The sequence below is a fragment of the Microcaecilia unicolor genome, chromosome 11 (assembly GCF_901765095.1).
Source record: "Microcaecilia unicolor chromosome 11, aMicUni1.1, whole genome shotgun sequence".
In the NCBI taxonomy this organism is placed as follows: Eukaryota; Metazoa; Chordata; class Amphibia; order Gymnophiona; family Siphonopidae; genus Microcaecilia; species Microcaecilia unicolor.
The window spans coordinates 166,575,621-166,696,083 of NC_044041.1; the positions used below are offsets into that span (position 1 = coordinate 166,575,621).

The 120,463-nt window shown below is 45.4% G+C and overlaps 1 protein-coding gene across 2 annotated transcripts; it reads left to right on the forward strand.

Moving 5' to 3' along the window:
• The first annotated feature begins 26,644 nt into the window (after positions 1-26,644).
• Positions 26,645-91,761, forward strand: SPINT2 (serine peptidase inhibitor, Kunitz type 2). Of its 2 annotated transcripts, none has more exons than XM_030217287.1 (7): positions 26,645-27,378; positions 43,997-44,062; positions 59,208-59,369; positions 63,520-63,573; positions 63,781-63,951; positions 78,256-78,309; positions 88,423-91,761. In XM_030217287.1, exons 1-7 carry the CDS (start codon positions 26,991-26,993, stop codon positions 88,590-88,592), a joined length of 1,065 nt encoding a protein of 354 aa, XP_030073147.1. In that variant the 5' UTR covers positions 26,645-26,990; the 3' UTR covers positions 88,593-91,761. The 2 variants fall into 2 exon arrangements, with proteins under 2 accessions (XP_030073147.1, XP_030073148.1); XM_030217288.1 differs by having other exon boundaries at positions 26,646-27,378; positions 63,523-63,573.
• The last annotated feature ends 28,702 nt before the right edge of the window (positions 91,762-120,463 follow it).

Sequence of the window (120,463 nt, forward strand, 5' to 3'; positions counted from 1 at the left end):
ATATTCCCGGTGCACACAGAATCCTTTTCTGAAGTATCTTTAGGGTTTGTGGTGTAGGGCGAAGGGGAAGCTGGGTATTAGAGCTAGGAGCTCTTCTTTAGCATTGCTTAGGCAGGGCCGCCGAGAGACTGGGCTGGGCCCGGGACAAGGCCACCCCCGGCCCTGCCCCCTGGGCCCCACCTCCACTGCCACCCCCCAGGTTGTCGTCGCCCCCCCCCCCCCCCGAGGGGAGCCTGGCAGCACAGTCCCACCCGGCTCCGCCACCGGGCTGGTCCCCTTCCACCCAAACCCCCACCAGCAGAAGTGCTGTCTTCTGACTCCGGCGTGCGTGGCCCACACAGACGTGCTCCTCTCAGCTGATCTTCGCTGTACTCTGCAGGGCTTCTGTGCGTCTGACGTCCTGCACGTCAGACGCACAGAAGCCCTGCAGAGTACAGCGAAGATCAGCTGAGAGGAGCACATCTGTGTGGGCCGCACACGCCGGAGTCAGAACAGACGACAGCACTTCTGCTGGCAGGGGTTCGGGTGGAAGGGGCCCGGTGGCGGATGGGACTGCGGCGCCGGGCCCCCTTGGAGGCCCGGGCCCCGGGAATTTTGTCCCCCCTGTCCCCCCCTCTTGGCGGCCCTGTGCTTAGGTATGAGCCCCAATTTCAAGCGGGGAGGGACAGTGGGGTATTTGCTCATAGGACAAGGGCCTTAAATGTTTTAGACAGTTTTTAGATGTGGGAGAATTTATTCCATTTGAGGACTTGAAGGTCACCTATCATTTAAAAGAGGGGGATGTTTTTTTTTCATATTTACAGGTCAAACAGTACATGATGGGGTAAGGTTGGCTTAAATCTGACCATGAAGAGATGAAACATTTTGAAAATTTATGGCAGGCCCAGGGCTAGTTTCCCAGATTGCTATCCTTGAAATATAAGTTTTTTAAAGGCTTGACCTTCCAGGAGTACGGATTTATACAGCAATAGGAGACTGATCTGGGGATTGAACTTGATCAGAGTGAATGGAAAAGGGTGTTCCAAGAGGTACAAAAAACTTCTATTTGTGTATTGATTAAAGAGAATGCATACAAGGTGGCCACACATTGGTACTATACTCCTGTAAAATTAAAAGCTATGTTCCCCACTGTAAGTACTGATGAGTGCTAGGTGTTTGGAGGCTAAAGGCACTTTTTATCATATGTGGTGGGAATGTGGGAAAATTCAAAAATATTGGCCTATGGTGGTGCAGTGTATGACCCGGGGTCTGGGCAAATCATTTCCCCTGACCCCTAAGGCTTCTTCGTTGGGACTGAGTAACAAGACTGGTTTGTTGTGGCAAGCCCACCTCAAAAGATTATGTTTAGCAGTGGCGAAGTGTGAGATTGCGGCTCATTGGAAGAAATCAACTGGCCTACTGTGATGGTCTGGCTGGTAAGAGTGGCTCATCTTTGTGAATTGGAGATACTTGCAGATCACCTTCATGGACACTATGATATGGAAAAGGAGGTGTGGACTCATCCTGCTCTTATACTTTCTGGAGTTGAGAGGGAGGGTTTAGGGGGGTTGTTACTGAGAAAGGGGGGCACTGCAGAACCACAGTGTATCCCTTGTTTTGGTTGGTATGGGGTGTTTGGGGGAGAGAGTAGGGGTAAGGGCAGGGGTAGGTTGGGCGAGATTGTTTCTAGGGATATTTGTGTAACGAGTGATATTTTGAGGTTTATGTATTTTTGCTTGATATCTTTTACTACAATAAAATTTTATTGATATAAAAAAAGCCACCTTTTCAGTGGACATCAAGTGGTCTCCTTGACCAAAGGAAATGACAAAGTAAAATTATTGTAATGTGTTTGTATGCTTTCTTATATAGTTTGCAATGGCTTCCAGTTAAGTAAAGATGTTTACTTAAGCTACTTGTTATTGCATTTAAATATTTTTATTTGCACAAACCTTTGTACTTGAAGAACAGGATTAGAAATTATGTACCTGCATATAGTCTGAGATTAACTCAGGCTAATCTTTAAAAGGAAAGATGGAGACAGAGCACTGTAGGCCCATTTAATTTAAAGCTGCCAACTAGATCCATATTCACAGGGTAGGGCTGATCCAGTCCTGGGTTTACCCATTGCATGCAGGGACTTATACTTCTGATTTCTCCATTTCATTCCCTAAGAAAAGTAAGCTTACAAGTCACAGCATGCAATAGGGTAAACCTAGGGCTGGATCAACCCTCTTCTGTGAATCTGGATCCAGTTGGCAGTCTTATTTAAATTGGAATAACTTACCTTTGGATCGAAGATGTCTTCTCTCCTGACCTTTTGGAAGGGATTGAAAACTTTTCTGTTCTCACATATTGAATTATGTGTTTTTACCTTTTATTTCTGGATTTTTATTATTCTAAGATTTCTCATTTGATTGATTTACTGTTTGTACTCCATTTTGTAGGACTTGATCATAAAAATGGTATAAACCTTATAAATAAATAAATCAATAAGTGAAGAGCCCATATTGTGGTGGATGGATTGCAGGCAGATGAGAGTAGCCTTACCAGCCACAGCAACTCTGTCTTCTGGCTAGCTGCATTGCACTAGTCTAGGACTCCACAAGGCTTTGCTTTTTTTGATTTCTTTCTCTACCCTAACACAGTCCTATACATGCTATGCCTTTGTGCCAAGTCATAAACATGGGTTGGGTTGGACCACAGGAAGGAAGGGTTGGGACTGAATTATACAAGAATACAGAAGGAGAAAGCTTGGAAAGAGCTAAGCTGAGACAAAATGGAAAAAAAAAATGTGGGACATAGGTACCTTGAGATACAGAAAAAGCCCATGCTAAATACACCCAGCATACAAGAAAGACAAAGGTAATTTCCAATTATATTTACATAAGTATTGCCATACTGGGACAGACCGAAGGTCCATCACTGTTTCCAACAGTGGCCAAACCAGGTCACAAGTACCTGGCAAGATCTCAAAATAGTACAATACATTGTATGCTGCTTATTCTAGAAATAAGCAGTGGATTTTCCCCAAGTCCAAGTGATATCAATGAACACTTCCTATGTGTATTTATGCTAGAGTGGATTGGTTTTCATAGGGCTTTTCCTGTTGAAGAACTGGATTCTTTTTAGCTAAATGTTCCTCCTTAGGCTCTCTGTCACCCTTCAGCTGATTCCACTTGTTCCTGTCTTCAAATCCTTGTCAACAGCTTTCAGCTATTGGCACCTATACTATGGGCACAAATTCAAAATAAGTGACCTAGATAATATCTCACAATGTATGTCCCAGCCCATCATATAATTATACTATATAATAGTGCAGGGAGGAGGCAGTGTAAAATTGTGTTAATGGGTCAGCAGATGGAATCCACCTGAAAAGTTACATCAAGAAAAAATCAATTTTGTGAATGTTTCTTTTTCTGACTGTGAAAAACACGAGATTGCTTCGGATATAAATCCCTTCAAATTCTACACGATGAGCTGAACAGTGACACAGCTATAATTTTTTTTTTTTTTTTAGGTGGTGGTGGTAGCAGCAGCAGCAGCAATGTTTAACATGGATGGGCATTAGGCACCCCATTTCCTCTTTCCTTCTTCAATCTTCCACCATAATTAAAATTAAACATACCTTAGCTGGGGGGTGGATCCCCAAACCCCACTAGCTGAATAAAGGTGAAGCCCGTCCCAAGTCAGAACAGAGCAGCAGTCAGTGGCAGCACTTTGAATCAGTGGCATAGGTACGTGGGGCCACGGGGGCCTGGGCCCCCGTAGATTTGGCCCTGGAACCCCTGCCGATGACCCTCTCGACCCCCCCTCCCGCCGTCAACCCGCCCCCGCCGCCGGCTACCTTTGCTGGCGGAGGACCCCAACCCCCACCAGCCAAGGTCCTCTTCTTCCGACGCAAGGCTTTGTTCTGTTTCTGTGAGTCTGACGTCCTGACTCACACAAACAGAATGAAGCCTTGCGCCGGAAAAAGAGGACCTCGGCTGGCAGGGCTTGGGGTCCCCTGCCAGCAAAGGTAGCCGCCGCCAACGGTGGCGGGAGCGGGGGTCGAGACGTCGTCGGCAGGGGGGGGTCAAAGTTGTTGTTGGTGGCAGCGGAGGGGGGGGGCAAAAAGTGCAGGGGGGGGGCTAAAATGTGCCCCCTCACCTCGGGCTCTGGACCCCCCTCCCGCCAAAGTCTGGCTAAGCCCCTGCTTTGAACCACTGGCACAGTGAACATGTTCAGTTCTTTCAAGTTGCTGGAACTGAGTCTGCTCATGGTGCTGATGATATCAGCAGCTCAAAATGCTGCCTCATTGCTCTGACTTGAAACAGGCTCCCCATTTAGAGGTCCTTTTACTAAGCTGCAGCAAAAACTAGCCTTACCACACCCTTGCACAGGTTTTCCCCATGTGCTAAGGTCATTGTTACCACAGCAGTAAAATGGTATACTTTGTATTTTTTGTATCACTGGTCATGCGCTAATGTTGCTATTAGCACATGGCCATTAAAAAAAGTTACAGTGTGAACTGCCACCCATTTTGTAGGTGGTAAGGGCTCACTCGGTAATCCTGCACCAATTAGGCAGTATGCAGTGATCTGGATGTATTGCTGAGCACAGAAATGCCCACTGCTTTTGACTCCTAGCCACTACTCAATTTGCCCTCCCCTTGTTCTCTCTCACCCAGTACTTTATTTATTTATTTATTTATTTATTTATTTATTGCATTTGTATCCCACATTTTCCCACCTATTTGCCGGTTCAATTTGGCTTACATAGTTTGTTATGGTATAGTCATTTCATGATGACAAAAACACTTACAGGCTCATTTTCAAAGCACTTAGCCTCCCAAAGTTCCATAGAAACCTATGGAACATAGCCTCCCAAAGTGCTTTGAAAATATGCCTCTTAGTATTGTACAGAGATTAAGTAAAGGAAGAAAGAAAGAAGGAAGGTGTTATTTGGATGGCATGGAAGGTGGACTTTAGTAATTGGGAATATTGGTGAGGTAATGTTGTAATAATTGGGAATAGGTGAGGTAATGTTGTGAGGCTGTGGGTTCTCTTAGTAGGCCTTGTTGAAGAGATGAGTCTTCAAAGATTTGCGGAAGCTAGTTATTTCATCAATTGCTTTCAGGACTGTAGGCAATGCATTCCACAGCTGCGTACTCATGTAAGAGAAGGTGATGACGTGTATCAGCTTGTATTTTAGTCCTTTACAGCTGTGGAAGTGCAGGTTGAGAAATTTGCGGGATGATCTTATGGCGTTCCTGGGAGGCAGGTCCACAAGGTTTAGCATGTAGATTGGGGCGTCTGCGTGAATGATTTTGTGTACAATCGTGCAGATTTTGAACGCAATGCGTCCCTTGAGTGGGAGCCAATGAAGTTTCTCTCTTAAGGGTTTTGCACTTTCGTATTTGGTTTTTCCAAATATGAGTCTGGCGGCGGTATTCTGAGCTGTTTGGAGTTTTTTTTATATTTTGTCCTTTGCAGCCAGCGTACAGTGCGTTGCAGTAGTCCAGATGGCTTATTACCATTGACTGTACTAAGGTATGGAATATGTATCTCGGGAAGAAAGGTTTTACTCTTTTGAGTTTCCACATGGAATGGAACATCTTTTTCGTTGTGTTCTTCACGTGGGCATCGCGTGTGAGGTTTCGGTCAATGGTAACTCCGAGAATTTTTAGGTTTTGTGCAATGGGGAGGGAGCAGTATGGTGTGGTTATGGTGGAGAAGTCGTTTTTGTTGTGTTGTGAGGTGAGTACAAGACATTGTGTTTTTTCTGCGTTGAGTTTTAACTGGAATGCATCCACCCAGGAGTGCATGGTTTGTAGGCTTTGGTTGATCTCGTTGATGATTTCATTTAGATCGTGTTTGAACGGGATGTAAATCTTGACATCGTCTGTGTATATGTAGGGATTAAAGTTCTGGTTGGCCAGTAGTTTAGCTAAAGGTATCATCATTAGGTTGAAGAGAGTACTTTCCTTGTCCTTAATTGTTTTGTCTGTCTGTCTGTCTTATTTTTAGATTGTAAGCTCTTTTGAGCAGGGACTGTCTCTCTCTATGTTGGATGTTCAGCGCTGAGTGCGTCTGGTAGCGCTATACAAATGTTAATAATAATAATAATAATTCTCCACCCTCCTGACATGCCTCCTCCACAAAATAAATAATAGCATCCAGGTTAGTGTCCTAATTCAGCAGTTAACACAGGATGCATTAATATATTTTGGTGTGTATTAGGCATGCATTAGCACCTAATGCAGCTTAGTAAAAAGACCTCTTATTCAGCTGCCAGGGCTCGGGGATCTCTGCCAGCTAGAGGAGCAGTGTGACCAGCTGCTGAGTGGGCCTCAGGCAAAAAAAGGAGAACAGAACCTGGCTCCCAACAATATCAGGCAGGAGACTGATGGCTGAGCTTCCTGGTGAAAAACTCCAGGACATTTCAGAAGTATGCAAAACATGATTAACCTACAGAGTCTGGCAGAAAGCCAAGGACAGGTGATGCGTAAAGACATTTTGCTAAACAGGAGTGCGATAGTGTGTGCTAGGCTTGAGCGTGGGTCTTCAAACTTCCAGCCAAACAAAGGTAAAAAGAAAATCAAAAATTCTTAATTAACACAAATGCTGAAGTCTGTTCCTTCACAGGCACAATAAATAAGGAATAAAGTCTCTGGAAAGTCAGATGCAATTGGGCCTCTTGCGATAGGGTCCTTTAAGAAACATTAAGACAATCCAGGAACTTAAAACCTTTGAAGTCAAAATGATGAAATATTTTGACACCCACCAGACAGGACTTAACAAAGATCTGGATTTTCTAGCCCATTACAAATCATATAATTCTACTGCTTTGTCACCCACTTATCTACCCTCCATCTCTCCCTGCCTCTCATCAACTCAGCTCCCCCTGATTCTCACCTAACCCACCCCACCCTCTTCCTGTGAAACTGTCATTGGAATGCTTTTGTGCTTTTGTGATTCACTTATTTATACTTATATTTGTCAACATTTGCTTATTTCTTAGTCCTATAAAAAAAGGTATCATCTTATTTTCTTTTCTCTGTTTTGTTTTATTTCTATTTATTACCTTTAAAAGTGGACTAACAAGGCGACCACATCACTTTACTGAATCAAAATGAGAAAAGGAAAAGAACTACAAATTTCTTTAGGGCAGCTAGAAAATCTAGCATAGAGAGAGAGAGACAGAAAGAAATATATAGCTGCAAGCAAGCTGGACAACCCACTTGTCAAGGGCAGTTGAATGCCAGGGAGAATAGGTGGACTTTAAATGATGCCTTAAATCTAGGGTATGATTACTTGGCTGGGTGATGTAGAGGAAGAGCATCCTAGAGCATGGGTGCAGTATAAAAGAACGCTGAGAGGCAAGTTGCTGAAGACAATAGCAATGGGTGGCAAGGATAGACGTGGGCAGAAGCTGATGACACAAGAAAAGACATAGGGAGAAATAAGGGAAGAAAGGTAGGAAGGAGTGCCTGTCTGAAGGACCTTGAACACCAGACTAAGGATCTTAACACGAATATGAAAAGAGTGATGCTGAGCAAAGAGTGGAGTGACATGACTGGATCTATGGGCATAGGCAAGCAGCCGGATAGCGGTGTTCTGCAGTGTTTGTAGGCATTTAAGAAAAGTATTTGAGACACCAGATAAAGCAATGTTACAATAATCTAAATGGGAAGTGACAAGAGAATGCAATAGAGTGGCACAAGAATTATAATCTGCTGCCATCTACTGGTTCTGTACCCACTTTACTTATTTCATTTTTCATGACCTACTGATCACCATTTTTGAAGTGTGAACCACATTGGCAAAAAGACTTCAATGTCAGAGCCAGGACCAATGGTTCCTCTAAGGAGTGGCCCGATGTGCGCAAATTGTTTTTGTGAGTGTGATGAACACATTTTAAAAAACACAATTTCTGAGTGCCAGTATTAGCAATGTATTTCTTTATATAGCACAAAAAAAAACTTTTGTGAGCAACCATGTAAAATATGTGAGTGACGCTCCTAAAATGTATGAGCAATTGCTCATGTGCTCCTCTTAGAGGGAACGTTGGCCAGGACCAGTGCTGGATAAAGTGGATGGTGCCCATAGCCCTGGAAGACAAAGCAGAGGAAGTCTCTTTCTAATGACGTAGCCCAGTGGTCTTTGCAAATTTTTTAGTTGGGGCTGCTTTGAGTCCAAAAGGGGTGAAGGAAATCCAGCATATTTCTCCCCATGTGGGGCCATGACACTGACCAGCTTGGAGAAGAGACGGCTGAGGGGAGACATGATAGAAGTATCCTATATAATAAAACGCACCTCCAACATTCTGAAGCTGACTGCATGGCTGAGGCATTCCTGCTCTCTGTATCCATCTCCTGAATTGACATCACATACTTCTGGGTTCGTCACAAGCAGAAGTGACCAACCACATGAGGTTTCTCGGCTTCAGAATGTTGGAGGTGCATTCTATTAAATACTACTACTACTACTACTACTACTACTACTTAGCATTTCTATAGCGCTGCCATGGTTACGCAGCGCTGTACAAGTTTAAACATGGGGAAGGACAGTCCCTGCTCAAGAGAGCTTACAATCTAAAGGTAACAAACTATGTAGTCAGTGTAGGTATCAGGAATGGGAAGGTGGTTAGGCACCAAAAGCAAGGGAGAAGTGATGGGCCTAAATAGGATTGGTCAGTTCCTTAAAGCACAGCCAGAGCTCAGCATCCTGCTCAGACACCATAGAGAGAGAGAGAGAGGGAGGGGGGAGGTATCTCTCTCTTTCACACACTCTCTCTCACTGTCTTTCTCCCTCACACTCTCACACACTGTCTCTCACACATTCTATGTCACACACTGTATCACATTCACTCTCTATGTGTCACACAGTCACTCACACATTCTCTTGGTCTATACACTCAGTATCACAGAGAGAGTCTGTGTCTCACACATTCTCTCTCTGTGTGAAACACACACTTTCTCTCTCTCTCTCTCACACACACTGTGCTGCGACATCAGACTCCAAACTGGATTCAACAGCTTTCAACAGCAGCATGGCCACGGTGGACAAAGAAGAACTTTAAAGACCTCGGGTCAGCTGGCGGGGGTTGGGGTCCCCCGCCAGCTGAAGAAATATTTTTAAAGGCAGCGGCAGGTGGAAGCGGACCTCGGCTGGCGGGGGTTGGGGTCCCCCGCCAGCAAAGGTAAGCAACGGCAGCGGGGGAGGGTTGGCGGCGGGAGGGGGGTGGAGAGAGTCGTTGGTGGTGGGGGTGTCTGGCAATGGCAGCGGGGGGGGTCGGTGAAGGGGGGCTAAAATGTGCCCCCTCCCTCTGGCTTTGGCCCCCCCTACCGCCGGAGTCCAGATATGCCCCTATCACATACGCACTTGCACACACTCTCATTCTCACACACACACTCTCTCTCTCACAGACACACTCGCACCCAGACTCACTCTCACACACACACACTCGCACATTCACTCTCTCTCTCACACACAGTCACTCTCACATACACTCTCTCAAACATACACACTCCGAGGAAAACCTGGATAGCACCCATTTCATTTGTGTCAGAAACGAACCTTTTTTACTAGTATAAAATAATGAGTGGAGTGGAACAGGTGGATGTGAAGCGTCTGTTCACGCTTTCCAAAAATACTAGGACTAGGGGGCATGCGATGAAACTACAGTGTAGTAAATTTAAAACAAATCAGAGAAAATTTTTCTTCACCCAACGCATAATTAAACTCTGGAATTCATTGCCAGAGAACGTGGTGAAGGTGGTTAGCTTGGCAGAGTTTAAAAAGGGGTTAGACGGTTTCCTAAAGAACAAGTCCATAAACCACTACTAAATGGACTTGGGGAAAATCCACAATTCCAGGAATAACATGTGTAGAGAGTTTGTACGTTTGGGAAGCTCGCCAGGTGCCCTTGGCCTGGATTGGCCACTGTCGTCGACAGGATGCTGGGCTCGATGGACCCTTGGTCTTTTCCCAGTGTGTCATTACTTATGTACTTATGTAGTGTGTGCCAATGACAACCGTCCCCATCAATCTGTTGTCTCTCTCGCATGCTCCCTTACATAGGCTTATGCCACCAGTCTATTTTTTTTCTCCCCTCTCCCTCACTCCACCAGGTCTAGCATCTCTCCTTCTACCCACCAGACACCTCCCTTTGCACCTGGTCCACTCTTTCCCTGACTTTTCCATCAGATCCAAAATCTCTCCTCCCTGCATGGGACCCCCACCAGACACTCGTTCAACATTATCTCTCCTTCTCTACCTCAACCCTCAATCCAGAATCACCTCTGAAGGTAGGAGCATTGCCCCATTGCTCCTGCCTCTGATAACAGTCAACTTTCAAAATGGCAGTGCCTGTTTATTTGGCAGACTGACCTCTCATGGTGCATCAGAATGATCTGCAAGGCATCGGCACCACCATCTGGAAAGACTGTAGCACCAGAGGCAGGAGCGATTGGGCATTACTCCCGCCTTTAAAGGTGGGTTGGGGGTTGGGGGGGATCAGAGGGAAATTGGGAGCAGCCAGAGGAGTGTTCAGGTGGATGTTCAAGGTGTCTGGAGAAGTCTCTGGGGTGATTGGGGCAGGAGACCAGTAGGTCGCAAGCCTTACATTATAGGCAGTCCACCTGCTCAGGCACATTCAGAACAGTATGTAACAATGTGTGTAACGTTTGATTCTCCAGACTTTCTCTGTCTTTCAGTCCATTTTGTCTCTCCCAACCCACATTTCTCCCAAAACCTAATCCAATCATTTTCAACTCCAACCAACATCTCCCCCTATTCACCCACCATTATCTTATCCCCAATCCCTCCATATTGTTTTTTTTTTTCAAAATGGAAAGGATCACCACTATCGCCGATCCTCTTCAACCTTATGATGACCCCCACTAGCAAATTCCTTAGCTACCCAAGGTCTCAACCCATTCATCTATGCAGACAACGTCACTATATACATCCCTTTCAAACATGACCTGATAGAAATCACCAAAGAAATCACACTTAGCTTGAATAATATGGGCAAATGCATTCCAACTAAAACTCAACACAGAAAAAACACACTGCCTCATCCTCTCATCCCAACACAACACGTACAAACCCACAAACTTAAACACCCCAGACTGCACCCTCCCTATCGCTGACAGCCTGAAAATTCTCGGGGTCATAATCGACCGTAACCTGACACTTGAGAGCCAAGTGAACTCTACAACCAAGAAAATGTTCCACTCGATGTGGAAACGTAAATGCCTGAAACCATTTTTCCCAAGGGAAACTTGCCACAACCTGACACAATCAATGGTATTAAGCCACGTAGACTATTGTAACGGAATTTATGCGGGATGCAAAGAACAACTCTTAAAGAAACTTCAGACTGCTCAAAACACAGCAGCCAGACTTATATTTGGTAAAACACGATTCGAAAGCGCCAAACCCCTCCGGGAAAAGCTGCACTGGCTCCCAATCAGAGAGCACATTGTTCTGTCCCCTGACAGCCTAGCACTAGTTATAGTGTGATGCTAAAATGTGTTAATGCCTTCACTGCTAAGATATGTGTGTGAGCAATGCATTGTGCGTAATGCAGTTCACAGACAACGCAACCCCACTTGCCTGTTTGTATAAAATCTGTTACTACTGGTTGTGATGCTGCTTAGATCACTCCTCTGTCTCAGCCAAGCGTGGCTTCTTTGTTTACGTGCCAGCACTTCCTGGCCATTCTTACTATCTCTGTCCCGAGAGGTCAGCCAGATATGACCTTTTCCTCCAATCAGGGGCTGCCCTCTAGAGCCACCCTTGCCACTCAAGGGCAGGTTTTGTCCCTATTGGCCTTTCTACTCCTTCTTCTCTGAGTCTGTATGAGCTTCTGGCTCCTCCCCCCCCCCCCCCCCCCCCCCCCCCTGTCCATGAGGAGGACAGTATCCATTGTGCTCCAGGACAAAGCAATGATCCTGTTGTAGCTCTGGAAAAGCACTAGTCTTTTCACCCTGAAAATACCCTCATAAAAGAGGGTACTGCACTCCCAAACACCTAACTCCGAGCTGCCTCTATCTGTGGAACTACCTTTCTTATCTCTGCAAGGAGCTGATCCTGGTTAAACTTCTACCTTCTCTCCACTGACTGATACAGCTTACAAACTACAGGGTTCCTTTGTGCTTATGAACATCTAACTGTGAGTAATCATCTATGTTATTCAATAAAGGAACTTCAAAAAAGAATAAGAGATTTAGGTGTGTTGATGTGCTAGGGGTTTATACTTCAAGATATTGAGACTTATAGCTAAATAACTCTTAAGAAACAGCTATACAAGTCTCGAGAGCCTTGACACGCATAGCTTTCAAAATCTGCACCCTGGTCCATAAAATTATCTACGGCGAAGTCCCAGGATACATGACTGACCTCATAAATCTCCCTACCAGAAATGCAGTCAGACCTACAAGAACTTACTTAAATCTCCATTACCCAAGTTGCAAAGGACTCAAATATAAATTACTTTATGCATCCAGCTTTTCCTACATAAGTACGCAATTGTGGAACGCACTACCAAAAGCTGTGAAAACAACGTATGACCACCTTAATTTCCGGAAAGCATTAAAGACCCACCTGTTTGAAAAGGCATACCCTACGGACCCAACTTAAGGGCCTAAATCTCTACAGCACAACTTAAACAAACCTTATAATGTATACTATACAGCTCTCCTTCTCTACTATTCCTAACTGTTTTCTAGATCTATAAACCTCATAAGACTATAACATCAACCTGTATTTGTTTCTATACTAGAGCTGGCGAATGCCTTCCTGGTACTATGTAAGCCACATTGAGCCTGCAAATAGGTGGGAAAATGTGGGATACAAATGCAACAAATAAATAAATAAACCACATCAATAGAGAACAGAAACAAAAAATACAATTTAAAGACATCAAGATACAAACTCCACATCATTATCCCCAGCATCATTAGTAACTTCTTTATCAATCAAAAACTTCTCAAGTTGGTTGGGTTAAAGAAAACATATCTTGCATTACTATAAATCACTAAAGGGGCATGATTTGTAGTGGCCAGGACTTTCTGCTGGCACTAGAAAGACAGGGCTACTGTGATAAAACCTACTTCTTCCAGGTGCTGTAGTTACTGAGGATTATTAAATGCAATGACCTGCTACCTCATATCACCTTAAGAGGAGAAAGGTTGGCTAGCTGGTTTCTTTCCATTTTCCATTTGCTGCTTGCAGTATGAGACTGCTTGGCATAAACTGGATGACTCCTTGTAATCAAGGAGATGGCTATGGGGTCCCTATGCCCATTTAGATAGTGGCAGTGTGGTTCCTGTAATACTGGGGGCATTGGGATACTGAAAGATGGTGTCTTTAGATATGCTGAACCACTAGGAAGGGTGAATAGCTGCCATTGTTCTGCTGGGAAACCTTTTTTTGAAATCCGTTCTAAAAACGATGTAAATGGCTTAGATTCTATTTTTGATATGCGGTATATCAAATAAAATTGAATCTTGAAGAGGCCCTGTACACACACCACATGTATCTCCTCTCTCCTTCTCCTCCTCCTCCATTGATTCTCACTCTTGAGGACAGTAAGAAGAGAGTGGCAGTGCCTCAGACCACTTTCTCATCATCCTCCCATTGCCACCCAAGGTCTTATTCGGGTATCAGCTGCAGAGAACACAGGACTGCTACAAGATTCAAAGCAAAGATCCACTGGAGAGACAAAACAGAAGTGTTTTGGAAGCAGCTCATTCTAACCCTCCTGCAGTAGGTCCTTTCTGACATGAGAGGCGATAACATGGACAGGATCGCAGAAATTCATTTGATGTGGAATATTAAGAGGGACCAAAACATCTTGTGGACTGTGTACTCTGAATTGGATTAAGGGCTTTCTAACCACAAGAACATATCAAGTGAAATCAAAAACAAACATATTGTCAGCATGAAAACCAGGCTGTGGAGTACCGCAAGGATCACCACTATCACCAATCCTCTTCAACGTAATGATGACTCCACTAGCCAAGACCCTATCCACTCAAGGCCTCAACCCATTTATCTACGCTGATGACGTTACATTATATATTCCATACAAACATGATCTGGCAGAAATCACCGACGAAATCAAACTAAGCTTAAACATCATGAATTCATGGGCAAATGCATTCCAGCTAAAACTTAATACAGAAAAAATACACTGTCTCATTATTTCATCCCAATACAATACATATAAACCCACAAACATTAACACCCCAGGATACACCCTCCCTGTCTCAGACAGCCTGAAAATTCTTGGAGTAACAATCGACCGTAACCTATCACTAGAGACCCAAGCGAAGTCCACCATAAAGAAAATGTTTTTCTCAATGTGGAAACTCAAACGCACAAAACCATTCTTCCCGAGGGAAATATTTCGTAACCTAGTACAGTCCATGGTATTAAGCCACACAGATTACTGTAATGGAATCTATGCGAGATGCAAGGATCAAATCATAAAGAAACTTCAGACCGCCCAAAATACAGCAGCCAGGCTTATATTTGGAAAAACACATTTCGACAGCAGCAAACCACTCAGAGAAAAATTGCACTGGCTACCAATCAAAGAACGCATCACTTTCAAAATCTGCACGACTGTTCAAAAAATTATTTACGGCGAGGAACCAGGATACATGACAGACCTCATCGACCTGCCAACCAGAAACTCCACAAAATCTGCACGATCATATCTAAACCTCCACTACCCAAGCAGCAAAGGACTCAAATACAAATCCACCTATGCAACCAGCTTTTCCTACCTAAGCGCACAACTATGGAACGCATTGCCAAAAGCAGTAAAAACTACGCTCGACCACCTAAATTTTCGGAAAGCACTAAAGACAGACCTGTTCAGAAGAGCATACCCCAATGACCCGACATAAAAATACCGGTCACTTGCGACACAACATAACCAAAGACTGCAACGGACATTACCTGACTCTTCTTCCCCCTTTCCCTCTCTAAGTTCCCCCAACTGTTTCCTACCATACATATACCTCATTATACCACAATATCACTTTGTATTCATTAATACTATGCATTTGTTCAAACCGTAATCGGCTAACACCATTAACGGTTATATGTACTGTAAGCCACATTGAGCCTGCAAAAAGGTGGGAAAATGTGGGATACAAATGTAATAAATAAATAAATAAAATACCCTAGAATGAAAATTCTTCTACCTATGGTGGAGCATGATGTGGACACCGTTAAGTAAGGCATACTGACCTTTCTCTCTGAAGGAGAAACCAGATATTCAATGGGGCACACACACATACCAGCCATTGACTCTGGGTAGCAGGGGATGCAAGGTAATCCCCAGTTGCCACTGAATAGACAATTGCAGTAGGAAGCACAGAAGTCACAAGGGTTTCAAGTTGATTACTGGGCACCCCTGGAAGGTTAGATACTGTAGTTGTGGGTTTCAAAGGTCATTGGATCTGAAGAATAGCAACTGCAAGATGATTCCCAGGTGCCACTAGGAAAGATGGCAGAAGAGTTTATACCAGGTGATGGATTTGTGTAGCAAACAGTGCTGCTAGTTTTGAAATTACCCTCTCTTCCACCACACATGTTCTCCTATCCTCACCCTTTCCTGACCCCTTTTGACTTGCTTCAGTGTCCAGCATTTTCCCCCTCTTCCTCACTCCCCTAGCATTCACCTTCTTGTCAGACCTCAGTTCTCATCCTGTTTTAGCCCTCCCTCCACCAAACATTCACCTCTTCTTCGTCACCCTCCTCTCCTTATCCATTGTGTAGGGGTGCCAGATATAAGGGTAGGCATCCCCATTCAATGAAGAGATAACAAATTTTATAAAAATCAAGACAGGACAGTCTTTTATAAGAACCTGATGGCAGCCTTGCACAAAGCCAAACAATGGGCTGGGTTAAACTTTTAGAATTATAGATACAAAATGGGGAGAAAAAAACCTCTTCACTACAAAAGACTTCCAGGCAATGAAACTAAAAGCTTGTTTTGCTCAGGAAGCTGCTCAACCAGTTTTGTTGTTTTTCTAATTTAAAACCTGTTAGACAACCAAGAAAGAGGAGGCAAGTGACAGCCACCAAAGACTTTGTTGTTTCATCAGTTACCTAACCCCAAAATATCAGGTCTCAGTTATTCAATGGAATAAAAACACACTAATGGTCCATCAAGCCCAGTGTACAGTCTCTAACAGTAGCTCAGTCTGGGTCACTTAGAAGAGATTCATTCCCTGTTCACTCCCGGCTCATGGCAGTAAGAGGTGGCACTCCCCAAGCCTACCTGGCTAATAGTTAATTGTGCTTTACACTCAGCTGTAGCCTTTGGTCTGGAACATATCCTCTAATAATAAATTCCCCGGCTTTAATGGTGCGTTAAGTGAAGCAATACTTTTAAAATGGTTTTAAAGTCACTGCATTTTCCCCATTGTATTACTTCCAATTTGTTTACATCTTCTCCTAATCCTGGAAAACTCTGTAAAGCTGAAACTAGGATTTTTCCAACATGCATTCAGGATTTCCTAAGTAAGTAACAAGTCAAATACCATGTTTTAAATCAGATTAAATGTACTGTCTGTTAACAGCATCAGGTGGATTCTTAAGCAGTTGTTTTCTAACAGTGGGGCTCATTTTTTCACCCACCATTAAGACTACTTAGTATTCCTTACATCCATGCCTTACCTTCTAGCTTGAACAGACCCCTAAATGCATTCACTAGAGGAGATCCAGCAAAAGTCTTTGTGAACAGCATGATTTCATGGAATGCCTGTAGTTCTAGTACTATTTAAAAAGGATAAATCAATCATTCCCTATTTATACTGAGAATGAATCATCAGGCATGTGTATCCAAGAAGTCAAGGATATGACTGCCATTGTTGTTGGTGATTTGAACATTAGGAATGTAGGTGGCTGGGTGGCTAATGGCTCCAAGGATCACTTAGTAACTTGCCTGCCTGATGTGAAGGTAGTAGATCTCATATATTCTACATTCTCTAAAATTCTATGTAGGTGATATATCATAGATTTTTCGAGAATGTAGGCTGTCATGATACATAACAAAGGAACGGGCAGAAAAGAAGGTTTTGGATTTAATTATCCTATCTAGAAACTTAACTTTGGGAAAATGTGGGGTACAAATGTAACAAATAAATAAATAAACTTTGGATTCCAGAATCTTCCAGTTCCACTTAGAGAACCCCAGTGGCAAGCTGAACTCCAGGGGAACTTTTTGGGGAAGGGAGGAGTCTTCTCCATCTCAACCAGAATGGAACCCATCTGCTGATACTAACAATTCAAAAGAAGACAGAGCAGCCTTTAAACTAAGATGGGGGAGGGGTAGTTATCAAGCTGTGTTACAGCAATAATGTGTTATTTGTTGCTTAATGCAAGTTACAGGGCATTAAGGCATGTTTTGATGCCATAATGAAGGGAATATAATAATGAGATGCAAAACATCTCATTACTATGTAGTGAACACTACAAGCTATCTTACAACGGGAAAAATAACCTCAGCAAAAAGCTGGGGTTATTTTACCATCCTGAGAGCATCAGAGCAGAGCCACAGCCTGATGCTTCCAGCCCACATCAAAAGGGGCTGCTGAAAGACTATTGGGCTCATTTTTGAAAGAGAAGGACGTCCATCTTTTGACATAAAATGGAAGATGGACGTCCTTCGCCCAGAGATGTCAAAATCGGTATAATCGAAACCCGATTTTGGACATATCCAACTGCAGTCCGTTGCAAGAACGTCCAAATTTCAAGGGGGCATGTCGGAGTCGTAGCAAAGACAGGACTTGAGCGTGCCTAACACTTGGACGTCTTTGATCCATAATCGAAAAAAACAAGGACGTCCCTGACGAACACTTGGACGTTTTCACCCGGACGTGTTTTTATTATGAATAAGGCACAAAAAGGTGCCCGAAATGACCAGATGACCACCGGAGGGAATCGGGGATGACCTCCCATTACTCCCCCAGTGGTCACTAACCCCCTCCCACCCTCAAAACTAATCTTTAAAAATATGTTGTGCCAGCCTCAGATGTCATACTTAGGTCCATGACAGAGCATGCAGATCCCTGGAGCAGTTTTAGTGGGTACTGCAGTGCACTTCAGACAGGCGGACCCAGGCCCATACCCCCCTACCTGCTACATTTGTGGAGGAAACAGTGAGCTCTCCAAAACCCTACACAAACCCACTGTACCCACATCTAGGTGCACCCCTTCACCCATAAGGGCTATGGTAGTGGTGTACAGTTGTGGGTAGTGGGTTTTGGGGGGTTGGGAGACTCAGCACACAAGGTAAGGGAGCTATGTTCCTGGGAGCAATTTATGAAGTCCACTGCAGTGCCCCCTAGGGTGCCCGATTGCTGTCCTGGCATGTCAGGGGGACCAGTGCACTACAAATGCTGGCTCCTCACACGTCCAAATGGCTTGCATTTGGACGTTTTGACATGGACTTCTTTGGTTTCGAAAATCGCTGAAAGTCAGAAACGTCCATGTCTAAGGACGTCCAAATCTAGGGACGTCCAAATTTAAGGATTTGGATATCTCTGACGGTATTTTCAAAACAAAAGGTGGACGTCCATCTTTTTTTGAAAATACAGGTTTCCCCGCCCCTAGATTTGGACGTTTTGCAAGGACGTCCCTTTCTAAAATGCTCCTCCACATCACCTAAGACCCCCCCCACCCCCTAATCACAATCCCCCCAACCAGAGATCTCCCCATCTCTGAGCCCACCTCCGATGGAGCCCCACCAAATCAAGCTCCCTCAACTGGAAGTTCTCCCCTGATAGTCCCCCTTGCACTTGCACTGATGTTCCCTGACCTGAAAGCTTACCAATTCAAGGGGCACCCACATCCAGGAGGCCTCCCTAGCCAGCCAAAGCTCTTGCCCTTATACTAAAACCTGACCCCTAACAGTAGTAATGCCACAGAGCCTTTTTTTAAATATCTGCATGAGTGCATATGCATTAACCAGTACATAAAGCAGAAGCAGCCATTTTACAAAGATACACAGTAAAAAAATGAATGGTACAGACCTGGCAGATTGAAAATCTCAGGTGTGGAAGGAATAAGACACCATTAGGCTTATTTTCAAAGCACTTAGCCTCCCAAAGTTCCATAGAAACCTATGGAACTTAGCCTCCCAAAGTGCTTTGAAAATATGCCTCCAAGATGATCCAATGTGATTAAAAAACGAGGTATTGATAGCTGTATATTCAGACTTGATAAACACAGGTGCAATAATGCAGTCCCAGACAACCTCACTCAACACAGGCTGTTTCAGTTTTACAGCCTTCTCACTCAACATAGGCCGTGCTTTGGCTTTATAGCCTTGCCTCACTCAACACAGGCCATGTTTAGGCTCTCACTCAACATAGGCCATGTTTTGGCTTTATAGCCTTGCCTCATTCAACACAGGCCATGTTTAGGCTCTCACTCAACACAGGCTGTGTTTTCGCTTTACAGCCTTGCCTCTCTCAACACAGTCTGAGTTTCGGCTCTGAATCGACACAGGATGTTTCGACTTTAAAGCCTTCTCACTCAACACAGGCCATGTTTTGATTTTACAGCCTTGCCTCACTCAACACAGGCCATGTTTCGGCTCTCACTCAACATTATTGCATTACTGCACCTGTGTTTATTAAGTCTGAATATATAGCTATCAATAAAGATACCGTTTTTTATCACAATGGATCATCTTGGTGTCTTATTCCTTCCATTCCTGAGATTTGCTTGCGCTGGTACGTGGAAGTCCTGGTTTTCTCCTTGCACTACAGACCTGCCACTTCCACAGGTAGCTGCCCATTAGAAGCGCTGCCAATTTATTTATTTTTATTTATTGCATTTGTATCCCACATTTTCCCACCTTTTTGCGGGTTCAGTGTGGCTTACAATAAGAAATGAATGATGGAAGTACAATTTGTTACAGATTGGTTATGGATTACATTGTGCAGAATTATGCGAGACAATCGAAGTGTCATTAAGGAGTGCAACAGTGGAACACAAACATTGAACATTGGAAGGAGACAATGAGGCATATTTTCAAAGCACTTAGCCTCCCAAAGTTCCATAGGTTTCTATGGAACTTTGGAAGGCTAAGTGCTTTGAAAATGAGCCCCCATGGGAGCTTAAAGGGCAATACTAAGGCATAAAGACATATGGTATACATATTTATGAGTGATGTGGGATTACGGGGGATGAGAGTTCAGAAGTGTGACCACAATTGTTTTTTAAATTGCATTTTTATTAAATAATCACATAATACTACAAACATCCACTTGTGACTAGTACTTCAGGGCAAGAAAAATTTAGGAAAAGACCAATAAAACATTGAAAGCATTAGCAGGAATATAAAGGAGAAATTAAAGGGGAAAAAAATTAAACCTCAATACCCCTGTAGCTACGCCACTGGTACAAAAGCAATCCATTACGAGGGGAAGGACTGTGATACCCTTACAGCAAGAACCATGGCCCCGAAGGAAGCATCTGCTTGAGCAGACACATCCAAACGGTAATGCTTAACAAAGGAATGAGACCACGTCGCTGACCGACAGATCTCTGCCAATGATATAGCCCTAGACTCTACCAAAGTCACCAAAGACCTGGTAGATTGAGCCTTGATGTGCATGGGAGTGGATCTACCCCTCAGAATGTAAGCCGAAGAAATAGCCTCAAGCCATCGAGCCACTGTCACTTTGGAGGCTGGCAAACCTTTCCGGGGTCCTGCATAGAGAACAAAAAGATGAGCAGACCACCTGAAATTGTTGGCAGCGATATGATAGTGTATGTTACTGTCCAGGTCAGTGCCCAGTGCTACTGTCCAGTGTTAATGACCAGTATGACCTTACAGTCAGTTAAACCTCCTCCTCCTCCCCGAGTAGAAAACTTTACTAGACTCTCAATTCTTAGGCAAATCTTCTTTACTGCAATTCTCTCAATACACAAAGAAAATCCAGTCTACAATTCAGCTGTCTGTAAGAACTGTGCATATTGCAACATGGAGTCCATATACCCAGCCATCTCAGAAGCAAGGAGAGGCCAGATCTTAGCAATGCTGAGAGGCAAAGCTGTAAGCTCAAACAGGGAGAAACAAAAGGAAAATGCCTTTTACAGCAACCTATGGAAGAAGCCTCTAAGAGACTTGGGAAGGGACTTGCTTTAAGGAAAGAGCCTAAAGGAGAGAGCTCTGAGAGAGAGAGCTAGGAAAACCTTGGGGTAAAGATCTTTGGGAAAATGAATACTGGGAAGGGGGGGGGGGGGAGAGACAGAGTGAGCTAGGTAAAAAACCTTGATGGAACCACATTGGAACCAAGACAGGTCAGCTCTTAGGAAAGCTCCCTGCCTGCTGGGGGCAAAGAAAGAGGGCTGGCCTTAGCTCAGAGCTAATAACCAACAGAAACAAGCTCACAGGACACTGCAACTGTAGACAGGGGGGGGGAAGCCGCAGTAAACAGTGCTGTCTATACAAATAATATTCCTATTAAATATACGCAATAATGCCCTTTTCCCCCATGAATATGGGGGCAGCACAGTGCATAAGGATGTGCTTCAAATCCAACAGTCACAGGGAAGCGTATTCTGTAGAACAGACCTTCTTGTAAAAAGAAGGAAGAAACAGTCTGGTTGACATGAAAAGGAAACACAATCTTTGGCAAAAAGGAAGGAACTCTCTTATGGAAACTCCGGAGTCAGAAAAGCGGAGAAAGGGATCCCTGCAAGAGATCTTGAAGCTCTGAAATGCTCCGTGCTGACAAAATGGCAACCAGAAATACTACCTTTAAAGTAAGATCTTTGATAGTTGCCAAACGAAGGGGCTCAAAGGGGGTTGACTGAAGAGCCTTAGGAACCACTTGAAGACTCCACTGAGGACAAATATTGCAGACAGGGGGACACAGATGAGCAACTCCCTTGAGGAATTATTACACTATATCAGGGTGAGCTGCCAATGAGGCATTCTGTATACTTGCGTCTATGCCATACCAATGCTGCCACCTGAACCTTGAGTGAATTGAGAGGCAAGCCTTTTTTGAAATCCTACTGAAGGGAGGATAAAATCTGAGACAAGGAAGCACGAAATGGAGAAACGCCATTGTGTGCAGACCAGCTCTCCACACTCTAGCATAAGAAGTGGCGGACCGCTTTTGAGCTTGCAGCAAAGTAGTAATAACATCATCCGTGTAACCCTTCTTCCTCAATCGCACCCTCTCAACAGCCAGGCTGTAAGACCAAAGCAGGAGGGATCCTCCATAAGGAATGGACCTTGGTGCAACATCTGTGGAGGAAGAGTCAACCGAGGAGCGGTTTGAAGACAGATGAAGTCTGCATTGCAAGAACGTCTGGGCCAGTTCGAAGCTACAAGAACGACTTTGCAGGGATAAAACCTCTTCTGAGTCCTGAGGACGGACATTCTCCAAATCCTGTGAAATGGAAAGTTTTCGTTTCTTAGAAAGCTGCTCCTCAAAAGCAACTTGAGGAGGAGAGGCAGCTTGAGGTGACTTTAATAAAAAGGCCTGATGTAATAAAACAACAAATTCAGGCAAAAATGACAAGGCAGAGAGTTCTACCCCCTCAAAACTAACATCCCAGGACATGGTTGCGGGCGAGGAACCCGCTGACAAAATGGCCACCTAGCCTCGCAGAGCACAGGAGCTGGTGTTCTTTGTTTAGCGACATTTGGGGTTTAGTAGGCTCATACCTAGATGGGCTTTTAAGAGCTTAGACTTAAAATTGAAACTATTAAGCAAGTATATGAGAAGTCCATTTTTGAGAAACAACTGGAGGAACACAATTCCAAAATTGACCAATACCGCAGTCAACAAAGAGAGTTAAAGATATCGAAGTATAAACATGATGAATACGATTATACTAAGGGATTTGTATATGGGTGGATGGACAAACGTAGTAGGGGACGCAGAGGACGGGGGGCAGGCAGGAGGGTTCATTTTAAGATGTCATCGAGTGATTCATCTAGTGAGGAAGATAATAAACGAGGTAAAAGTCAACAAAAGGGTTCGATGCCGTATGGGGCATCAGAAACAGATAATTTGTTGCCGGCTTCTTTTTTACGATTACGATGCAGGGCCAGGAGGTAGTAGGCGAGTCCAAGCCAGAAATAGGCAAGGCAGGCATCAAGCACGGAAAACGAAGAAATTAGCACAGTAATTAATTTATCTCAATATACCCTTACTCAAGATCAGTTAAATGTACTTAATAAAGGTTTGTCCTTTGTACCTTACTCAGCATATGACGCGTTTGCTACTCGTCAGGGGTTATTTAACTTTTTTAGAGAACTCCGCCTACGCCTATTTTTTGGTGAGTCTCGGTCTGGTGCAGATGAGGGGAATTTTTTTACCTCGCACAGGTGTAAAATCTAAATGGCTGCCCCCTGGACCCCCGGATCCCTCTATTATGGCATTTAAAAAACTAGTGCTTAAAGAACTTAATAGAATTGAAGGGATCAGGATGCCCCATAGATATAATCTGACGTTGGATCAATACCTGAGTATTAAACAACTGGCTAATAATGAACACATTGTGATTGTTAGGGTGGATAAAGGTGGGTCCACAGTGGTTTTGGACAAACAAAAATATGTTGAGGAAGGTTTGCACCAACTTCGGCAGGTTGAGTTTTATGATCGTTTGGATCATGATCCTACTAATTATCTAAAAGACTTGATCGCGGAGTATGTGGGTAGAGCGGTGGTAGACGGCACCCTCACTGAGAAGGAATGGCAATTTGTCATCCTAGTCCAAAAATTCCTTACATATATTTTATTCCGAAAGTCCATAAAATGACTGTGGACCCCCCCTGGTCGGCCAATAGTTTGTACTCGGGATTCGGTTTTAGAGCCCCTGTCTAAATTTATAGACAGGTTTCTCCAGCCTTTGGTCAGTAAAGTGGTTTCATATGTCCGGGATTCCACAGATTTTATACAGTCCCTAGATCAAATTAGTTTACAATCGGTTGGTTTGGATGAGATTTTTCTGGTGGGACTTGATGTGGTAGCTTTATACACAAATTTACCCCAGATAGGCGTGATTGAGGTAGCTTGGTCATATTTGGAATTGTTGGATATTCCTATGGGTAAGAGATTGATCTTACATCAACTTTTGACTTGGGTGATTGGTTATAATTACTTCCAGTTTGAGAAGATCCTTTATGTTCAAAAGACAGGGGTAGCCATGGGGGCGACTGTTGCGTCCTCTTTGGCTTGCCTCTATATGACGGACTTTGAGAAGGAACATGTCTATACCTTCCCGTGGTATGACAAAGTCATACTATGGCGTAGGTATATTGACGATGTTATATTGCTATGGCGGGATTCTGAAAAGGACCTCGGGGAGTTTATTGGGGCTTTAAACAGAGCGGACCCTAGTGTCAAATTTACAGCGCGAGTTTCCAAGGAGGAGATAGAATTTCTGGATATTAAAATCAATAAATCTGCCTTGGGAGATTTGTCTACTTCGATCTATAGGAAGAGTACCGACAGGAACACCCTGTTACATTATTCAAGTCATCATCACGTAGCTTTGAGAAAGGGTGTTCCTGCCGGTCAATACCTGAGATTGAGGCGGTTATGTTCCTCCTTGGAAGAATTTAAGAGCCAGGCGCAAATTATGACAGAGAGATTTATTCAATGAGGGTATCCGATGCCTGTTTTGAGGCGTGCGTATAAAAGGGCTCGTTATGCCCAGAGAAGGTGGTTGCTTGTCCCGAAGCAGACGTCAATGGCCAGACCGGTGGCTTGTGTTCTCCCCTTTTCCCATCAGGCTCCCGTGATTGGCCATGCTATCCATAAATATTGGAATATTCTGGGTTTACACCCAGTGTTTAAAGAGCACCCTAAAATGGCTTATCGCCGAAAATCAAATTTAGGGGAACTATTGAAAAGACCCAGCACCGAGAGGTATGGGGGGTATCATTCCCCCTGCACCGGGTGCGTGTATTGTAAGCATGTCATTCATACTAATGTGATCAAAATCCCGGAATCCAATAGACATTTTTATTTACAATCGGTCACTAATTGCACTAGTGAGCGTATTGTATATTGCATAGTGTGCCCGTGTAATAAATATTACATCGGGCACACTAGGAGGACGTTAAAGAACAGGCTGGCTGAACATGCTAGCAATGTGAGGAATTCGAGGATTGATACCCCCTTAGTCGCTCACTGGTTGGAACAGAAGCATAGTGTGGAAGATATTAAATGTTTGGTTTTGGTGCAGGTTCCTTTGCCCGCTCGGGGAGGGAATGTGAGTGATCAGCTGTTCAGTATAGAACAGCAGTTCATATTTCAGTGGAATACTGTGGCCCCAGCGGGTTTAAATTTGGAGGTTGAGTGGTTGTAAGGGTATGACGTGGAGTGGGGGCGGGGCGGGGCCAGTGCAGGTATTTGAGGTGGGATAGAGTGGGGCTGCTGAATGGGTGTCGTCATTTCCTAACTACGTAGGTTTGGGAAACAGCCCTATGGGTAAGCTGCCAGAGAATTTAATATGTGATAGATAAAGAGGCTTATTTTCAAAGCACTTAGCCTCCCAAAGTTCCATAGAAACCTATGGAACTTAGCCTCCCAAAGTGCTTTGAAAATATGCCTCATATTCTGTTAGATTTGTTTATATGGAGATGTGGAAGAAAGGTAGATATGGACAAATAGGAATGTGATGTTTGTATGTTTTCAGGTTGTGGAACGTGGTTCTCCTGAGGAAGATAGGAATGAAATGCGGTCTCGCATAGAGAACCAAGAAATGTGATTGTTTGTATGCAGATGCGCTGATGGTGTCTTCAGCAGCCAGGCCCCAATCCCGCGTGACGCTCACCACATGCAGTGGTCTACAACTTGATAACCAACAAAAAAGCTTCATCATTGGTTTATGAAGCTTGCAAATCTGGACTTGGGATAAGTGCCTTTAAGAATATCAGGCATGTGGTCATGGACATTGTGATGAACATTTAAACGGGGGAATCCTGTGGTTCTTCCAATATAATTGAGTTCAGATGATACATATTTGTTGTTAGGGTTTCTTAAGGAAACGTATGGCAATATGATAATAATAATAATATCGGTTGTGCATGAGTGTGAGTGAAAAAAAGAGGGGGAGGGGTCTTTTGGAATACTGTGGGCACTTTGTGTTAGATTGTAAAATTGTTCATATTTATGGATTAGAGAAATAAATGTTATTTGTAAAGTTGAGTGTTTAATTAAGGAATAGTGAGTACCTGGTGGATATATTGAGTAATTGTACTCTGGTTTAAAAAAAATTCCCTTTAAAGGTTAATGAATCATACCTAGATGGGTCCAAGGCTAAAGATGGACTAGCTACTCCAGTAGCTCAGAGAAAACCATACTTTCGATGCAGTTTTTCAGTCTTTAGAACTTTTTAGTTTTTCTGCCAATTTTTTTCATAGCCTTTTTTAAAGTTAAAACCCACAGCTGTTTTATTTGCGAAACCTGTCAAACAAGTAATCGCTTGTTTTAAAGGTTTTCTCATAGTCAGTACATCTTAGTACTAACGTTCCCCCGAAAAATTCCACACTTTGGCGATGGGACCACGGTTCTCCCTTCCTTCCCCTCTGTTGCGCGTCTGACAATCGCAGCGGTTGGGCAACATCCGCGACGAGCAAGAGAGAGCGCTGGTAGATAAGGGCGTTGGAGGAAGCTGCACCTGTGCCTGACGTCACACAGGGAAAACTGGGACGTTTAACTCTGCGTCGCTGATCGAGAAGAAACAAGTCACCTGAGTTGTTGATCGTCCGGAAGTTGGGAGAGGGGGGGCGCGAGATCGAGTCCTAGTGTTATTGATTTTAGTAGAGGAACTGGGTGCTAATCCTAAGGAAAATAATACCCTACTACGCCTTTGGCTGGAGCGCTCGCCCCTCTCGAGGGCGGTGGAAGTCTATATTCTTCGGCGCGCGAATAAACTTTTGTGATTTAATTTTTTCTTCTTCTTCTTCTAATTTAACGGCAGTTTTCTTCTCACACGTTCGAGAAGTACTTGATCGGGCGAATGGCTATACAAGTGCTTTTCCTTGGTTCCCTTGTCTTCTTTCTCTTCTCACCGGGTGGGCAGGAGAGTGTCCTGTCGCAGGCAGAAAACGTGTTACCCTGCTCCTCCGACGACGGCCAGTCCCTGCGGACGCAAAAGGGCCTGGGTTTAGAGGGTCCCGTCAGCTCACTGCACGGGGAAGCCGAGGTGCTTCAGCAACTGGAAGAGCCGTCGGGCTGCGCGGAAGCTTGTTGCGCCTCGTCCCGCTGTAACCTGGCTGTCGTGCAGGGTGGTCGCTGCTACCTGATAGACTGCATCTTCCAGGACAAGAATGTCTGCCGCCTGGTGCCTCAGGACGGAGCTATCGCTTACCAGAAAGGTGATGCGGCCGAGCAGACTATCACGGAGGGTAAGAGGGGAACTTCTTAATATGGGGGTGGGGGTGGGGAGGGGAGGTGAACTAGTAGAGCGATTAGCGAAACAGAGGAGAGGGGAGCCCTAAACATCGAAAACAGCAAACTTGAACGTAGGTTGGGGACCCATTAATAATGGCAATTGGAAAGTGGACATGGTGAGGGTATGCATCTACCGATGGGACCGGACTGAGGAAGAATGAACACTAAAAATGGGAGTGGGGTGAAGGCCGCTTCTATTCGAGGGAGAATGAATTGGAATTTAAAGCTTTAAAGGGAGCTCTTTGAGCAGGGACTGTCTTTCTTCTATGTTTGTGCAGCGCTGCTAAAAGAGGGTTCCAGCGCACATCGTGTGCTAAATGGTTTCAGCGCAGGCAGAAATATAAACAACAACAACAAAAAAGTTCCTCGAGTATGTTTAGTTCAGGAAGCTGTACACCAGGTCCAGGGCAGCTGTTTGTACAGCGCTGCGTATGCCTTGTAGCGCTATAGAAATGCTAAATAGTAGTAGTAGTAGTAGCTGAGAGGGGTTGGTTGGAAGGAGTGGCTGTCTATTGCCACCAGGGCTGCTCTTCACAAATCGGCATAAAGGGGGCCCATCCGCCCATTGCTAAATTCAGCCACCAGCCCGAAACCTTGCTTTCCATATCAAGCAGATCCAATCCATAGACTGGTGGGTTGTGTCCATCTACCAGCAGGTGGAGATAGAGAGCAATCTTTTGCCTCTCTATATGTGGTCATGTGCTACCAGGAAATCCTCAGTATTCTCACTATCTAGCAGGTGTGTGGTCACATGCAGCATGGCAATCGCTTCAGCCAGGAGGGTTTCCTTGCTCCAGGCGCTCTCATGTAGAGAGCCGTTCCTGCGGTTCACGGAGGCAGGAGTGTCTATTCGCCCAGTGCCTTCCTGCCCAAGATTGTTTCTCGCTTCCATGTGAATCAGCAGCTTTGTCTACCCTCCTTCCATAAGGAGGATTAGCCAGAGGAGTATCGTGCTCTCAGATGCCTGGATGTTAGACGAGTTATCATCAGATACTTGTAAGTGACCAACGATTTCCGGAAGTCGGATCACCTGCTCGTGCTGTTCGCAGGCCCCCGTAGGGGTCTGCAGACATCTAAACCTGAGGCCAGTTCGAATCCTGTCAGACAATGCCATGGCCATGGCCTATGTCAATCGCCAGGGAGGTACCAGGAGCGCCCCCGTAGCCAGGGAGGCCATGAAGTTATGCCAGTAGGCAGAGACGAATCTGGACCAGCTGTCGGCGGCTCACATTGCAGGAGTCCTGAATGTCGAGGCGGACTTTCTCTGTCGCCATACCTTGGATCCCGGAGAGTGGCAACTGTCTGCTCGGGTGTTCTTGGAGATCACGAAGCACTGGGGCATGCCGACCTTGGATCTGATGGCGACCTCGGCCAATTGCCAAGTGCCGCGGTTCTTCAGCAGAGGACGGGACCCTCGATCTCTGGGGGTCGATGCTGTACTCCAGCAGTGGCCAGTACAGGAGCTTCTCTACGTGTTCCCACCTTGGCCTGTGCTGGGCAGAATTCTCGGCTGGGTGGCCCTGGTGGGTCCAGACTGGCCCAGACGCCCTTGGTATGCGGACCTGATCCAGCTTTCCGTAGACAGTCCTCTGCGGCTTCCAGCGGAGCGGGGCCTCTTACATCAGGGTCCCGTGGTGATGGAGGATCCCTCCCTCTTTGGTCTTACAGCCTGGCTGTTGAGCGGAAGCAGCTGAAGAAGGGCATCTCGGACAAGGTCATTGCCACTATGCTGAGAGCACAGAAGCGCTCTACTTCTACGTACGCCAGGGTATGGCGTACCTTTGTATCATGGTGCGAGACAGGATCACTGTCGCCCTTCACAGCGCCAATTGCTTCAGTGTTGGCGTTCCTGCAAGAAGGTCTGGAGAAAGGCCTGTCGCTCAGCTCTAAGGTCCAGGTAGCGGCTCTAGCTTGCTTCAGAAGTCGCCTGAAGGGTGCTTCCCTGGCTTCTCAGCCAGATGTGGTGCGTTTTCTCAAAGGGGTTAATCACCTACGCCCTCCTCTGCACTCGATAGTGCCTACGTGGAATCTCAATCTGGCACGGGCCGAAGCCCAGTTTGGAGCTTCAGTGTTGTGTTCTGGGATTTCCATATCCCGCCCTGGGTGAGTACTGCTTGGGTACATCCCACCAGTCTATGGATTGATCCATAGTCCCTCCCAGATATCTGTACTGTTTGTTCTAGTTCAGTTATATTTCAGGTTCAAGTTTAGACTTCAGTTCCTGTTCAGGAGGACTTCGAGTTCAAGTTCTTCCACTTGTATTTTCCTGGAGTTGGGACGACTTTGTATTATAGTGAGCTGCTGCTTCTTTCCCCCCGTTTCGACGGTGGTTGGATTCATAACTAAATTATGCCAGTGCTCCCTCCCGTTTCGAGCGGTAGTAGGGTAGCTTTGTTTCCCTCTTGCTTTGGTGGTGATGGGTTATGCCAGCTCCTCCCGTGGTAGCAGGACATGCCAGTTCCCCCCCCCCCCCCCCCCGTGTCGGCGGGTGTGGGTGCCCCCCTCCCCCTGCTTCAGCGGTGGTTGGGTGGCGGAGTGTCCCTTTGTGGGTGTAATTCTCTATGTTTGGTGATTCCTGCGGATGGAGCTTTGATATCGACTATACTGAGGATTTCCTGGTAGCACATGACCACATATAGAGAGGCAAAAGATTGTTCTCTGTCTCCACATGCTGGTAGATGGACACAACCCACCAGTCTATGGATGATTAATGGAAAGAGAATTATCAGGTATGATACATAATTTTACCTTCTCCCCGCGGTCTTCTGTCCTTTAGGGCAGTGATTATCTTAAACTATATTCATCCAGCGTTAGGATCAATGAGGTTTTATGATTGGAGACGGCTTGACATCATAAAGTTGCAGCCATCTCCCCTGCGCAGCCGCCATATTGGGTGACCCCAATATTAACAGACACTATTGAAAACAGTACCAAACTTTGTGACTGTGTATGTGTGGGGGGGGGGGGGTTCGACAGCTTGCTTATTTATTTGAAAGCTTCCCATATGTAACCTGAGGTAGTTTTTTTTTGGGGGGGGGGGGCGGCGGCCCGGCCCTGTAACTTTGCTCAGAGGCTCAAGTAGAGCCGGAGCCTTTCTTAAAGTTGCCCTACAAACATCGAATTTTCCAAGAACCTGCAGGCTGTAATTTGCGCTGTAGGACCCCCCCCCCCCCCCCCCCACACACACACAAAAGGTTAAAAAAAGAGACCAAAAATAGTTTTCTATTTTCAATAATAGCACCTGCAATATGGCGGTAAGCGCTGCCACTGACTTTAGCCCAAAGAATGGATTAGATAGGCTCATGTGTCTCCTGTCATAAGACCTCCTTGGTCGGGACCAAAGAGGTTAGTTAAAACAGGAGATGAAGTGACGTCAAAATGTAGATAGTAATGTTTCCCCATCCCCATGCAGCTGTCCTCTCCGCACACTGAAAACAAAGCAAGCTCACCTATGAGCTGCTGCATCCACGGTGTCGTTCTTTATTTTTGGTAGCATTTTTATTTAATCGCATTTATATTTTTGAACATGCCAGCTTGTGCAGTTTACGGATGTACACAGAGGCAGTATAATAGAGGGAAAACTTATATAGGTAGAATACTAATTTGTTATAAATCATAACCAATGTGTTATTTGGAGGGTCTGGTTATAGGGACACTCTAGCACTGTTATATTTGTGCAGAGGTTTTTTTTTCTCCTGGTAAGGGGCCACTAAAACAGAAACATAGAAGCATGATGGCACATAAGGACCAAATGGCCCATCCAGTTTGCCCATCCTCAGTAACCACTAACTCTCTTTTTTTTTTTTTTTTTTTTCCTAAGGGATCCCAAATGCCTGTCCCATTCTTTCTGCAACTCTGACACAGCCCTTCACTGGGAGGCCATTCCATGCATCCACCACCATTTGCATGAAAGCGTATTTTCTTAGATTCCTCCTAAGCCTATTTCCTCTTAACTTGTACAGCGCTGCGTAACCCTAGTAGCGCTCTAGAAATGTTTAGTAGTAACTTCATTGTATGCCCCCTCATTCTAGAGTTTTCCTTTTTTTGTAAAAGGCTCACCTTCTGTACATCAACGCCACTGAGGTATTTAAACATCTCTATCGTATCCCCTTTCTCCCATCTCTTCCAGCGTATACATGTTGAGGGCCCTAAGCCTGTCCCTATATGTTTTATGACTGAGACCACTTACCAATTTTGTAGCCGCCCTCTGGACTGAATTCATCTTGTTTATATCCTTCTGTAGGTGCGGTCTCCAGAATTGCATACGGTACTCTAAATGGGGCCTCACCAGAAACTTATACAAGGGCACTATTGCCTCTTTTGTTCTTTCCTGCTGGGTCATCCAGAATCAGCTGTGTAACATTAGAGTTTCTATCTATTTATTTATGACATTTATATTACACATTAAACATGAATTAGGTTGAAACCTGGGAGCATTTAAAATAATTTTTTTTTCCTGTGTCTACATTACAAAAAAAAATGGCAATTGGGAATTTGCTCCTGTTTTGTGGATTACAGTAGTATATTATAAAAATGCATGTGATTTTTTTATTACTACTATTTAAAAGATAAATATTGAATGAAGGCGGAACTACCTTCATACAGAAGTCCAGAGTCAAAGTGTGCCAACATTGCCTAGTTCAGCACACTGTTAGCCACCAAGTTCATACAAAGTTAATTATGTTCAGTGGAAAATGAGCCTGTTGGCTCAGGCTGCCTGCTTTGTGAATATTCCATCATTGTTTCATTATTGTTACCACGTATTACATAGGGGCATTTGCTTTAAACTTTGTTTTAATTTGTTTATCCATACCTTACATGCACATGACTTTGCTTTTTAAAGCCAAAGGTGAATCCTAAGGATAGTTGAACAATTAGGTATAAGCTGTGTTGTTTCTGACTTTTGGAGTGCTTTGGGTCTTCCTGATCTGTACATCTGCTGTCTGGAGTTTTGGAAGATGGAAATAAAATAAAAATTAAATTTTTGATGTACTCTATAGAAGTTGTTTACTTTTGCAATGTGCGGACACACAAAACTCATCAGATGTACTGATTTTGATAAAATGGGGGAACACCTGAAGAAGGAGCTGTTGGCGTGGAAAGGCTTAGGAGAAGTGGAAAATCAGTGGTCAAAGCTAAAGGCTGCTATAAATATGGCAACTGATTTTTATGCAAGGAAAGTAAACAAAAACATGAGAAGAAGCTTATATGGTTCTCCAAACAAGTAGCTCTTAAAATAAGAGCAAAAGAGGCTTTGTTCAAGAAATACAAAAGAACGCAACGAGACGATCACGGAAAAGATGATCGGATTGAACTCAAGCGAAGAAAGAAAACGGCTAGTGAAAGCGCAAGCAGAAGGAAAAATGGCTAAAGATGTAAAGGTGACAAGACCTTTTTCAGATATATTGGAGAAAGCGGGAATGGCTATGTGAAGTGATGAGGATAAAACGAAAGTGCTATACGATTACTTCGGTGTTCATGGAGGAACATCCTGGAGAAGGACAGTCATCTGCCGAGAGAACATCTGGGAATGGAGTGGATACTGCGCCATTTACAGAAGAAAGTTTATAAACAACTTGAGAATCTGAAGGTGAACAAAGCTATGGGGCCGGATGGGATACATCCTAGGATACTGATACTCTCTGTCCTTTGGAGATTACTACCCTGTGAAAAACGTTACAATTCTCAGTGTGGGTGGAGTTCTGGTGGCACCCGCTAGGGTGTAGGACCGAAAGAAGGTTGGCTGTGCAAATCAATCCCCTTTGAGAAAGCAATCATGAAACTCTGTCAGAGAGTCAAGGGGACTAACGGTTACGTGAGTGTGCTGTAGAAATGTAATTCAATGTTTTCCACTTTTTCATGGGGTGGTAATCTCCAGAGGGTATTAGTTTGCAGATGGCAAAAACACCATATTCTAACTTCATTTATGTAAGATACTGAGGTGAACATTCATAAGAGGTACTGTATTATAAAAACAGGGACCTCATTGTAATTAGGCGCATATGTGATAAATTGGTGTTTTACTATATAGATGCTTATGTACCTGTGCAGCTGTTTGAATAACACATTAAGACAAACAGACAATAACATTTGTATGGTTTGTGTAGCATTCTGGTGATGTAAGCAGCAGTGTATGTACCGTATTTTTCGGACTATAAGACGCACCTAGGTTTTAGAGGAGGGAAATAGGAAAAAGAAAATTCGGACTATAAGACGTACTTTTTCCCTCCTCTAAAACCTAGGTGCTCCGGTGCGTCTTGTCCGAATCCCTCCCTCCGAGTTCGGGATCGCCCTCCCTAGGGTTACTTCCCCTCCCCCCGGCCCTGTCACGACCTCTCCCCTTACTCACGCGATCTTCCCTGGTGGTCTAGTGACGTTGGGGCAGGAAAGAGCCCTCTATTTCCTGCCCAGCGCACTGCTCTGCATCCTCCTGTATGCTGCCTGTGACGGTCTCGGCGAGATTCAAATGGCCGCTGAGAATTGAAGTGGTCTCGCGAGGCCACTTCAATTCTCAGCGGCCATTTGAATCTCGCCGAGACCGTCACAGGCAGCATACAGGAGGATGCAGAGCAGCGCGCTGGGCAGGAAAGAGGGGGCTCTTTCCTGCCCCGACGTCACTAGACCACCAGGGGAGATCGCGTGAGTAAGGGGAGAGGTCGTGACAGGGGGGAGGGGAGGTAACCCTAGGGAGGGCGATCCCGAACTTGGAGGGAGGGTGGGCAGCCTGCTACCTTCGGACTTTTTCCTCCCAAATTTGGGGGGAAGAAAGTGCGTCTTATAGTCCGAAAAATACGGTACATACTCTGAAATAAAATGGGAACGTCTATGTGTGTGAAATGGAAAGGCTCATAGCAACACGAAAACATCGGACAAGTCAATGGCACTCAATATGGCAGTTCTTTGTAAATGCAGTTAACTAGAAAAAGAGAGAGAATGTAGTTTATGAGTGTGGAGGACCAGAGAAAGCACTGGGGGAAGGGGAGGGCCTTGGGGGGGGGGGGTGGAGTCGGAGGGGGGAGAGAGGGGAGGGCGATAGGCAGGGAACGGGAGGTCACTTACAAATAATAATTAAAAAGTTGAAGTATATTCTGTATTTGATTATGCATGGCAAACTCTATTGTGTATTCTTTGTTATGTGCAAACCATACAAGGAGAGACTGGCCGACCTGAACATGTATACCTTGGAGAAACGGGTAACATGATAGAGACGTTTAAATATTTGAAAGGTATTAATCCACAAAGAAAACTTTTCCGGAGACAGGAAGGTGGTAGAACTAGAGGACGTGAATTAAGGTTGAAGGGGGACAGACTTAGGTGTAATGTCAGGAAGTATTTTTCACAGAGAGGGTGGTGGATACATGGAATGCTCTCCCGTGGGAGGTGGTAGAGATGAAAATGGCAATGGAATTGAAACATGCGTTGTACAAACACAAAGGAATCCTGTTTAGGAGGAATGGATCTGTGGAATCTTAGTGGAGATTGGGTGGCAACACCAGTAATTTGGAAGCAAAACCAGAGCGGGGCGGACTTCTACAGTCTATGCTGTGATCGTGACTGAATAGATAGGGATGGGCTAGAGTGTAAATTTTAAGGGGCTTCAACGTTAGCTTCAGAACCTTTAGTACAAGAAGAGTGCTGGGCAGACTTCTACGGTCTGTGCCCTGAGAGTCAAACTCTGGTATACATATAAAGTATTGCATACCATGTAAAATGAGTTTATCTTGTTGGGCAGACTGGATGGACCATACAGGTCTTTATCTGCCATCATTTACTATGTTATAGCTGGTGTGGACAAATAGTCCTGCAAAATCTTTTTACTATGTCATGTCGACTCCGCCCTCTGGCCCTATTTATTTTTCACTAGGCTCACTTTCATCTTAGTTTTGAAGTTTTCATTATGTTGTGAGCCTGGCAGCTAGTGAGTCCCACATGTGAGAATATTATGCTTTCTTGTCCTCAGAGAAAGCAAAGTTACTTATCTGTAACAGGTGTTTTCCGAGGATAGGCATGCTGAGTTGTTCTCGCAACTGGGTCGACGATCTGCGTCTGCCCAGGAATCAGCATAAACATAGCACAAAATAAGTTTGCTGGGACTGACCAAGATGGCACCGAGACCAGATGTATTATGCTGAGCTCTGGAGATTCCTTTTTCCTCTAAGTATTATTTCTTGAATTAATTACGCCAAAGCGAAAGGGAAAGATTAGAGGAGGTTCCTCATTACCCTCTACGGACCCTACTCTTCATCAGTTACCGATTACAGCATATGCAACGCCAACTGCATCCAGGGGCGCTCCTTTGACTGGCACAGAGAGGAGTCTTAGACAGGAAAGTGAGGTTTCACTTAGCCCGAGAAGTCCAGAGAGGCAGGCTCTAGAAGCGAAGAGCATGTTGGGAGGAACGCCCGTCGAGCCCTCGGAAGTCGGGATCTCTGGTCTAGCTAAGGAGGGCTCTTCCCATGTTACTGTGACGCTTCGAGAGGGAGTTTCTCCCGAAAATCAGAACCTCTTAGTTACCCCTTCAGAATCTGGGCAGAATTTGACCGGGCTAGAGGCAACACCTGGAATGCTGATGGGGGTTGAAATGCGGCCTAGCCCTGAGGCAGCCCTGCAGCCGTTGGAAAGACCAGCAAAGGTAACATTGGAGTCCTTATGGTCGGCAGTGGAATCCCTGCATAAGGTTTGTCTGTCTTTGGTCTCCAATACAAAGTCGAATGCCTCAATGATAGAATCGCTTCAATCTTGACTAATCCGTCAGGAATCAAATATGAAAAATTATGAAACATCTTTATCCCAAGTTAAATAGGTGGAATGTAAATTATTACAGAACGCTGATGTTGTTCATCGTAAGCTGGAGAACTTAAAAAATGGAGCTAGATCATTGAATCTGAGAATATTAAACTTTCCTTCCTCAAGGGACTTATTTCACAAATTCTTAAAAGAAGTTCTTCAATATCCTGAGAATGGGCTTCCCCCAATACAAAAACTTTATTTGCCGTCTTCACTAGCTCGAGAAGCCAAGTGGGGGTGAATTCGTCTTCTGATAGTTTGGATGTCTCGGCGCTTTTAGAGAGATCGCAAAATGAGGTGGACTTTCGGGCCACTTTGTTGGTCTCTTTTTAATTTTTCAAGATAGAGGCCTTGATAAGACTTTATCTGTGACAGTCGGTTCCAGTTTTCTTTATAGGAGAAAAGATTGATATTTCCGGATGTCTCCAGATCGACACAGGAAAGAAGGAAGAAATTTCTGTCTGTCTTATTTTTTTATTTTTGTTACATTTGTACCCCGCGCTTTCCCACTCATGGCAGGCTTCAATGCGGCTTACATATGGAACTTTGGAAGGCTAGGTGCTTTGAAAATATGCCTCTTTGGGTGCTAAATTTCAGTTAAGGTTCCCATGTAAATGTGTTCTTCAGATAGATAATACTACCTTTTCATTTTTTTGAACCTTTACAACTTTGATCTTTTTTGAATGCAAGAGTTCCTAAAACTGACTTATGACCTTTTGGACTTGTAGAAAGTAATGATACAGTTGAAATGATCTTTTGTGTGCTATTTTCTTTTTTTCTTCTGTTTCTTCTTCCTCCTCTCAGGAATGGTGTATATCATTCCCCCCCCCCCCCCCCCCCCCCCCCCCCCCGATTGTGGACTACAGCCTATAAATATCACTGTAGAAGAGGGATTATCCCTGAATATTTGTTTCCTTGGAAATTATGGCAGATTGCTTGACAAAGGTTGCTTTGTAATTTTGTAAAATGTTTAAAGAAAAAAAAAAGTTTTCCAGAGCCTTCTGGTGCATGTGCGCGGACTGACTTCCTGCCTGTTACGCGACTGCACTCTTCAGTTTCTTTGTTTCCACTCATGGAGCGGCAGATTAATTCTGTGGCTCCTTTTTTCGTGACCAGAAAAGAGCCTTCAAGTTTTTCATTTGACCTTATCGTCCATTTAAAAAAAAAATCCTTTATTTTTTTTTTTCCTTTCTTTTTTGGTCAGCGACCAAGGTCTCTACCCTCTTTTGTGCCCTTTTTCTTCAGCACAGTTGAGTCTTTTAATTTTGCCAGTGCAGGTTTCCCTTCCATATCATCGAAGACTCCCAGCGGCTTCAAACGTTGTACTCAGTGCAACCGGACCATCTCAGGTACAGATACCCATTCCTGGTGTATCCAGTGACTTGGGCCCGACCATAGCCTGGCTCGTTGTGTCCTTTGTCTTCGTATGAAGAAAAGGACTCAATTGGCTCGAGAAGCCCAGAGAGAGAAACTTTTTGGGGTTCGGTCTGGTCCTTTGACATAGGCATCGACATCGATGGATGCATCAACGTCGGGAGCAGAGGTACACATGGCTGCTGAGAGGCCACTGCAAGCTGGGAGCAGTGAGGCCCCTCGGACCCGACCCTGAGGCAACGTGAGGATTTGACGTCATCCGTGTCAGCACCGAGGAGCCTCCGTGTTCATCGAGCGAAAACGAAACACTGCTACTGTTTCCCCTCGACGATGCCGGGAGCTCTGGGGCACTGAGGGATTCAGCACCCGAGAATCGTCGGTGCCGGGAGGACCGTGCCCTCTCCATACAGGAGGTATCAATGCGTCGGCCTCCCAGCAGTCCGGTTCCTGCTCCCGAGCCTCAACCAATTCTGCCTCAGACTGCTCCACCGGCTCCGCAACCTTCTCCGATGGCAGCTCTCAATGAGCGCATCCGGGCCTTGCTGCCAGAGCTCCTGGAAGGACTGCTGTGCCACTTGGCATCGGGGGTGCTTCCACCTTCTGAGCCTTCTGTTGCAGCGGCGTCTGGCCCCATACCTGAGGTGAGGACCCTGTGCTCGGTGCCGTTTGCGGCTCCGGTGTCGGCTGCCACCCAGGTCGACTCCCCATTGACATCGGTGGAGGAAGCTTCGCCGCAGTCCATGCAGGCGTCGGCCCCTCGACATCGCCATTGGGACCATAGGTCTTCGGCGTCGAGGCAAGTACAGTCTCAGAGGTCACTGAGGGAAGTGCTTTCCAATACTGAAGAGGAGCGCTCGTGGGAGTCAGAGGAGGATCCCAGGTACTTCTCCACAGATGAATCCTTTTGGGATAGTCTCCTTGCAGGTGGAGGGGATGGTTCAGAGGGTATCTCCTCCAGAGAGCCTCTCCTTTGCCTCTTTTGTGAGGGAAATGGCTGAGGCCATTCCATTCCCCGTAGATGTGGAGGATGAGCCCAGGGCTGAGATTCCCCTTTTCTTAAGGTACTCGGGGAAGTCCTTATGCAAAACTGGATGTTCCCCCTGCCTGGTCCCGTGATCCCTAAGAAGACAGATTCCCAGTATCGGATCCACGGAGAACCTGGGTTAATGAGGTCTCAGTTACCCAATAACTCCGTGTTGGTGGATTCCGCTCTCAAGAGAGCCAAGAGGTCTACGGACTATTCTTCAGTGCCCTCAGGCAGAGAATCTAGAACCTTGGACTCTTGGGAGGAAGACGTATCAGGCCGCTGTGCGCGCTGCCATATTCAGTCTTACCAGCTCTTCACAAGCATCCACTTGCGGAACTTGGTGAGACAGCTGTCCAGTTTGGTCAATGCCCTCCCACCAGAGCAGGCCGAACCTTTTCGTCAGGTGGTCAAGCAGCAGAAGGCGTGTCGTAAATTCCTGGCCAGGGGTGCCTATGACACTTTTGATGTAGCATCCAGAATATCTGCTCAAGGTATTTATTTATTTATTTGTTGGGCATTTGTATCCCACATTTTTCCCACCTCTTTGCAGGTATAGCGATGCGCAGACTCTCATGGCTGCGCGTCTCTGACCTGGATCATTCGGTCCAGCAGAGAATTGCGGATGTTCCTTGCCGGGGGGATAATATCTTTGGAGAGAAAGTACAGGATTTGGTTGAGCAGATCAAGAAGCACACGGATGCTATGGCTTTTCTCTCCCGCCAGGCGCCTTCAGCTACAACCTCCTCCAGGAGGTTTTTTGATGGGTCGCGGAGTGCCCCCTATTCCTATTCAAGGCATAGGTACACTCCAGTGTCTCGCCAGCCTACTCAGGCTCAGCCCCAGCGGTCTCGTTCTCATCAACAACTTGCACCCAAGGCCCCTGCTGCTCCCCAGCAAAAACAAGAGATGGGCTTTTGACTGGCTGCAGCAGAGCATAGCTGCAGTAAAAGTGACTGTGCCAGACAGCTTGCCAGTTGGAGGGAAGTTAATGTTTTTTCTTCAAAGGTGGCCTCTCGTAACTTCTGACCGGTGGGTTCTTCAAATAGTCCAGTTAGGATACACCCTCAATCTGGAATACAAACCTCCAAATTGCCCACCGGGAGCTCCATTCCGCCCTTCTAAAGGGCCATTCAGTTGAACCCATTCCACCAGGGGAAGAAGGGCTGGGATTCTATACCAGGTACTTCGTTGTGCAAAAGAAAACGGGGGATATGTCCCATCCTAGACCTAAGGGCCCTGAACAAATTCCTGGTTCGAGAAAAGTTCAGGATGGTTTCCCTGGTCACCCTTCTTCCCATGATTCAGAAAAACGATTGGCTATGCTCTCTGGATTTAAAGGATGCTTACACACGCACATCCTGATAACTCCCAGCTCACAGGAAGTATCTTCGGTTTTGGCTGGGAATGCAGCACTTTCAGTACTACGTACTGCCATTTGGCCTGGCGTCTGCACCCAGAGTGTTTACAAAATGCCTAGCAGTAGTCACAGCGTCGCTAGGCAGACTGGGAGTGCATGTGCACCCAGAGTATTTACAAAATGCCTAGCAGTAGTCACAGCGTCGCTAGGCAGACTGGGAGTGCATGTGCACCCAGAGTATTTACAAAATGCCTAGCAGTAGTCACAGCGTCGCTAGGCAGACTGGGAGTGCATGTGTTCCCTTATCTCGATGATTGGCTGTTGAAGAGCACCTTGGAGGACTGTGCTCAGGAGTCCATGTGGATGACTATTCAGGTGCTGGAACTACTAGGGTTCGTAATAAATTACACCAAGTCCCATCTCACTCCTGTTCAGAAATTGGAGTTCATTGGAGCACTGCTGGACACGAAGACGACTCGGGCAAACAACATTCTGTCCCTAGTGTCGACAGTTTGAGTGTCTCGGCAAGTCAGAGCTCGGCAGATGTTGAGACTCTTGGGGCACATGGCTTCCACAGTTCACATAACACCCATGGCAAGTCTACATGAGATCTGCTCAATGGAACCTAGTTTCCTAGTGATTTCAAGCTGCGGGGAGCTTAGAAGATGTCATCCAACTGTCCACCGATTTTCAGAATTCCCTTCGACGGTGGACGATTCGAACCGATTTGATCATGGGACGTCCATTCCAAATTCCTCAGCCACAGAAAGTACTGACGATGGATGCATCTTTCCTGGGGTGGGAAGCTCATGTAGATGGGCTTCTCACTCAGGGAGCTTGGTCCACCCAGGAATCAGGTCTTCAGATCAACCTCCTGGAGCTTCGAGCGATCTGGAACCTCTCTAAAGGCCTTCAGAGATCGATTGTCCAACCAAATTATCTTAATTCAAACAGACAATCAGGTTGCAGTGTACTATACCAACAAGCAGGGGGGCACTGGATCTCACTTCTGTGTCAGGAAGCCCCCCCAGATGTGGCTTTGGGCATTCCGTCACGACATGTTTCTCCAAGCCACTTATCTGGCAGGCGTAAAACAGTCTAGCCGACAAACTGAGCAGGGTAATGCAACCTCACAAGTGGTCATTGAATATGAGCGTGGGGCACCCCCTCAGTGGATATTTTTGCCACTCAAATCAATCACAATTTCCCTCAGTTCTGTTCCAGGCTTCAGGCCCACGACAGACTAGCGTCAGATGCCTTTCTCCTACATTGGGGAACAGGCCTTCTGTATGCGTCTCCTCCCATACCCCTAGTAGGGAAGACTTTGCTGAAACTCAAGCAAGACCGCGGGACCATGATCCTGATTGCACCCTACTGGCCGCATCAGATTTGGTTCCCTCTTCTTCTGGAATTGTCCTCCAAAGAACTGTGGAGATTGGAGTGTTTTCTGACACTCGGCAGGAGGGTTCGCTTCTACATCCCAACCTCCAGTCTCTGGCTGTCACGGCCTGGACGTTGAGAGCCTAGAATTTTTTTCCTTGTGTTTTTCGGAGGGTGTCTCCCGGGTCTTGCTGGCTTCCAGGAAAGATTCTCACCCAGCTGATGAAATCTCCTTTTGACCCACTTAATTCCTGCCATCTGAATACTTGACCTGGAAGGTCATTTTCTTGGTGGCTGCTATTTCAGCTCGTAGTCAGTGAGCTTCAGGCCCTAGTAGTGGATGCACCTTATGCTAAGTTCCATCACAACAGAGTAGTCCTCCACACACAACCAAAGTTTCTGCCGAAGGTGGTGTCTTAGTTCCATCTGAACCAGTCAATTGTCTTGCCAACATTCTTTCTCCATTCTCATGCCCACCCTGGCAAAAGCAGCTTGCACACCTTGGACTGCAAGAGAGCATTGGCCTTTTACGTGGAGCGGACTAAGCCCTTCAGACAGTCCACCCATTTGTTTGTTGCTTTTGATCCCAACAGGAGGGGAGTCGCCATCGGAAAGCGCACAATCTCCAATTGGCTAGCAGATTGCATTTCCTTCACTTATGCCCAAGCTGGGCTGACTCTGGAGGGCCATGTCACGGCTCGTAATGTCAGAGCCATGGCCACATCGGTGGCTCACTTAGTCAGCCTTCATTGAAGAGATTTGCAAAGCTGCGATGTGGTCTTCAGTCCACACATTCACATCTCACTACTGCTATAATCAGGATACCTGATGTGACAGTTTGGGCAGTTGGTGCTGCAGAATCTGTTTGGGGTTTAGAATCCAACTCCAGCCACCTAGGCCCGTTTTTATTCTGTTTCAGGCTGCACTCTCAGCAAGCTGTATATAGTTTCAGGTTAATCTACGTTTTTGTCCTCGCTGTTGTGAGGCCCAGTTGACCAATGTTTGTTGTTTTGGGTGAGCTTGGATGCTAGGGATACCCCAGTTGTGAGATCAACTCAGCCTGCTTGTCCTCAAAAGCGAAGATACTTACCTGTAGCAGGTATTCTCCAAGGACAGCAGACTGACTGTTCTCACAAACCCGCCCACCTCCCCTTGGAAAATATATGCCTGCTACAGGTAAGTAACTCAAGGGTACGTTTTATTTGATTGACTGCCTCAAGCAATGCCCTCAAGGTGGTTCACGATAATTATAATAATACTTGACAGGATTAAAGAAATACAATATGCAAAACATAAAAGGAAAATTTAATAAAAACATTGACATGGTCACTGTGTCTTATAGGACCCCAAGATCAGAATAGTCCATTATAGCATCGACTAGGTTAGGTGTTAAAAACTAGCTAAAACAAATGTAACTTTGCTTTAAATGTGGTGATTTTTGTCACCATTTGTTCAGCACTGTGGGTTTCAACATTGCTGGGACCAGTACTTGGTCTTCGTAGGTGAGATTCTTTCTCTCTCTCTAAAGTTCCTTCATTCTTACCGAAAGTGTTTTCTCCATTTCACGTGAATCAGGTTGTTTCTCTCTGCCTTTGACAGAAGAATCAATGGAATCTCGATGGAAGCTCTATAAACTGGATATTTTACATGGTGCTTTTGTGAGACCTGGAAGTGACATCCCTTCCAGGGGTCAGATAGGGTTTTCTTCTTGTTTCAGGTTCCACACAGATGGGGCGTGGCTTCCAAGTCATCCATAGCACAGTGAATTGAAGCAGCCTACATTTTAGATGGTGGATAGTGCCACAGGGGCATTCTGCCTACTCCATGCAAGCACAGGCCACCTGGGCAGAGGTCTGGACGATCATGCCAGAAGACATTTGTAGGGCAGTGTTGGATTAATGTTCTGGCCTGGAACACAAAGTCCCCTGAATCACAGCTGCCAAAGGACTCTGTGTTCCTCCACCCCGTGACATACTTTTATGAATCACATTCATCTGGACTGGTCCAATAGGATAAAAAAGAAGGTGAAATTTATTCATATATATTTTTTTCCTTTAATTCTGATAGACCAGTCCAGGACTTGCTCTATTCGCCTTTTCCCTTTGAGCTTTGTTGTAACTGCTTCCATTGGTAAGGGATGGTTAATGTATTCTGCAGTGGTTCTTTAAGGGGTTTATTCTTGAGTTTTATTACATTGAGCTACTTTGGCATTAGCATACTGAAGGTTTCCAGACTGCCCTAGCCCTTCCACAGGTGATGTCTCTGCCTCTGTCTGCTATTAGGGGGACACAAACCCATTCATCTGTACTGGCAACTAACAGGATTCAAGGAAATGAAAATAACGGGCATGAATTCACCATATTTATCTAACGTTATATCTGTGATTAGCTTTTGAGAGCTATGCTTAATCAGTTCCATAATGAACCAGCAGTTACACTTCTTTTAGAGATAGGTAAGCTGTAGGTTGTGTGCATATGATAGTTCGGTAAAGGGATGGGTGGGGTTTGACAGAGGTGGCAGTATTTATAATTTAAAGGACCTACTATATCTGATGGATGAGACGGCTAGTATTTTTATTACATTTTGTTTCAAAGTGATAACTAATGCCCAGAAAAATTTTTTTTTGATAAATTTCATAATTTTTCAGGTGATGAAGACTCAAATGAAATTGTTTCATCAAGTAAAAGATTGGCAGAAGCTAGTTCTATACCAGGTAAGTATTTTTGTGCTTAAGGTAATCAGTGGGTGTTATAGTTACTTTAAATATCTTGTTAAGTTCTTTGCTCAAAGCTATTTCATGCTTGCTGCATGTGGTCCTCATTTGCTATCCTGCGTATAAAATTGCCTTTTGTGAACTAAAAATTCTGTTTAACAAATTAACCTACAAGATAAAAACACATAAAGGTTTTTTTTTCCAGAGGTGCATTTGTCATCTTAAGATTTTGTTTTTTTGATGGTTTTGTTTTAACTCATTCTTTATGAAGGGTTCTTTTGTAAGTAGGCCATTGCTAGGCTTCTGCTCAGTGCAGAAATAGGTGAGTAGACAAACTAGTAGAAGCTCATAAATTACAAGAGAAGGAAATTACATTGGTTCTCTGTTGGGGGGGGGGGGGGGGTTATCAATTGAAAAGCATAAACATTTAGCCTGTTGTCAAGTAAACGATCATTTTGTTTACTTATGAAAACTGCTTTCAGAATGGAGAATGAATTGTTATTGGAAGTAATGACAGCTGACTGCAAATTGATTACATGGGAGGTTTGTTTGTGCCAGTGACTGAAACAGTTAAACACAAAGTTAACAGTGCGTACTAGCATTCTGAGGGTTTTTCCTTCTCTGATACTGAACTCAAGGGCCAGATTCACAAAGCTTACCCTGCTGCTAACTTTTGCTTTAGAATGGTTCTAGCCAATCTAAAGCAAACAGTTATGTAGTTAGTAATGCACAAAGGGGTCTTCTGTGACTCTGTGTGCCGTTAGCAGCTACCGAGAACCCCATGCAAATGTAGTCTAATGGGCTCAGTAGTAGTCTGAGTATTCCGGGGTGCACAGCTCCAGAACAGCCATATGAGCAAATTTTATGGCTGCCCTGGAGCTGTCGGAGAGGAAGAAAGCACAAGCAGGTAGCTGCAAAGGCTGCCTGCTTGTGCTTCCTACCTCTCACCTCCCAGTGTCCCCACCATGAGACACCCCCCCCCCCCCCGAATGTTTTAAAATTTCCCTGGTAGTCCCTCCCTGTACCTTTACAGCTTCTCTGTCAGGCTCATCTGTAAGAAAATGGTGGCATCCAGGCCCTGCCCAGTGCATTCTGGGATGTACTGGGTGGGTCTAAGCACCATAATGGAAAAAAACTCCTTATATGGTATTTAGCGCCACCCAGTACATCCCAGAATGCAATGAGCAGGTGCTGGGCACCATCATTTTGAAAGCGATGGCACCGAGGCAGGAGGGAGCAGCTGTTGCTCAACTTTTAAGGTACCAGAGAGAGGTGGGGTTCCTAGACCACCAGGTTCAGTTGCTGGGGTGCAGGAGGTGTATGCAGTCCACTGGACCACCAGGGAATTTTGTCGGGGAGGGAAGAGTAGGGGGTGTCTCTGGTCCATCTGACCACCATGAAATTTTTTTTGGGGGGGGAGGGTCCATTGCATCAGACTCTAGGCCTGGAGTTCAGGGGCGACCCTCTCAATGATGGTGCGCCAGCCCCCTCCTCGCTTCCTGTCATTGGAGGATGTCTTTCCCTCTTTGCCAAGGAGTGGGCCAATATTTCCTCAGATCAGTGGGTTCTGGACCTGATCAGAGATGGCTACAGAATAGAATTCAACGCCCCAGTAAAAGACATGTTTGTGGAGTCCCGATGCGGTTCTGCCGCCAAACGGGCGGCGGTAGAGGAGACTTTGCAAGGTCTGATTCAGTTAGGGGCCGTGTCCCCGGTACCTCCCGCCGAACACGGCTACGGCCGATAATCCATCTACTTTGTGGTGCCGCAAAAGGGTGGGTCTTTTCGCCCTATTCTGGACTTAAAAGAAACAAGTCCCTGAGAGTGCGGCATTTCCACATGGAAACCCTGCGCTCTGTCATTGCTGTGGTACAGCCAGGAGAGTTTCTCACGTCTCTAGACCTGAAAGAAGCTTACTTCACATACCAATTTGGCCCCCGCACCAGAAGTTTCTGAGGTTTGCGGTGTTGGGAAAACATTTCCAGTTTCAGGCCTTGCCACAGCTCCCCAAACCTTTTCGAAGGTAATGGTGTAGTAGCTGCTTTGCTCAGGCGAGAAGGTATCAGGGTTCACCCGTACCTAGACGACTGGCTCATCAGAGCAGACTCTGTAACAGAGAGCTATCAAGCTACAGCCAGAGTGGTCTCAGTACTTCAATCTCTAGGCTGGGTCGTCAATATGGCCAAAAGTCACCTGACCCCCCCTCGCAATCTCTAGAATATTTGGGAGCCAGGTTCGACACAGACTCGGGCTATGTATACCTACCCGAGCTAAGGTGGTGCAAGCTTCAGAATCAGGTCCGTCTGCTCCTGAGGATGCCCCGCCCGCGAGCTTGGTACATTGTCCAGCTGCTGGGATCGATGACAGCCACATTGGAAGTGGTGCCCTGGGCGAGAGCGCACCTGAGACCTCTACAGTATTCCCTACTTCAAAGATGGTCTCCAGTTTCTCATGATTATCAATGCAGACTTTCTTGGCTCCCTGCGGCCCGACTCAGCATGGAGTGGTGGCTCTCAGATAGCATGCTGCGGCAAGGAATGCTGCTGGCGCTCCCCGATTGGTGTCTAGTATTGACAGATGCCAGCCTGAAGGGCTGGGGCGCACATTGCAAGGGGAAGCATGCCCAGGGTCTATGGACACCCGAGGAGTCGGAGTGGTCCATCAACCGCCTGGAGTTGAAAGCGGTGTTTCAGGCGCTTCTGGCCTTTCAAGTGACCCTGGAAGGATTGGCTGTCAGAGTGATGTCGGACAACACGACAGCAGTGGCCTACATAAATCAACAAGGCGGCACTCAGTGCAGAGCACTGGCCGCGCAGGCCGAACAGATTTGCCACTGGGCCGAGCTGCATCTTCAGTTTCCGTCGGCAGCTCACGTTGCAGGTCAGAGCAACGTGCAAGCGGATTATCTAAGCAGGCATCAGATCGATCCAGCAGAATGGGAACTAGCAGACGAAGTATTCCTGCAGATATGTGCCAAATGGGGCAAGCCCGTGATGGATCTTATGGCGACAAGTTCAAATGCCAAAGTCCCGTGCTTCTTCAGCAGACGGAGAGATCCTTGCTCAGCAGGGTTGTATGCCTTGACTCAGCCCTGGCCTCCGGGCCTACTATATGTGTTCCCTCCGTGGCCCTTGATAGGGCACATGCTCCTGCGGATTCGGCTGCATCCAGGAGAAGTGGTCCTCATCGCCCCGGATTGGCCCAGGAGGCCTTGGTATGCAGACCTCTGACAGATGCTAGTGGAGGCTCCCTTTCCTTTACCTCTGGTACCGAACCTGTTGTCACAGGGTCCGGTAGCCATGGAAGGATGCCTGCCGCTTTGGTCTTATGGCATGGCGATTGAGAGGGCGCAACCCATACGTAATGGCTTCATCTGCTATGACTAAAGGAAAGAAAATTATATGTGTTCCCTCCGTGGCCCTTGATAGGGCGCGTGCTCCTGCGGATTCGGCTGCACCCAGGAGAAGTGGTCCTCATCGCCCCGGATTGGCCCAGGAGGCCTTGATATGCGGACCTCCGACAGATGCTAGTGGATGCTCCCCTTCCTTTACCTCTGGTACCGAACCTGTTGTCACAGGGTCCGGTAGCCATGGAGGACGCCTACCGCTTTGGTCTTATGGCATGGCGATTGAGAGGGCGCAATTGAGGGACAAAGGCTATTCAAACAGTCATTTCCACTCTCCTGCAGGCCCGCAAGCGTTCCACTTCCATGGCTTATGCCAGGATTTGGTGCCAGTTTGAGTCTTGGTGTGCTTCAAAAGCGAACACACCCATGCGGGCTCCTGTCTCGCCGATTCTGGACTTTTTGCAGGATGGTGTACAAATAGGCTTGGCCTATAATTTCTTGCGGGTGCAAGTGGCAGCGTTGGCCTCCCTTCGTGGTAAGGTTGAAGGCATGTCTTTAGCTGCTCATCCAGATGTGGCACGGTTTCGTAGTGGGGTGCTTCGGCTCCGGCCTTCCGTGCGAGCTCCCTGTCCAGCTTGGAACCTGGGGCTAGTTTTGAAGGCCCTGCAGGCTTCTCCTTTTGAGCCGCTTCGGCGAGCATCGGAGAAAGATTTGACACTAAAGGCCGTTTTTCTTGTGGCCATTACTTCGGCAAGACGGGTGTCAGAGCTCCAGGCGCTGTCCTGTAGAGACCCATTTCTGCAATTCTCAGAGTCCGGGGTCACGGTTCGGACGGTGCCTTCCTTCATGCCTAAGGTGGTTTCAGCGTTTCACCTAAACCAGCCTATTTTCTTGCCCTCCTTTGATAAGGAGGAGTTTCCAGAATCTTTTGGGCAATTGCACCTGTTGGATGTGCGCAGGACTCGGCTGCAGTATCTGCGAGTTACTATCTCTTTCAGGATCTATGATCATCTGTTTGTTTTGCTATCAGGTCCTCGCAGAGGGTCTCCAGCGTCTAAAGCCACTGTTGCCCGCTGGCTCAAAGAAACTATCTTTTCAGCTTATCTGCTTGCCGGCCGGTCTCCGCCTGTAGCCTTTAAGGCGCATTCTACCAGAGCGATTTCTTCGTCTTGGGCTGAAACTGGAGCACTCTCTCGTCAAGAGATATGCAGTGCAGCAACATGGGCTTCTAAGCTCTCTTTTGCCCAACATTACAGGCTGGATGTGGCTGCTAGGAGAGGGATGCGTGGTGTGACCTGTTCCCACCCTATATAGGGATTGCTTTGTTACATCCCATACGTAATGGCTTCATCTGCTTGATGACAAGGAAGGGAAAATTAGGTTCTTACCTTGGTAATTTTCTTTCCTTTAGTCATAGCAGATGAAGCCATGAGCCCTCCCTGTATGATTGTCTATATGCTGTGAATCTGTTTCAGGTTCTGTTCTTGTTTCCTGAAGTTCCTTCCTTGGGAGAAAGTTGGAAAACAGTCTTCAGGATTCATGATCACTTTTCGGGCTTCGGTATCGGCGGGGCTGCGAGGGTCCCTCCCATAATTGTACTGCTTTGTTACTTCCCATCAGTCACATTCTGGGCCGGTCCGGAGGGAGGCTAAGGAAGGATAAATTAGGCCTTACCTGCTAATTTGCTTTCCTTTACTCCCTCCGGACCGGCCCAGATCCCTCCCTTCAGATATCGGATTTGTTTTTTTGTTTTTTTCAAGGGTTCGTTGTTTGGTGGTTTGGAGCTGTGTTGCATTATTCCATGCAGTTCCACCATTCCATGTTGGGCACAGCTCCACAGTTCCAGGTTGGCTTTAGCTCCATTGCTGTATGTTGAGGACAGCTGTATCATGGCATGTTGAGTGAAGTTCCTTCGTTGCTTATTCTGCAACCTTCCATCTCTGCATGTTGAACGCAGCTCCATTGTCACATGTTGTGTAGTTCTTTCTCTGCAGGTCTCAGTGTGGGGCGCAGTCCTGTGTCTGTGTGTAGAAAATGGCTCTGTGTGTGGCATGCCGCTCTCTTTGCATATGAAACGCAGCTCCCTATTTGCATGCAGAGCGCAGCTCCACCGCCTATTGAGTGTAGCTCCATCTCTGTGTGTTTTTAGCATAACTCTTCTCTGCAAATTGGGTGAAGTTCCAGGGTGGTATGTGGAGCACAGCTCTGTGACTGCAGGTGCTACACAGCTTCATGTCTGTGTAGGAAGCATAGCTCCTTACTGGTGCCTGGAGCACTGCTTTTCTGCGTTTTATGCGCAGTTCCATCGCTACCGCAGCTTCAGTTCTGCAGGTACCTCTAACATCCAGCTCTTTCAGTGAGGCGCTGCTCTTCCTCTGTCACTCTCAGCTGCTGCTTCTTGTTCAGTGCATTTCTATCTCTGCCAGAGTTGTGCAACTCTTTCTCTGCCTGTGGTGCATGGCTCAGTTTGTGTGCTTTGAGTGCAAATCCGTTTGTTCTCGTTGAGCACAGATCATACTCTGCATGATGAATGCAGCTTTGTTTTTGTCCCTTGAGCACAGTTCAGTCTCTGACTGTGGAGCGTATTTTCACCTTTCCCTGTTGGGCACTGTTTCACCTTGTCGATCAACCCCAGCTCTTTTCTTCGGGTTGGATACAGTAACTTCTCGGCAGCTGTGACATACCGCAGTTTAGATTGCTAGACAAGGCTGTCTGGTCTCCTGTTAGCTACCATTCCTGTGGCACCTTTGCTTGCTGTAGTCTCTTGGTGGCTGGTGAGAAGCTTCTCCATTGCTGGAGTTTGAATTCGTCTCTGCTCCTTTTGTGGCTACTTGGCACCTCTTGGCTCTGTTCTTTCATCTCTAAGTCCAGAGCGAGCTGGTTGAGGAGTACTCTCTTTCTATGGTTGTACCCTGGTATGCTGCTGCCCTTTTCTTCATGGTTCTCGTGGAGAGACTAGCACTCCAGTTAGTTGGTTCTCTCAACTCTGGAGTACCTTCTGTGGAGTTTGATTCTCTCACTAGGCGCACTTCTGGGTGGTTCCTGGGCCTTTCTTCTATGAAGTGTGGCGTACTGTTTGGGGTTGCTTATTCCTAGTACTTGTTAGGGTCGCTTCATCTGACCATCTTGGACTCAAGGCAAACTGGCAGATTTGGGAGTTTGAAAAAGTGCCAGGGTTTGAAATAGTGGATCCTGGTCTAGGAGAGACAGTTCTTCTCCTTGTTGCTCAGATACGACTATTACCTTCCTTCCAAGGGGGGGGTCCTTTGGCATGAGTATCTTTTGCTGCTTCTTTTGCTACTCTCGGGACAGGGGTACATAATTTTTTCTTTTGCTCAGGATGTTTGTTTTACATCCTATGGCTTCAGTTCCTTTTCTAGTGTCTAACTCTCTTCCATTTTGGTAGCCTGGTGGTTTGGATATTCGAATCCTTTTCTGCTGATCAGTTTTTTGCTGTGTGTATAGCTTTGTTGATTTTTCAACCTTCTGCATTCTTCTTTTCTCCCTCCCTCTTTGGGAAACTGCTTTGCTACATCCCATTAGTCTGGACTGGTATAGATGACAAGGAAGAAAAAAATTACGTTCTTATCTGATAATTTTCTTTCCTTTAATCATACCAGACCAGTCCAGATGCCCTCCCTGGCTAAAGTCTGTCAGTGTTGTTTCCTTTAGGTATACCTGGCTGTTCCACGATGCTTCAATATGGTGGGATGTCCTACAGCACTGCCTACTTCATCTTCTCTATTCAATCTCCTGCCACTTGTTGTTTTGCCAGCTCTGTATGACTCCTGTTGGGATCACGGAGTTCTTTCTCCAGATTCAGGGGTAGATCTCTATCTGCTTGGGCAAGCTGTATGGACCATTCCCTCCCACTTACTTTACTGTGAGGGGAGGTTGCAGTTGCCTTTGGCCAAGCAGGAACAGTGAGGTTCTGCTTATTGGGCTCTACGAGTTTTCCTGTTTGGTATTAACTGTGTTGTCTTCTAGACTTCAGAGCACCACTGCTTGGCTATTCAAAATACTGAACATTCCAGGCTGCACGATACCTTTAAGGGGCGGTTTACTTGGAACTATTTTCTGTCTCCTTCCACTGGTAGATGGACATAACCCATTAGTCTGGATTGGTCTGGTATGATTAAAGGAAAGAAAATTATCAGGTAAGAACATAATTTTCCTTCCTTTGATGATAAAGGTGATGGAAGGAATAGTAGCAGCACAAACTATGGACTACCTTTCATATTTCTCCCTACTACACAAATCGCAATCAGGTTTCAGACCATGCTGTAGCACCGAGACTGTCCTTACCACTCTAGTATCAAATGTCAGAAAAGAAATTAGCGTAGGGTCTAAGATCTTAATAAAGCAGTTTGGTAGGTCTAGCACATTCGATGTAGTAGATCATAATATCCTACTAAACATACTTGACAACTTTGGTATATGTGGCACAGTCCACAAATGGTTTCAAGGATTCCTGAAATCAAGATCTTACAAAATGAAAATGAAAAGAACCTTATCCTCTCCTTGGTCACCGGACTGTGGCATCCCTCAGGGTTCTCCATTATCGCCCATTCTGTTTGATGATGTCATCACTAGGCAACAGACTAGAAACAGCAGGATTCAAAACATTCATATATGCTGACAATGTTACCATTTACATAACCTTCAAAAACAACATTAAAGACATCTTACAGAAGGCAAAACTTGACTTAAATTTGATGGAAACCTGGGCCTCAGAATCCAAACCAAAGCTAAATAAAGAAAAAACTAAATTCATGGTCATTACCAACCTATTTGACCAAAACGACTACAACAGTTTAACATAGTAAATGACGGCAGATAAAGACCTGTACGGTCCATCCAGTCTGCCCAACAAGATAAACTCATTTTACATTGTATGTAATACTTTATATGTATACCTGAGTTTGATTTGTCCTTGCCATTCTCAGGGCACAGACTGTAGAAGTCTGCCCAGCACTGTTCTTGTACTAAGTTCTGAAGCTAACGTTGAAGCCCCTTAAAATTTACACTCCAGCCCATCCATATCTGTTCAGTCACAATCAGGGCATAGACCGTAGAAGTCTGCCCAGCATCGGTTTTGCTTCCCAATTATCAGCGTCGCAACCTAATCTCTGCTAAGATTCTGTGGATCCGTTCCTTCTAAACAGGATTCCTTTGAGTTTGTCCCACGCACATTTGAGTTCCATTACTGTTTTTCATCTCCACCACCTCCTGCGGGAGGGCATTCCAAATATCCACCACCGTCTCTGTGAAAAAATACTTTGACATTACTCCTAAGTCTGTCCCCTTCAACCTCAATTCATGTCCTCTAGTTCTACCGCCTTCCTATATCCAGAAAAGGTTTGTTTGCGACTTAATACCTTTCACATATTTGAACGTCTGTATCATGTCAGCCCGTTTCTCCTTTCCTCCTAGGTATACATGTTCAGGTCAGCAAGTCTCTCCTCGTATGGTTTGCAACACAAATCCCATACCATTTTTATAGTTCTTCTTTGCACCGCTTCCAGTCTTTTTACATCTTTAGCAAGATACAGCCTCCAAAACTGAACACAGTACTCCAAGTGGGGCATCAACACCTCCTTTATTCTGCTGGTTATACCCCTCTCTATGCAGCCTAGCACCTTTCTGGCCACGGCCGTCGCCTTGTCACGTTGTTTCTTCACCTTTAGATCCTCAGACACCAACACCCCAAGGTCTCCTGAGGCGAGCTTACTAATCTCTCCCCTCCTATCCAGTATCTCTCTTTTGGGTTTCCGCACCCCAAGTTCATCACTACACTTCTTGGCATTTAAATTTTAACTGCCAAACCCTTGATCATTCTTCTAATGTTTGGAGAACCCTTCTCATTGTTTCTACTCCCCCCAGGCTATCCACTCTATTGCCAATTTTCGTGTTATCCACAAAAAGACAAACCTTTCCTTCCAACCCTTCAGCATATCTCCCACAAATATGTTAAATAGAATAGGCCGCAGCACCGACTCCTGAGGAACTCCACTGCTCACCTTCCTTTCCTCTGAGCGGATTCCATTTACCACCACCCTCTGCCACCTGTCGGTCAACCATTTTCGGTCCTAAGTTCAGCCCTTTCCACTTATTCACAAGTCTTCTGTGGGGGACCGTATCAAAGGCTTTGCTGAAATCCAAGTGGATTACATCTAACACACGTCCTTCATCCAACTCTTTGGTCACCTAGTTAAAGAAGTCAAGATTCGTTTGGCAGGATTTTCCTTTGGTAAAGCCACGTTGTCTCTGGTCCTGTAACCCCATTGGCTTCTAGAAAGTTGACTGTCCTTTCCTTCAGCATTGACTCCATTGTTTTTTCTGCTACCAATGTGAGACCTAGTTTCCCACTTGTTTTTCCTCCACTTTTGTGAAGAGGGACCACATCCGCTCGTCTTCAATCTCGCGCAACCTCTCCCATCTCTAAGCACATAAGCACCGCCATACTGGGAAAAGACCAAGGGTCCATCAAGCCCAGCATCCTGTCTCTGACAGCAGCCAATCCAGGCTTCAAGAACCTGGCAACCCCCCCCCCCCCCCCCCCCCCCCAAAAAAAAAAAAAAATTAATGATGTTCAATGGACTTTCTTCAGGAATCTGTCCAAACCCCCCTTAAACTCCGTAAGGCCAGCCGCTGCCACCACATTCTCCAGCAACGAGTTCCAGAGTCCAACTACACGCTGAGTAAAGATCTATTACATAAATCTTTAAGAGGTCCCTCTCTGAGCTCCTTCGGTATCCTGGGATATATCCCATCCAGCCCCATAGCTTTGTCCACCTTCAGATACTCAAGCTGTTTATAAACTCTTTCTTCCATAAACAGCGCAATATTCACTCCATTCCCAGATATTCCCTTGGCAGCCAACCGCAGTCCTTCAGGATTTTCCTCTGTGAACACCGAAGAGAAGTAATTGTTTAGCACGTTCGCTTTATCCTTATCGCTTTCCACATAGCCATTCTCATTATCTTTCAGCCTTGCAATTCCATTCCTTTCTCTAGTATATCTGAAAAAGATCTTGTCACCTCTCTTTACATCTTTAGCTATTTTTTCTTCCGCTTGCGCTTTCGCTAGCCATATTTCCCTCTTCGCTTCTTTGAGTTTAATCTGATAATCTTTTCGTGATCCTCTCGTTGCGTGCTTTTGTATTTCTTGAACAAAGCCTCTTTTGCTCTTATTTTATCAGCTACTTATTTGGAGAACCATATAGGCTTCCTGTTTCTCTTATTTTTGTTTACTTTCCTTGCGTAAAGATCAGTTGCCATATTTATAGCAGCCTTTAGCTTTGACCACTAATTTTTCACTTCTATACCTTCCCATGCCAACAGCTCCTTCTTCAGGTATTCCCCCATTTTATCAAAATCAGTACGTCTGAAATCCAGTACTTTGAGTTTTGTGCACCTGCACTCCGCCTTTGCCTTTATATCAAACCATATCGTGTGATGTTCACTATTACATAGGTGGGCACCCACCCGGATACTGGAAACACTTCTTCCATTCGTGAGCAGTGATTCAGTTCAAGACCCTTTCAGTTCAGTCCCTTGTATGTGGACTGAATATATTGTTGTAATATCTGTTGTAGTAGGCTTTGAGGGGCATTTTCGACTGGGGGCAGCCATCTTTGAGGACGCCGCCGCGAAGGGGCGGGGCCAACCGTATTTTCGAAATGAGATGGGCGTCCATTTTTCGTTTCGATAATAACGGTTGGGGGCGCCCAAATCTCGACCTAAATGCTGAGATCGCCGGATTTAGAGATGGGCGCCCTCGGTTTTCCCCCATAATGGAAACCGATGGCGCCCATCTCAAAAATGAATAAATCCAAGGCATTTTGTTGTGGGAGGGGCCAGGATTCGTAGTGCACTGGTCCCCCTCGCATGCCAGGACACCAACTACTACTACTACTTAGCATTTCTATAGCGCTACAAGGGTTACGCAGCGCTGTACAAGTTAAAACATGGGGAAGGACAGTCCCTGCTCAAGAGAGCTTACAATCTAAAGGTAACAAGCTATGTAGTCAGTGTAGGTATCATGAATGGGGAAGGTGGTTAGGCGCCAAAAGCAAGGGAGAAGAGATGGGCTTTGAGTAAGGACTTGAAGATGGGCAGGGAGGGCGCATGGCGTATGGGCTCGGGGAGTCTGTTCCAGGCATAAGGTGATGTGAGGCAGAAGGGGCGGAGTCTGGAGTTAGCGGTGGTGGAGAAGGGTACAGATAGGAGTGATTTGTCCTGAGAGCGGAGGTTACGGGTGGGGACATAGGGGGAGAGGAGGGAAGAGAGGTAATGGGGGGCTGCAGATTGAGTGCATTTGAAGGTCATTAGGAGAAGCTTGAACTGTATACGGTAGCGGATCGGGAGCCAGTGAAGCGACTTGAGGAGAGGGGAGATATGAGCGTATCGGTTCACGTGGTAGATAAGACGTGCGGCAGAATTTTGGACAGATTGAAGGGGGGATAGGTGGCTAAGCGGGAGACCAGCGAGGAGAAGGTTGCAATAGTCAAGACGAGAGGTAACGAGTGAGTGGACGAGGGTTCGGGTGGTCTGTACAGAGAGGAATGGGCGGATTTTGCTAATATTATAGAGGAAGAAGCGACAGCTGTCTGCTGGATATGGGCAGAGAAGGAGAGGGAGGAGTCGAAAATGACTCCGAGATTGCGGGCTGACGAGACGGGGAGGATGAGGGCGTTGTCAACAGATACGGAGAGTTGGGTTTGGGTGAAAAGACAAGGAGCTCAGTCTTTGCCATGTTCAGTTTCAGATGCCGGTTGGACATCCAGGCGGCGATATCTGAGAAGCAGGCCGAAACTTTGGCCTGGGTTTCGACTGTGATGTCGGGAGTGGAGAGGTAGAGCTAGGTGTCATCGGCATAGAGATGGTATTGGAAACCATGTGATGAGATCAGCGAGCCCAGGGAAGAGGTGTATATCGAGAAAAGAAGCGGTCCAAGGACAGATCCTTGAGGAACCCCAACAGAGAGTGGGACGGGGATGGAGGAAGAGCCATTAGAAAATACTCTGAAGGTGCGTTGGGAAAGATACGAGGAGAACCAGGAGAGGATGGAGCCCTGGAACCCAAATGAGGACAGTGTGTCAAGAAGTAAATTATGATTGACGGTGTCAAAGGCGGTGGATAGGTCGAGGAGGATAAGGATGGAATAGTGACCTTTGGATTTGGCAAGGAACAGGTCATTACAGACTTTGGTGAGTGCTGTTTCTGTTGAGTGTAGTGGGCGAAAGCCGGATTGAAGCGGATCGAGGATGGCCTGAGAGGAGAGGAAATCAAGGCAGCGGCTGTGGACAGCACGTTCAACCGGGCACCCTAGGGGGCACTACAGTGGACTTCGCAAATTGCTCCCAGGTACATAGCTCCCTTAACTTGGGTGCTGAGCCCCCCCGAACCCCCCCCCTCCAAAACCCACTCCCCACAACTATACACCACTACCATAGCCCTAAGGGGTGAAGGGAGGCGCCTACATGTGGGTACAGTGGGTTTTGGAGGGCTCCCATTTTCCACTACAAGTGGAACAGGTGGGGGGGGGGGGGGGTGGGCCTGCATCCGCCTGCCTGAAGTCCACTGCACCCACTAAAACTGCTGCACGGACCTGCATACTGCTGTCATGGAGCTGGGTATGACATTTGAGGCTGGCATAGAGGCTGGCAAAAGAAGTTTTGAAAGTTGTTTTTTGAGGGTGGGAGGGGGTTAGTGACCACTGGGGGAGTCAGGGGAGGTGATCCCCGATTCCCTCCGGTGGTCATCTGGTCAGTTCGGGCACTTTTTTGGGACTTGGACCTGAAAAAAAAGGGACCAAATAAAATGGACCAAATTCTCACCACGGATGCCCTTCTTTTTTCCATTATCGGCCAAGGGCGCCCATCTCTTAACCACGCCCCTGTCCCGACTTCGCTACCGTTCCGACATGCCCCCGGGAACTTCGGCCATCCCGGCGACGGAAAGCAGTTGGGGACGCCCAAAATCGGCTTTTGATTATGCCGATTCTGGCGCCCCTGAGAGAAGGGCGCCCATCTCCCGAAAGATGGGCGCCCTTCTCTTTCGAAAATGAGCTGGTTTGTGTTCTCATACTTTCTACAGGTAACTAAACTTTCAGCTATTTTTTACTGTGTATTTCAACATTTGCTACAGTTTCCTGCCTGTGCCTTTGTACTTCCTTCCAGGGGCGTAGCCAGACTTGCGTGGGAGGGGGGTCCACAGCTCGCGGGGAGGGGGCATATTTAGCCTCCCCTCCCGCCGCGAACCCTCCCCTGCCGCCGCCTACTTTCCGTTTTGCTGGCGGGGGACCCCACTCCCCGCCAGCCGACGTCCTCTCCCGTAGAATGCAGTGGCACTGTCTGGCAGAGAAAAGTCTTCTTCCTTGCATGCTGACGTCCTGCAATTCTGTTCTCTGAGTCTGACGTCCTGCATGTACAACGTGCAGGACGTCAGCATGCAAGGAAGAAGACTTTTCTCTGCCAGTGCCGCTGCGTTCTACGGGAGAGGACGTCGGCTGGCGGGGAGTGGGGTCCCCCGCCAGCAAAACGGAAGGTAGGCGGCGGCGGGTTCGCCGGGAGGGGGGTCCCCACTGAAATCTACGGGGGCCCAGGCCCCCTCAGGCCCCACGTAGCTACGCCACTTCTTCCTTCTCAGTTGGAGCCAGGGCTGGGATCTGGTGCTGTGAGCCTTCATTTTCAACTATCTGAGGATTCTTCTCCATTTTATATCACTTTCAACTCGCACTAGTTCAATGGTGCTCATCCCTTTCTTGGAGCTACACTTTTTCACAATTATCAACATGAATATGTACAAGATTGGCATAGAGTGGTTCTCCAGTATATGCATATAGATATATATTTGTATTCATATATTGTGATAATTTCTAAAAATCAATTTCCATGGGAAGATGGAAAAGCACTGATCTAGTCATTTTAGTCTCTGTCTTAGGCTGGGGGCCTTAACCCAAAGGCCTCTTCAGATCCCTGCCAAGGTTTGAAATCCAGCCTTTAGGTGTCATCTTTAAGCAACAATGATGACTCCCACCTTCATCCCAATTGGGGATGCTGTAGAGTACTGTCTCTACAGCATCCCCAATTGATGTGGGAATGGAATACCTGACTCAAGGTCAGACTAAGGGTTTTCTGCATGGCAGTGCTCAACACTGCCACTAGGCAAGCCATCTAACTACCTTTCTGACATAAGTTGAATATTTCAACTTCCTTAGCTTTTGTATAGTCGTGAAAAATTTATCCTTGCTTATGAAAATGGTAGCTTTCCTTTTCGTACCAAAGGACCATTATAAAATGTGAGTGAACTACTGTAGCCTGGTTTTCACTTTTTCCCACTCATATTTTTATTTAAGTTGACTATTTTGAGCTAATATACCTAGATTTCATGGATTATCCAAGATTATAGTAAGCATCTATCCCTCAAACGGAGATGTTTGAAGGCAAAGCAGAGTAGCCAAATGATAATATATTGCATACTTAAGTGTTAGAGATGAGACATAAGTTGAAATACAAAGAGGTGGTGATTTGTTCAGGTCACATGAATAAAAAGATAACAGTAGTGGATTCACTTAGATTTGTTTACTTAGATCACTGGGCTACACATACCCCATGATGAGTAGTGTAGTTGATGCAAACTAAATTATGATTTGGCAGGGTAATTATAAAATTGTTTCTAGACCAAGCTCATTGGACTAAAAGTACTGTCAGTCTAATTCTCTCGCAAAGTGTTTTTATCAGGCAGAATATAAATGGTGGAATACACTCACTAATATCCTGAAATTTGTTTCTAGAACACTGTACTCTAAAACCTAAGACTGGACCATGTCGTGCTGCCTTTCCTCGCTGGTATTATGACATGGAGAAGAAAATCTGCAGCAGATTTACCTATGGAGGTTGCATGGGCAATGAAAATAACTATGAGTCTGAAAAGGCTTGTATGGATAAGTGTTCCAGTGAGTAAAATGTTAACACTTGTACCAGTCCTCCTGTTTGTCACATTCATTCAGTGATCAGAATGCATATTGAAAAGGAAAATTTTGCTTTTGGATAAACTATTAAAGCCAAGTACTGTGCAGAAGATGAGATTGTTTCTATGTATTACTGTATAGACCAGCAATATGTAGAAAGATCAATGATGTAAAGAGCGATAATGCTGTACAACTTCCTTGTGTCTGTCTGTGCATGCACTGGCAATAGATCATCCATCATGAATGCAAAGTGCTTTTAATATTAAAACAAAGTTGTGGTTGAATTTGTATATAGCGGCTCTGAAACATTTTCCAAATACATTATTCAAGTTGTATTTCCTAGTTATAGAGAAGGTTAATTTATCATGGCAGGATCAGGGCCGGTCTTAGGCAGAGGCGACCGAGGCGGCCGCATAGGGCCCCGCACCTAAGGGGGCCCCGCGCGGCGCGCCTCAGCTCTGCCTCGCCACCGGACTGCCACTGCTCGCCCGCCCTCCACCCATGTCAAACGACGGGACTCTCAGCGTTCCCCTGCTTCCCCTCCCTCCAGGCACCTGAGCCCCCCTCCCGTCCGAGCCCCCCCTCCCCGACCCGCCAAACGACCCTCTTCTGTCACCCGACCCGGCCGGCACCTCACCTGACCCAACATTTCAAAAAAAATCTTCAAGCGGCGATGCCTGCGTCTGACTAGAAGAAGAAAAACCGCTTCGCGGTTCGTCCATTGGCCGGCCTTCCCTCATGTCCCACCCTTGCGGAAGTTACATCAGAGGGCGGGACATGAGGGAAGGCCGGCCAATGGACAAACTGCGAAGCGGTTTTTCTTCTTCTAATCAGACGCAGGCATCGCCGCTTGAAGATTTTTTTTTTAATGTTGGGTCAGGTGAGGTGCCGGCCGGGTCGGGTGGTAGAAGAGGGTCGTTTGGCGGGGAGGGGGGGGGGCTCGGACGGGAGGGGGGCTCAGGTGCCTGGAGGGGGAGCAGGGAAACGAGTCTCGTGCTGAACAAGGGTGGAGGGCATGGGGGACGGGGGGGGGGGGTTACTGGACATGGGTAGATGGCAGGGGAGGGGGGGGGGTTGGACATAGGTGGATGGCAGTTGGCAGGGGGGACAGGAGGGTCGCTGGACATGGGTGGATGGCAGGGGAGGGGGGTTTGGACATAGGTGGATGGCAGTTGGCAGGGGAGGGGGGCAGGAGGGTCGCTGGGCATGGGTGGATGGCAGGGGAGGGGGTTTTCTGGACATATGTGGATGGCAGGGGGGATAGGAGGGTCGCTGGACATGGGTGCATGGAGGGGAGGGGGTTTCTGGACATAGGTGGATGGCAGGGGCGGGCAGGGAGGACAGGAGGTCACTGGACATGGGTGGATGGCAGGGGAGGGGGGTTTGGACATAGGTGGATGGCAGTTGGCAGGGGGGACAGGAGGGTCGCTGGACATGGGTGGATGGCAGGGGAGGGGGTTTCTGGACATGGGTGGATGGCAGGGGAGGGGGGTTTGGACATAGGTGGATGGCAGTTGGCAGGGGAGGGCAGGGGGGACAGGAGGGTCGCTGGACATGGGTGGATGGCAGGGGAGGGGGGTTTTTGGACATAGGTGGATTGCAGGGGCGGGCAGGGAGGACAGGAGAGTCACTGGACATGGGTGGATGGCCGGGGAGGGGGGGTTTGGACATAGGTGGATGGCAGTTGGCAGGGGAGGGCAGGGGGGACAGGAGGGTCGCTGGACATGGGTGCATGGAGGGGAGGGGGGTTTCTGGACATAGGTGGATGGCAGGGGCGGGCAGGGAGGACAGGAGGGTCACTGAACATGGGTGGATGGCAGAGGAGGGGGGTTTGGGCATATGTGGATGGCAGTTGGCAGGGGAGGGCAGGGGGGACAGGAGGGTCGCTGGACATGGGTGGATGGCAGGGGAGGGGAGTTTCTGGACATAGGTGGATGGCAGAGGGGACGGGGGGGTTGCTGGACATGGGTGCATGGAGGAGAGAGAAGAAATGCTGGACATGGATGGAGGCGAGGGAAGAGTGAGGAAGGCGATGAGGTGAGGGAAAAGGAAGAGAGGAGAAAAAGTGCACATGGATATAGAAAATAGGCAGAAGCTGGATCCACTGGACAGTCAAGTCTGCAGAGGACCCAGCTTTTACTTACGGATGTAGGGCAAGAAATGAAGAAGAAAGGCGGAAAGTAAAGAAATAAATGGAAAGGAAGCCCTGGAAACGGAGTTAAGAGGACAGATAGCAGCACAATCGGATACTGAGCCAGCATGATCAGAAAAACGAAGTTACCAGGCAACAAAGGTAGAAAAATATTTTATTCAGGATTTATTAATTGGAATATGTCAGTTTTTGGAAATGGTGGGGGTTCCCTAGCGTTTACAAGCTGCCGTCATTTAAAGATAATTTTATGCACTGAGATATGTTGGGCATATTTTATTATTAAAAACAGTTTTGCTGGATTACATAAATTATACGACTTGGAAATTAAACAGTGTGATATGAATGATAAGAAGGGGATTCAATGAGGATTTGCACCACACCATTACGCTTGTGACGCAAAGAACATAACTGTTCAGATGGATGTGAGAATCAGTTAGATCTGATGAACCCCGAAAATAATTTGGAGTAAATCGTTGATGACTATAAAAATTTGTAAACCCTGCAGTGAATATATATGTTTGGGACGCTAATAGGATATTGGATGGAAGTTTAGTCCCCACATTTGTTCTATCTGGTGGGCTGTAATTTGAATAGTTTTTGGAAATGTGCATCTGTGATATTTTTCAAGTAAGTTTCAATTTTTGTAGTATTGCTGCATGCTGAGTCTGACTTCTTGAGGTAACTTTCCAGTTCAGTATTTTGCCTTCATGTGTTTTTCAGGTGTGATCAAGGAAGGTACAGTATTCTGCTAGCGTATAGTTTGCAGCCCTTTTTGTTTGTTTTTTTTTCACTAGGTTGTGCAGTGGTGTTTTAGAGCCCGGTGTAATTACAGTTGCCTTTCCACGCCACGCATAAGGTTGTAGCTCGTCCTGTCCTTGGAATTAGTGCTGTTTATGGTTTGTTAATGTTATGAGTGTGTTTTTGCACAAGTTTGTGTACAGTGTTTTGCAGTGGAGAGAGAGTGTGTTGGCCTTACTAAGGTGGCACCAAACATCAGAAAGGGTGTAGAGCCTAAATCATGACACACTACCTCTAAAAGGGTGATTTGTGGCTCTACATGAGAATTGTGGTATTATGATCCCTTGCTAGCTTCATATTGTTGACGGTCTGCATTTTCCGTATGGCTGGTATATTGGTGTATAAGGTATTAATTGTCTATTTTATTTTTACTTATTTTTTTTCTGTGTGTTGTCAGACAATTATGGATGACAGAGTCGGAGTCTTCTTGAGTCAGAGAGTTGTGGTATATATTTTAAAACAATTTTAATACCTTGGTGGTCTATATGTTTTTATATTGTACATTATATTTTACACATCACTTAATTTTATTGTATATCTTTTCATTTCATTTTTCTTTTATTGCATATATGGGTTACAGAGTAATAGGGGAATTTGAAAGTACTGAATCTTTTCTTAATATTTTTCCTTTATTCTCCTTTGTTATGAGAATTGGAACTACTAATTGTAGTGGACTTGAACTGAATAATTTCTGGGGAGGGGAGGTTTCATGATAGCATTGTGCTTATTATTTCAATCAGTTTTTTTGTACAAGTTTAGCTTCATTTGTCGTTATTTGAAATTTCATTATAAAATGTTCTAAAACTGGAATAATCGTATCAATGGGGTGGAGCTAAGGTGGGGGTGGGGCTACAGTGGGGCGGGGCTAGGATGGGGCCCCACCAAATTGGTCTGCATAGGGCCCCGCACTTGCTAAGACCGGCCCTGGGCAGGATGAAAAGTTAAATTGAATAATGCAGATTTTATTTTATTTTTTTTAACTGAGGGAGAGAAGCTTATCTGAACAGATGTCGCAAGCTCTTAAACTAAAATTGTTCCTTAACTTAGGGTCTTCCTTTTGTTTTTTATGATGACTTATGTCTAACTAAAATGAGTTCTAAGAAATAACAGGTGAAGCAGAGACTGCTAGTTAATTGAAGATTTCAAACTCTGTGCCTTTATCTTCCCCCCCCCCCCCCCCTCCCGCAGTTGTGTCAGAGCCAGAGAAAACAAAAAGTGACAAGGGGATCAATTTCCAGGGTAAGTAGTTTCCATTAGTTTGTATCTTTAAACCTGTTTCTATAGCACAGGCTACTTTAATGTAGGATTATATATGTAATGTTTTTATAACAACCTTTAATTTTTTATCTTTTCTCTCAAATCATGATGACAACCCATTGGCAGGGTTTGCTTTGCACTTGTGAGATGTTAACACATTTGAAATTTTTGCTGTCTTAATCCTACTAGAATACTGTGCTCCTCCAAGTGATACTGGTCCATGCCGTGCTGCCTTCCCACGCTGGTACTACAATATATCAACTCGCACCTGCACAATGTTTATATATGGAGGCTGCAAGGGAAACAAGAACAACCACCAGTCGGAAGAAGTATGCAAAGAGCGTTGTGTGGCACATTCAGGTAACTTAATTTGCACCTATTAGTCCAAAAGGAAATTAGCACCTTATTAGTATCTTGGCCGTTGCCTCAGAGATATACTTATTCATCTGAATGTACAATGTCTTAAAGTATTAACATTTTTGTACCTTTTTCATTCTGCCTAAAAATACAATTTAAAGGCATGAAAGAAGACACACGATCTTTAATATTGAAAGTGTAGAGTATATTCTGTAGTTCTGTGAACCAACTAGATATATTCAAAAAGTAAGAAGAAACCAAGAAATCTTGATTGCATAATTCACATCTTTGTAGCAAACTAGCTTCCTTTCCAAAAAATTGCCTTAAGGTTCCTTAAGTTACAGCCCACCCATTTCCAGTCATTAATTTGAAGTCAGGTTGTTTCTGTGGTTTAAAGCAAAGATCTAAACACAGAGCTCAACGTTGTCCTCATTGATGTAAGCTCTTTTTGAGCTGTTCGTTTCTTGTCATCTGAAGTACTTGACCTGGAAGGTCTTGTTTTTCTGGTGGCTGTTACTTCAGCTCACAGAGTTGGTGAACTTCAGGCCCTAGTGGCAGATCTTCTTGCACAGTTCATCATAATAGAATAGTTCTCTGCTTGCACCATAAATTCCTGCCAAAGGTAGTGTCAGAGCTCCAGCTGAACCAGTGAATTGTCCTTCCAATAATTTTTTTCCCAGACCTCATGCCTATCCTCGCGAAAGCACACTGCACACCTTGGATAGCAAGCAAGCATTGGCCTTTTACTTGGTGCGTCCACCCAGCTTTTTGTTTCTTTTGATCCCAACAGGATGGGGGTCCCTATCAGGAAATGCAGCATTTCCAGTTGGCTAGCAGATGGCATTTCCTTTGCTTATGCTCAGGCTGTGCTCACTCTCGAGGGTCATGTCAAGGCTCATAATGTCAGAGCCATGGCTGTGTTGGTAGCCCGCTTGAGGTCGGCCTCCATTGAAGAAATTTGCAAGGCTGCAATATGGTCTTCAGTCCACACATTCACTCTGCACTACTGCCTTGAGCAGAATACCTGACGCAATAGTCATTTTGGGCAGACAGTTCTGCAGAATTTGTTTGGGGTCTAGAATCCAACTCTTCCCCCCCCCCCCAGGCCCATTTTGTTCCAGGCTGCATTCACACAGTTGTATATAGTTTCAGGTTACTTACTATTTTGTCCTCGCCATTTTAAGGTCCAATTGACCTATGGTGGTTTTTGGTGAGAAAGCGAAGATACCTGTAGCAGGTATTCCGAGGACAGCAGGCCATTCATTCTCACATACCATCTCCCACCTTCCCTTGGAGTTTCCTTTTTTGGTATGCTATATTATTGTACTGATGATCTCGTGTTGTTGCGGCGGGCAGGAAGGCACTCGTGCATTTATTTAGTTATTAGGATTTATTTACCGCCTTTTTGAAAGAATTCAGTCAAGGCGGTTTACAGTGAGAATAAATCAAACAGACAATTACAGCAGTAAAAATATTCAAATAATAGAAAGTATGGCATAGTACACTACTTATAATGTCAACACAGTACATAATAGAACATTTTAATAGACAGCTTAGGGTGTAAGCAAAGAAGGAGCACATAGATAAGAGAGTAAGAAGAAAGTTGCACATGAGGTCAGAGAGATGATAAAATGTTATCATAGCTAGGTTAGAAGTGGATAAACATGTCCTGCTGCAGCATGTGCAACCTATGTCACTCCTGGGTGTGAGTGAGACTAACCAGTTAGTTACTTCTTCCTTTAAAGGCCTGGTTGAAGAGCCAAGCTTTCACCTGCTTCCTGAAGTAGAGATTCTTGTGTTAAGCGCAGGCTTTCAAGGAGTTCATTCCAGTGTAGGGGCTACTCCGGAGAAGGCTCTCTTGCGGGGTATCACATCGTGTAATGTCTTTTGGAGAGGGTGTGGTTAGGGATACCCCTTGGAAGGACCTTGGAGGTAGAGGGTCATTCTGTTCAAGTACTTGGGGCCATTTCCTTTAAGGGCCTTGAAGATCAGACCGTTTTAAATTTAGCCCTGTATTGTACTGGTAGCCAGTGAAGTTTTTACAAAAATGGTGTGATGTGTTCACGTCGCTTGCAACCTTTCATAGAGTTTTAAATACATTTCATTACCATCTAAGAAGGAAACACTAAATAAATCATACAATACACTATATAAACTGAAAGATGCTATTATATTAGGCCAATATCCTTAATACTGTAGCAAGTTTTAAATTATTGAAAAACTCAAAAACACTAAGATGGAGTCAGCAGTCCAGCAGTGAGAGAGGGGTGCTAGCCAGTCTTTTGCGTTTGAGTATCACATGTATGATTATCTCCCAGTTGGTGAGATGTCATATGTGTGTGCCCGATGCAAAGAGCTCCTAGCTCTCAGGGAACGTGTCCATTCTCTTGAGGCTAGAGTAGCAGACTTGGTGGAGCTGAGGGAGACAGAGAGGTACATAGAGGAGACCTACAGGGATGTTGTAGAGAAGTCCCACTTCCAGTCTGGTAGCCCCCTGTGCTATCTTAGAGGAGGGTGGTCTCCTAGAAGGATTGAAATTCCATATGTAAAGGGGAAAAGGATAGTGATAGGAGTGTACTACCGACCGCCTGGCCAGGATGAACAGACGGATGCAGAAGTGTTAAAGGAAATTAGGGATGCAAACAAACTGGGCAACACAATAATAATGGGTGATTTCAATTATCCCGATATTGACTGAGTAAATGTAACATCGGGGCACGCTAGGGAGGTAAAATTCCTTGATGAAATCAAGGACAGCTTTATGGAGCAAGCTGGTACAGGAGCCGACGAGAGAAGGAAAAATTCTAGACCTAGTCCTTAGTGGAGCACATGATATGGTGCGGGAGGTAATGGTGCTAGGGCCGCTTGATAACAGTGATCATAATATGATCGGATTTGATATTAGCTTTGAAGTAAGTATACATAGGAAATCAAATACATTAACATTTAACTTTTAAAAAAGGAGACTATGATAAAATGACAACAGTGAAAAAAAAACTTAAGAGGAGTGACTGCGAGGGTCAAAAATTTACATCAGGCGTGGATGCTGTTCAAAAACACCATCCTGGAAGCCCAGGCCAAATATATTCCACGTATTCCTTAATTTCAGGGTTGGCCCAGCAACTTGTCCTTTCAACATCTCAACCAGTGCCCCTCACTCAACATCCAACCCTTCTCATACAGGAGGAGGACCTCATATTCCCAATGTAAACAATTTTTCCGGCAGCATGGAAATTGAGCAGCAGATGGTAAGCTTCCTTTTTCTAAACACAAATTTTGGCATCCAGTTGACTTCCACAAATATCAACACAAGTGGAACTGATTTGTACAATGAGCTGGGGCTCAGACATTATTTCCCATTATTAGGATAGTGCTTGATGGTACTGGACAGTCTCCTCTATATTTGTCAGAATTGGGGCTAAAGATATCTTCAATCCACATTTCATCAGCCATAGATGAATATCATGAACCTATTGACTGAAAATTCTTTAAATACATCCTGATGTTTTGAAGTTTAAGGACCGTCTTAAACACAACCACCCTTAAAGCCTACAAGATTCTGGACCACAGGCAGACCACTGGTTGATAATTCTTCCATGGTGGCCCAGAGCCTGGACCCTATAGGGAAGACCACTGGTTGATAATTTCTTCCACGGTGTGCCAAAGCCTAGACCCTATAGACATTTGCTCTGTGTACTGGTCTGAATTTGGGCCAGTGGGGCAGGGGTAAGCTCTTCCTCCACCCCTTCTTCCTTGTCCTGGGGCTCTTTTAAAACTTGGAAAAAAAAAGCATGACTGGTACTCTTTCTTGCATGGCAGGGAATACAGTTTAAACAAAAAGAGGAATTGGGGGTCAGAATGGCAGATTGAGACACAGTAGTCTGGCCCGGCCTTGCTCTGGCAAAGCAGCAGGCCTGTTTTATTTGGACCCAGGGCATCTGATTCTGCCTCTTTAAAGGCTGGGGAAAGCCATGACTGCAGTTATACCAATATAGGCCTGCTTGGAGCTTCTGTCATGCCAGCCAGCGCCGTTAGGTATGCAGGTCCTGACACAGAAGCATGGCGGCCAATTTCTTTTGCTGGGCATTTGTTATGGGGATGACAGTGTTACACAGGGAAAACTGCAGGAAATGCCCAGGTCTCTCCCCAAGGAGCGAGAGAATCTCCATTCTTGCCATAGCAGAACTTTGGCAGGAGTCGCAGCCATTTTGTTCCTGTACTGCGTTCTAGATGTGCACTTTAAGGTAAGTAGGTTTCTTCTGCCAGGGGGATGAGGTGTTGGCCAGGGCCGCCGAGAGACTGAGCTAGGCCAAGACCGCCCCTCCCCCCCAATCGCTACTATTGTCACCTCCCTCTCCTGCTCCCAGGCCACTGGCACCGCAATCCCCAGCCCCGTCGACAGCCTCCCTCTGTCTGCCACCGGGCCCCCTGCATTAAAAAAAAAAAATCTCTGCAGTGCCAGCAAGCAGCGCCTCACCTCCGTGTGAAAGCAGCAGATCGCCTCCCTTCCGGCCCTCCCTCACTATGCCCCGCCCTCATGGAAACAGGAAGTTATTTCAAACGAGGGTGGGACACAGTGAGGGAAGGCCTGAAGTAATCCACTGCACTGCCAACTAGAGACTCTACCTTTTCCAAATGCAGGGGGGGCTAGTGGCAGAGAGAAGGGGCAGGCAGGTGGAGACTGTGGCCTGGGAGCACCGGGCCCCCCTTGGAGGCTCGGGGAATTTTGTCCCCCCTGCCCCCCTCTCGGCGGACCTGCAGGGGGCCCCTCCATTCTGAGGGTATTGTAGTTGCAAGGGGAGCATATTGGCCCCATTAGGGTTGCAGTTTTTTACCCTTCTGTCCGTCTTAGGTGGACATTCGGGGCTCCAGGACTCCAGTGACCTTTAGTCTTCAGGCCTTCTGTCAAAGCGGCTACAGTTCCTAGGAAATGACAGCAGCTGCTGACCTGTCTTGAGTTCGCATCTTCCATGGTGGGGAATGTTGGGGGAGGACAAGTAAGTTATAATATAATATTTCTCCCCAGACAGATTCTCCTCCAGGGGTTTCTTTCCAGAGGCTGGAGAGGTCTCTCCTGACAAGGACTCTGCGTCCCTGATGGGGCACACTTGTTTTGTTGAGGAGCTGCCCTCCCTCATAGATCACTGCTAGCAATCCTTGTGATTCCTTCAGTGGTATTAGAGTCCGCCTCAATGGGGGACCCTATTTTGGAAGCCTGAAGGGGCTTCCAAAGGTTTTTCTCCTCCTCACGGCTCTGGTGCTGTGGGAGGCCACAAACCTGGTTTTCAAGGAGATGAGATTTGATGAACAAGTTTTCATCCCCTTTCTCGGGGTGACCTGCAGAGGTGGTTCACAGTCCCTAAGTTAGACGCTCTGGTAATGATGGTAGTCAACCAAGAAAACTTCCATTCCAGTGGAGGGCCATATAGCCCTTAAGGAAGCCCACAACCATAAGGAGGAGTTGCTTCTTAAGCACCTCTTCATCAATGGGGTTACAGACAGAGGTCTGTAGTGGTGGCTCAGGTTTTCTGTGTTGGATCCAACAGCTTCCTCCATTTGCTGGATGTGACCATTTGGAGTCAAGGGCATCCTTTGTGGCAAACACATTGTATGTCACAGTACTATATTGGGGATAATAAACTCTGACGATTTCCCTGTAACTTAATCAAATATTAAAGGAAATGCCTAAACTTTAAATTATAATATAATATCTAAATGTAAAGGTGCTCAGAATTTTTGAACTATTTCAGCCATGGGCTGTATTTCAATTTATCTTCTATTTATAATTTACCTTTGTCCAAGGTGGAGTAAAACATATACATACATAATAAAAACAACCACATAACACATCAAAACTATAAACAGGCTCAGTCCAAGCACAACTTATTCATCCATCCATCCACATTATATCAGTAAGTATCGCAACAAATTGTGAAAAACCTGGTCAACATATTGTATGATCACATTTGCATTAGTTCATTCTCACATGATAGTTCATTGATAGCTGTAACTTAGAAATTGGTCAGTTGATGCCTTTTCTAAGGTGCACCATAGCAAACTCCCTTTCCATGGCCATCTGCTCTTGGATCTGGAGCAGGTTAAGCACCTGGGGGAAGCCAGACCTCAGTGACTCTTAGAAGACAGAGCATGGTCCTTTAGAGCAGCTGTGAGAGGATTTCTCGTAGAGACCGGGGGCTGTTCAATAAGAAGAGTTCCTTTCATAACTTATAAGGTGCACAGATGCCAGCTCGGGGGGGGGGGGGGGGGGTGTTTAAGAAGGCCAGGTAGCTCACACACCTTCCTCTGTTAGTGTGTTAGTGCTATCAGAGGGACCAAGGACTCCCAATGACATTCAGCCAGAAACCTTCCAGTTTCTAATTGCATAAAACAGGAGAAAATCTGACTGTCATGTTAGTGAGGACACATGAGCCCTTGGGCCGCTGCTGAGGAGCGGCAGTGGCAGGAGAATCCCCCCCAAAACAAGAGACAAGGCAGAACACAGACAGTCTGATACAACCAGGACTGGAGCAGCCGGACTGAAAGTGCAACTGAAGTAGAGCAAGCTGGAACAGGCAGGGCAAGACACAGTAGAGGCTTCCAGGAAACCAAACGGAGTCTTAGGCGGGCAGCAAGCAGTAGAAGTAAACCAGGAAACACACCGAGTCTTGGGCAGGCAGCAAGCCAGAGAACTAATCAGGATACCAGCAGAAATCAGGGCAGGCAGCGAGCAGAGAGTAGTCAGGATACCAGCAGAAGTCAGGGCAGGCAGCGAGCAGAGAGTAGTCAGGATACCAGCAGAAGTCAGGGCAGGCAGAGAGTAGTCAGGATACCAGCAGAACTCAGGGCAGGCAGCGAGCAGGAGAAGTAAACCAGGGAAACAAGCAGGGCCGGTCCACCACAGGATAAGGAGAGCAGGAAGCACTGCAACAACTCTCACCGACGAGAAGCTCATCAGATGACCTCTGTTGCCAAAGCAAAGTAGAAAGTATCCAGGTGGTTCATAAAGGCAACCGACAAGGGAGTCCACCAGGTAAGGGTGCTGCTAAGTTCCAAAAAGTCCCAAGACAATCTGGAAGGCTGGAAGATCCGGACCGGACCGACTTCTGGATCATGGGAAACAGCAAACAGACAGTCCATCGCAGCCACCAGGTCTAACCACCAGGTGGCGAGATGAATGAGAGCATGAAACAGGGGCACAACCGTGACACTGACTTACTTGAAATCGCCTCTGGCTGTATACTAAGAACCACCCTACTATGGAAGACTTGCAGGTAAAGTGAATATGGGAGAGCTTAGAATTTACCCACTCTCTGGTAAGGGTAAGAATAAAACAAGCCATACTAGGTCGGAGCAAAGTCCAGCATCCTGTTTCCAATAGAGGTCACACGTACCTTGTAGGATCCCACAAAGTAGACAGTTTCCATGCTGCTTTCCCCAGATCTACTTTAACAGTAATGAACTTTCCCTCAAAGAATTTGTCCAAACATTTTTTAAATCCAGCTATGCTAACAGCTTTGACATATCTGCCGTCATTTACTATGTTACTATATCCTTATTGTGTGTGTTATATTTGGTCATTATACTATTGTTAACAAAACTAAGTTTTATGTGCTATATACTGCCTTGTGAATCTCTTCATAAAGGTGGTTAAGAAATCCCAATAAATATCCTGTGATCCGAAATTTCCTTAGTCTCAGCAGCAGATGAATCCAGGAACTGGTGGGTTGTATCTGTCTACCAGCAGGTGGAGATAGAGAACACTAAAAACAGGCATAGACCCCCTGTGTATCAATCCTTCTACCTTTAGTATATCTGTATCTTCAGCAGGTGGTGGACAGAGCTTGCCAGCTCCTGGATTCTATGCTGAGGGGGCTCCTGGGGTTTCCAGTTGAGCTGGGGTGCCCACTTTAGAGGCATACTTGTGGGACAGGTCCCTGCCTTACCCGTTTCTCCCCTTCTCCCAGTGGGTTTTCAGTGCTGTTTCTTCTGTGGCTTTCTGTGCTCTTAGCTCACAGTAAAAAAAAAAAAAACCTTCTGACCCACAGACAGCACGTTTCCAGACCTGAGCTCCTTTGACCAGGTGCTGGAGCGCTGGGACGCCGTCTGCAGCTCCTCCAGGGCCGTACCTCACTTCCCCTGTGGCTGGGTGAGTGTTGCAGCTTCCTCAATTTGTGCCCTTTCTCCCCGAGTCAGCGCTAGCGCTGTATGGCAGCTGAGACAGCAAAACGCTGCCCTCGTTGTGGTAAGAGGCGCAGCGTAGCGGGACTATGTAGCACAGGCTGCCTGGAGGAATGGGGGCCTGCAAGTTGGATGGTGGCCTCAGAGGGGGTTTCCCGCGCTCCGCTACTCGGCGTGGACGCCATCTTGGATTCACCGGGGGACGTTGTTAGTGTGGTCCTGGAGCGGAGGAGAGCGCAGTAACGGCGAAAACGCAGACAGAGGGCAGTCAGAGGTCTCGGGGTTCGGAGCTACAGAGGTTTTGGCTTCTCAGGGACAGGGTGTCCCGTTTTCCCCTGAGTTTATTTTATTGATGCATCTTGCATTTCTGATGAGAAGATCCGCCCCGATTCCCTGTCGCTCTCCCTGCCACAGCCTTTCCCTTCAGAGCAGCTGGGTCAGATTGGTCCCTAGGTGGTGGCAGGTACATCTTCATCTTTTCCTGCGGAACCGCCGGCCTTGAAGCGCAGGCGGGTGGCTTCCTTGTCTGAGACAGGTTCTGTCGCCTCCCATTTTCCCCAGCCATCCCTTTTAGAGGGAGCAGGAGGTTCCTCTAGAGCCACGCAGAATTCGGACCTGGGGGAACTTGGTCAGGAGGAGCAGGATGATACTAAGGCAGTTTGGATTTTTTTCAGAGACGAACTGATCTCTCTCATTTCTGAGTCCTTGCAGGTGTTAAATTGAAGATGTGGAGGAAGTAACTGCTGCTGCAGTGAATGTCAAGATGGCTAGCACCAAAAGGCCGCCTTGAGCCTTCCCGGTACATGAGGCTATTCAGGAGCTTATTACTGATCAGTGGTCAGAGCCGGAAGGGGCTCTGAAGGTTGCCCGCACTATGGCTCGCCTCTACCCGGTGGTTGAGTCTCATCTCAGTCTCTTTGCCTTTCCTAAGGTGGATTCGCTGGTGGTGGCGGTCACCAAGAAGACCACTCTTCCTGTTGAGGGTGGGGTGGCCCTCAACAATATCCAAGATCGCCGTTTGGAGGCATCTTTGAAACGCTCCTTTGAAGTTGCTGCCTTGGCTCTGCGGGCTTCTATTTCTACTTCCTATGCGGCGAGGCCTTGCCTTTCTTGGCTCCAACATGCGGTGCAGCAGGAGGAAGTTTCGAGTCCCTTGGCTGAAGTGGCTCCTCGAATGGAGTCCGGGCTTGCTTATTTAGCTGATACCCTCTATGATTTGGTTCGAGCCTCTGCTAAACAGATGGCCCTAGTGGTTTCTGCTAGGCATCTATTATGGCTACAACATTGGGCAGCTGATATGGCTTCGAAGCAGCATCTCACGAAATTGCCATTTCATGGTAAATTACTGTTCGGTGAGGACTTGGAGAAAATTGTTAAAGAATTGGGTGATTCAAAGACACAGCGACTCCCGGAGGACAGGCCCAAATCCGGGTCCAGAATGCCCTCAGCCAGACTGAGATTTTGTGATGCTCAACGGTATCGCCCGGGCCAGGCGTCGGCTCCATTTCAGCGTTCCTGGTTTCAACAGCATTCTTTTTGTGCAGACAAAAAGCCCTCTAATCAGGCACAGAGGCAAGGAGGCCCCAGCCTTGGTACCCAATGATGGGATGCCGGTCCATTCTTCCGTTCATTGCATAGGGGGCTGTCTGGCTCTGTTTCTGGAGGAGTGGGCCAAAATTACAACAGACCTGTGGGTCCTCGACCTAATCAAGCACAGCTACAAGTTGGAGTTGGAGACACCTTTTTGGAGTCCCACTGTGCGGCGGTTTCCGACACATTGTGCGCTCTGTTGCAGCTAGGGGCGGTGGTTCCCGTGCCCTGTCCGAACTTCGAGGGGGTCACTATTCCATTTACTTCATAGTTCCTCGCAAAGGGGGGTCTTTCCGACCGGTTCTAGACTTACGGAAAGTAAACGAGTCCCTGAGGGTGTGACACTTCTGCATGGAGATGGTGCACTCAGTGATAGCGGCGGTGCAGCCCGGGGAATTTCTGACCTCGCTAGATCTCAGAGGTATACCTCCATATTCCAATTTGGCCGCCGCATCAGAGCAGTTTGCAATTTTAGGCCAGCATTTTCAGTTCCGCGCCTTACCATTTGGTCTGGCCATGGCACCTCGCACATTCTCCAAGGTGGTGGTGGCCACCTTCTTGTGGAAAGAAAGGGTCAGAGTCCATCCTTGGACGATTGGCTCATTTGAGCAGACTCAGAATTGGAGAGTCCGCAAGCCACTTCTCGAGTGATAGAAGTTCTACAGTCTCTCGGCAGGGTTGTTAATTTTCCAAAGAGCCATTTGATCCCCTCGCAGTCTCTCGAGTATTTGGGAGTTTCCTTCAACACGGACCTGGGTTGCGTATTTCTTCCCGATGGCAGACACCTCAAGTTGCAGTCGCAGATTCGATGATTGTTCGGGCTTCCTCAGGCTTGGGATTATGTCCAGGTGCTGGGACTCATGGCAGCCACGTTGGGCGTGGTGGCGTGGGCAAGGGCTCACATGAGGCCCTTGCAACGTGCCTTACTCAGTCGATGGTCTCCGACTTCTCTGGAGTATCAGTGTCGATTTCCCTGGACCCCAGCTGCCAGGAAAAGCATGGATTGGTGGCTTTCCGAAGTTCATATCAGGTGGGGAATGCTGCTTGCCGCCTCAATGGATTCTAGTGACGACAGATGCCAGTCTCTCCGGCTGGAGGGCTCATTGTCTGCACCATTATGCACAGGGACTGTGGTAGACTGCGGAGTCCGATTGGGCCATCAATTGTTTGGAGCTGAAGGCTGTTCGGCTGGCTTTTCTAGCCTTTCGTAGGATCCTACAAGGGAGAGCAGTGCGAGTTCTGTCGTACACAGCAGTGGCCTACATCAATCGGCAAGGCGGCACGCAGAACAGAGTATTGGCCTATGAGGCAGAGGTCATTTTGACTTGGAGCAGCATCTTCTCCTGTTATTGGCGACACACATCGCAGGTCTGGACAATGAGCGAGCTGACTTACTCAGTCGCCATGCCCTAGATCCAGCAGAGTGGGAGTTGTCAACAGATGTGTTGTTTCATCAGATTTGCAGCAAGTGGGGAACACCAGGCTTCGATCTCATGGCATCCTGCTCCAATGCCAAAGTCGGTCGATTCTTGAGCAGAAGACGGGAGTATGGGTCCAAGGGGCTGGATGCCCTCTCACAGCCCTGGCCGACTTCCACACTTCTGTACGTGTTTCTTCCGTGGCCTTTGATAGGACGAGTTCTTCAATGGATACGCTTTCACTTGGGCCTAGTGATCCTAGTGACTCCAGGCTGGTCGCGTCGTCCATGGTATGCGGATTTGCGTAGGCTTCTGGTGGGGGAGCCATTTCGTCTTCCTCTCCTACCAGACCACCTTTATCAGGGACTGGTGGCTATGGAGGATCCTTGCCCCTTTGGTCTTACGGCCTGGCTCTTGAAAGGGCGAAGTTGAGGAAGAAAGGTTATCCTGATGAAGTTATAGCTACCTTGCTAAGGGCTCACAAGCAATCCACGACTACGGCCTACGCTCAGGTCTGGTGTACCTTTGAGGCATGGTGTTTGGCGCATGCGTGGTCACCGATGCGGGCTTCAGTTGCCCAGATGTTGGCTTTTTTGCAGGAGGGCCTTCAGAAAGGTTTAGCCTACAATTCTCTGCGGGTGCAAGTGGCAGTGCTAGCGTGTTTTCAAGGTCAGCAGGATCTTCGATTGCGGCTCACCCGGATGTAGTGTGATTCTTGTGAGGAGTGTTGAAACTTCATCCTCATAGTAACATAGTAACATAGTAGATGGCGGCAGAAAAAGACCTGCACGGTCCATCCAGTCTGCCCAACAAGATAACTCATATTTGCTGCTTTTTGTGTATACCCTACTTTGATTTGTACCTGTGCTCTTCAGGGCACAGACCGTATAAGTCTGCCCAGCACTATCCCCGCCTCCCAACCACCGGCTCCGGCACAGACCGCACAAGTCTGCCCAGCACCATCCCCACCTCCCAACCACCAGCCCCGCCTCCCAACCCCGGCTCCGGCACAGACCGTACAAGTCTGTCCAGCACTATCCCCGCCTCCCAATCACCAGTCCCACCACCGGCCCTCCGTTGCATGTCCCGTGTCCTACGTGGAGTTTGCGACTTGTTTTGCATGCTTTACAGTCAGCACCTTTTGAACCGCTTTGTCAGGCTTCGCAGAAAGATCTTACGCTTTAAAGCTGTTTGTTTGTTTTTTTTGTGGCCCTGGCGTCAGCGCGTAGGCTGTCAGAAATTCAGGTCCTGTTGTGCTGGGACCCTTTTTTTTTTTTTTTTTTTTTTTTTGCAGTTTTTGGAATCTGGTGTCATGGTTCGTACGGTGCAATCGTTTCTTCCTAAAATGGTGTCAGCTTTTCACTTGAATCAGCCTCGCTTTCTTCCCTCATTTTGGAAGGAGGACTGCCTGGAGTCTTTTTGTCAGCTGCACCTTCTAGATGTTCAGTGTGTACTTTTGCAATACTTGGAAATGTCGAACAAGTTTCGGTGCACTGATCACTTATTCGTACTATTTGCAGGTCCACGACAAGGCTTCCCGGCGTCTAAGGCCACGGTGGCACGCTGGCTGAAGGAAGCGATTGTTTCGGCTTACCTTTTGGCTGGGAAGTCTCCGCCTCAGGCTTTGAAAGCACATTCCACGCGGGATCAGGCGTCTTCCTGGGCAGAAACTTCGCTGTTTTCTGTTTTGGACATCTGTTGAGCAGCGATGTGGGCGTCGCATCTTTCCTTTGTGAAACATCGGCTCAATGTTGCGGCTCGAGAGGATGCGTGCTTTGGAGCGGCAGTTCTATCTCGGGGAGCTGACAATTTCCCGCCCAGTGTAGGGAGTGCTTGGGTACATCCCACCAGTTCCTGGATTCATCTGCTGCTGAGGCTAAGAAAGGAAAAATTAAGACATACCTGATAATTTTCTTTCCTTTAGTCGCAGCAGATGAATCCAGGATCCCTCCCTGTTGCAGTCTGTGGTCAATTTCAGCAAATTTTGCATTTGACAGTTCTATTTGTTGCTCCTTGTGAGTATTATTCACTCCGGTTGAGTGTATTTCTTTTATTGTGAGTTAAGTGGTGATTCTATTTTTTTCCTGCTTTGGAATTCTTTCTATACAAAAGGTAGAAGGACCAATACACAGGGGGTCTATGCCTGTTTAGTGTTCTCTATCTCCACCTGCTGGTAGACACATACAACCCACCAGTTCCTGGATTCATCTGCTGCGACTAAAGGAAAGAAAATTATCAGGTATGTCTTAATTTTTCCATGTCGCGAATTCCAGTTATCAAAAGTTATCCAACTGGCAGATGAACTGCTCAGTCTAGGAGAAGTGCAAATAGATGTTGCAAGGCACATTAGATCAGAGCTATAGCAGTATCGATCATCCATATCCAGCCCTTGGCGGTTGAGTAAATTTGTAGGGTTCCAACATAGTCTTTCATACTTAAAATCTCATTACTATTTGAACAAGCAGTTCTACAAAACGTATGACAGACTGACCCCTAGCATTACATTATTTGTACCTAGTTCATGCCATTCAAGTACAGTAGGTATTTTGATATTCTGTTAGGGGTCTGCAGTCCCAGTTGCCAAGATGATGGCTGTAGGCTAGAAAAACAAGTGGGAATCATTTGTTCCCCTAACTGGAGCCTGTGCATTGGGAGGAGGGATTTTAAGCCCACATGGGGTTACTAATTGCAAATTCCCCTGTTTCCGGGGCCCTCAATTATGAAACAGGTCTCGTATGATTTTTATTTCCATTTACTTTGGTTGACATACAGAGAAGTTAAATACTTTTCTAGCTGTTGGTGTTTGATTTTTACACCAGTTTTAGAGGTGGAGTAGGGTACTTCAAGTTTAGTGCACTTGCCTGCATTGGAAATAACTCCTTAAGTCTCCCATGTATTTGCACAATGTGTGCTGAATTTTTAATTAATTTATTTATTTTTAATGCACATGTCTTTCCATGCTAAATCATGTATTAAGTAGGGGAGTAAAATGCCTGCTAAAACAGGAGTAAAAACCCACGCTAACATCAGCTTTCTTTAACCAAATGACTGTCTTCCTGTGGCCTCAACTTTCTTTTGGAACTGGATCAGATACTGCCTGTATTACTATGTTTGTTTTCAGATGCAAAAGAAGGCTATGATCCTCTGCATACTACAACTCATCATTCAACAACAGGTACAGCTTTTTACTACTATCAATCATTTTTATAGTGCTACTAGACTTATGCAGCACTATACACATTATATGCAGGTACTCTGTCCCTAGAAGGCATTGGAGGATTAAGTGATGTGCCAAAGGTCACAAGGAACTGTAGTGAGAATCAAACCCAGGTTGCCAGGATCAAAGCCCACTGCACTAACCATTATGCCACTCCTCCACGCCTTGTTAATTTTATCAGAGGTGTGGCTCTTTTGGACTGCAGTTGCAAAAATTACAGGTGGAACCTTACAGATGAACTAGTTTGAGGTGTGAGATTTTTAGCTGATGAAGTGAACCCTGGTCTTTGAACACTCATGCCTTATTAAATTGGTTAGTTGATAAAATATTACCTGCTTCTGTCATTTGTGTTAAGTTGTTTCTGTGACATGCAAACAAATTGGCAATACAAGTGAGTGACATCTAGCTACATCTAGAGTAACATGATCTTCCTCTGATATAATTCTTTTGTGCACAGAATACCCCCCTTCCCAATACTGTACTGTTCCCTTAGATTTTTGCAGCCCAAATGCATAATCTACATTTTATAGCATTAATTCCAAATCCTAGTTGTGCTACATTCTTCAAGCTTCACAAGATTCCTCTCTCTATACAACCAAGCATCCTTCTATCTACCCAGTTGCAGATTTTTTTTTTAATTTACAAAAAAGTAAACTTCACAATAGCCATTCTGCAATATTCGTTACAAACTTTTGAAAACAGACTGGAACAAAGGACAGATTCCTGCCATACACCACTGGTAATATGTCTGTTCTTAGAGTGAACTCCATTTAACACTACCCTTGTTAACCTTCCACTCAACCAGCTCTTCCATAGCGTCCCACAGATCAATCCAGAGAGTTGTGGGTTATGTCCCTTTACCAGCAGGTGAAGATAGAGAACTTGAGGTTTACTATATGTGGTCATGTGCAGTCACCTTAACTTCAGTATTCTCTCTATCTAGCAGGTGGATGGTCATATCTGTGCAGCTCTGGATTGATTGGTCCTGGCCTGGTCCCCTGGGTCTAGTCGAGCTTATGGGGTCTGAGTTGTCCTGGGACTTGGGTGCCAGGTCCCTCCCTTCCTCCCCCATCAACCCCTCCTCTCTGCCTGACTGGGATTTGTGGTTCTCACTCTCCTGACTTTAAAAGGAGTCTGAGGTTTCTTTTGCTCCAGCATCTTCTCCTGCCTTAAAAAAAAAAAAAAATCTCAGTCTGAATTGTCCAGTGTGGCAAGCTCATGCTGGTTTGCAGTACCGGCTGAATGGTGTGAGGACTGACTTGGCATGCGACAGCAGTTCCCGAGGGGGTGAGTAGTGATTATCCTATCTGCGCCGGTGGGGGCAGAGCAAAAGTGGCTCCCAGTGTGGGAGCCACTGGGCTGCTGCAGTTTCCCGTGCTGGTGATCCACTGTATAGCCCAACTCCATATAGCGGTGTGCTCCTTCCCTCCTGGCTCGTTTTGTCGGGTGCAGGGCGGCAGTTGAGTGTGCGTGCGCACTTGAGGGCACCATCTTCCTTGCCACTCCATATAGTAATGCTGAAGCCCTTGCTTGCAATTCAGTCAGTTTTATATGTAGGCTTTTCAGAAATGTGACTGGGAAACTGGGGTGGATCATTCCCAGTTTCTTCATATTTGGTATTTAAGGGCTTCTGAGAAAGGAGGCCTGGGGCGGTTTGTAGACTCCTGTGGGAGTCCTTGGGTCTCCCACAGATTTGAGTCTCCCGCAACTTTCCAGGGGCGAGGTCAGAGACCCATTAGACCCCTGCAACTGTTCTGTGGCAGTGAGAACCTTAAGCTGCAGCTTGGAAAGTACTGGCTATCTGAAAGTCTTCTGATAGAGATGCCTGTGCTTCCCTGGGTGATTTACACTAAGAATGGACCCTCCTTGAGGAGGTTCAGGGGGTGTGTGTGTGTGGAGGAGTGGCCTAGTGGTTAGGGTGGTGGACTTTGGTCCTGAGGAACTGAGTTCGATTCCCACTTCAGGCACAGGCAGCTCCTTGTGACTCTGGGCAAGTCACTTAACCCTCCATTGCCCCATGTAAGACGCATTGAGCCTGCCATGAGTGGGAAAGTGTGGGGTACAAATGTAACAAAAATAAAATGAATGGAGAGGAGAAAGGGATCAGGATTAGGGATTCTACTCGAGGTTTATTCCTCTTTCCCTCTTCTCCTTTCTCAGAACATGGCAGTACAGTTTGTTTATTTAAGCGTAGGGCTGTTGACTCCATGTTTCTGTGAGAAATGTTACATTTTGAGGCTAGTGCAGGCCTCTCGGTTTCCATGGTAATCCTGCACCACGGTTGCCAGGTGGGCGGTTTTCCGCAACCCGCTGCGGGAAATTTTTTTCCGCTGCGAGTCACGGTTTTTTGGGCTATTTTTCTGGGTTTTTCTGCTGTTTTTTGTGTGGTTTTTTGGGCTGCGGAGGCGGGGTTGATGATGGCGGGGGCGGGATTGATGACTGCGGGGGCTTGAACTTTTTGGGTGGGTTTGGGGACCGGGTAACTGGCAACACTGTCCTGCACCCTTTGTGCTGCCCTGGTGTGGCAGCATTTGCTCTGTGTGTACTGTTTACATCAAACTAGTTTTATTCAGGAGGGTGGCTGGCCTTTCAGCCTGAAGGTTACAGGTTCAAGGCTGGTTTTATCCATCCTATTAGAAACTGGGGGCTCAGCTAGGTTTCCAGTGGGGCATATTTTGTTTCATTCTCTCTTGCTTCTTGCCTGGCCAAGCACTTCTTGCATGACTGGAACAGTTATCAGAACTCTGCTGTACTAAAGATTGCCCTTCTCTCTCTTTGCACACTGATACTGGCCACACCTTTTGCATACTAGCCTCAGCTACCCCGGTATCTGCAGCGTACCCAGTACCTCTAATTGCGTCTATGGTATTTTTGGCATTTTTTCATGGTACGGGGTACCTAAATTTCATGAGGAGTGGTCCATGAGCTACTTCAGTGTAGAGGTAGCTTAATAGTTGTTGCAATCAGCTGAGAGCACAGAGCTCTAGGGGTGCTGCTTCACAACCCACTTCAGCTTGCTATCTGTAGTGTGCAATGGTGCAACAGCCATACTCTGCTACGCCATCTGGCTCTGGTTGTCAGCCGCACTTGTTAGCTCCAATGCGCAGCAGTTATAGTGCACAGTCACACCAGCCAGTTCTTGTCCCTATCTGCAAGAAGTTAGCGCTGGCTTAGGCATCAGACTACTGATGTGGCTTCCAAGTCACATTTGGCAACCTGCCTTTTGGAAGTAATCTTGGGACTGGAGAAGATCTAGAGCAGTTGGGTAAAGACCTGAGGGACTTCCAAGTCTCGGAGATTGCCAAGGGACGAGTTTAATGATGATTTTTAATCATCATCTTGGTTTTGGCGTAGGGTTTGTGGGGCCAGGAAAACCACTTTCAGGGTTTCCACTTCCACTACAACAAACCACCTGGCAGCTGGTAGAATGAGCTCTGTTTCAGGTCTACCTATGCCTGTTGCATCTTCCAGTGATGGAGTCTCAGTTCAGTCCTCAGACAGGACTCCTGTGCTGGTTTCAGGAGGAGTGAACCAAGATTACCTCAGCTCAAATGTGTTTTAGTTTTTCTATTGCATGGTTACAACCTGGATTTCAGATGTTTCTTGGAGTCTACATGCAAGCTCAAACACTTGTCAGGTAATTCTTACCACCTTGCTAACGTTTCTTCCTTTAGGCACAGTTGAGTCTGTCCCCAGTTGCAATTGGGGAATGGGAAGTTGTTCCCTTTGCTTTGTAGTTCCAACCAGGGAACTTCCTTCTAGCTGAGTTTGGACGTCATAGAGTCTAGGGTGTTTACGGTTCAACTTTTACAGTGGGAACCTTGCAGTGTGTAATAGTTCTGTCTGATGGGGAGAATTTCTAGTCTCCCTGGACCTCAAGGAAACGTACTTTCTTACTTTCATATTCCCAGTGCTCCTTGCTGTAGGGGGATCTTAGCGATTTATGACCATCTCCTTGCTGTAGGGGGATCTTAGCAATTTATGACCATCTCATTCAGCCTTTCCACATTGCCAAAGACATTTTTGCAAGGTCATGGGGGTAGTGGCAGCTTTCCTTCATGAGGATGGATTGCAGGTTCATCCATACCTCGTGACTGGCTGATTTTGCAGCTCTCTCTATCAAGAAACTCTGCAAATTTCATCCAAGATACCTACTTGTCCTCAGTCCTTAGGATTGGTAATCAGTGTCACCAAGAGCCAGTTGTTTCCAGCACAAATCTTGGCTTATTGGGGAGTGCTGTTCCAGGCTTGGGAAGTTCTTTCTTGCTTTTGCCCCTCAGCAACAGCTGCCAAACCAAGTCAGGTTTTAGCTTCAAGTTATGGGCACAAGGTTTGCTTTCTTGGACATTCCCCCTTGGGCCTGATTCAGTGTCAGACCACTTCAGGGGTTCCTTCTCTGCTTTGATCCCCATCTCTATGGCTCCCTTCAAGCCAACTTAGTCTCAATGGGTGATTTCAACACAGTTTTCCGCTGATATTTCAGAAGTTCTCTCTCCCTGGAGGTGGCTATCTGCAGCTTGTAGGCTCTAGGGTGTGCCGTAGGTGGCAGCAACAGATTTCGGATCCCTTCCAGAAAGCAGACAGTCGACTGCCTCCTCACTTGCCAGATGTAGAGTCAGGCCAGCTTAGTTGCCAGTTTTCTTCTATGATTTGTTTCGGGTGTCAAATAAGCAGACGTTTTTGGCGGTCACAGCCTGTCATTTCATGTGGTTGCGCTGCTGGTGGTGAATGCAGCTTCTAACGGCGGCTGGTTCAGCTCCCTTTTCAGGGCAACTATTGTTTGAGGACTCATGACATTGGTGGAAGATCTGGGTGACTTATAGACTCGGTGTGTTCCTGAGGACATATTTACAAGTTCTTTTTGGTCGGGTCAGGCTTGCCCTTATCTTTACGACACCAAGCCTATCGTCCGGGGCAGCCTAGTTTTCTTTAGCAATCCAGTCCAGGCAGGTTCTCAGAACTCCCAACTTTATCCGTTTGAGATCCTCTGGGTTTCAACTGGTGACTGGTCTTTTCTGTCATCCCATTACACCTTTTTCTGCTTCTTGGATGTTCACCATATACTCCTATACTATTTGGAAGTGACCAGCGAGTTCCTTTGGTTAACTCTTTGCTTTTTGCTTTGCTTGGGACGATAAAAAGGTAATACCCTTTCCAAAGGCACGCTGGCTCGCCATTTTTAGATTGGCAGATGTGGGCATAGCGGTTTTGATGTCAGGAGGAGCAGACCTTTTGTAGAATAGGCGTCGGTGTGAAGCTGACGAGCTGTTCCGCATAAGCGCCATTTTATTCAAAATCCCTTTAGGGGAGCAGCTGCTCCCCTTGCACCCCACCTCTGCATAGTGGGACAGTGCCTGGGATGACCTACTGAGCAGAAGTGACTTCCTAGATAGCCTTATGCACTGCTAAAGACTGTAGTGGTCTTCTAGTGCTCACCATTTTAAGATTAGCAGATCCAGCAGTGGCAGGATCAGAAGCAGACATGTTCAGAACCTGGAGAGCCTTGGGTATATAGGAAGGTAGCGACTCCTTACAAAACACCCACACTGCGGTAGGATCATCAGATTCCTGACCTGCTGAGCAGAAATGCCTCCCAGCATACCCTCATGCTGTCCTCTGGCTGATCACAAGAAAGGGGATCTGGTTTCAAGAGCCGCAGTGGCCGTTGGTTGAGAGAGGCAGTTTCTTCAGCTGACCTCTGTATGGGACAGTCTCTCCCATTGCGGGTGGCAGCGCTTTCTTCCAGAGCGCAGTTGACTTCCTTTTCCGAGTCCTGTCTGGCTTCCGTGGCTGCCCTTTGCAGTTCAGCCACGTGGATGGCTTTTGCAGATCGCCCACTTGATCTGCTGTCCTTCCCTTACCAGACTTTGCAGGCTTGGCATGGCAGTGCTAGGCATTCCAGATTTGACGTGGCAGTTCATGTAACTGCGGCCTGTGGAGCATTGCTCCAGTCTGCTGAGGTTGTAGTACCCCACCCCACTTGAGAACTGCTTTGGTACATCCCACTGATTGATCTGGGGGACGCTATGGAAGGTAAAATTAGTCCTTACCTGATAATTTTCTTTCCATTAGTCCCAGCAGATCAATCCAGAGGCCCGCCCTTTGTTGTTCTGGGTTGAGTGTTTTCTTCTAGTTGCCTCAGTTTCATCAGATTCCTTCATTTGATTTTTGGCTAAAAAAAAAAAAAAAGGGCAAAACAAGACAAATCAAAACATAAAGGAAACCTTCTGTTACCCTCCCGCAGGAGCTTACATGGGCTTTATGCAGGCAGGAGAGGACTTCCTCTTTCGTCTTCCACTGCTTTAGTATCGACAATACTGAAGTTAAGGTGACTGCACATGACCACATATAGTGAACCTCTGACATTCTCTCTATCTCTCCACCTGTTGGTAGAGGGACATAACCCACAAGTCTCTGGATTGATCTGTTGGAACTAATGTAAAGAAAATTATCAGGTAAGGACTAATTTTACCTTACCCCAGGTACTGTTGCAGTAAAGGCTTTGTGCATTGATTAGCTAGTGCACAATTTTTTGGGTGTTCTGTGTGTAAATGGGTTTTGTATATGCTAACTGTAAGCAGAGCCTTGTCTAGACACTAGAGCATTACACATTTAAATCCCATAGTAATGAGGCTAATCATAATTCAGCACAGACGCAGAGAAGTGTGCAGGGATCAAAAGGCTGAACACATCTGGCAGCCATTGGTAAATGCACTTTTATTCAATTGGCTTAGCAGTCTCCATTTCTTTCACTTATTCCTAGGCTGGGCTGACTCTGTAGGGTCATGTCACGGTTCACAGTGTTAGTTCCATGGCTGCGTTGGTAGCCCACCTGAGGTCAGCCTCCATTCAAGAGATTTTGATCAGACAGTCCTGCAGAATTGGTTTGGTGTCTAAAATCCAACTACATCCTCCTAGGCCCATTTTTATTCTGCTCTAGGCTGCACTCTCACAAGGTTGTATGTAAGTTCAGGTTGATTGGTTTCTAGTAGTCCTTGCCATTGCAAGTCCTCTATTGTTCTTGGTGAACCTGGTAGCTGGGGATTCCCACTCATCCGTATCCTATGTCATGCTTGTCCTCTGAGAAAGTGAAGTTATTCACCTGTAGCAGGTGCTCTCTGAGGAGAGCAGGCCAAGAATTCTCACTGTGGGTCCTTTATGACTTGGGCAGGCGGGAAGGCACTTGTGTATATATGGTGTGGGCCTACCAAAAGCTTCTAGAAGTTTGGAATGCTGGGTAGCATCCGCAGCAGGGCTCCCTCGGGGGACATCACCCACTTGTGAGAATCCTTGTCCTGCTGTCCTCAGAACACCTGCTACAGGGGAATAACTTCATGGTTTTTAAAAAAATTTACATCTGCACTATACAGGGGGACATGCATCACTGTTTCTCTTTCTCTGGTTCCTAGTAGCTCAGTTTAATTTTTGTCTAACTATTTATTTGTATTTTTACTTTGTGGTTACTTATTTTATTCTTGGTGAGGGTCTATTTGTATTCTCTGTGTGAAAAAGGCATTGAATGATCTGTACTGATCTAGCCTATTTAGTTTTACCAGTATGTGTATTGATGTTCTGCATCTGTGGCTCTCAATTTTTTTCACTTCTCCCCCAAAAAGATCACATGACAAGAAGAGGTGGTGGTGGTGAATGGCTGTGCATTGGTCTGGGTCATTGCTGTCTGCCATGCTATTCATTTGAACCACGTGGCTGTATGGAAGTTGATGTAATTCAAATGACCATTCAAGACTTGGCCAGCAGAGAAGAGCACACCCCAGTGTGTAGTTGTACACCTCCTCTTGCCTTGCAAGTGGGTTTTGGGGGGGGGGGGGGGGGGGGCAAGGGGCAAACCAAGTTCAAGTGTTGCAAGTAGCATAGAGGAGTGTGAGGGTCACTGGCGCAGGCTTTGGGGGGGTGCTATGGGAAGGGGAGGCAGAGCAAGCTGTGTGCCCCTGGTGTGTGAGAATCAAGCTTGAAGGTGTGCCATGGGAGAGAGGGGGTGGAGAAACAAAGGTGCGAAGAGAGAAAAAGGAGAGGTGGTGGTATTGCATGCAGGGAAAGACCTTTGGGACAGATGAATTAGAGATCTAGACATAGGAGGAAGCTTGGAGGCTGGAGCCTGAAAAAGGAAAAGGCAGTGGGATTTCATTCCTGGGGAAGGATTCAAAGGAAACACACACACACACGATTCGGGAAGGGTTTAATTTGTTTAAAATTGTCGACAGATGTTCAGTGTCCTGGGATTTAAATGTAGTTATCGCAACTAATGAAAGCACCATTTGTGCCCCTGAAGTCAGCATATCTTAAGTTTCTAATATGGAAAGTGCTATTCTTAGTAGTAAATACATCAGCAGGAGAATAAGCAAACTGCAAACTTAGTCTCCTGTGCTCCATGCATTTAGTTTTTCCAAAATGGTAGTATTGAGGGCCCATCTAAATTCCTTCCAAAGGTTGTATGTGCATTCTGTTGTAGTTTTCCATATGCTAACATTTTTGTTAAGACTGCTTACTTAACAAACCCTTCAAGCATTTGACTGGAAAAAGATCACCGGCCTTATTTTAAAAATTAGCTATTTGCAGACGTTCTACAGTTGAATATCAGAATGTGTTGTGCTTTAACTTTGTCTTGCAAAGCGCACAACATTAAAACTATGGTAGCATTCCTAGCTTACCTCTGTTCAACAGAATTCTCTTTGGTCATATTTTTCCCAGCTGTAGTACTGCAGAACATGGGTACATAAGGCTGAAGTAATCTCTAATCCTTCACTAAAGAACTGGATGAAAGTAATGTAATACATTTCCTATGATCTTCTGAGTTGGTATCTCAATTATTTCAGGCATCCAGAAATGATTTGCATAGAGGTGATATGCTGCCTGGTGTGAGAACAAGGCCTTAGATTGCAGTACATAAAAAGTATTCAAACCTTGTGAAACAGGCAGTCTGGACACAGAACCAATCAACAGTACACCTCTCTGTAAATGCATATCCTTATTCTGCAAAAGGACAGATTTCTGAATAATCCTTAGTTGTAAAATTCATCTGGGGCTTGTCATTCTAAACTTACCATCAAACCGTCTACGGTGTCATAAGATCTCAAATTTGGTTTTAACATAGTTGATAAAAGCCCTTTTTGAGACTTTTCTAAGGTCGCTTCTTGGTGATAGTAAGTTCAGCTCATAGAGAGCTTCAGACCCTAATAAATTATCCAACTTAAATGATTTATTCTCATGAGCTATATGCTCCTCCTAAGTATCTCTCTACAGTTCTGGGTTTCTGTCTTAATCGATCAGTTGTTAGATTTTTCCCAATGCTACATGTCTATAAAAGCAAACATACCTGTCGCACTTCAGATTACAAAAAAGGTGTTGCCTATCTGGAGGGGACAAGACTGGAAAAAGACTGTCCAGGCTTGTCAGGGCAAAAAAAAAAAAAAAGCTAGGATTTTTGTGTCAAAGAATCTTGTTTAATTGAATAGCAGATTGTATATCCTTTCATTTTATATTCAAGCAGGCGTAAGGTCTGTAATGTTAAGGCCTTTTAAGGTTGCCCTCTATTGAAGAGATTTGTGAAGTGGCAACATAGCATTCTTTTACATCTCCGTCTCGCCTGTCAGGCATTGCAGCCTTTTCAAGGGTCAAAGTGTAACTCCAGTTCCTCTTGACTCACTTTAGGTTTTAGGTTGTTTAAAAATTCTGCTTTCTTCAAAGAAAACTAGGCTTCATTACTTGTAACGGGTGTTCTCTGAATACAGTTCAGTAGTCACACAGACCCTCCCTCGTCCCCTTATTGAAATGCATTTATTAGCTTAATTGCAGAACTAAGGTACTATGCAGAGCCACAAAAATGCAGGAAATGCCACGCATGCACAGAGGGCCCATCCCATTTTTTTAGTTCTGGAAACGTGTAGTTGGTGCAGTCAAATCTCACCCATTAGAGTGACTGCTAAACTTCAGAGAAAACGCGTTGCAGGTAGGAAACTTTGCTGTTTAATATTTCACCCCTCCCCGAAATAAGTGGCAGATATAATGGATTCTGTCTTAGTAAACTAATGGCTACATTTTCTTTTTCTGCAGCTGTTGCATTGGCGGTGCTGCTTGCAGTCATGGCTGCCATATTACTTGGTGCAATGGTTGTCGTCTTTGTCAAGGTGACCAGAAGAAATCACCAGGAAAGTTCTCTCGCAACCATTTGGAGCCCCATAGATGACAAGGAATGCCTGATGAAAAATGCCTATACGCTGTAAAAATGGGAGGCAGGGCTCAATATTAAAATCACTCCAGTTCTTTCTAAGATACGTGGTTGAAGTTACGCAGCAAGCTAGAAATGGATATTGGGAGTCTCTTAATCTTCTTTGGGAGCTGGGGGTGGAAACTTAAATATGGTATGGAAAATCTTTTTTTTTTTTTTTTTTTTTAACGTGGATATATGAAGAAATCTGGTGGCTAAGACAGGCTGTGAGAACATAGATAATTTAGAGACCCATTCTATTCAGACAAACTAACTTAATTTGCTCAGTTCTTTAACAGCCAGCTTAAATACCCTACACTCTTTTGCCCAGTATTTCCAGTTAGATTGTTCTTCCTTTTTGTACCATTTATTCAGGCTGACATGCTTCACTACCAAAAAAAAAAAAAAAAAGTGATTGCTGTGTAAACACTGAACAAAAGTAGGGCATTCTAAAGCCCTATTGCAAGTTTAGACTTTAATAAGCAGTTCTCTTACATGGGACTGTTTGGAATTTACTGTGGACAAGCAGTCATATAAGCCTGCAAAGAGCTGTTGGTAATCTATAATGATGAAACAGAAATGGAGGCAGGAATGTGCAATTAAGCAATGGACACATAGGGGCCCTTTTTCTAAAGCCTAGCTTGTGCTAAATGCTAAGAAGACCATTTTATACCTATATGCTTCTTAGAATTTAGTGTGTGCTAAGCTTTAGTAAAAGTGTCCCATAGTCCTGTTACCATGAATAAAAACTAAAACTGAAGTACTACAGTGAATGGGGCTCCATGGAGGAGGGGGTTGAGGTTCTGATTGAAGTTCATTATCCATATCGGAAAACATAAAATAAGGTGTAATGAGGGGCTGTGTATGTACATGTATCCATATGGAATAGTTTAGCATATGGAGCTGTACAGTGTTGCTTGAAATTGAATTAATCTGCTCTGAGTGGGAAACCCTGCTTAGACTGACCCAGCCCAAGGATATTTTTTGGCAGATCTTAGGATACATAACACAAAGGTAAACATGGAGACTCGTAGAGGTAGTAATAATACATTCTCTTATATTCCACATATACCCTTATAAGTTCAGTGCGGATTACAATTTAAAAAAAAAAAAAAACAAGGTAGGATACCTTGGAATCATACATGTTACAAATGGTGTCAAATCTACTAAACTACTAAATAAAATTAGTTTGAGCACGTTATATTTCAAAAATAAGGCATAAAGAGAACACTATTTGAGTTTGAGGTTATTCTTACAGGTAATGAATTCCAGGTTTTTGCCACTAAATAAGAAAAAGACAAAAGTCTTTAAGGATTTCTACCTCTGGGAGTTGGAAAAGTCAATCTCAAATTTTTTTTTTCACTCAATATGAAGTGGAGATTTTCTTCCATCCTTCATTGGCAGTACATAGAATAAAGAATAAATATGTTTATAATTTGAAATGTTTCTGCAACCCATGAACTTTTGATACAGTTTTCTGTATTAAAACTTCAACTGTGGACATATTTAAACAAAACTGTTGGTGTTGTACTAAACTTTCTTGTGTATGTTATCAAAGTAGCCTGCCAAAGGTGGACATATAAATCATACTTGGGATACTGGAGATAAAACATGCTAAGGCAAATCTATTATAATCTGGTTTTTCCTCTTTCTTTCTTTACTATGTATTGCATCTCACTGTACATTTATATAAACTTGGAACAGTCCAAGAACATCAGAAGCATTTGTTTGGCCATGCCATAACAAAAACATTTTCAGTGCGTTTAGGAGAGCAATTTTATTTGATACCATAAGGTCCCAGAAATGCTCCCTTTTTTAACCCTTGGCTTTATGTCCAATTGATTGTAAAATCCTGCATTTACTGCAAAGTCCATTTTGGGGTTTGATAAACCTATTACTTTTTCACAGTATCAAGTAGCTTTTAATGAAGACTTTATACAGATATGAGATGAATTGTGTTGATGTAAAAGGGGCAATCTGTTTGCATATATGTATGTGTAAGCAACTGTCCTTTCTCTGTATAGCAGAAATACTTTATTTTTGTGTAAATTGGCAATGAAAAATTACCACCCACCTGACCTAGGTTTGCCAACCCTATGTCAAAATGTATGTTTTGTTTTAGGAATGCCTGTTTCTGATATTTAAATTGTGTGTTCTTTGTTTCTCATCTTCCAATATGTAAGAATTCTCTTTCATTAGGCATAGAATGGGAGGGAACTCTTACACTGAGGTCCAAATTAGCAGAGTTCTCATTGTATTTTTGACAAATATAAAAAATGTTTGTAAGGGTGGGTTGTTTTTTTTAAATGGTGTTGAGACCTGCAGCTCCTGCACAGACTGGCACATGGAACTCCAGAAAGTAGCCTGTTAATACATTCTCTTCTTTCTGTCTACCTTGTTTTAGTGTTAGTGAGGATGACAAATATGTATGAAACCTGAAGGGAGACTTTTCACTTTGCTTTGTAATCTGCTGTACACCAAGTATATACGTGGGGTACATTGTAGACTATGCAGCTAAATTAAAAAAAATATATATATAATTTTTTAAAACTTTGAATAATATGAATTCATTGTTGTGAGAAACAGTTTTGTGAGGGCAAACATTTTCCTGCATAGGGATCATAGCTTTGTGGTTTCTGTTGGTATGCCTTTAATTTTAATAGTATACATGATGATGTGTAGAGTAACTGCAATATGATTGGGTCCAATTTATTAATGTGTTTTGTTTTGCTGTTTCAATTCAACTAAACATGTTAGGGCTTTTCTTGCTGTTTGGCTTCATTAAGTTTGTAAGAATCTGCTTTATATAGTAAATTTGTATTTTAAATATATCTTTACTTGTAACTGATATGATGCATTATTTTCAAAGCTTGCAGTTCTTCCTGCCCCTTATCCATTCAAGGTGTGAGTTTGATTTCATGAGGACAGCAAGCCAGTGGCAATTGTTACCTGTAAATGAGTTTTGTTTGTATATGTAACTTGAGTGGTTTAGTTGGTAAGTACCGAACTGAAGGATCTAGTAAGGGTTTCTGCTTTTATAAAGAATGCAGTTTGATTGCCTCTTCTGAAAGCCAGTTCATTCTCTTGTGTTTTTAAAATCAAGTTTGTTGCTTTATTTTATTCTTTAGGACCTGTCCTGTTGTCTTTTTATACATTCCAATAAAAAATAAACACTTCTTCTGTTATATGGTAAATGTTTTCCTTTTAATGCAGTGTACCAAGCACAGTCATGTACCTCAACTGTACAGTTAAAGAGCTCTCGCATGTTTGTAAACTTCTTACTGCTATTAAGATAATGAACCTTCACTATGTAATATTTAGGCTTTGCATTAAGAATATTTGGTATTTAGCAAGTGCTTCAAAAATCTGAAAGATCTAAAGCTCCCAATTCTACATTATGACAAAATTTAAATAACTGTCCCTCCTTTCAAGTTGTAACGGACTACAGAACACTCTGTAGAAGAGAAGTGAAAATGGTTCCTACTATTACTACTCCTAATCATTTCTATAGCGCTACTAGATGCACGCAGCACTGTACACATTATACACAGGTACTTTCTTTGTCCCTAGAGGGTTCCTCTTTGTGTCTGTTATATAATGATGATCTAAGTTGGGTGGAGGTTTTGTGTTCTACAAAGTTAGGTAAAAGATATTCTCCAAGGACAAGCAGGAAAACATATTCACATGTATGGGTGACATCTGATGGAGCCTAATGTGAGAAACTTCTTAGCTACTTTTTAAAGAAGCTCTTGGAGTCCCATTGCGCATGTGAGACAAGGCAGTCTGTCTCCCCCCCCCCCCTCCCCCACTAAAAACCTCACAGCAGTGAAGATGCTTGTAAGTTTCTCCTCAGTGTTTTGTTTTGTTTTTTGGCGACTTGTGCCTCAAGTTTTGTTGTTTTTTTAAACCTTTGGCCCATCTGTGTGACTGCAGCGTAGGACCAGTGTTCTCCATTTCCTGTTTGTCTCCTTCATATTTTTTGGTAATTTTCCTTTTTCTATGGCTCATTCATATGCTTAGGCCTAAGCACTCTGGCCAGGACATTTTCTCCCAGGACAAACAAGCCATAATCGCACAACTGAGTGGCATCTGATGGAGCCCAGTGTACTTTCACTTTAAGTAGCCTTTGGCAGCATCCTACCGTGCATGCGCAAGTGCCTTCCCACCTGATGTGCATGAGTGGGACCAGCAGTCTTTAGTTTTCTGCAGAGCATAGTTCATATAAGTACATAAGTATTGCCACACTGGGACAGACCACAGGTCCATCAAGCCCAGCATCCTGTCTCCATCAGTGGCCAATCCAGGTCACAAAAAAACTCAATACATTTTATACTGCTTATCCCAGAAATAAGCAGTGGATTTTCCCCAAGTCATTTTAATAATGGTCTATTGACTTTTCCTTTAGGAAGCCATCCAGACCCTTTTTAAACCCCACTAAGCTAACCACCTTTACCACATTATCTGGCAACGAATTCCAGAGTTTAATTACACGTTGTGTGAAGAAACATTTTCTCCAGTTTGTATTAAATTACTACTTTGTAGCTTCATCTCATGCCCCCTAGTCCTAGTATTTTTGGAAAGAGTAAACAAATGATTCATGTCTACCCATTCCACTCATTATTTTGTAGACCTCTATCATTATTACTATTATTATTATTATTAGTATATGTATAGCGCTACCAGATGCACACAGCGCTGAACAATCATATCTCTCCTTAGCTGTCTCTTCTCCAAGCTGAAAAGCCCTAGATGCTTCATCCTTTCCTCATGGGAGATCATAGTGGTCTATGATCTCTCAGTAACAAAAACAAAGAGAAAAATAACTGTGGCTCTAAAAAAATCAAATTACACAAAAATATTGAAGAGTCCAGTGTTGATGCAAGATATATATTACTAATCTTGCTAGCACGAGGAAAAGACCTCAATACACCCGAACACTGACTTAAATTCTAGCGTCTTTTTTTTTTTTTTAATTATTATTATTATTACATTTGTACCCCGTGCTTTCCCACACAGTGCAGGCTCAATGCAGCTTACATAGTAATTTGAAATACATTGTCGGTCTTAAAAGCTCGTAGTATATTTTTTCAGTTTTTTTAATCTGTATTTATTAAATTTTAGTCCTTAGTTTAAAACAAATATTTATTTTTTGATTATTTGTTCCTGCAAATAACTTTCATTTATTATTTATTCCAAAAATACTTACGTTAATCTTATTTCTAAAAAAAAAAAAAAAAAAGTTGAGCACTTAGCTAACACCCGACGGTGGCCAGCTCTGTTTCACTTCTACGGCTTCCTCAGGGGCTGTGTTTCGACATTTACTGATTCCCAAGGATGGTGTCATTCATTTCAGTGTACACATTACATCCTGATTTTGTGGTGTCCTCTATGTGGGTATTTTTGCCTCCTTTTTTGGTTTTGTTTCATTCCTTACCCTTTTCGTGTTCTTTATTTTTGTGTCTTCCCCCCTTCCCCGTTTTTCTTTTCTATCTCCAGAGGCCCTGTCTGCCAACCAGATCGCATCAACCTTTTTCGGGGGGGGGGGGGCAGGGCCATGCCAACACAGTAAGCGGGGTAAGCATGGCGGTGCTGCTGCACCATGCTCACCTCGCTCGCCCTCCCGCTCCCATTGTTCAATTGCCCGCCCTCTTCTCCCCCCCCCCCCCCCCCAAAACATCCCTTTTCTTTTTTTTTCTTTTTAAATTTACCTCCGTGGCGGTCCAGCAGCGTCAGTGAAGGAGGCGGCGCTCCCGACGTCTCTAGCCTTCCCTTCGCTGTGTTCCGCCTTCTTCTGACGTCAAGGAAATGATGTCAGAAGAAGGCGGAACACAGCAAAAGGAAGGCTAGAGACGTCGGGAGCACCGCCTCCTTCACTGACGCTGCGCTGCTGGACCGACACGGAGGTAAATTTAAAAAGAAAAAAAAGAAAAGGGATGTTGGGGAGAGAGAAGAGGGCGGGCAGTTGAACAATGGGAGCGGGAGGACAGGGGAGAGAGGAGCATGGATGCGAGGGGGGGGTCATGGAAGGGAGAGAGGGGAATTGGTGGATAGGGATTAATGGAGGGTGACAGAGGAGCATGGATGGGAGGGGCAGGGCTCAGGGAGAGAGGGGAATTGCTGGATAGGAATGAATGGAGGGGCAGGGGACAGAGGAGCATGGATGGGAGGGCAGGGCTGAGGGAGAGAGGAGAAATTGCTGGGCATAGAGGGGAGGGAAGAGAGATGAAGGAGATGAAATGAGGGAAAAGGAAGAGAGGAGAAAAGCTGCACATGGATGAAGAAAATAGGCAGAAGCTGAGGACCAGAAATGAAGAAGAAAGGAGGAAAGAAATAAATGGAAAGGAAGCCCTGGAAACGGAGTTAAGAGGACAGATAGCAGCAGAATCAGATACTGGGCCAGCATGATCAGAAAAAGAAAGTCACCAGACAAAGGTAGAAAAAAAATCATTTTATTTTCATTTTAGTGTTTGGAATATGTCCACTTTGAGAATTTACATCTGCTATCTTATTTTGCAATGTATAGCAATTTGTTTCTAAGACTATTGCTGACAATTCCTGTCAGTGTGGCAAGTGGTGAGCGATCATTTTCACGGGGGGGGGGGGGGGGGGGGCAGGCGCCACCGCCGCCAACTGATAGTCTGCAGGGGGGCGCCAGAGACCCGAGGCACGGCTCTGGGGGGGGGGGGGGGGGAGAGAAGAGTGGTCTTTTTCTCCCCTCACAATTGAGCCAAGTGATTTTTGCGTTGGCTGTTTTTCCCTTTATGTCTCAGGTTCCCAATGGCTTCAAGTGCTGTTCCCACTATGATAGTTATCTCTGGGACTGACACCCATAACTGGTGTATCCAGTGCTTGGGGCTGAGGTCAGACCCTGACACTGAGTCCTGTATCCTTTGCTTGTGCATGTAAAAAAGGACTTGGAGCCAGGAAGGTCCAGCACAAAAGGATTTTTGGCACCAAGTCTGGTCAATCTGCATCAGAAGCATTGATCCAGATGGTTGTGGTAACTACTTCTGCCACCAGCAGTGCTCCAGCATCAAGGAGGTATCCCCTTTCTCGATGTAGGGCACTATAGTAGTGCCCTAAGACTTATATGCATCAGACCCAATATTGAGGAGGTGTGGGGATTCAACAGCGTTAAGGGGTGGCAAATAGGACATTGCCCTGAGTTCCCATACCCTAGGGGGCCTCAAACCTGCCTCAAGCTAAAGGAGGCATAGGCTGAAGGCCAGCTTTTGGACCCCCTCCTCGGTTTCTGCCCTGGGACCCTGAATATCTAACACCAGCCCTGATGATCGGCATTAGTCCAAGCCTAAGAAGCATAAGCATTGGTCCCCCTTGAACAATACCAGGAGTTCCAGAACATCGGCATCAACAGTGTCTGAGAACCATTGTCATCAAGAGGAGTGCGCCCCCTCTCGTGCAGATGCCAACGCTGCAGTCGCCAAGCAGCTGGAAACCTGCTTCTGATTCGGCAGCGGTGGATTTGCAGGCTGTCTCCACACTGGTGCCAGCCTTTGCTTATGCCTGTCCACAGTGCTACAGCATCAAGGGTGCTTGTGCCAGCCTCAGCATAGCTCCAATCCATTTTTGAGGCCCAGGCCCTGCCTGTGGAGAAGCCACCAACACCTGTGCCTCCATGGGCATCTGAGATGGGGGCCCTCCCATTTGATGACCATGTCCGGGGGAAGAAGCTTCTCTGGAGTTGGGTGGTAACGTGTACTTCAGTGCCATTTGAGGCCTTGATGATCCTCTAGTGAACAAAGGCAGGCACAGACTCCTGTCAGGGAGAATATTTTGATGAGTCTGAGATGAACCGATCATGCGAGTCTGATGGTATTTCTTCAGACCCCTCCTCTTCCTAGGAGAAAAGGAAGTCTCCCCCTGAGGTGCCCTCCTTTACTGACTGACAAGGAGATAGCAGCTGTCATCCCATTTTTAAGTTGTAGACTGAGGACAAGCCTAGGACAGAGTTGTTGACTGTTCTGGCCTACGATTATTCTCCTTGGAGGGGGTCACTACTCCTCCATGGCATCCTGTGATATGCACAGATGAAGAATTGGGAGATGACGACTCTGTGTGGGTTGTGCCCAAGAAGATTGATTCCATGTATAGGATGCAAAAGGCTCCTGGATTCAAAAAGGACCAGTTGCCCCACTATTCCATGGTGGTTAAATCTGCTCTCAGGGGGGTTATGAGTTCAGGACTCGTGCCTTAGCTCCCCTGGGCAGGGAAGTCTGGACACTGGATTATTTTGGGAGAAAGGTTTACCAGGCATTGATTTTCATTTCCCACATCCAGACCTATGGGCCTTTATTTTCAGACCATGGTGCACAGTGTACTAGCCTTTGCAGACACTCTGCCACTGGAGCAGGCCACAGCACATCATCAGCTGGCTACTAAGCAGAAGGAGTGCTGGACATACTTAGCCAGGAGCACATTTAATACTTTTTTTGATGTTGCATCCAGGTTCTCCACTCTGCTTGTGGGGATGTGTAGACTTGGGCCTTTTCCAAAAACAGAGGATATAGAACTAGAGGACACAAGATTAAGTTGTGTGAAGGGAAACTTAAAAAGCAACATTGGGAAATACTTTTTCATGAAGAGGGTGGTGGATATCTGGAATGCATTTTTGTGGAAAGTGGCGGAATTCAAAAAGGTATGGGATAATGTTCCCCTGTATGGTATGAAGATGGAATAAAAGTATAGAGCATTTTCACTCACATTAAAACTTGCATGCCTTTCACACTTCAACGAAAAAAAGTCATAGAGGTGGGTAGACTGCATTAGGCATCAATTACAACCCTGGCTACCTTTCTGGGTAGACTGGATGGGCCATGCTGGTCTTTTATCTCCCATAATTTATTATGTTACTATGTAATTCCTCCCACTTACTACAGAGTTAATGTTAAGGGAAGATACACACATGCTAATAATTTGTTAGTGCCACTTTCATAGAGCTTAAAAACTACTATCAATTGTTACCCAGTTGTGTGATTTTATCTTGCTGCCTATTGAGAACATCTATTACAGGTAAGCAACTTTGCTTTTTGTGCTTTTAAGATCAAAATGTCCTTTTCATATCTTTAATGCCATTTAATATTACCAAATGCCAACATACAGACTTTATCTGGCAAGATGTTACTGTGTTTCCTTCTATTTAAGGTTAATATTCCTAGCTTTCTACCCATTTCTTTTATGGAAAATACTCTTGTAGTCTTTTGTGTATTTTTTATATGTGTATTCTTAAAACACAAAACTCAATGTTGCAAGCCATACTGTTGGTGAGTTTTTACAAGGACGTTACACAGTTGTAACTACCCTTAAATAGTTTTATCTAATTTGGTGTGGGGGAGAGGGGTGCGCTTAAGTTCAGATTCTGTTCACAGGTCCAGTGGATGCATATTATGTCCCCTTTCACAACACACTGTCCCTGTCACATCAAAGTCTAGACTATCAATATGGTAGTGCATGGGAAAAGGGAAGGCCAGCAACCATCTGTATAACATCTTGCAAATGTTCTCTCTTACAGATGAATGATGTCACTCCCTTGCAGGTTTTGTAGCTGCTGTTGCTGTCCCTGCCCCTACATCTATTTATTGCATAATATAGTTATGTGCAAAACTGACTGGGATGCAAAGATTTAATAAAAAGTGGCAGAATATTTCAGATTAAACGCTTGGTAGATTTGTTGTTGACTATTTGCTCTAAGGCCAAGAAAAGGAACTAAAAAAAAAATTATAGGTGAGTGATGTGTTCATATTACCAAGTCATACTATTGATTTAAATTTATGTAAATAAAAATGTCAATGAACAACTATCCTGAATTTGGTCAGGAACTATTGTCACAGTTTAAAAAAAAAAAAAAAGCCACTCCTGAGTCCCTACACATGAAAGGGAGACTGGACGCCTCTGAATTCTTTAATTGGGATGCAGTCGGATTACTAGAAAGATGTTCAATAATGACAGAATATGGTATTTATTTTTAAAGTTATTTGGGTTTTAGACATGCATAAACCAACATATAGATTTTTTTTTTTGTAACTTTCATGTTTGTTGCAATTTTAACAAGAAATATCCAGCATTGAGGTCTGTTGTCAAGTATAAGTACCATAACAGATACAGACATCAATTATATAGTTCTATATAATCTCTGGTCTACAACAAAATTCCACAATAGACCTTTAATGCACCCTCCCCCCCCCCCCCCCCCCCCCCCCAATATCTGTAAGGAATAGCACCTCTATTAGTCCCTTGAGGCAAGCAGGAATATACAAATCTGCACCTTAATTTGCTCCTTAAGCATGCGCAGAGCAGCCACAAACGTATTAAACCTACGTAGGTTGCTGGGGCGTGCAAGGGGGGGGGGATCCCGACCTGCAAGCCTTTTAGCTGTCTGATCTAGCAGAAGAGTGCAGTTGAAGATAACTCTAAAAAGAACAACCGACCCTCCTAAATCCCCTTTTGAAACAAAAGACCTCTTTGTAGTTTGTTTACAGTACTGGGAAAATTGGCTTTAGGGTGTTAATTTTCAAAGCTGTTGGAGCTATAGAAATGCTAAGTAGAAGTAGTAGTAGAAGGGGAGAGACAGGATTTTTAAGCTGCAGGGAGCAGTATGTTTTGTTTTGTAATGATGCAGGGGAATGCGGAGAGCCAGGTGTTTGTGTTTGTATCTCACTTTTCTTTTTAAACATGCTGGCTTGGATTTTTATGGTGCAGGGGGCCTTAAGGACAGGTCTGAGCACAGGTAAAATTTCTGATGGTAAATGATTCGTTGCAATCATTGGTATGGTTAGTGCATTCCAAATTGTCCACATTTCAATGGTAGTTTCTCCTTTGCATTCCGTTTTCGTTAGCTGCTTGCTTCGTAGGAAAAAGGCCTTTAATGCATGTAATGGTTAGGAATTTCCTTCCTTAAAGGGTTGTTAGAGGGTCGTTAAGGTTTAGTGCATCTAGCCCAAGGTTCTGATAGAATGGTCTAATGGGAAATAGTTACGTTGAAAAAGATCTTGAACCCTCCTCAATAGCTCCTAGATCGCGGAAACCTTTCATATTAATTTAGAACAGATGATCTTGCAGTCCATCTGCTTTAGAGACATTAAATAGCAGGTCCTCAGTTTTATCTTTATTAATTTTATATCTTCAATAGGCAGAATACTCTAATTCAGTTAACAAGGGGGTCACAAGGTTCTAGGGTTTTTAACAAAAAGCAAAGTATCATCAACATAGAGTAGACCTTTATTGTTGTCCTGCTCGACTCCGTTCAATCCAAGGGTTAAGCCAAATTCCTTGTGCCAGCAGTTCTATGGCTAGGGCAAATGAGTGGGGGCATCTGACATCTCCCTCCCCAGCAAAAAGGGCTCAGATTCTTCCCCATTAACTACAATTTGACTACATGGGGCCACATATAAAGATCTCCGTATTTCCCTCCTAATCCCATTTTCTGCATTACTAGAAACAGAAATTCCCATTCGACTCTATTGAATGCTTTTTCAGCATTGATGGCTAAACACATAGCCTGAAGTTTATCCTGCTGAATCTGGGCTATCAAATTAACTGCCCACTGCACATTATCCCCCAGCAATCTCCCATGTATAAACCCAGTTTGATCACAGTGCACCAATTTAGGCAAGTATCTTTCCAACCTAGATGCCAGAATCTTAGCAAAAATTTTTACGTCAATATTCAAAAGTGCAATAGGGTGGTGGCTAGCACATAAGGTGGCTTCTTTACCCAGTTTAGGTAGAACCACTACCTTGGCTTTATACATATTATTGGGAAGTGAAGTCCCCTCCCTGATCGAATTAAACAGCCAAAAATGGGGCCAAAACTGGGGCTAATGGTTTATAATATTCTGCTGGAAAAACATCTCCTAGTGCTTTACCAGGTTTTAAGCTCTTAATATCCTCCTCCACTTCCTCCCTTTGAATATCTCTGTTGAGCCACAACTGGTCCATTTCTGGGAGGTGAGGAAGAGAAAGCCTATCAAGATAGTTGCTCATAGCGAACTCTGAAGTAGTACTGTCAGAATTGTACAAACACTCGTAAAATTTCTTAAATTTAGCCACTATGGCCTGGTTGGAAAGGATACTAGTGCCCTCTGGGTTCTTTAATTGTGCACCCACCTGGACTCCTCCGCTTTTTAAGCTGCCAAGCTAAAAGTTTACCTGAGTTATGTTCTGAGTGTTGGCATTTTGCCATTGCCAACAAATACTCCATGTGATGTGTGTCTATCAAATCAAGTTGTTGCTTTGCATTGGTCAACTTGCCCAGGATTGCTGGATTTCCAGTACACATGTGAATGGTCTGAAGGGAGGCAGTTTCGTCTAACAAGGTCTCTTGATGTTCCCTCTCGTTTTTTCGTTCAGGCTCCCTTTTGAATAAGCAAACCTCTCATGTAAGCTTTTCCTGCCTCCCACACCAAATGGGGGTGGGGTGGGGGGAGTGACCTTGGTATCGTTCAAAGAAAGATACTGGACCCACTCTGATTGTAACCAATGCTGAATATCTAGTTGTGTGAATAGCTGTACATTGGCCCTCCAAGCGTAATTAGAAGCCTTAACCCTTCCTTTTGCTAGGAACCCACCACCAGAGCATGATCAGATTGTACTATCAGATGCAACTTTAGGTCTGTCCATTCCCCCAGTTGTGAAACCGAACCCACCATATAGTCTAATCTCGAATAAGACTGATGTTGGGCCAAGTAATAAGTATAGCTCTCTGCATTTTTATTTTGTTCTCTCCAGATGTCCACCAAATTCCATTTATTCATAAGAGCCTGGAGGCGTTTACTATCTTTAGTGGAGGCTCTGGAGCTCTTACTTGAGCAGTCCAAAAGTCTGGTAGTACAGTTAAAATCTCCTGCTATAAGGAAAACCCCCTCCCCGGGTGGTAGAAAAGTTTTAAATGCCTTCTTGAAAAATTGGTGCTTGGCTTCTATTGGAGCATAAAGGTTAAGAATTGCAAGGTTCACATCATCTACTGTGCCTTTAAGCCAGATAACTCTCCCCTCCTCATCTGCTGCAGATTTTTGTAAAACAAAAGGAAAGGTGTTCCTAACCAAGATAATAACGCCTTTCTTTTTGGAGCCCACTGATGAGAAGTGTACTCCCCCCCCCCCTTTTTTTTTTTTTTTACTTAAGAGACTCATCTGGGGTAAGCTTGGTTTCTTTCAACAATGTACATAAGTATTGCTATACTGGGACAGACCAAAGGTCCATCAAGCCTAGCATCCTGCTTCCAACAGTGGCCAATCCAGGTCACAAATACCTGGCAAGATCCCAAAAAAGTACAAAACATTTTATACTGCTTATCCCAGAAATAGTGGACTTTGCCCAAGTCCAATTTAATAATGGTCTATGGACTTTTCCTTTAGGAAGCTGTTCCTTTTTCAAAGCTGATAAGATCTGTTTCCTTTTAATAGGATTATTTAACCCTCTGACATTCCAAGATCCAAACTTAGTTTGTCCCACAGACATTAAAAAGGATCATTCATTTCATATGCTACTTTCCACTGTATAGTCTCGATATATTTCTCAAACTCATCCATCCATCTCATACTGGTTCCATGCTCACCCCACACTCATTCAACTGTATCCATGCATTCCCTGTCATCCTTTCCCACCCCTTTCTCCCCAAACCCTTCCTTTCACTATCCCAACCCAACACCACATCAGGTTCATTAATCAACCCAACAAAACCCGTCTTCCCCCTACTAACACAAAATTTCATACCCCTTCTTTTCCTAGAATAACATATCTGTCACTGCAATAATATTGTAAGGAATTGCAAGAAGTAGGTACAACTAAGTTATGTCATAAAAGAGAACCCCCAAGGGGGCTAAGCAGAGCAACGGCCTCTTATGTCTTTGCCTTACCACAGCAGCCCTATACAGCTTGGTCCCCCAACAATATCCAAACAATCTCTGCATAGCATTAATTGTGGAATCCGCCATCACTTCACATGAGATAAGGCTATCACAAATTCTTCAGATCTCTGGGAACTGCTGCCAGAGCCTCCGATCCTTCACCATGTGCCTGCTCCTCTGGTTCTAATACAGGGAAATCCTCAACACCTTGAGGAGCTGTCCTCCTCTGAAGAATCACTGCTCTGGGTAGTTCTCTCCAGGCTGCAAATTGGGTTTCCCCTTGCAGAATCATCTGTTCTCCTCTGTACTTGTTTACTGCCCCTCTCTTTAGTTAGTTATGGCATTGCCTTCCATCTCTCTCCTTGAAATGAGGGTTTTGGTGCCAGCCTCATCACAGTCGTTGCTGAGGCACCATCTTTGCCATGAGATCTCAGGAAGGATTTGATCTCCTTAGGTGAAGCGAGGAGCCAGCATTTGCCATCGACCAACACCATCAGCTTGGCCAGGTACCATAGTCCAACCTGGTAACCCTTATCTTGCAAACCTTGGTTGTAGTTCCAAACTTCTTTCCGCTTACGGATAGTTTCCAGACTCAGGTCTGAGTATACATGAATTTCCACATTATCAAACTGGGCATTCTTGTCCTTGCGGGCCTTGCTCAGTATATATTTAACATCCAGATATCGAAGCAGCTTTACAATTATAGCTCGTGGGGGCAAGTTGCGGTCTGGGCACAGGCGTAATTCTCTATGCGCTCTCTCGATTTCATATGATCAAGAACTGGGAGAGTCGGAAAAGCAGGTCAACAAAAACTTATTCACATAACCTGCTGGAGCCATTCCTTCTGCCCCATCTGGCACTCTCACGATTCTGATGTTCGATCTCCTGTTTCTGTTCTCTTGGTCCTTGACCTTATAAGAACATAAGAGTAGCCATACTGGGTCAGACCAATGGTCCATCTAGCCTAGTATCCTCTTTTCCAAACATTGGCCAAAGCCAGGTCACAACTACCTGGCAGAAACCCAAATCGTGGCAAAACTCCATACTACAAATCCCAGGGCAAGCAGTTGCTTCCCATATCTGTCTCAATAGCAGACTATGGCCTTTTCCTCCAGGAATTTGTCCAAACCTTTTTTAAATCCAGATAAACTAACCACTGTTACCACATCCTCTGGCAAAGAGTTCCATAGCTTAACTATTCATTGAGTGAAAAAATATTTCCTCCTATTTTTAAAGTATTTCCATGTAACTTCCTTGAGTGTGCCCTAGTCTTTGTACTTTTGGAATGAGTAAAAAAATCTATTTACTTCTACTCGTTGTACACCACTCAGGATTTTGTAGACCTCAATCATATCTTCCCTCATCTGTCTCTTTGCCAAGCTGAAGAGCCCTAACTTCTTTTGCCTTTCCTCATACGAGAGGTGTTTCATCCCCCTTATCATTTTGGTCACTCTTCTTTGTACCTTTTCTAATTCCGCTATATCTTTTTTTAAGATACAGCGACCAGAACTGAACGCAATACCTAAGGTGCAGATGCACCATGGAGCGATAGAAAGGTATTATAGTATTTTCAATCTTATTCACCATCCATTTCCTAATAATTCCTAGCATCATGTTTGCTTTTTTGACCACTGCCGCACACTGCGGAAGATTTCAGCGTATTATCTACAACAACACTTCCTGCCATGAACCCTTCCCCTTTCCTCCTAAGCGCATCCCGTCTTCGTCACCTTCGTCGCCCTTCCTCACCCACCCTTCTCCGCACTCTCTTGCTCCTTCTCCTGCTATCCGCGGGTGACATCAATCCCAACCCAGGTCCCCCACACCTGTCCTCGTCCCCCACACCTGTCCTCGTCCTCATCTCATCTATGCAAACGATCCCGCGATATCTCCAATCTCATCCCTATTCCCCTCCTCCCCCCTCCTCCCTCCCCTTCTCGTGTGCCCTGTGGAACGCCCACTCAATCTGCAACAAACTTCCCTTCACCCACGATCTCTTCATCTCCCATTCCCTTCATCTGCTCGCCCTAACTGAAACCTGGCTCACCCCGGACAACTCTGCCTCAATCGCAGCCCTATGCCACGGAGGATATCTTTTCTCCCACTCGCCCCGCCCAGTCGGCCGCGGTGGCGGCGTCGGACTACTACTTTCGCCCGCCTGCAGCTTCCAACCTCTCCACCTACCTCAGTCTCACAGCTTCTCATCCTTTGAAGTTCACTCCATCCGTCTATTCCACCCACTGCCACTCAGAGTTGCAGTCATTTACCGCCCCCCTGATAAATCTCTCCCATCCTTCCTTACCGACTTCGATGCCTGGCTCTCCGTCTTTCTTGAGCCCTCATCCCCATCCCTCATTCTTGGTGACTTCAACATCCACACTGATAACCCTTCCGATTCATATGTTGCTCAGTTCCTCACTCTTACCTCCTCCTTCAACCTCCAACTGAGCCCCACCACCCCTACTCACAAATCTGGCCACTGTCTTGATCTCGTCCTCTCTTCTACTTGCTTTTCAGCTTGGAGAAGAGACGGCTGAGGGGAGATATGATAGAAGTGTATAAAATAATGAGTGGAATGGATCGGGTGGATGTGAAGCGACTGTTCACGCTATCCAAAAATACTAGGACTAGAGGGCATGAGTTGAAGCTACAGTGTGGTAAATTTAAAACGAATCGGAGAAAATTTTTCTTCACCCAACGTGTAATTAGACTCTGGAATTCATTGCCGGAGAACGTGGTACGGGCGGTTAGCTTGACGGAGTTTAAAAAGGGGTTAGATAGATTCCTAAAGGACAAGTCCATAGACCGCTATTAAATGGACTGGAAAAATTCCTCATTTTTAGGTACAACTTGTCTGGAATGTTTTTACGTTTGGGGAGCGTGCCAGGTGCCCTTGACCTGGATTGGCCACTGTCGGTGACAGGATGCTGGGCTAGATGGACCTTTGGTCTTTCCCAGTATGGCACTACTTATGTACTTATGTACTTATGTACCCTCCACTTTCTGCGTCTCTCCTCTTCCTCTCTCCAACCACCACCTTATCACATTCACACTTCAGCACCCTCCCCCTCACTCTCGCCCAACACTAACTACTACGTCCAGAAATCTCCAGGCTGTTGACCCCTCCACCTTATCCTCTGCTATCTCTGATCTCCTCCCTTCCATCTTGTCCTCCACATCCGTTGACAAAGCTGTCTCCACTTACAATGCCACTCTTTCCTCTGCTCTAGACACCCTTGCACCGTCCACCTCCCGGCCCACAAGACGTACCAATCCCCAGCCCTGGCTGACCCCTTGCACCCGATACCTTCGCTCCTGCGCCCGTTCGGCTGAACGCCTCTGGAGGAAATCTCGCACCCTTACTGACTTCATTCACTTCAAATTCATGCTATCCTCCTTCCAATCCTCCCTATTCCTCGCTAAACAGGACTATTATATCCAATTGACCAATTCCCTTAGCTCTAACCCTCGTCGTCTATTCGCCACCCTCAACTCCCTCCTCAAAGTGCCCTCTGCTCCCACCCCTCCTTCACTCTCTCCTCAATCTCTGGCCCACTACTTCCGTGACAAGGTCCAGAAGATCAACCTCGAATTCACCACTACTCCCTCTCCTCCTCTTCAGCCTATATCTCACTCTCTCATCCAACCTACCCAGGCCTCCTTCTCCTCCTTTCCTGCTATCACCGAAGAGGAAATCGCCCATCTCCTCTCCTCCTCGAAAGCCACCACTTGTTCCTCTGACCCCATCCCCACTAACCTACTCAACACCATCACTCCTACCATCACCCCCACCATCTGTCATATACTTAACCTCTCTCTCTCCACTGCATCTGTCCTGGACACCTTCAAGCATGCTGTGGTCACTCCACTCCTCAAAAAACCATCACTTGACCCTACCTGTCCCTTCAACTACCGCCCCATTTCCCTCCTACCCTTCCTCTCCAAGATACTTGAACGCGCTGTTCACAGCCGCTGTATTGATTTTCTCTCCTCTCATGCCATCCTCGATCCGCTCCAATCCGGCTTTCGCCCCCTACACTCAACAGAAACGGCACTATCTAAAGTCTGCAATGACCTATTCCTCGCCAAATCCAAAGGTCACTACTCCATCCTCATCCTCCTCGACCTCTCCGCCGCTTTTGACACTGTCAATCACAACCTACTTCTTGACACACTGTCCTCCCTTGGGTTCCAGGGCTCTGTCCTCTCCTGGTTCTCCTCTTATCTCTCCCATCGTACCTTCAGAGTACACTCTCATGGTTCGTCCTCCTCCCCTATCCCGCTCTCTGTTGGAGTTCCTCAGGGATCTGTCCTTGGGCCCCTTCTTTTTTCAATCTACACCTCTTCCTTAGGCTCCCTGATTTCTTCTCATGGTTTCCACTATCATCTTTATGCCGACGACACCCAGCTTTATCTCTCCACACCAGAAATCACTGCGGATACCCAGGCCAAAGTCTCGGCCTGCTTATCCGACATTGCTGCCTGGATGTCCAACCGCCACCTGAAACTGAATATGTCTAAGACTGAACTTATTGTCTTCCCACCCAAACCCACTTCCCCTCTCCCGTCACTCTCTATCTCAGTTGAGAACACCCTCATCGTCCCCGTCTCATCTGCCCGCAACCTCGATGTCATCTTCGACTCCTCCATCTCCTTTTCTGCGCACATCCAGCAGATAGCCAAGACCTGTCGCTTCTTCCTCTATAACATCAGCAAAATTCGCCCCTTCCTCTCCGAGCACACCACCCGAACTATCATCCACTCTCTCATTACCTCTCGCCTTGACTACTGCAACCTACTCCTGACCGGCCTCCCACGTAGCCATCTACTCCCCCTTCAGTCCATCCAGAACTCTGCCGCACGTCTTATCTTCCGCCTTAACTGATATACTCATATCACCCCTCTCCTCAAGTCACTTCACTGGCTCCCAATCAGATACCGCATACAGTTCAAGCTTCTCTTACTCACCTACAAATGCACTCGATCTGCGGCCCCTCCGTACCTCTACCCTCATCTCCCCTTACGTCCCTACCCGTAACCTCCGCTCTCAAGACAAATCCCTCCTTTCAGTACCCTTCTCCACCACCTCCAACTCCAGGCTCCGTCCCTTCTATCTCGCCTCACCCCATGCCTGGAACTCACTCCCTGAGCCCATACGCCGTGCCCCCTCCCTACCCATCTTCAAATCAATACTCAAAGCCCACCTCTTCAATGTCGCCTTCGGCTCCTAATCACTACACCACTTCTCAGGAAACTTATCTACCCCAACTTGACATTTCGTCCATTAGATTGTAAGCTCTTCCGAGCAGGGACCGTCCTTAATTGTTAATTTGTACAGTGCTGCGTAACCCTAGTAGCGCTCTAGAAATGTTAAGTAGTAGTAGTAGTAGTAGTAACACGTAGATCTTTTTCTTGAGTGCTGACCCCCAAGGTCAGCAAAAGTTATGCTCTTTCACTGCATTCACCTGCCTCCTCTTCCTCCAGGTCTGTAATACATGCCTCAGTGGTTCCACATGGGTACTAATTGCCTAGAGTTTTTCTTCTAATTTGGGCACCGCTAACTCTGAAGTTTCAGCTTTGGAGGATTGGATTTCTACAAGGATTCTCCGCCACCCATCCGGAGCAGGACCAGTCTGTTTCAAGGTGGCTGAAGCTGTAGCCAGGCTTTTTTCTCCTGCACTACCTGCCACCATGTTGTCTTTTGGGGCATTGGCAGCTTTTGCTGTGTACATGTCTTTAATCGAGGTAGGTCCTTGGCTTAAGCTGTTTCGGCATATCGGTATCCTGATCTTCCATGCTGACCTGTAGGGGTATTAAAGGACTCTATATTCCAGATCTCCTAGGGCAATTTAAGACGGGTGCAGCAGAGCTCCCTCAAGCATGTCCAATCCCCATGTGTGTCAACCGGAAGTCCCATGTAGATAGTTATACTTCATAAAATCCCAATTTTACAAAGCTGAGATATACAAGTATAAAATTTAAAAATGTGCATCTGGCAAGGGGGAATGGTTTGGGCATGTTTCAGGTAGGACTAGGGTGGGCCTAAAAAAAAAATAAACATTCCCCACTTCAGAAGCAGAACTAATATCTATGTTAAAAAAAGATTGATGTCAGGATTTACACCTGCTACCCAGGATGTCTAGGTTTCAGAAATGTCATACTATTGAGCAGTGCTCCACTGGAGGGATCCCCCAGTGGTTGATGTCTCTCCCGAAACCAAAACTGTTAAGGGATACTGGCCTCTGAGAGCTTTGGGAAAAATCCATGTTTTTTGTACCATCACATAAACAGTTATGTGTCCATTTTGACCCATTGTTAGGCATTTATGAATGCTTCTGCTGCAAGTAGTTGAAGCAATAATGTCCATTAATAGACTCTGTTGGAGGATCCTGTTCTAAAATACTAGCAAACGTGAGATGCCCCAACCTGAAGTCTCAATTCCTATTTCTACGTCCTTTCTAAAAATGCCGCTCCATACTATTAAGGTTTGGTGGGAGTGAAAATATTAAATATCAATTCTGGGCTACAACAAAATCATGAATTAACTCATGCTAGAAGTTAAGATGGCCTTTCAGTTCCTTATTGCAATGAGTGCTTATGCTATAACAGGAAACTACTACATAACATAGTAACATAGTAGATGACGGCAGAAAAAGACCTGCATGGTCCATCCAGTCTGCCCATGACAAACTCATATGTGTATACCTTACCTTGAATTTGTACCTGTCCTTTTCAGGGCACAGACCATATAAGTCTGCCCAGCAGTATTTCCCGCCTCCCAACCACCAGTCCCGCCTCCCATCACCGGCTCTGTTACAGACCGTATAAGTCTGCCCTCCCCTATCCTCGCCTCCCAACCACCACCCCCTCTTCCCCTCAACTGCTCCGCCACCCAATTTCAGCTAAGCTTCTGAGGATCCATTCCTTCTGCACAGGATTCCTGTATGCATATCCCATGCATGTTTGAACTCTGTTACCGTTTTCATCTCCACCACCTCCCGCGGGAGGGCATTCCAAGCGTCCACCACCCTCTCCGTGAAAAAATACTTCCTGACATCTTTCCTGAGTCTGCCCCCCTTCAATCTCATTTCATGTCCTCTCGTTCTACCGCCTTCCCATCTCCGGAAAAGATTCGTTTGCGGATTAATACCTTTCAAATATTTGAACGTCTGTATCTTATCACCCCTGTTCCTCCTTTCCTCCAGGGTGTACATGTTCAGGTCAGCAAGCCTCTCTTCATACGTCTTGGAACGTAAATCCCATACCATCCTCGTAGCTTTTCTTTGCACCGCTTCCATTTTTTTAACATCCTTCGCAAGATACGGCCTCCAAAACTGAACACAATACTCCAGGTGGGGCCTCACCAACGTCTTATACAGGGGCATTAAAACCTCCTTTCTTCTGCTGGTCACTCCTCTCTCTATACAGCCTAGCAATCTTCTAGCTACTGCCACCGCCTTGTCGCACTGTTTCGTCGCCTTCAGGTCCTCAGATACTATCACCCCAAGATCCCTCTCCCCGTCCGTGCCTATCAGACTCTCCCCGCCTAACACATACGTCTCCCTTGGATTTCTACTCCCTAAGTGCATCACTTTGCATTTCTTCGCATTGAATTTTAATTGCCAAACGTTAGACCATTCTTCTAGCTTCTTCAGATCTTTTTTTCATGTTTTCCACACCCTCTGGGGTGTCCACTCTGTTGGAAATCTTGGTGTCATCCGCAAAAAGGCAAACTTTACCTTGTAACCCTTCGGCAATGTCACTCAAATATATTGAACAGAATCGGCCCCAGCACCGATCCCTGAGGCACTCCACTACTCACCTTTCCTTCCTCCGAGCGAACTCCATTCACCACCACCCTCTGGCGTCTGTCCGTCAACCAGTTCCTAATCCAGTTCACCACTTCGGGTCCTATTTCAGGCCGTCTAGTTTATTTAAGAGCCTCCTGTGGGGAACCGTGTCGAACGCCTTGCTGAAATCTAAGTAGATGACGTCCATAGCACGTCCTTGATTTAATTCTCCCGTCACCCAGTCAAAGAATTCAATGAGATTCGTTTGGCATGATTTCCCTTTGGTGAAACCATGTTGTCTCGGATCTTGCAACTTATTGGCTTCCAGGAAATTCACTATCCTTTCCTTCAGCATGGCTTCCATTACTTTTCCAATAACCAAAGTGAGGCTTACCGGCCTGTAGTTTCCAGCTTCTTCCCTATCCCCACTTTTGTGAAGAGGGACCACCTCCGCCGTTCTCCAATCCCTCGGAACCTCTCCCGTCTCCAAGGATTTATTAAACAAGTCTTTAAGAGGACCCGCCAGAACCTCTCTGAGCTCCCTCAGTATTCTGGGGTGGATCCCGTCCGGCCCCATGGCTTTGTCCACCTTTAGCTTTCCAAGTTGTTGATACACACTCTCTTCCGTGAACGGCGCTCTATCCACCTCATTTTCAGGTGTACTTTTGCCAGTCTCTCTCGGTCCTTCCCCAGGGTTTTCTTCAGTGAAAACAGAACAAAAGTATCTATTTAGCAAATTGGCTTTTTCTTCATCATTTTCTACATAGCGTTTTGTTGTATCTTTTAGTCTCACAATTCCCTTTATAGTCTTTCTCCTTTCACTAATATACCTGAAGAAGTTTTTGTCTCCCCTCCTTACATTTCTAGCCATTTGTTCTTCCGCTTGCGCCTTCGCCAGACGTACCTCTCTCTTGGCTTCTTTCAGTTTCATCCGGAATTCCTCCCCGTGTTCCTCCTCTTGAGATTTTCTATATTTCTGGAATGCTAACTCTTTAATCTTTATTTTCTCAGCCACTTGCTTTGAGAACCATATCGGTTTCCTTTTTCTCCTGCTTTTATTTACTCTCCATACATAAAGGTCTGTGGCCCTGTTTATTACTTCTTTTAGCCTGGACCACTGTCCTTCCACTTCTCGTATGTCCTCCCAGCCCATCAGCTCCTTCCTCAGGTATTCTCCCATTTTGTTAAAGTCAGCTCGCTTGAAATCGAGGACTTTGAGTTTAGAGTGGCCGCCGTCCACATGAGCCGTTACATCAAAACAAACCGTTTAATCGTCACTGTTTCCAAGGTGCACAGCTACTCGGACATTTGACACACTATCCCCATTCGTGAGCACCAGATCCAACGTGGCTGCCTCCCTCGTGGGTTCGTTCACCATTTGTCTGAGCAGAGCACTTTGGAAAGCATCCACAATCTCTCTACTTCTTTCCGATTTTGCAGACGGAACCCTCCAATCTACATCCGGCAGATTAAAATCTCCCAACAACAGCACCTCTCTTTTCTTCCCCAACTTTTGAATATCAGCGATCAGATCTTTATCTAGTTCTTCCAATTGTGTCGGGGGTCTATAGACAACACCCACGTGGACCAAGGTTCTATCCTCTCTTTTTAAGGTGATCCATATCGCTTCTTCCTTTCCCCAGTTCCCTGTCATTTCAGTCGCTGGGATATCATTTCTCACATACAGAGCTACTCCTCCACCTGTACGTCCCTCTCTATCCTTCCTAAAAAGATTATAGCCTGGTATGTTTACATCCCATTCATGGGAACCATTGAGCCATGTCTCTGTGACTGCAACTATGTCCAAGTCAGACTCCAAATTCAGGGCTTGAAGGTCAGGAATTTTATTGCTTAGACTGCGAGCATTTGTGGTCATCGCTTTCCATGTACATTTCCTAGTATGTGTTTTGGTTTTAGTGATTTGTGAGGGTGTTTTTTCTTTGGGTACCTTCTCATATTTTTGTTCCCCCTTCCTTGCTTTTTCTTCTTTTTCTGCTTCAGTTTTATTTTCAGGAACATCAGAGTGCTGTAGTGGAGCAAAAGAATTTTGTAGTGGCAACACTTGTGCGGGCGGATGCTTCTGTGTCACATGATGAAGTCTGCCCGAGCCTACTGTGAACCATCTGTTCTTATGTGGTTTTATTCTTTGAGGCAGTGGTGAGGAGTTATGATTCTGCACAGTCCTATAAGTTGCTTTAATTGCTTCTAATTCTTGCATTACTTTACAGAGCTCTTGTTTTAAAGTAGATAGCTGAAGACAGGACAAGCTTTAAGTCTCCAGATGATTGGCCTTGAAACTAAAGCATCACAATTATTGCAGAGAATAAAAGTCATCCTGATTGGTTGAAATGGGTATGAACAGGTGTACTATGTTGGAGTAATAGCCTGCAAGACTGTCTGAGTATGATTGGGTAAAGTTAATGAGGACTGGTTTGTCTATAAATGAGTGGCAAATCCTGGGGTGGGAGGGTGGGATTATAAGTCCCCCAAGTGTCAGCTAACTGCTGTTTTATCAAGGGAATTCTGTAGCTGGGTGGGACCAGGACCAAAGAATTTCCAATTGAATTAACCTTTAAAATTGTCTAAGAATATAACTTTTTAATCTAAATATTCCCAATAATTACAGCTGTGTAAAATGTTACAAAGAGCTTAGTGTCTTCATTGTACTGTATGGTACAGATACCTAGCCAGTTAGGTTTGCATACAGTGGGTCTGCATATTATGCAAATGTATCTTATGTTTATTCAGTGTCGCTTTAATTTGGAGAAAAGACGGATGAGGGAAGATATGAAAGAGGTCTATAAATTAATGAGTGGAGTGGAACGGGTAGATGTGAATCGCTTGTTTACGCTTTCCAAAAATACTAGGATTAGGGGGCACATAATGAAGCTACAAAGTAGTACATTTATAAAGAATCGGAGAAAATATTTCTTCACTCAACGTGTCGTTGCCAGAGAATGTAGTAAAAACAGCTTAGCGGGGTTTAAAAATGGCTTGGATGGCTTCCTAAACGAAAAGTCCATAGACCATTATTAAAATGGACTTGGGGAAAGTCCACTGCTTATTTCTAGAATAAGCAGCATAAAATGTATTGTACTTTTTTGGGATCTTGACAGGTACTTGTGACCTGGATTGGCCACTGTTGGAAACAGGATGCTGGGCTTGATGGACCTTCAGTCTGTCCCAATATGGCAATACTTATGTACTTATCTTCCACATCACAAAGTCCTCACCACAGACACTTCCATGACAGGCTGGGGAGCACACCTTGACGGTCTCCACACACAAGGTTTTTGGTCCCCACAGGAGAAAACGCTTCATATCAACTTTCTGGAATTGTGAGCTGTTTGGAACTCTCTCAAAATCTTTCAGAACTGTATCCTCGGTCAGGTAATATACATTCGCATGGACAACCAGGTAGAGATGTATTATCTAAACAGACAGGGAGGGACAGGTTCTTACAATCTCTGTCGCCAAGCAATCCAGATATGGACTTGGGCAGCTTCTCAAAACATCTTTTTTTTTTTTTATTTAATTGAATTCAAAATTTTTATTACAAGTTAAACACTTGCGAAAGAAAACACAGCTTAAGATAAAGAAAGACGAAATAATATTTGACATAAAAAAAAATCAGCTTCCTTAGACCACTAATGTTGAGGGTACGCAGCAGGATTAAAAGGAGTCATTTAGGTATAGTCTAAACAATTCAACAAAAGACTTGCATGTGATTACCCTCCCCAATATTATCAATCTTTAACCCAACAAAATTACAACTTTTTCAAATCCAAAAATGCCCTTAATTGTTCAGGTGAGTAAAATATGTACTTTACATCCAAGTATCTTATCAAGAATTTACACGGATAGGCTAGGAAGAAAGTGCCCCCCAAGTCCAAAACCTCCTTTTTCATAGTCAAGAAATTTTTTCTCCTCTCTTGAGTTGACTTTGTGACATCTGGATATATCCAGATCCTATTTCCTTCAAAAGGAATTTTTGATTGTTTGAAGTATAATCTTAAAATTGTATTGAGGTCCTGTTCAAAAACAAATATCACCAAAAGAGTGGCTCTCTCTGAACAATTTTCTAACGATTGTTCTAAGATGTCTGAGATATTATTCACATCAATATTCAAGTCCGGACCTCCTCTATTTCCTCCCGCAGTCACTGGGCTTTTAGGCAAATAATAAATCTTGGATATAGGGGGGAATGCTTCTTGGGGAATTTTCAAGTTTTCCAGAAACCTTTTGAACATATCAATCGGTGAAGTCCCAGGAACTTTAGGAAAATGTAATATTCGAAGGTTCAGACGTCTATTATAGTTCTCTATTTGTTCAATTTTTTTATGAAGAGCCAACTTATCTTTAGTAGTTATATGATTAAAGTCTTGAATTTGCTTTACCTCAAGTTGTAATTGTTTAACTTGGGAAGACAAATCTTCTTTTACCTCATCCACTTTATTAACTAATTCCTCAAATTTTTGGTGCAAAGTAGATACCTCACCTGAAGATTTTTGAAGAATTGAGTTCATACCAGTGAGCATTTTCCAAATTTGTCCAAGATCTACCTCCTTAGATGTTTCGGGGGCCTCAGGAAAACCATGGGCTTCTCCTTCCAGACACTGTTCCTGCAGCGATGAACCCCCAGCAGAAAACGCCGATGCAGCACTTTCGGCAGCATACTCATTTTCTTTCAACGTGGCAGTGGAAGCTGGACAGGGGGGATTGTTGGAGGCTGAGGGAGGCGATAGCGATGCCTCTAGACCCAGCGGAGATACCGCTCCTTCGGCTTGTTCCGCAGCGGGAATACTGAGACCTGAAAGGGAGGTACCGGTAAGGAAGCGGTCAAGCCTCTGTTGAACAGGGGAAGATGTCGAGGTAGGTTGGGGAACCATCCTCACATTCCCTTTCCTCTTAGAATGGGGCATATTGGAAACGCGGTATTGTGAATATTCAGCACGGAGCTTGACAGCGTTCTCTCTACCGGAGTTCATAGCGCCATATTGCCACGCCCCCGAAACCTCTCAAAACATCTTTTATAAGAACTGTTTACCTAGCCAACAAACACAATGCTGTAGCAAACTGAGCAGTCCTTCAAATCCACAAATGGTCCTTCAGTACCTCTGTAGTTTGTCAAATATTCTAGCAGTGGGAGACCCCAGCAATAAAGCTTTTTGCTTTTCCTCAGAACAACAAGCTTCCCCATTTTTGTTCCCGTCTCTATGCTCCAAACTGAACAGCCCCAGACACCTTTTTACTTCACTGGGGAACAAATCTATATGCTTTTTCCCCACTGTCTCTCATAGGGAAAACTCTTCTCAAACTGTGTTGAGAACAAAGGACTATAATTCTAATAGTTCTCTACTGACAATGTCGAATCTGTTTTTCTTTTCTAGAGTTATTATCCAAGGAACCATTGACGTTTAATCCTATTCCAACTCTAAAAACACAGAACGAAGGGTCCCTCCTTCATCCAGACCCACTCTCTCTAGCCCTGATGGGTTGGTTCCTGACAACGTAGATTTATGTTCCTTAATCCTTTCTGACACAGTCTCTAGGATCCTCCCAGCCTCTAGAAAACCTTCAACATGAAAATGTTTCCACTTAAAGTGGAAAAGATTTTCTCTCTGGTATGCAGCCAGAGCACTCAAGCCAACTAAAAGCTCTTTATCCACCCTTATGGAGTACCTCCTCCACCTTTCAGATTCTGGCTTCAAAACTAATTCAGAGTACATTTGAGTGCTATCAGTGTTTTTCATTCTAAAGTTGAAAATAAGTCAGTTTTGGTTCATCCCTTAATAGTTAGATTCATGAAAGGTTTGTTTCATATCAAGTCAAGCAAACACAAAACAAGTGAAGGCAAGAAGAGTTCCAATAAACCAAAGCAAACAAGGAGTAAGAGAATCCAAGAGAGTAGGATAGGTGTTAAAATCTAGGTTAAACTGTATTTAATTTGTATTTAATTTAGATAACTGTGTTTTATTAGTTATGTTCTTATTATTTTTTTGGTTTGCTGTGCTTTCCTATTATTGACTGGAGTTCCTATTTGTTTGGTTATGAGATGTATTTTTTTAATGTAAACCGTTCTGTTTTGTAATTGCAATAAGAAATGGTATTTAAAAGGAATAAATGATATTCAAAATCAGCTGATCCAAAGAGCCTACACAAGCCGTGTTTCGGCTAAAAAGCCTTATTCAGGGGTTCTGATGGTTCAGTTAAAACAATATCGGAGAGTCAGTGAAAAAAAAACATAGGAGCACTGGAGCGATATGTACTTGGTTCATTGGAACTTTCCTCACCTTCACACGTTTTGTTTTTGCTTGACTTTGTGTGAACCCTGTAAGGACTCCCCCTTTCTTTTGTTTGTTTGTTTCATACCAAACCTCCTATCAAACGACCTCCAGGGGTGTGGGATCTCAATGTCATCCTAACAGCCCTCATGCAACCTCCATTTAAACTGCTTTGTTCGTGTGGAGGTGTGGTCTAGTGGTTAGTGCAGTGCCCTAAGAACCTGGGGAACTGAGTTTGATTCCCCCTGCAGCTCATTGCCCCAGGTACAAAATTACCTGTATATAATATGTAAACCACTTTGATTATAACTACAGAAAGGTAGTACATCAGGTCCCATTCCCTTTCCCCCCTTTTTCTGTTCTTAATAGCTCTTACATCTGCCAGAAGAATCAGCAAGCTTCAAGTCCTTGTGGCAGACCCACCTTACACCAGGTTCTACCATGACAGGGTTGTATTCTGAACCCACCGCAAGTTCCTAAAGTGGTATCGGAGTTCCATCTTCTTCCCTAAGCCACACTGAACTCCTGGAGAAGCAGCACTGCCTACCTTGGATTGCAAGCATGCTCTGGCATACTATCTAGAACATACAAAATCTCATAGGAAGTCCTCCCAGCTTCATGTGTCCTTTGACCCTAACAACTTAGGGATAGCCATCACCAAACGTACAATTGCAACTTGGCTGGCTGACTATCTTCTACACATATGCTTAGGCTGGGCTGACCCTTCATGGCCAGGCTCATAGTGTAAGAGCCATGGCGGCTTCAGTAGCCCATTTCTGTTCTGCAACCATTGAAGACATTTTCAAGGCAGCTACATGGTCTTCTATCCACACCTTCACTGCTCACCGCTGACCAGAGCAGCATTCCAGGCGGGATAGCAGTCCTGTAGAATCTTTTTACTAATTAAAAGTCAACTCTGCCCCCTGGCCCTTTTTTTCAACCAAGCTCACTATCTCTTTAATTACAGAAACTGATTTATATCGTGAACCTGGTAGCTAGTGAGTCCCACATGCGAGAATATTATGCCTGCTTGTCTTTGGAGAAAGCTAGGTTATTTACCTGTAGTAGGTGTTCTCCGAGGACAGCAGGTATATATTCTCACATCTCTCCTGCCTTTCCTTGGCTCATCTTCTTAGCTGTCTTCTTATTTTTAGTACTTTACTGCTGGTCCCACACTCAAGCGTCGGGCAGGAAGGCATCTGTGTATGAGTAGTGGAGGCACTGCCTCAAAGACTTAAAATGACAGTGCACTTGGCAGTCACTGCACCGGGCTCTGTGGATGACATTACCCACATGTGAGAAAATATGCCTGCTGAGCTTGAAGAACACCTGCTGCAGGTAAGTAACTTAACTATATAGCTAGCAAAAGCATAGGTAGAACAACAAATGGCTAAAGATGTAAAGAGAGGTGACAAGAAAACTGAAAGATGGTGAGAACTGCTATGTAGATAGTGATGAGGAAAAAGCGGACATGCTAAACTAATAGCATGTATTCATGGAAGAAAATCCTGGAAAAGAACCACAGTTGGCTGCCAAAGATATATTTGGGAATGGATATTGCATAATTCATGGAAGAAAGTATTTATGATCAACTTGAAAAAGAGGTAAAGGCTTTGGGGCTGAATGGAATACACCCCAGACTACTGAGGGACCTTAGAGAAATCCTGGTGGGACCTCTTAAAGATTTAATAGTTTTTAGCAATGAGGTTCCGCAAGATTGGAAATGAGTGGCTGCATTCCCTCTTCACAAAAGTAGGGACAGGGAAGAAGTGGATACGTGTATGACAGCCGATCATGTTAGACCTTAAAAATCAGGGTTTTTTGTTGTTGTTTTCTCCTAGACATCATCCTTTTTTGTACCAGATGTCCAGTTTTATGTAAGATTAACAACCCTTGTTACAGGCTGGATGCTGAAACATATCAGGCTTTTAATATTGAAATTGGCTGGAATGTGATCTGGAGTAGAGAATGACATGGGGATGGGGACAGAGTCGAGGACAGGGGCAAACTTTGTCCCTGTGTCATTTTCTACTTTGAAGCCTGTTAATGAACTGGACTGTTATTTATGTTTACAATATTTTGATTTTTTGGAAAAACAAGCAAACATGCTGGCCACAACTAACAAACTTTATATGGGGGATCCTGTACATCCTGCAACCAGCACATCTTCTAAGACATCTTCTATTGCAGAAAGGACTGTGGAAGACAGGAGAGCTAGATTGAATCCTGAGATTGTTGATGACTTCTTAGTCATCCACAGATTTAAAAAATCAGAACAGTGCTTCATAGGGCATATTTCTCCCCTCTAGGGCATACAGAACGGGTTGTATTTTGTACCCCTGGACATTTTAACAGGGTGGATTAGGATTCTTTGGGGTAGTAGAAATCAGCTATTGCTGGGTTGGAAAGGTAGAGGGTGGTGGTGGTGGTGGTGAGGAGGGTTATTATAGCTGCTCATTATTATTATTGTTTTCTATTTGTAATTTATACACAATAGTTGCACAGCATATTGTTCCTTTTTATACTTTAATAAAAAGATTTAAATATAAAATCATAATTGTTCGAGGCTTCTGCAGATAAGGACAGAGCCCATGGTGAGGGAGCAGGGATGGGGACAGAAACGGGGCCTGCGAGGCTGGAGACAGAATCCATGGGGACAGGGCAGGGACGGGAGGAGGGATGGGGACAGAAACAGGGCCTGCGAGGATGGAGACAGAATCCATGGGGACAGGGCAGAGACGGGGACAAACTTTGTCCCCATGTCATTCTCTAATATGGAGTCTTGCATCTCTGCTGCTTGTTTTTAATGTATATGTTTTAGTTATGCAATACATTTGTTACATATCCAGCTACTTTCTACTGTGCTCTTTCCTTTTCTTACTGCTGATTGCAATGTGATTTGCCTCTTTTCCAGTACAGTGAAAACGTTTTTGCTTCCCTCCTGATTTCCCCTATGATTGCTTAAATGTCACACTGAATGTAATATTAGACAAAAGGAACCTGAGTAAATACATAACACAATTTATAAATTATTACATCATTTATTTAAGAAACAAAGGACTATCCATAATGGGTTAATGGACTGCATTTATTCTTGTTACATCCAAGCTGGTTTGTCTATCCAAGAGGAAGTCTAAGCACACCAAATTAAAGCCATGTCAGCATGTACAGACATTCAAAAGACGTTTCCATAGAAAACAATCTGCAAAGCTGTCATTTGGTGTTTGTTGCATATCTTCACTTCACACCAGGGGCGTAGCAGCTATCATGGGGGCATGGGCCCCCGTAGATTTGGCCCTGGACCCCCCCCCCCCTTCCTGCCGCCAACCCTCCCCCGCCACTATCGCATACCTTTGCTGGTGGGGGACCCCCCAACCCCCACTAGCTGAAGTTCTCTCCTCGGCCGCGCGGCGTTGCTTGCTGAATGATCCAATCAAGTTTCTGTATATGCAGGACATCAGATGCACACACAGAAACAGATTCAAACTTGATCAGATCATTCGGCAAAGCCGCGCGGCCGAGAAGAGGATTTCGGCTGGCGGGGGTTGGGGTCCCCTGCCAGCAAAGGTAAGCAGCGGGAGAGGGCTGGCGGCAGGAAGGGGGGGTCGAGGGTTGCGGTGGCGGGCTAAAATGTGCCCCCTCACCTCGGACTCTGGAGCCCCCCTCCCATCAAAGTCTGGCTATGCCCCTGCTTCACACTATGGTCTTGAGTCTAGGAGAGAGTGTGCAGTTGGACAAGCAGTTAAAAAAAAATCTATTTGCACTACATCAGATTTCTCAGAGAGCTGAAATAATCCAGATTGCTCAAACTGAGGGGTCCTTTTACTAAGCTGTGGTAAAAAGTGACCTTAGTGTGCCCTTGTCTGGGATTGCCCGCGTGCTAAGGACATTTTTACTGCAGCAGTAAAATGGCCAATTTCCCAACTTTTCTATTACTGGCCTTGCGCTA

What these genes read in the sequence shown, in the direction of transcription:
- SPINT2 (XM_030217287.1), top strand. Translation starts at nt 26,991, where the DNA reads ATGGCTATACAAGTGCTTTTCCTTGGTTCCCTTGTCTTCTTTCTCTTC. An exon ending in CGAGCAGACTATCACGGAGG is followed by an intron (nt 27,379 to 43,996) that starts GTAAGAGGGGAA and finishes ATAATTTTTCAG; the next exon opens with GTGATGAAGACTCAAATGAA. An exon ending in CAAGGGGATCAATTTCCAGG is followed by an intron (nt 63,574 to 63,780) that starts GTAAGTAGTTTC and finishes TAATCCTACTAG; the next exon opens with AATACTGTGCTCCTCCAAGT.